Source organism: Vigna unguiculata, chromosome 3 (assembly GCF_004118075.2).
Source record: "Vigna unguiculata cultivar IT97K-499-35 chromosome 3, ASM411807v1, whole genome shotgun sequence".
NCBI classification, from domain to species: domain Eukaryota; kingdom Viridiplantae; phylum Streptophyta; class Magnoliopsida; order Fabales; family Fabaceae; genus Vigna; species Vigna unguiculata.
Window position 1 is genome coordinate 58,702,690 of NC_040281.1, and position 114,207 is coordinate 58,816,896.

The 114,207-nt window shown below is 30.8% G+C and overlaps 11 protein-coding genes across 13 annotated transcripts; 7 read left to right on the forward strand and 4 right to left on the reverse strand.

The window, feature by feature from the left end:
• The first annotated feature begins 4,785 nt into the window (after positions 1-4,785).
• Positions 4,786-6,770, forward strand: LOC114178908 (AAA-ATPase At5g57480-like). Its single transcript, XM_028065055.1, has one exon. The coding sequence runs from the start codon at positions 4,809-4,811 to the stop codon at positions 6,357-6,359; it is 1,551 nt and encodes a 516-aa protein (XP_027920856.1). The 5' UTR covers positions 4,786-4,808; the 3' UTR covers positions 6,360-6,770.
• A 12,191-nt stretch (positions 6,771-18,961) lies between these two features.
• Positions 18,962-26,984, forward strand: LOC114175624. 2 transcript variants are annotated; one of them, XM_028060386.1, is made up of 12 exons: positions 18,967-19,272; positions 19,770-19,850; positions 20,054-20,182; positions 20,444-20,744; positions 20,841-20,959; positions 21,401-21,533; positions 23,935-24,011; positions 24,471-24,668; positions 25,104-25,293; positions 25,426-25,604; positions 26,425-26,525; positions 26,613-26,984. In XM_028060386.1, the coding sequence occupies exons 2-12, from the start codon at positions 19,779-19,781 to the stop codon at positions 26,761-26,763; spliced, it is 1,650 nt and encodes a 549-aa protein (XP_027916187.1). In that variant the 5' UTR covers positions 18,967-19,272; positions 19,770-19,778; the 3' UTR covers positions 26,764-26,984. The 2 variants fall into 2 exon arrangements, with proteins under 2 accessions (XP_027916186.1, XP_027916187.1); XM_028060385.1 differs by having other exon boundaries at positions 18,962-19,272; positions 20,444-20,959.
• Positions 26,985-31,976: 4,992 nt separating this feature from the next.
• On the forward strand, positions 31,977-35,497 carry LOC114178403. Of its 2 annotated transcripts, XM_028064275.1 has the most exons (6): positions 31,977-32,344; positions 32,937-33,051; positions 33,244-33,918; positions 34,003-34,120; positions 34,559-34,618; positions 35,202-35,497. In XM_028064275.1, exons 1-5 carry the CDS (start codon positions 32,262-32,264, stop codon positions 34,582-34,584), a joined length of 1,017 nt encoding a protein of 338 aa, XP_027920076.1. In that variant the 5' UTR covers positions 31,977-32,261; the 3' UTR covers positions 34,585-34,618; positions 35,202-35,497. The 2 variants fall into 2 exon arrangements, with proteins under 2 accessions (XP_027920076.1, XP_027920077.1); XM_028064276.1 differs by lacking the exon at positions 31,977-32,344 and having other exon boundaries at positions 33,231-33,918.
• Positions 35,498-36,322: 825 nt separating this feature from the next.
• Positions 36,323-38,643, forward strand: LOC114178402. Its single transcript, XM_028064274.1, has one exon. It carries the CDS (start codon positions 36,560-36,562, stop codon positions 38,444-38,446), a length of 1,887 nt encoding a protein of 628 aa, XP_027920075.1. The 5' UTR covers positions 36,323-36,559; the 3' UTR covers positions 38,447-38,643.
• A 16,656-nt stretch (positions 38,644-55,299) lies between these two features.
• On the reverse strand, positions 55,300-56,061 carry LOC114175551. The gene has a single exon (XM_028060304.1). The coding sequence runs from the start codon at positions 56,059-56,061 to the stop codon at positions 55,300-55,302; it is 762 nt and encodes a 253-aa protein (XP_027916105.1).
• A 4,020-nt stretch (positions 56,062-60,081) lies between these two features.
• LOC114176185 (histone H4) lies at positions 60,082-60,878 on the reverse strand. The gene has a single exon (XM_028061137.1). It carries the CDS (start codon positions 60,808-60,810, stop codon positions 60,499-60,501), a length of 312 nt encoding a protein of 103 aa, XP_027916938.1. The 5' UTR covers positions 60,811-60,878; the 3' UTR covers positions 60,082-60,498.
• Positions 60,879-69,209: 8,331 nt separating this feature from the next.
• On the forward strand, positions 69,210-71,553 carry LOC114177447 ((DL)-glycerol-3-phosphatase 2-like). Its single transcript, XM_028062785.1, has 6 exons — positions 69,210-69,415; positions 69,578-69,802; positions 70,601-70,661; positions 70,742-70,889; positions 70,967-71,046; positions 71,150-71,553. The coding sequence occupies exons 1-6, from the start codon at positions 69,337-69,339 to the stop codon at positions 71,265-71,267; spliced, it is 711 nt and encodes a 236-aa protein (XP_027918586.1). The 5' UTR covers positions 69,210-69,336; the 3' UTR covers positions 71,268-71,553.
• Positions 71,554-72,606: 1,053 nt separating this feature from the next.
• On the forward strand, positions 72,607-77,985 carry LOC114176329 ((DL)-glycerol-3-phosphatase 2-like). Its single transcript, XM_028061340.1, has 6 exons — positions 72,607-72,834; positions 73,011-73,235; positions 75,951-76,011; positions 76,180-76,327; positions 76,517-76,596; positions 77,688-77,985. Exons 1-6 carry the CDS (start codon positions 72,756-72,758, stop codon positions 77,818-77,820), a joined length of 726 nt encoding a protein of 241 aa, XP_027917141.1. The 5' UTR covers positions 72,607-72,755; the 3' UTR covers positions 77,821-77,985.
• A 2,181-nt stretch (positions 77,986-80,166) lies between these two features.
• On the reverse strand, positions 80,167-81,664 carry LOC114176546 (auxin-responsive protein IAA33). Its single transcript, XM_028061618.1, has 2 exons — positions 80,946-81,664; positions 80,167-80,601 (listed from the first exon to the last, which is right to left on the reverse strand). Exons 1-2 carry the CDS (start codon positions 81,257-81,259, stop codon positions 80,520-80,522), a joined length of 396 nt encoding a protein of 131 aa, XP_027917419.1. The 5' UTR covers positions 81,260-81,664; the 3' UTR covers positions 80,167-80,519.
• A 2,743-nt stretch (positions 81,665-84,407) lies between these two features.
• On the forward strand, positions 84,408-86,275 carry LOC114176547 (probable small nuclear ribonucleoprotein F). Its single transcript, XM_028061620.1, has 5 exons — positions 84,408-84,550; positions 84,762-84,849; positions 84,992-85,029; positions 85,146-85,210; positions 86,022-86,275. Exons 1-5 carry the CDS (start codon positions 84,545-84,547, stop codon positions 86,089-86,091), a joined length of 267 nt encoding a protein of 88 aa, XP_027917421.1. The 5' UTR covers positions 84,408-84,544; the 3' UTR covers positions 86,092-86,275.
• Positions 86,276-92,945: 6,670 nt separating this feature from the next.
• Positions 92,946-98,325, reverse strand: LOC114177581 (NADPH--cytochrome P450 reductase). The gene is made up of 18 exons (XM_028062986.1): positions 97,835-98,325; positions 97,650-97,709; positions 97,486-97,562; positions 97,320-97,377; positions 97,149-97,235; positions 97,020-97,056; positions 96,164-96,233; positions 95,881-96,072; positions 95,711-95,803; positions 95,385-95,610; positions 95,194-95,277; positions 94,941-95,092; positions 94,550-94,646; positions 94,271-94,420; positions 94,099-94,176; positions 93,890-94,012; positions 93,699-93,812; positions 92,946-93,404 (listed from the first exon to the last, which is right to left on the reverse strand). The coding sequence occupies exons 1-18, from the start codon at positions 98,174-98,176 to the stop codon at positions 93,324-93,326; spliced, it is 2,121 nt and encodes a 706-aa protein (XP_027918787.1). The 5' UTR covers positions 98,177-98,325; the 3' UTR covers positions 92,946-93,323.
• Between the last annotated feature and the right edge of the window lie 15,882 nt (positions 98,326-114,207).

Sequence of the window (114,207 nt, forward strand, 5' to 3'; positions counted from 1 at the left end):
AAGCTACACGAAGAACTCTATCATATTCCCCATTCAATTTTTCTTAATGGTGAGTTCAAAAATTTTTCCATTCTTTATATGTAATAATCTGTTTTCTCCTACATGCAATCCTTTTTGCTTTGCATGTTACTTCCATTCGCCTTTAATGAATCTTCCTTTGGTTGAAACCCTAATGTTGTGTATTGATTGTCATTTGGATCTTTTGTTGTGTAGATGAAGTGCTTTAATGTGTGGAGCTATTTAGGAAGAAAAGATACTTAGGGAGAAAAGAATAGTGTTAGGTCAAGACTATAAGGTAAAGAAAATTGTTTTCTTTGCAAATTTAATGATTCACTGTTGAAGTACAAAATAGGGGCTTGATATTTGTGTGTGAATGTTGATAAAACTTGAAAAATTCTCCAAAAGAAACAAAATTATAATGAATGTCTACAGTGATGGTGATTTTCTTTTTGTGCAGAGAAAGTTAAAACTGTTGTAAAAGGAAGAAAATTTTGTTTGCGATTTGTAATTATTAAGTGTGGGTAAAACTGCTGGATGAGATAAATTAATTTGTGATTTCTACTATGAGTGTTATGACATTTGTATAAACAGATGCTGGAAAAGTTGTAGCAGAAATTTTGGGAAATGAGTATGATTTTTGTGAAATGTGTGATTCAATGGTTTTTGTGGATATGGTTGCTTGAATGACTTTGATGCAGTAAGATGATTTTACTCGTGACCTTTATCTTTACACTTGCTTCTCTTTTAAAAAAAATATATTTTCTCTTTTTTTCATTATTATTTTTCTTTCTTTTTTCTCACATTTTTTTTTTTATCAAAAGCAACAAATACTTACACAATTATACATGGAATAAAATTCCATTTTTAATGAAACATGTTAAAACCCCAACTCATATCTCATTTTCTCTTAAAAAGTCTCTTCCTCTCTTTAGCCCTATTTTCTCTCTAACAATCCTCTTTTTCTACCATAAATTTCTGATTCAATTATAATCTTTTTGAAGATTCACTGCCACTAGAGTAAGCTACACGAAGAACTCTATCATATTCCCCATTCAATTTTTCTTAATGGTGAGTTCAAAAATTTTTCCATTCTTTATATGTAATAATCTGTTTTCTCCTACATGCAATCCTTTTTGCTTTGCATGTTACTTCCATTCGCCTTTAATGAATCTTCCTTTGGTTGAAACCCTAATGTTGTGTATTGATTGTCATTTGGATCTTTTGTTGTGTAGATGAAGTGCTTTAATGTGTGGAGCTATTTAGGAAGAAAAGATACTTAGGGAGAAAAGAATAGTGTTAGGTCAAGACTATAAGGTAAAGAAAATTGTTTTCTTTGCAAATTTAATGATTCACTGTTGAAGTACAAAATAGGGGCTTGATATTTGTGTGTGAATGTTGATAAAACTTGAAAAATTCTCCAAAAGAAACAAAATTATAATGAATGTCTACAGTGATGGTGATTTTCTTTTTGTGCAGAGAAAGTTAAAACTGTTGTAAAAGGAAGAAAATTTTGTTTGCGATTTGTAATTATTAAGTGTGGGTAAAACTGCTGGATGAGATAAATTAATTTGTGATTTCTACTATGAGTGTTATGACATTTGTATAAACAGATGCTGGAAAAGTTGTAGCAGAAATTTTGGGAAATGAGTATGATTTTTGTGAAATGTGTGATTCAATGGTTTTTGTGGATATGGTTGCTTGAATGACTTTGATGCAGTAAGATGATTTTACTCGTGACCTTTATCTTGTGAGATGGAAGAGTTTATATTTCTCTAAATGGTTTTTCTTGTGTGCTTCCTGTGTGATTATGGATGTATTACCATATATTTGACAATGCATGTATATATGCAAAGATTTTTAGTGTTGAGTTGTCAAATTAGCTATTTTCAAGGGGAAATGATAATCTAGGATGATTTTAAGTGTATTGAAAGGAACTTGTGATGTGAGACTATCTTGACTCTACTAGTATATGACTCGTATAAATGATGATAACTAAGTGGTATAGTCGAAGGAGGCTTCACATGGCAGACAGTATGATATAAAACAAGATCATACTCAATAGTGAAGTTAATTCTGTCAATAATGGGGTAATGAATGACTTATATGATTGTTCCACTTGAGTTATTGTTGTTAAGATGGAGGAGTAGAGGGACATTATGGCAGATACAGAGTCTCACAAGTCCATTCAATATACTAGTCTTTAAGAAGCAAGAGTCAAAATGTACTATGATAATTCTATATTTGATATTTGGTCTCTTACTTGATATTTTATAAATTTCAAATATTTAATTATATAGCCTATGTAAAAGATATAATATATTTAGATTAATATTTATTTTGTAAAAATGAACTTATCATTGCATTTTGTGTGTTCTCTTGCTTTCCTTTCTTTTTGCTATGATGGTATATTCAATATATATGTAAGCAGATATAAGAGTTAATAGTAACACAAGAGTTGTGATGGAAAAATGAAGGAGTATGATAGAAATATTATGGCGATTATAAAATATAGTTTTGAAAAAAAGAATTGTATTAAGTTTCTAGTTTATATCTTGAAATAATCATGAGATTTTTTTTAATATTTTTTTAGTATTTTATTATTTAATATAAGAATTATAAATGTGAATTTATTTTAAAATATCTTATTAATGCTAAATAGACATGTGATAATTAATAATTATTAAACGGTGTTTTGAATTTTTGAGTTGTTAAAAACACACTGGATTTTTGCACTTTTTCTGGATAAGCATGTCAAGATATAATAGAGAACAACACAAGTATGAATTTAGTTTAGAGATTCAAAAAGCATACTCGATTGTTTTTCGTACCCAATCCAACTAAAAACAAGACACAATTAGTCAAATGCACAACCCATCTTTCTTAATAATCAATTTAAATAAACTCTTTTTACCCTCACTCCTGTCATATCTTATACACCTTTTTATCCATATTATTACTTCTCAATGGCACTGTCTCTGAATGCACAGCACTCTCTCAAATGAAAACCATGATTTTGGTTGTGTTCTTTTCTTTTATATGAGTTTTCCCAATCAATCATTCATAAATTATTGTTTAAATCAGTTTCACCCAGGATAAATAGTACTTGTCTGTATCAGTTTAAATCAGTTTCACCAAGGAATTTATTTTTCTTTTTCCTTTTATATAGTCATCGGTTTCAATAGTTCCAAATTTCCCATTCCACTGAAGAAATATATGCATGAAAGACTCGAACCTGAGTTCCAAAATAAAACAAACTTTTTCCGTGCAAAGACGTACCTCCTAATTTCCTATTAATATATAGTTAGAGAATTTTATTCAAAATAACATGTATGTGAAACACAACAAAATTATCTTAATTTCGTAAAAATGACCATTTTATACAAATTTTGTGTAAATGATTTACACAGTGTGAGCGACTATTTGTTTTTAAGGAGGATATATATTAAGAATCCTTCTTTGCAGGAAGCAATACACGTGTTTTTATTTAAACCAATAACATTTATCCATCTACATTTGATGGAATATAAGACACTTTTGTTTTAAAAAATAACCAATGAGCATCGTTACCAGTACATTTTTTATGAAAACATTTGGATAGAAATTATGATTCTGTGTTTTGTCGTATTTTTATAGAGAGCGGGTGGCAAGGGAGAAAAAAAGAAAAAGAAAGGAAAGAAGTGTTTTACTAGTACCAACAAAGTATTCATAAGGTTGGACTCATTGTGAATCGGACACTTGTTATGGGTTGAGATTAAAGAAAGCCTTCTTTTATGCTCCCCAAATGGCTTCGAATCCTTCCATATTGATTCCCTCAATTAACTACTTCCTCAATCTTTTCTCAACTGACAAGCAACTACATTAATTTGTAGTCAGAAGAAATATATGAAAGGAAAGATAATACTCCAAAGCAAATAAATGTTTGAGAAACAAAAAGAAGAATTAGTTAAATAATGGTGTTTACATGTGAGAAAGAGTTTGATGGTGGGGTCATATTCCCAATCAATGCTTGGGCTATATAGACAGGGGTCCCTATATTTATTCTTATTAATCTTGTACATGAAATGAAATTTGACAGTATACCCCAAAGCCAAAGCTAGTGGTACATGATCTTCTCGGTTTTACTACTAATTAATTCCTGCAAAAACTCACATGCACATATGACATATCCCTATCAGCATCAGGATTCAGGTACGTAGGTAAGTGTTTTGAAATAATAATGATAATAGAAACAACAATGGTGTGTTGGGGTGTTTCTAATTATGTGAAGGTTTTTTAACCCACAGTCGTTGTTGACATGGGTGCAACCAGCTGTAAATCGTTCCCTTTCCAACATAGTTTCTTGTCGAATTGTAAGGAAAGATATGAAAAAGAGCATTCTGATAACATTTCAGAGTGATGGTCAGCCATCCATCTATCCATCCATCTCTGGCAGCAGCAAAGTTGAAAATAAAATTTCCACATTAGTGTAAAGGGAGAAAAAGAATCCTTTCAAAAGCCCTGTAGTGTAGCTTAAACACTCAACACACGCACTCCAACTCCACCTCCCAACCCAATACATTAGGCCCCATATCTGTTTTCTGCTTTCTTCCCAACCCAAAATTCCAAAACCCTTTTTGTTTCTTTCTCTCTCTCTCTCTCTCTCTCTCTCTCTCTCTCCTCTGTACTTAAATCCTCTTTCCTTGGCCCACCCACTACTCTCTTCCCATCACATTACCTTTCAAACCTCTTCTCACTCTCTCTATATATACACCCAACACCACTACCATCAAACTACAACCCTCCCTCGTCTGTTACAAGAGGGGAAAAAAATGAGAGAATATTGGACCTCTCTCGCCTCACTTCTCGGTGTCTTTGCCTTCTGTCAAACCATCCTCCAGGCAGTCTTCCCACCGGAGCTCCGTTTCGCTTCCGTCAAGCTCTTCAACCGGATCTTCCACTGCTTCTCCTCCTACTGCTACTTCGACATAACGGAGATCGACGGCGTCAACACCAACGAGCTCTACAACGCCGTGCAGCTCTACCTCAGCTCCTCCGTTTCCATCACCGGAAACCGCCTCAGTCTCACACGCGCTGTCAACTCCAGCGGCTTCACCTTCGGGCTCGCCAACAATGACAGCATCGTGGACACCTTCAACGGCGTCAACGTCCTCTGGGAGCACGTGGTCACGCAGAGGCAGGCCCAGACCTTCTCCTGGCGTCCGCTCCCCGACGAGAAGCGTGGCTTCACGCTCCGGATCAAGAAGAAAGACAAGGCCTTGGTCCTCAATTCCTACCTCGATTACATTATGGAGAAAGCCAGCGATATCAGGAGGAAGAACCAGGATCGTCTTTTGTACACCAATTCCAGAGGCGGTTCCTTGGATTCCCGGGGCCACCCCTGGGAATCTGTGCCCTTCAAGCACCCCAGCACCTTTGACACATTGGCCATGGACCCTCAGAAGAAGAGAGAGATCATGGAGGATCTCCAGGACTTCGCCAATGGACAGTCTTTCTACCATAAGACTGGGAGGGCTTGGAAGAGGGGTTACCTTCTCTACGGCCCTCCCGGGACTGGTAAATCTAGCATGATTGCTGCTATGGCCAATTACCTTGGCTATGATATCTATGATTTGGAGTTGACAGAGGTGCATAACAACTCTGAACTCCGGAAGCTTCTCATGAAAACCAGCTCCAAGTCCATCATAGTGATTGAGGACATTGATTGCTCTATCAACCTCACCAACAGAAACAACAAAGGTAACACCTCGGTTTCCGCTTCGAGGAGTTACTACGATTCGGAGTTACGAGGTGGCGGCGGCGGCGGCGGTGGGTGCGGTGAGGAAGGTGGGAACACGATTACCCTGTCTGGGTTGTTGAATTTCACTGATGGGCTGTGGTCTTGTTGCGGGAGTGAGAGGATTTTCGTGTTTACCACCAACCACATTGAGAAGCTGGACCCTGCCCTGTTACGGAGTGGGAGAATGGATATGCATATTTTCATGAGTTACTGTTCGTTCCCGGCGCTGAAGATCCTGCTGAAAAACTACCTGGGGTGTGAAGAGTGCGAGCTGGAGGAGACGATCTTGAAGCAGTTGGAGGAGGTGGTGGACGTGGCGCGTATGACTCCAGCGGATATCAGCGAGGTATTGATCAAGAACAGGCGCAAGAAGGAGAAGGCGGTGGAGGAACTGTTGGAAACGCTGAAGGTGAGAGCGGAGATGAACGAGAAGAGTGGGGTTCTGATGAGAGGGGAAAATGGGGTAGAAGAGGAGGAAGAAGAAGAGCAAGAAAAAAGAGCTTTGGACAGCGAGAGTCCTAAGGAGGAGTCAGAAATTGAAGACAATTGCAAAGAGGAAGAGGAAGAAGAGAAGGTGAAGTGATAATTATAATAATAGAATGGAATGAATACATTGAGTATAATGTCCAATATCGAAGGTGAAGGGAATTTTTGAAGGGTGGAGAAGCTTAGCTAGGGTCTCTAATTTGAGAGACCGGTGTATGGTTTAGTTTTGAAAAAAATAATAATAATGGAGTGGTTTTACTATTTAGATATGTAGGGAAAGTTATCTGCATCGCGAGATAGATGAAGATTTGTTTTGGGTGTGGGAAGGACTTTACACCCTGACATGGTTGGGGAGCCAGCTGGGATGTTGGTGAACACCTGGGTGCACATGGCATGGGAAAGGTTGGTAACCTGATGGGACTTGTAGGGAATAATGGTGATAAGTAGGGTAGGACTATTGCCTAATGACAAATTTTAATCATGCATTCCAAAACTCTCTTTATTCTAACCCAACTCTCATCACAATGCTCAATACTACTTACTAAGCTTATGTTACTTAATTCTGCTTCTTTGGCTTACCAAAATTAAGAACAATTAATACTACTTCACTTGTGCGCTATATCACCTACCCCAAATTTAACAACATACACATATAATAAATGTGTTTCACATTTCACTGATAGAGTATTTACATCATTATTTTTGGATGCACACGTGTCTGTGCGTGATTGGATAATGGGAGTTGAAATTTGATTAGGATTTGGATAGGATTAGAATAATAAGAGGAGAGGTAATGGATGGAAAAGAAGTGATGAATAGGGAGATTTTGTGTTCGGAAAAGGAGGGTATAGAGGCACAAAAGCAACTAGAAAGTCTTCTCATACAATGAAAAAAAGTTGACAATATTTGGTTGTTGATTTTGATATTGAGTTGTAAAGGCTATGAGGTTAGTGGTGTGTACTTTAAGAAAAAGGGAATGTACCAAAAAACAAAAGCCTAAAGAGATCACACCTTGCCTCAAGGGTAAGTTCCCACAACTCTCACATGCAACAACCTTTCAATTATTATAACATCAAATGAAATCAACTCACACCCAATTATTATTAATCGCATTTATCTATATAACTACACTGTAACTTAATACAATTATTACGCACTTATAATTCTAACTTAAATATCACACTCATTTTTTAAAACACCATCAATTATTACTTCCACATAAAATCATCATAAAGACATTGTTTACTTTTCTTGAAAGTTTTTTTTTTCCCATTCTAAACTTCAAATTCTTATTATGCACATAACATGCATTCATGAGTATCAGAGGTAAGCATTTATCTATTTAATGTACGTTTTTGCTTTATTGTGTTTTAAAGATTTCTATGACCTTTTAATACATGATTGTTTTTAAGTGAAAGAGGCCCACCCTTCCCAAAATCAATTTATTCCTTATTTTAAATAAAATCAAATTAATATTTTTAATTTTCTAATATATACAATCTATACGACAGTTCATATTTACATTAATATTTTAAGCAATAATTACAATTCTTTACATCATCCGCAATAAATGTTTTATTATTTGCATATGTTATGCTTAGAACACGTAAATGCTTTTCCTCCTTATTTAATTTTCTCGCTCTTTCTTAACCTTCAGAACCTTTACATACCACGTGCTGACATTAATATATATATTTATTTAATTCAATGCATTCCAAATAAAAAATATTTTTTTATTAGTATCAAAAGGACACTTACAAACAAAATTTGAATTTAGTTGGACTTTGTACCTTATCCTCTCCTTTTGTTGGTAGGTGAAGCTGGAACATAATGGTATTCTATAAGGTGGAAACTTTTCAAATCCAACCACTCGGGTTTATTTGATATGAATAACAGAGAGAAATGCCAGTAACGATAGAAACATGACACCTTAACACTTAATAAGAACTTGTTCACAAAGTTAATAACTAATCATAATAAAAAGACCAATGTGCTCAATGGATGTTTACTCATTAATAAGCATTTCGCCCTTTTAATACTATTTTTAATTTCATTTTAAAATAATATATGCATACACTTAATTACCCTTTGGTCTCATTATTTATTTGTTTTATTCAATTTGATTTCTCTGCTAAAAAAAATCAATCAAATTTCTTTGTTTTAAAAATGTAACAATATGACTCTTTCAATGTTCAATTAAGTTTCTATTTATTTTAAATACTACAATGCTACCCTTTCATGTGTTAAATTAAAAGTAATATTGTTACTTGTCAACAATTTTACTGCCGCGGAGGAAAAAGTGGTCACATTGTTGAGAGGAGTGACAATGTTGTGTCGGTTCAAAAACTTGGCATGCAAAATGCGGATCAGACCGGTCCTAGTCCGTATTTTTAATGTGGATTGAAAAATTTGACCTGTTTTATATAAATGTGGGTTGGTAGGATAACCTGTTTTTTCAAAAAAAAAATTAATTTTATGATAAAATTTTTATGTTTAATAAATTGAAACTTTTTAACAAATTCATAAAATTAAGCAAAATTTTTGGAGAGGTGAATGATAAATTTATAATTCAAAATTTTTATCATATTCATATTCGTACTTTGCCATACACAACGTATTCTTCAAATTTTAGCACATTCAAAATACATTATACTTGTCTTTTTAAGTCATATAAGAATTTGTGTTCATATAGAAGTCGAGAAGAAAATTAATCGATATACATAAGTGCAAATTTTTTTATGCGAGTTGTGCACTATGCGGGTCAAACTTTTGCAGACTAGTGAGCTTAATATATCGGCCCACTCTGCGTTTTTTGGCGGATTGCAAACCAGTCTGTCAAACCAAGTCCACATTGTCATCCCTAATTGTTGAAATCTTTAATGTTGTCTTTTGATTCACATGAGTACTGTTCATGCACATGAAAAGTGAGTTGTAGACGTGTTGATTCCACTTATTTGTACTGATTTAAGAGGACGGATTTGTACATGAGTTGCAGATTTTAGCACTCTCTAAAATGAAGAGAAATGCAGGAAAAGACAACAAATCACATTGAAATTACTTTATTGTTCATGTGTTTAACAATTTAATTTACTTGTATTTATTACTTATATATATATATATATATATATATATATATATATATATATATATATATATATATATATATATATATATATGTGTGTGTATATTAATAATTATACATATATATTTAATTACTATTTTTTAAAATTTTAATAATTACAATAATAATTAGTATTATAGAATAATAATTATTATTATTCAAATAAATATATTTTGTAAATAAATTAATTATATAAAATAAAATAAATTTAACTAAACATGGAGATAAAAATTAAATAGTCTATATTATAAATTATTTCAAGTTATCATTGAGAATAATAATAATTTATTATAATTTATTAATGATAATATAATAAATTATATTTTTCTAATTTTAAATAACATTTTTAATTTTATTTTAATATCATTTCTTATAAAATGGTAATTACAATTTATTGTATTAAAAATTATAATTTATTAAATTTTATCAATCACATCATATACAAATTTCCATAAACTTTCTACTTAAATTCACTCAAATCATACCATTTTTTTCCTTAATCCAAATAATTTCATTTTTACCTGTAAATCAACTCAAATCAACGGAATGTACTTTTTCAATAACACACCTAAATTCAAACACAACGTAAAATATAAGAGTGATTTGAGTGAATATTTTATTAATAGTGAAATCAAATTGGACAAAATAAATTAAAAATCAATTAAGTTTGTGGTTCTAATAAGCCATGTATCATACTCATATATTATTATAAAGGATAACAAACCGTAATGATATAAACAAGTTCAGGATGAATTCTTATATTACTTTTGATAGGACGATATTTTATATGTTTTTGATAAGTTACGTTTAAGTTTCTAGCAGGATATGTTTAACACAATGTATTGAAAGATATAGTTGAAATTCTTTTATTAGAAAACACCGAGAAGACTCACTGCATCTTAGACATAAGTTGTTCATATCAAGATTTTTACACTATTTACAACATTAAATTTTAAGGTTTGATGTTTAATGTTTGTGGGTTTATTTTTTATATTTATTACTTAACTCTTTTTTTTATTAAGATTGATCACATTTCGAGTTTTTTACACAAACTTTTGATATCATTTTCGTGATAAAACTTTAAGACCTAATATTTGATGGTTTTATTTTTTATATATTTCTCCACTTTTTACATTATAAGAAAATCTTGTGTTAGTGACTAATGATAAAAATAATTAATTATTATAATGACCAATTTGAATATCAATTTATAAATTAAAATTTGTTGATAACTAAAATCATTATTAAGTTGGTCACTACAGTAAATTGATCTCTAGATTAGTCATTAATATGAACTACCAAAACAATTGATCTTTAAATTGATTAAATTGATATCTAAATTGGTCACAAATAAGAACAAATTCATTTACCAGTTTTGTTTGTAGTAGTTACAACCTTAATAGATATTATGGTGTGACAAATTCAGAGATTAATTAACTATAATGATCAATTTAGATATCAATTTATAAATAATTTTTAATTTATAAATTGATATCTAAATTAATTATTATATTGACTAATTATTTTTATTTCTAAAATTTGGTCATTAATAAGATATTTTATTATATTGTTATTTTTATTTAAAAGTGAGACTTTCAACTTACTTAGGTTTGGATTATTAACAAACATCAAGTATAATAAATTACCAAAATGATTGAGACGTGAAGATTTATGTACTGTGAAACCATGAGATATTGATAGAAACAAGATGTGCTCGGTCTCCAATCCTATTTTTGAATCTAGCACGTCCAAAGCTTTTTCTTCAAGTGCGAAGACAGAGTCAGTATTGTTGGTGGTTAAGGAATGTGATTGTTCCTACTTCTTATTCATTGCAAGGTGAAGGTGACATAGTACACTTTAGGAAGAAGAAAAGTCGCTCGTGTGAGGTGTGAATAAACTCTATTTGTTTTACATAGATATTAAACATTAAATTTTCATTTATTTTGATATATTATTTTGGTCATTACAATTGTACTAGCCAATTTTTTTTATTGTATAAAATAAAAGTGACATAATTGATTTATGTATGCATTAATATATATATATATATATATATATGAAGTGATTATTTAAAAATATTAGTTTAAGGTGATTTAAGTATGACAAATTATTCTAAATTTGTGAAATTAGATTTTTTATTTTTCTTTATTTTTAATCTTGAAATATTTTTTCTTATTAATTAAATTGATAATTTAATTGAACATGATCCGACTAAAATTAGGTTAATTTGAATTACATAATTTAAAAATAATAACTCAATTAAGTTTGTTGAGACTAATTACTGTATTTTTTTAATTAAATTAAACTTAACTCTAAAACTTGTTTGTTGTTGCAGAAACAATAAAAGATTATAATGAGACACAAAACTTGCATTATTCAATTTTGAAATTTTTTGGATGGGTAATCTTTGATCTTGTTCGATATGACTTCGTATCTTGTTGTTGGAGAAGACATTTTGAAGGTTATTTATAGAAATGACTCCAACTATCGTAAAAATAACTCAAACTATCAAGTCAACAAGAGTCTCAAAGTCAAATTTTAATTTTCAGTATTAATAAATTGTGTATCTTTAATTACTGAGATCTACCTATATTTATTTATAGAATATTAATTACAATTTTAGTTTATTTATGGACTTGACCCTTATTTAGACTTGTATGGACCTAATTCAAGGCTCACGCTTCAGATTTTTCAGATTTGACATAAGAGTGTGGGTAACTTAACTGTTTTATTTTAAATTATAGTATGCGACTTTTTTTGAGTAAATAGTCTTTTCTAAATAAGCGAGTAAATGGTCCTATGTTCAACCCCTTATTCAATTTTATGTTTGGAGAGATAAGTTAACACCAACTATTTTTATATTATTACACAAAAATTAATTCGTGTGTATTTGTTAAAATTTATTTTAAAAATACAAAATAAAATATTTTGACCAGAGAGAAAGAAAGAACCTTTCTCACCATCGTCAAAAGTCTAAGGTGTATATGGCGGCGATTTTTCTTCAACGGACAAAGTTTTACCCCATGTTCCTTACTTAGTGACTAAGAATAAATTCACTGATTAAATTTAATGAAAACAATTCAAAATAGTTGACTGTTATTACACTACTTTCATGTTCAACATTCAAAAGATCAAAAAGCTCACCTATTCTGATTCATTTTCAACGATTGATAAATTTTTATATTAAAAGTATCTGAAAAGTTAAATTCATCATAAAAACGTTCCTGATTCTTCCTCGGGTTGGGTCTGTTTTCTAGATTTGAAAACAGAAAAAAGTTTCTCTCTTTGTACCTATTTAAGGAATCTATTTCAGAACCTTTATGAAAATCAGTTAAATTAATGTATATTAATAAATTTGTTAATATTTTTTATTATAATATTATCAGATAAATATTGGTGATTACTCATATTTTTGAAACATATTATGGCAGAAAAAACTTTATATCATTATTTTAAGCTATTATATTTTTTTTTCATAAAAATATGTAAACTGATTAAAGATATTTAAAAAATTAATGTAACAGATAAATGTATAAGCAATTATATGAAAAAAAAATAATATATAGGAAAGAAGTATCTAAGATAAAACTTGCATTATGCATTTTGAACAGACTATTTTTGTAAAGTTTATCTTCCTATAATGTGGTTGACAAACCAGTCTGTTTTTTAGAAAATCTAAAAATGTTATTTTAAAATGTAAAATTTGACTAAATTTTGACTATCCTAAAATCTAACAATAAACTCCCGATAAAAAAAAAATCAAATCCAAAATATTATATAATTTAAGTTGCCTAAAAACCAATTTATTTACTTAATCTATAATTTTATATTACATTAAAACATTGTATTATCATCCTTCAACAATTATTAGACCATAAGTTGACATAACTTTTATAGAGCAGCTTGTATACAAGTAAATTTTGAAATAAAAAACATTTGTATAAGTTTCATAAATAAATAAAAAAATAATGATATTTTGATAACTAAATTTTAATAATTTTTTTTATAATTTAAAATAGTATTTTGTAAGTAATTTTGAAATATAAAAAAAAATAGAAAGTCATTTAAAATGTTATTTTAAATTATAAAAAAAAGTTATCAAAATTTGGTTGGTAAAAATTCATTTTCCATAGAGAAAAAATATACCCAAGAAAACAATTTAATAATTATCTTTCCTTTACAATAACCAAGTAGACACTGGAAATAAAAACTTATCACCCAAGTTCTGTAACTAAACCAGTTGTATTGTTTCGCTTATAGCTGTTTCTGCAACCTGAAGTTTTGCAGGAATTGAAAATGAGTGATTAATAGGAATTAATTATTGAGTGAAAGTGATGAAGTGAGGCATTGGTCTAAAAACACAGTGAGGTCTTTGTGAATCACTCGAAAACAGCAATAAATAAGTCATGTGCCACTTTCACTCACTTAGAATAAAACACGACCACACACTCATATATGCAAGCAAAACACATGTTGGTTTCAGAATTCTACTTTTTGGTGGTGTCCATTGGTAGTGAAATAACATTAGGAGCAAACAAGGACGCTGCTATGTATGCTAACAAGTCCTTTTTGCTTTTACTCTTTCTCTCTCTCTTTCTCAGCGTTTTGGTGTCATTTTCTCGGTTTGAGATCAATGCAAAGATTTTTATTCTAATGGTTCCCTTTTGAGGCATATATGATGCCCCACCAAAACCAAATAGAATGGATGTGATTTCGTTTTGCCTTTCTTCCTAACCCAACAAAATTATCCGTACTTTCTCTCTTTCCATACAAAAAGTCCGAATAATTTCAACGGACCCAACTTATTCACATACAACAATCTTACTTTCAGATGCATTTCAGATTTTAGCTGAATCTTAGACCAAATAATGCAATCCGTGAATTTGTATTTTCATTAATTTACATTAATTACAATGTTCTTTCGGTATATGCTGCACTCTTTTTCTATGTCCCTTTGGCTTAAAAGAAATGGTGGCCACTAGTTAATTCTCTGCAGAAAAGGAAGTGACAAGAATCAAAATACCTGATTCCTTCAAACTCCACAGAATCAGAACAAGTGAATTTGTTTTTTCACTATTGCAACCGTTGGATGCATTCATCGATCCACCTCTTTCTTTGGGAGTACAAAGAATCAGATACTCTCGGGGACCATGCACGAATTGAATGGTGAAGGTTTTGTAGAATGATAAAAGTATAAATGGAATTTTGAAAATGAGTTATGCATGGTTGGCATTTTCAAAAATAATGGCAAGCTGCCAAAACAAAGGATTCTTCACCAGAAACGACTGGGATGTTTTGGCGTGTAATGTAGTTTCTGTTTCTTTTTTCAAATCTTTTTCTTATTATCTCCGATTATTGTATAAAACAGACGTTCATATTTATCAATTAGGTGCATCAAGACATGTTAAGAACACTTGTTCCCTATAGACGTTAAAATAAGTTTCAACCCGTGAGTCAATTCAATCTATTATGGATTCGAGTCGGACTGATTCATGAATTAAAACTCATTTTGACATATCTAAATTTACTTATTTTTAATCCGATTCGTGGTGAGCTAATTTGTATAAGTCGGATTGACTCACTTTGACATATCTCATTGTTCTCTTCATAATTATAACGGATAAATCAAATCAATTATTTGGAAGTTTTAGTTTTCTTTAAATTTTTACTTTGCAGCGATTTACATATAATTTAATATTTGTGCTTAATTGAGATAAGTTTTAAAACGTTAAGAATTTTTTGTTTTTTATGGTCATTGATTAAATTGAACAAGATTTGATAGTTATGAAATATTCTGGTTAAGGGTTAGATCTCTATTTTTATTAATGAACCACCCTATACAGCCGTCTAACACATGGCCGGTCCAAAATATATTTAACCTTAAAAGCAAAATTTAAAGCAGCACTTTATAAAATTAGTAAAAGATATCAAAAATGTTATCTTAAATTTGAATATTCTAATCTACATTTTTTTTAAGATAAATGAAAGTGAACAATACACGTAAGGTGTATTTTAAGAAAAATTAAAGTCATAACTTATTAAAACACCTTTAAAAATAATGAGTGAATGTGTACATGTCCACTTTTTTTTTTTCCTTCACAACAAATTAGTTGAAATAATACATAGTTTTGCTTATTTTTTAAAGTATAGCTGTCATTTGTTAAAGCACTAATTTTTTAAAACAGATGAATACTAACAATGCTGTTTGAATTTATTTCATATTTTATAATTGACAATAAGTTAATTAATTAAAGTTTCCCGTATGTACATTTTGTCGACATATTTTTACTTAATTTTATAGTTTCATGAAACTTATTTCTCTAAGGATTCGTTAATAACTTTTTCTTTTCCCCATTATAGGTGTAAAATGTTTCCGATTCTGTTGGCAACTATTTTTCTGTCCAAAAATATAGATGTGGATTGAACCTTCCATTATTAATATTTAGCAGTTATATTACTTCTAATTATATTATATATATATATATATATATTTATTTATTTATTTATTGTTACTTTCTTGGAATCCTTTTCAAAATACAACTATTATCTTTATATAAGAAATTTAAACATACACATTTGTTACAACTTAAAACATTTATCTTAATTCTTTTCATGATAAAAACTTTCTCTATTATTTGATACATCACGTCATATGCTTTTATAATTTCCTTATGCAAACTTTCATTTTCATATTTTCAATAAAATATTATTTTTCTCGTGTTTTATAAAACACTAACATGATATTAAAAGAAGTATACTTCCCACATCTTCCATCGTCAACTTCTCTTTGTTCTCTTTGTCGCTTTACTCATAATGAGTTTTGTTTATCCTCACCCTTTATTTATTGCTTATTCTTTTATATCTTTCTTGTTGATAACACTAATTATAAACCATGGAAAGCTGATTGTACAATTTTTCAGCAATAAAAATTTGATTGTACAATTTTTTGAGGAATACCTCTTAGATATCGGAGCTCTAATAAAATTAAATATTCTCCAATTTCTCAAGATTATTTTCTCTTCTAAATTTATCTCGTTTGTCTTTTATCAAACACTAATATGGTATCAGATGAAATATACCTCTCACATATATCATCATTACCTTCTCTTTGTCGTTTTATCCATGATGAGTTTTACTTCTTCTCACCCTTTATTTCTTACTTATTCTTTTATATTTCTTTCTTATCGAAGCTCTAAAAAAAATCAAGGTTTTCTATTTCTCAAGGTTCTCTATTTTTTAAAATTTCTCCATCTCTCAAGGATCTTCATCCGACCAATTTTCAAACCGGTTACTTCAATTTGGGATTTCATAATCTCCATACCTACCTTGAGATGGGGTCTTAGAAATACCTTTGATATCTTTTCGTTATAATTTTATATTATAATTTTCTGTTACAATATTCTATAATGTTATTTTTGTCTATTGCTTGTATTTTCTTCTTTATATACAAGCATTATTCACTTATACAAACTCTCATTTTCATATTTTTAATCAAGTATTTTACTCTTATAATTTTCTCACTTGTGTATCAAACACTAACAAACCTATCAAACAAAATGTATCCATTTTAACTATGTAAGAGGTTCTTAACCAACAAACTAATTTCTAAACACAAATAATATTTAAGGATTCATTTAAATTTTAACATCACCCATCTATCATGAAATTGATTTTGATTCAAACAAACCAGCTGTTATTTTTCTTTTAAAAAATTAATTTTTAATTTTTTTATTAATTTTTTAAAATTAATTTTAATTTATAAAAAATATTTTTTATTTAAAATACTTATAAAAATAACTCGTTAAAACATGTTTTAAATTAAGAAAACAACTTAAAATGGGCAAGGCACAACCTAAGCAAATAAAAATACGAAAATGAAATAAATAAATAAATAAATATACATCAGCTTCAAAATTCAAAGGCATAACAGCTTTGCTGTATGTGGAACAGAAACAAAGGTCAAAAGAAATTATAACCATTTGTTTGGCACGTGAAGTTCACTATGAAATTAAAGTTTAGAACCGACTTACTAATTTTAATTTTTGAATTTAAATTTATATCAGGTTTAATTATCTTTTTAATTATTACAAGTACAAAATATTCATGATAATCACTAATATTCATCATCATCAAAGAACCTTAATAGAGATCCCAAAATGGTTTTCTAGTTATATATTTCTTCATATGGAGTATTTCGTGCTTGAAAATGAAATCTTATCTAAAAAATTACAAAAAATTCATCATAAAATAACTTATTGAAGTCCATTCAAATGGACAATCAACACCTTAACAATTATCATTTGTCCAAGAGAAAAAAGAGAAACTCTGAAAGGATAGGGGACATTCTAAAAGCAGTTGGTGGGGTTGGATCCGTTGGTAAAAAAGGACATGTGTCCCTACACCTTCTTCAAAAGACATTCATACAAACGCACATCTTAATTTGTCCTTTTGAATTTTAATATTTTTAATTACTCTCTATGCAAATTTTATCCTATTTGTTTAAGTACGCAGGTTAATCATTGAATGGTGTACATTCAGTTAATCATTGTAATTTTGTCACTTTTATGATATAAATTGTAACACTTCTTGGCACTTCAAATATTTCTTAAACAACTTTATTACTTTAGGAACTACTTAGAAGAAGATTAATAGTTTCCCGGCAAAATCGGTGGTTAATTTTTTCAGAGTTATTCATTCATATTCATTTAATATTTGTCAATATTGCTATTGTATTTTGCAGCTATTAACATTCATTCTCATTTCTTAAAATACCTATTCCTATCTGTTGGAATATATTTGTTTGGGAGAGTCAGCGAAATTCTAAATGCTATGAATTACTTATTGTATTGTCTTTATTAGTCGTATTATTTTTTTCTTAACTTGATAAACTTAATTTTGGAATATTTTAGATATTTTTTCAAAAAAAATACCATAGAAATGCTTTACAAATCAATCTGCTTTAATATTTTACTTTCAGACAAGTATTTTACATTCTACAATGGAAAAATATATATCTTTTGGCAGAGTTTCCATAAATTAAAATTATAGAACATATTAAATAGTTTTAGGATTAAATTAAAAAAAAAATTGTGGTGCAACCAAATAAATAAAAGTTCAAAAGGGTCCGTCTAAATAACTCAGAAAAGATGGGCTATCAGATAGGCCCATAAGCCCATGAACACAATGGATCAAGGGAATTTTTTCTCTATCTCGGTATATTTTTTCCTACACTTTGATATATAAAAAAATCATTTTGTTTTCCTCTTTCTAGATTATTTACCGGAAGGTAATTATATAATTTAGAAACGAAAAATACTTTTTAAGTCGTGAATTTTTGAAGTCAAAAATAACCTTAGAGTTAAAAAAATTAAATTTTAAATTACTTAATCAAAAAACTTTTTTAATTTTTAAATTGTGTAATTTAAAAGTATTTTTTATTTCAATTCACAAATTACATTTACTTTGTATATTGCACAAAAGGGAAACGTTTTTTTTTCTATGGAAGTGCAGGAAGAAGGATATGGATAAATCAATGTTTATTGTTTTTCTTTTTCTCCAAAATGTTTGTGGGTTTATCACTATTATCGTGGGGATTATCTTCTGGTGCAGCGGCTCCATCGTAAACTACTGTAACTTCATGGATCGAACGATGAGTGTGATAGTATCCTTTTAACCGTTGGATCAATTTATTTTTTGAAGATGCGAGGGCAAAGGTTCAAATTGGCTATATTTTGTGCTTCGCTACTGTCACCAGCTCGTGCTCATTTTTTGCCGCTCAAATTCCTCTTACTCGCTTTGTTGGCGGCTTCAGTTGGAAGAGAACGAAGAAGCGAGCATCGTACTATTCTCTGACGCAAGAGCGATTTCTTTTGGATCCTTTCGTGTTGTGGTAATATCTTGCTTGGAATCTAACCTTAATTTGTGCATGTTTGGTTGCTGAGCAATTGCTAGTCAACAGAAAATACGTATTCACTGTATGGAACAATTCGAACAACCGGCAAAGATTGCTGAAATTCATTTTCAACTTCGCTTATGCAGATATGAATCAGAATGTGATTTTGAATTATGTCTAGTTCTATTGCCAGAAATACATCGTTATTTTCTCTTCCTATTTAAGTGTTTTTCTCCTACTTTTATTTCAGCTCATCAGGTTTATATCGAAATGTTAATATAGATATAAAACATGTAAACGAGGGGAAAATTAACTATCCAAGAATATGTTGAAATGAAAAATAAGTAGAAATTTAATTGTTTAAGTTTTGGATTTTGTGTTTTAGCATTTTGATGACTAGATAGTGAGTGATTGTGGTTTACAAATGCTGATGAGGAACTTCTGCTTAAATTACAATTATATTTTTGACTTGTGATTGGTGTCTTACTTCAAAGGCTGCAGTCATGGATACTGACGAGGAGTGCTCAATTGTTCTTGAATTACCTGAAAGTGATCCTTTCTTTGACAAAAAGAAGGTAAAAATAAGACTTTTTGCTTTTGTGTTTTTTGTTGAGGAGTTTCAAATATGTGAAGGATCAGGTGAGAAACTGCTCCATTTTCATGTGTAAAATTTAGAGGAAGCTCAACTGCACAATGATTAAGCTATCATGTTAATATCTTCCTTTTATTTATCTTTGAGTCCTAAGCCATTTCTACTTGCATGCCATCGTTTTATCAGAAATTACTACAAAGTAAGGGTTTTAGTCCCAAAGAACGGATATACCTCAGGAGTTCTTCAAAACCTGGCTGGATGAGTGCTACTGTGCAGGTGTTAGTTCAGATTGCTCGTATCATACAATTAAATGAGGTTACATCCTTTTACCTCTGTAATATATACTGAGTTACATTTACTCATTATCAATTTATCAATATTTGGACAGACTAAAGTTAAGGGATTGAAGTAGTCTTCGGATTTTTCACACATCTTTATGTAATAAGCTTATCGTCTCGGTCTATTCAACGAGCAAACTGAAATAAATTAGACCGTGGTTTTTTTGTTTTTTTCTACTCGCCTTTTCACTTTTAGGACGTTAACAAGTCATGAATTAACTGATTTATTGAATTGCAGCTGGAACTTTATTTTGCTGAAGAGGACGTATGCACAGCAAAGGAATTTTACAGTCCCAGGAATGAGTTGGAGGCTCTCAATTCAATTGTTTTGCTCACTGACATATCACTTTCTAGTTGTACACATCTCCATACAAATATCCTGCAAGGGTTACGCCAAACAGTTCTTGATTTAATTACTGATTTGGGGGACAAAAACAGTGTGAAGGGAGTAGTTGAAAAAGACCATAGTTGTGATCAAGAAGAACGCCTGATAGAATGGGGTGAAAGCAATGGCGTAAAGACACAGTTAAAAATAGCTTGTAAGTTTCAGTGTGCCTTTCTTTCCTTTTGTTCAAATATTACCTTTCCTTTTAACATCTATAATACAAATTTCTTCCCCCCTAAAATCTACACAGATACTGAACGAGCTGGTCGAGGTGCAATAGCAAGGAAAGATCTAAACGTTGGAGATATTGCTTTGGAAATTCCTGTGTCCATTATCATTTCTGAGGAGCTTATTCATGAAACTCAAATGGTACGTTTCCTTGTTGAAAAAAAGTGAAAATAGTTTATTTAAAACTTCTTTAAGAAACCTATGGTGGATTAATTTCCTTTTGTTGCAAACAACTATTGAATGATAATAAATTATCCTTTACCTGCTTTTCATTCAACACGGTGCTACATTATTGAAGAGTTAATATAAAAACCCATTTTATATCTGCATTTCATTAATTCTTGCATTGTAAAATAATGTCTTGTAGGATGCTAGTTAACGTGACCATCCTTTAATGTAAGCACTCTCTCTCTGTTGGAAAGACTGACTATATAGTTGAACTCCGATCTCTCTTATTTGATAAGACATGCACAGCCATTGTAGTTGTAATTTTTTCTTAAAATAAATAGAAAGTAGGAAATGTCATATGTTCACCACTCTATTATGTTCTTAATAACTGATAATTGCCTTTATCCTATTCAGTATGGTGTCTTGAAAGAAATTGACGGCATATCATCTGAGACAATATTGCTATTATGGAGTATGAAAGAAAAGTACAACAGTGATTCAAAATTCAAAATTTATTTTGACACACTCCCAGAAAAATTTAATACAGGTAATCTTACTTTATTATAATGTGCTTTATACACATACATGGATAGAAATTTTGTACTGGTCGGGTCCCCTAAATTGCAATCCATCGTGATGCACACAACCTTTTATGCTTAAAAACACTTACAGGTGGTTTTCTTGGACTTTGAACATTACTTGCAAACATTATCTTTAATAATTCAATGGATATCCAATTATACAAGTTTTATTGAATTTCTATATTGTCAGGTTTGTTATCAACCACATGGAAGGTTTTTGTTTTTTAGTGGTAACTTTGCAAGAGCGATATATACCTGTACATTCCTGCTGTTTTATTTTTTCACAAAGCATAGACCCTTTTAGCTCTAGGGCTGTAACTTTTGTATCTTTTTTATTGATCTCTACTTTTAGTAGCACTTGCCTATTTATTCCCTTCAAAGACAAGTGGGAGTCCACCTGTACAAGTGCCCTGGCTATTTCTTGGTATCAAGTAGGAAACATTTCTTATTTTCATATCCCTTTTGGCCTGTTTATGTCCAAATGGTTAATGTGGTAGTTTTATTTGGTAGAGGAAAAAGTTCACAAAAATGATAATAAATTACTTTACATTCACGAAAAGGACAATTCTGTTATGGACTCAATTTTTTTGGACATAAGCTATGAGCTCAAATATCGGATATCCAATATGATGCTGCTGCTGTTATTCTGAAATAAAAGTATATAGTCCGTGCAAGATACATGTTTAAACATGTATAAAAGTTCATCAAACACAATGAATATATAACTGAAATTGGGCAAATCCATGTTACAATCACATTGCCAAAATTAAAAAGTTATAAATTGTTGTCATCATAAATTCCTCTTTATCATTTGCGTATAGGAATAACACTCTTTATCTCACTACACTTTTAAAATAATACATAAAGAGAACAATTTTCGTCTTTGGTTTATGAAGAGACAACGTTTCTATGTTTCTCTATTACACGTACTTATATGTTTCTTGTAGTTTTATTGAATATAAATCCTTTAAAAGTTTGGAGACTTCACCAACCTGTATTTGTGAAGTACTAAAAAATATGGTTATCAGATTGTGAAACAAATTGATGAAGTATTGGTATTGGTATCAAATATGTATTAAACACGGATACTTGGTGCAAATTGAAGTATTTGTGCTTCGTATAAATATTAGACTTCTTTCTACCTTTCGAATGGAAATAGTAAAGTAGTATCCAAAAACAAAATTTAGCAGTTGTCACTGTGTCTATGCATTGTTTCCATGGGGTATTTGGTTTTGTCAAGTTTTAATCTTCATGCTTTGGTACGAGTTCTATATGGAAAGAGAAAAAATGAGACATATGATAGTAGATTACATATGGATCTGAGTTATATAGACTTATAATAATTACATCTATGCAATTATCCTAATTACTGTAAACATTACAATTAATCTGGATATTATTTGCATGTTTTCCTACCCTTCTCAAGCTAGAGATACATGTCATATGCATCAAGCTTGTTGCATATGTATGTACTTATCTAAGGACCACTCAAAGACTAGCTTGTCATTAGAATTAATCAAGTGAATGGTGTTGCCTCTAGGGTCTAGATGAGATATTTTCTATTGAAATGACAATTTATGTCAATGTTTTTGGTTCTCTCTCTCATGAACATTGAATTGAAGGTTATATGTAGCACGCATGATTGCCAGAAATGAGTGTTATTTGCATATTACACCTCAAATCCGAGTTCTTGAAGTTATTTTTTGAGTTGAATAAGTTCATGAGTAACTAATGCCATAGATTGATATTTTCTTTAGCCTTTGGCCTTATAACGAAATTTATAATGATAATTTGTATCACTTATAAGATTCAAAGACAAATTAAAAATAACTACATATATATATATATATATATATATATATATATATATATCATATGATGATTTATAGTTTTCAGTTCAATATAATAATTTCAAATTTGAACTAGATAAAAACAACTTATTCACAAGTCTCAAGAAATTATTAGTTGTATATGAGTTTCCGGAGCCTCTTTTTGAATAATGGAAATGAAGCAATGAAATTGCCAAATAAAGTGCATGTATTAAATGAATGGGTGACAAATAAAGTAGTGGAATGATCAAATAGAAAAGTGAGAAGTGCTCATTCAATTCCTTTTCATCTACCAATTTAAGCTTATATGAATTTTCAATTTCTTTTATGACGTTTGACAAAAGAAAAATTACAATTAACAAATAGTTAAATTGAGTTTTGTATTGATGATAGGACATTGCACAAATTCTTTCATGTATTGCACTGTAGAAAGTCATTTGAGATCTTTCCAATAATACAAATCAATACTGAGCTAAATTGTAGAATTTGAAATGTGATCAAGATTATGATAATTATGCTTTGGGATTTAAAATTGCAGGTTTGAGTTTCAGCATTGAAGCAATTACAGTGTTAGATGGAACCTTACTGTTGGAAGAGATAATGCAAGCAAGACAGGTAATCAATTCCTAGTTTATGACATCTTCATTGATATGCTTGTGTTTAGATAGAAGGTTATACTCTCCTTTGAGGTGTACTGAAACACTGAACTGTTCTTTTTAGTTTATTGAGGGTTTAAATTATTGATCGTGTTAAAATTAAGGTTGTATCTGCCCCTTCTAAGGATGATATTAAATACAAAGTATTAGCCAGAATCTGAAGTTACTTAGAAAATATAGCTCATTAAATTGAGGGATCTCTTGGACTATATGCTTGTGAGTTGAGTTTTGGAAGGAAAGTGAACATTGGTCAATTTTTTCTTTTCTAATAAATATTCTTTGTTTGATATATTATTTGTAGTGGAAGAAATAAAACGGTTAACGAAAACTTAATTTCCTGCTCTTTTGTTCACTATGTACTGTTGAAGGTTTCTGGCATGTAAAGAATGACAATTTTGTTTTTTCTTTTCTGTGGCAGCACCTGCATGCTCAATATGATGAGTTGTTCCCTGCTCTGTGCAATACTTTTCCTGATATATTTCCACCAGAGCTGTACACATGGGAGAAATTTTTATGGGCTTGTGAACTTTGGTACTCTAATAGCATGAAGATAATGTATTCCGATGGAAAGATAAAAACATGCTTGATCCCTATTGCTGGCTTTCTCAATCATTCGGTACGTATATTCTCTCTTTCTCATGTTTTGTCTTCGTGCTTCCTTCGTTGTAGAGTATTTAGATAAAAGTTTGTGATCTTAAGATGTTATGTTTTGATCACTGAATTTAATGAGTACACTAAGAGTAACGAAATTTGAAAATACAAGGGTTGTAATTTACGTTATTAAGAACGGCATAACTGGGTTGACATTTCTTTTAGATTGATTTTACCTGCAAGTTGATATCAATTATTGCTGAGCTCGACTATATAATTTGTTACTTTCTATACCTGAATAAGAAGTTCTGTGATATCTAATGTTTGACAATTATTTACTTTGGTTCGTGACATTTGTTGATTATACACAATTATTTAAGAAATACCCAGGTTTTGCATTGCAGCGTTTTACACCTACAAATGTTATTTCTCTTACTTCTGTTTTGGACCTCGACGACAGCTGTGCCCGCATGTTATGCACTATGGCCAAGTGGATAGTGCAAATAATTCACTGAAATTTTGTCTATCAAGACCATGCAAATCTGGAGAAGAATGCTGCTTAAGCTACGGCAACTTCTCCAGCTCTCATTTAATTACCTTTTATGGTTTTTTACCACAAGGAGACAACCCATATGATGTTATTCCGTTAGGTAACGTTTCGCTCCGTTCTCTCATATTCCCTCTTGTCCATAGATATCTCAAGTGACGTCCCTTCTTGAATTTGTTGCGCCTTACCTAGTCCTGTCTATCTGATTGATGTTCTAACTAATTGTCATTTACAGACATTGACGGTGCCGACGTTGATTCTAATGAGGATATACCCGAGTCCAACTGGACGAGTCACATGGTGCGTGGTACCTGGCTCTCCAGGGATCACAAGATGTTCTACTATGGTCTTCCCTCTCCATTATTGGACCATCTTCGGAGATCTCGAAGTCCAATGCTGCGACCAAAAACCTTTGTATTGTTCTTTCTCCTTTCCATCATATCTTGTTATCAAAACTTATTTTATTTGAAGTTTCTTACGCAATGCATAGTTTTACATCACTTCAGAGAAAGAGAACATTACATTCCCCTCTACTCCTTACTAGAATGCATTCCTTCATGGTGAAGTTTAAATCTTCCTATTAAACACTTTTTAATACTTGTACTCGTCAAATGTAAATTACATCGAGCACATTTTATATTTTCTGTTCCTGGATTAGGAATAAGTCTGAATTTCCTAGTGGACAATCCTCGGTTGCAGATAGTTTTAGTCCTTGAGATGATTGTATGTTCTGTGGACTTGCTGTGATTAAAATACACTTTCCTAACTTAATCCATGGGTAAAATTGTGATAGAACCAAGTTTGAGCTTCAAAATGGACTGGAGTTTAAATGGAGGTGACCCTAACAGTGTCTATCACATTTGTGCTGGTCAGAAACATTTTGAAAACATTAAATTTATTTTTTCCATTTAATATTTTATTTATAAACTATAAACAGATTTGTAAAAGGATACCGATAATGGTTAAAGAATGAAGAGTAGAAAGTTCTTGTTAAAAAAATGCACCACATTCATTATTCTTTCTACTTTCTAGTTTAGAGATCTCGTATCGTTTAAGTGATATGACCAGTTTGTGACATATAAGTAGGTGTAATTCTTATTTTATCATATTTTACCAAGTAGGTTTTGTGAGGTTGAAGTAGATGTAAAAAGTACTTGTTTTTCTAAGATACTGTGATGTTCAAAATTTTACTAATTTACCTTTTTAATGTATATCGAGTCTTTTGTTTTCGCAGTTGCAAGAAAACTTGGAAAATGAGCTTGGAGTTCTTGAAAATCTCAAAGATATCTTCGATGACATGATCGAAAATATGGGCGAAATGGATCTTGATGACAGGTGAAGGCATTAACCAGTTATTTGCGGAAATAAATCATGAGGTTTCATGAGGTTTCATTTGGTGACATGGTATTTTTTTGTCGTCAGAGAAAACTGCTGTCGGGATGAAAAATTGGCTATGGATTTTAAAAATACACAAAGACGAATTGCCCGTTCTGTTTCAACCTCGTGTCTTGCTGGTATGGATATGTTAAAGAAAGAACTATGCAAGTGCATGGCTGAGGACATCCAAGGCTAATTGAACATGTTGGATCATTGTGCCTTTAAGAAGACGGTCGTTTGGACCTTGTAGCGTAACAATCATTTTGTACTATAAAACTCCGTCAATCTTTGCTGTCATTGGCTATGTGGCTGAACTTGGACGCTCCATTCTGACAGACAGCACAGACTTTCTTCTTTAGTGAAATGGATGGTTCCACTTCCTGATTTTTTTTTTCAGGGAGAAGATGTTTGGCGTAACTGCTGGTGCCACGTGTTCCTTTAGTGCTAACTAATGCAAAACCTACCATCCAAAATGCTTAAGAGGAAGATTCGCCTAAATAATGGTATGTGCATTTGCATTATCTTTAAAATATGCGGTCCAGAAAGTCCTATATCAATCAATTAAATCGTCATGCATACTTAGTATAAATTTATTTTGAATGACTTTGTTAATATTCTGACACGTTTATATTTATTATTGTATAGTATTTATTAAATCATATGGTGATAAAAAATACTATTAGCATATATTATGTGTTAATTAAATTAAAATTTTAAGTCTGAAGTGATTATCATATAGTAGAGTAAATCTGTAAGTTTTATTGATTATTGACGTTAAGTTTAACCTGTATTTTTATGTGCAGAAGAACTACCAAGAACAAATTTATGAATAGGAGATTGATAATAAATGACGAATCAAGAATCTTATTATGAATTGGAAAATATATAATGAATACAACATGATAATTTTAAGTACAAATAAATTTATGAGAAAAGATATTAAAAATACCATATATATATATATATATATATATATACGAAGTTGACTCGTTATTGTTAAAGTATTTAGCTTATAAGAATAAAATCTAATAATAAAACATAAAATACTGTTTTCTATATTTAAATCTTACGTTCTATTCTTATAGTCTTATACATCATATTCGAAATGAATGGTGTTCGGTTTATCTTCTTTTAGCATGATATTCTCGTGTTTTATCTTCATCCTCTTCAATTTTTTAAAAGAAATTAAAATATCATTGTATTGAAAAATAAAATAATGAATATATAAAACAATAATTATTTTTTCTAAAAAAGATAAAATTAACATTAAATAACAGTTAACATTTTATAGAAGAAAAAGTAAAATACGAAGATAAGCCCAGTTAGTTCATATATTATGTCAGTAAGTAAGGGTAAAGATCTCCGTTAATGCAAAACTTAAAAGTTGTTTTAGTGACTCAAGAAAGCATATTCCATTCATACAAGCAAAAATTGGACAATTTCTTTTACGCAATGTTCGTTTGTGCACTCTTCAACCAGCTATTTGAGAGAGCGAATTTTGGTGATATAACGCGTTTGTTTTTTATCAGTTGAACGGATATGAGAAAACGTATTTGAGGAGGGATGGTGCATAATGTTAGGCAGATGATGAAACTGCTCCTTGTGCTTTCGTTTCCATGCAAGTAAAACAGTTGTCATAGAGGGGGATTGTTGAGTTCATCCATGAGGGGGAAGAAGATGAGGTGATTGGGTGTGGTGGGCGAGGAAGATGATGAAGGGGTGGGCTGTGGTGGCGCACATGCAGGAGATGGTGACGATGAAGATATGCACAGATTAGCAAACTGGTGCGGTGCAAGTGTGTGTGTGGATGACACTGATTACGTAACCGGTGTCTTGACAATTAAGGTATGACACCAGTTACGACATCGGTGTCGTGTGTGTGTATGTTGTGTTTTTTTTTTGTACTTTTTTGTACTTCTTTTTTACTTTTTTTTTAACTTTATATAACTTTTGTTTGAAATTTAATTGTTTAACTTTTTTTTAAAATTTAATTGTATAACTTTTTTACATTCATAAAAAGTTAATTTTTTTATTTTAAAATTTTATATAATTTTAATATTTTTTAATTCGTATTAATTAATTATAATTATTTTTATAACATCAAATTACAAAATCATTCTCTTTTTCCATCAAGGTATTTTGGTAACTTTTTAATTCTATCTATTTTTGCAATTTATTTTATCTATCACATCAATCAAATCTTTCACTAACTTCTATAAATTTTTTTTTTCAAATTCACTCACTTTATCCTTTCAATCCAATCAAAAACACAAAAATTCATCCACCCAAATTTGTACCGATTCATCGTCACATTTTTTTCGATATCCATTTTTCCAAAGTAACACATTGTTCTCGATATATAGTCATTTCGTTTCGATCAGCATGTAAGGCGCAATCTCCCTTTTAATTTTTTTTTTTGTGCGTGTCGGTTTGTTTTATTTACTAAATGCACAAATAACATATCGTAGTACCTCGAAGTCCAATTACGAACTACACCCTTCAATTCGAACTCATCTTATCAAGTCATAAAACGATTGTATTGAATAAAGCTTTCCAATAGAGTGATCTTTCAAAAAATAAAATAAAACTCCGTGTATATTAAAAATTTGCGTTCAACTAAAATACGATATCTAATTCAAAATGAAATAGAGAAAAAAAAAATTATCATGCTCATATCACTTGTAACTTCAAACAAATGTGTTTGACTTTTTATCTAAATCATGTGATTCACGCATTGCTACATTGGGCTTCAACATCGGAGGTCACCGACAATGATATAAGAAAATGTTATTTTAAAGAACCAAAATGCATATTTATATTATTTTTGTTTTCATCATAAGTCCAACAACTAAAATGAGACCACACACACTCTTCCTCTTAATTTTGGGTGTCCCATTATTTTAAAAGGAACATGTGACAACCAAATATTTGGTGGAAATCAATAAAGTGGTACAGTTAGTATAACTGGGTTCTTTAAACATGTTGGTAAGAGTTTGATTCCTGATGATGCGGGTATATATATATATATATATATATATATATATATATATATATATATATATATATATATATATATATATATATATATATATATCGAGAGAGAGACAAAAAAACTCACTCCAATTAGTGTCCTGACTTTTGATTATGAAAATACTTCACCCTCATAAACACTTGTTAATGGAACTATGTGAAGTTCATTCAATTGCAGATAAATAAATGTATTTGAACAAAAATTGTGTTGCTCACGTTTTTCTTTAGTTAATTGTCCTTTGTTTTAAAACAATAGATAGATTTGGAAAACAATTTTTCCCGTTTATTACAAAAAAAATCAATGTACTGAAAAATATAAAAACATTACAACTAAACAAAATTTTAACTTTAACTTTCTGAATAGTTGATGATGGATTTAAGAAGGAAGTGAACCATAATCAATTACGATTTTAGATCACATGCACATTGAATAATTATATTACTATTATTTCAATAATTATATTATTAATATTAATTTGTATGGGTTTCTATATTATAATAAATAATTAATTAAAATATGAAATAAAATTAAATTAAATAATTTCATATTTATTAAAGTAACTTATTTTAATATATAACCCTTTTACCTATTATTGTTTAATATTAATTTTTTATTTTAATTCTATTATTTTAAAAGAACCTTTTTTTCATCAAATTATAATCTTAAAAAGTATGTTATAATTAGTTTTTAAATATATATTAAATATTTATTCATTACATTAATGATATGCACGAGTGAGCTGGGTACACCAACAAACTCTTTTGTAATATTTATTTAAGGACATAATTGCTATTCTTTTGCGACAAAATATTTAAGTATAATTTATTTTCATTTTAATAATGTTTCTCTTATAATCTTTTATTTCCATTTTAAAAGTTATAAGTAACTATATCAAATAATTTATTAGCATTGTATTTTAATTTGTTATTTCTGTTTTAATACTATTTCCCCTCAATTTGCTTATAATTTATGTGAGAGTTAAACTTTGCACAAAAAAGGTTATTTTAAAATACTACACAAGAAATTGTGAGTTCTAATAATTTTTTTTTTCTGATAGAAATTGTAATTATTTTATTTTATTTTGAATATTTGTGTTATTAGGATGAAGTATCTTCCACTTTTTTTTTTTTTAATGAGAAACTTTTATACAAAATCTGATTTATTATGGGAGAGTCTTCTGTTCTTGATCTGCTATTTATATAAACTTGATTTTACCTTGTTGGGTCAAATTTAGTACCGATTGGATGAATACTTATTGATATTTTAATTTGATTTAATGTTGTTAGTAATTTCATCTCGTTTACGTAATATACTATGCATATATGAACATATTTTTACAATAGACCATAATTGTCTGAATCTGTAAGCATAATCTAGAAACAAAATAAATTACATCATGCAAACAAAAATTTTGGTGAATAAAATTGAGTTCATATGAATAAAAACTATTGAATATAGTTTCAGTTTTTAAAACTCATTCAAACACAACTCGTTTAAAATATTATTATAATTATATTGATATTACGTCAAAATATATGTTTAAATTTCAATCTTATTTTTTATATGATAATTTTTTGTTGAAATTTAATAATAAACTGCATAAAGTCATAATTTATAACAAAAAATACAAAAGTTTTTTTTGTACCAAATATCAACACTAAAGTAAAACATATTTTTGTTTTAAAGCTTGACTCAATATAAATGAAATCTGAAAATTTTATTTATATCTGACGAGTGAAGAAATGCTAATGTGAATTAGGCGAAGTTGAACCCAACCCTGAAACCGTATATAGCATGACCTCTTTTCGAAAGTCCATGCAGTAATTTCCAAAATGGGTTTTATCAAACAAAGAACTCGTTTTTATCCACTTTCAATTTTGGTAGGTTTTATTTAATGGTTTTAAAATATTCCAAAAACTAAAAAAATAAAGCAATAAACAACAAATAAGGCAGAAAAAACAAAACTTGGTTTGTGGCCACCAGAAAAAGAAAAAAAAAATAACAACAAAGAAGAAAAGGTTGGGAAGTGAAGTGTGACTAGGATGCATTTAGGTGAGAACTCTATTCTTACTTTCTTTCACTGCTTTTTTGACATTATAATGGCATTATCAGAGCAGCCAAATCACAAGCCTAAGAAATTAACAATGGAAAGAATATTTTCTATATAACAAAATATATAGTCAGTAATTAAGAGATGGGGCCCAATAGTAACAGCAGCCCTAATCACAACCTCATGTGACATTTTAGCCCTTCCACGTGTGCCAGTTGCACACGTGGCTGATAATGTTTGCTGGAAAGCATGGGGTATGGTGGAATTGCCAGCACCTGATCATGGGAACCGAAAAGAAGAGAAACCAGAAAAACAAGACGTGGAGGATAAAAAAGAGAGAAGGGTCGCTTGAACGTCTCTCTCTGTTCGTTCGGAGGTATCTTTCTCTTTCTTCTCCCCTCCCTCTGTGTTCTGTCGCCGTAACACAAAGGGGAAGAAAGAGAAAGAACCGGTGGCGTTTTGATCCACCCAATAGCTTTTGTTCTTCAACAAGGCATAGCTTCGTGTGTGGGTTTCTTCCTTCCAGCTTGTAGGGATTCGACTTTCTGTCTTTTTCCCCTTTCTGTCTGATCTTCATTTGGGTCGTTTGGAGGGGTTTTGGGTGTTGCTGAAGATGTTGGTAGCTAATAGCTTTGATCTATGGCGAAAGGACGCTTTTTTCTCTGCGGCGGAAGAGGTGCAGGAATCGGCTGATGTGTACGTTCCCCAATTCGTCTCTTGGGTTGATTTAATCACGAGATTAGATGAATTCCATGTTTAAAGTTTGCATCTTGTGGGTTGAGGTCATGTTGGGTATGTGTGGGTTTTTTGGGTTCTGGTGGGTTGTTTTTCCCATCGCCGTGTTGTGTCTTTCGTTCTTCCTATTTCTTATTTGTTCTTTGCTCAGCTAGAGTTAAAAAAAAAAAAAATTGATAGATTTTTCTTTTTCCTTTGGCGCTTGCGTTTGGAGTTTTTGGTAGTTGGGGTAAATAATAGAAACGAAGGGTTTGCATCAAATTTTGGAACTATTGCTAAGTTGATATTTATTTGATCTTATTGGGCGTGTAAATGATATGAATGGCAACTTACAGTAGATTCCCATCTTATATCTGGGGTCAAAATACTTGAAGCTATTTAGATGATCTATGCACTGACATGTCCTTTTTCGAGTCAGTCCTAATTTAGGATGAGTTTGGTCATGTCTTCAATATCACTATAGTCTACAAATATATTGGACCATGTTATGCTGAAAAAAAAAATTGGACTGTCATTTATGTCTGACATAAATTTCATGTCTTTCTTTATCCAGAATGGAATCTGCTTACAGGGCATGGTTGAGAGTAAAGAGAGAAAGGTCAACTCCTGCGGAATTAAATGAACTATGCAGAGAGCTACAAACTGCTTTAGGTACTGCAAAATGGCAGGTAAGTCAATATACTTTTCTTTAATATTGAATTCCTCTCCCTTTGTGCCCTCTTTTGACTGTGTACTTTTGCAACAAAAAATTTTAGTTTTCTTGTTGTAGTATTCTCTGATGAGTCAACTCTCTCCATTGTTTCTTGTCATATCCCTTGAGACTGAATATTCCTTGTTGTGTTTTGAGTATGCTGAAACAGTTAGAGGAGTTTGAGAAAGCTGTCAGGCTAAGCTACCGACATCAGGGTGATGACAATTCAAACACTAGGCATAGGCAGTTTATTTCTGCCATTGAAAGCCAAATTACCCAAGTTGAAGAAGCACTAAGAGAATCTTTTATTGAGCAAGGTAAGCAACCCCTTCGGTGGGTAAATCTGGATGAAGAAGAGCGAGATGATCTGGCTGCGTTTCTATCCGGAACTTGTCAGACCACAAAAAGCACTGATGATGAATCCATGGAGGCTACCACCTCGAAGATAAGCTCACTTCAGCAGAAACAAGTAAAAAAAGAAGATAAAATTGTAGATATAAACACTTTCTGCAACCGGGATTTATCTGCTAGCGAAAAGTCTTCTAAGGATGTCGTTTCTGCCAACAAGGATGCAAATTATGTGATTGAAATAAAAGCAGATGCTGTTTCCAGAAGTAATGATGAGATAGTTTCTCAAACAGATAGAACAAGTACAAGAAAGACGTGGAATCCACCTAATTACGGTGCTCTAAAAGTTGTAATTGCTGACGAAGATGAGCCAAGAGATAAAACTCCACGAACTGTTGATGCCACCCCAAAAGAAAAAGGATTCAAAAGTCTATGTTGGAAACAAAAGTTTGAAGAATATCCTCAGGCCATGCGAGTAGTTCGTATATTCAATCAGGTTAGATGGATAAGTGCATAAGGAGATAAGAAAAAATTTCTTCTAGTTTTCTTTGCTTACAGTCAGATTTTTTGTTCTGTGCAGCGTTTTGGACGCATTGGTATCTGCCAGAGCCAGAGACAGTTTCAAAGGCCGTTCCACTCACGATATGGGTGTTCTGTTCAAGTTACACTTGTTCTAATGCTGACCATCTTTCTCTTTGGTAAGCTTTCAATTCCTGATCATAAAGGATTCTTACGCCTGGGAATTGTCTGTGTTGTCTCTAATTTCTGCTTATTTCAGCTCTAATTTCATGTTCCTGTCAACAAAGTTAATTTAATGCGTGAGCATTTTCTCTAACTGGGTTGTGACTTGTAACATATTTTTTAGCAGATCTTGAAAATTGTTAGTTCCTATGATCTTTGGTATCATGATTATTTAAACACACACATGGTTAAATATGTTACAATTGCTTGAGATTACTATTATTGTTTTTCTATATGTGTGCTTAATTTACTGGGGTAGAAAGAAACAGAATGAGGACTGAGGGTGTTCAGATAGAAATCATGGCATTATATAAGGAATGAAAAATCAATCTTCTTGTTGCTGTTGAAATCATGGCATCGCTAATTAAATGATATTTTCTTGCCTTTCTCTGTAGTTCCCTTTGTACTATATTCATCATGAATTAAACGGCAGCTTCGCTCAACCATTTCAAGAGGTATATTCACAACCTTAGAACTTACATCTTAATATTCTGTCACGACTAAAATAATGAAATCTGAAATTGTTGCAAGTATGTTTGAGGTGAAAATTAGCAAGAAGAAGTTTCCTTTCTACTTAAAACATGGCCGGAACAATGAAATATTTCATTAAAATATGCTATAGTGGTTAAAATTATAAAACCTTAGCAAGTATGTTTGAGGTGTAAGTTAACACGAAGATGTTTCCTTTCTCCTTAAAACATGGTTGTAACCAAGAAAGCTCGCATTTCCTTTATCCTCAGATAGTTTGTGGTGGTGATCTGTATGTTTTCTTGCAAAATAATTTACCTATTCAAAAGTAGATTTAACCACACGCAACGCGTGCAGTTTCAAACATCATCATCCCAAACATAGCATCATTTTTTCAATTCAAATGAAAAATTGACTTGAAACAGTTTTGATCTGCTTTATGATCTGTATGAAAAATATTGAGATCTGAATAGTTCTGTCATCTTAATAGAGATTTGTACTGAAATATTTTTCAAGAACTTGGCTTTTATTGGAGGGAGTGTTATATGAATAAATGTTTGGGTTTTGCAGGGCTTTACTTGTGGTGGTGGGTAGAGAAGGTGAGTGGTCAGTGGCTTGTTGGATATATATTTTGGTGGAAGTTAGTTGAAGGGACAGTGAAGAGAATGAATGTGACCTTCTCTTTTGTCGTTGTTGAGATTAAGATGTATTTACCTTTGTGTGGATACTGATAGGATAGCAACCAACCTCTGCGTCCTACAGGGACACCTGTCTATTTTAGTTTCTCAGGCCTGTTAAAATGTATATACATTTATCCAATATTTAATGCAACACTGTTACCGTCTCAATTCATTCGAACAAACAAACAAACACGTTTAATACTGTTTTCATTTTTATACTACTACGTTTCTTACTTCTGAAGGAATCAAGGGGTATTGGCAAAATAATTATACACGTTTGTTTCTTTCTAAATAAATTATATTAGTTTCACGGGACTGTTGCGATCACTGTTTTCTATCACAAATTAATTATTGCTTTAACTACATAAATAAAAAGTGTTAGTTGTAAAACAAATATAAAAAAAGAACCTTGGACAGAAGATTACGATAATGAAGTGCGTCCTTCCAGGATGGAACACAGGCTCCTATATTTCTCAAATGGTTCTGTGCTACAAAAGTACTCAGAGTTCTATGAAGTCAGAGGAGCTGAGGAAACAAATGGACCATGAAAAGTCTTAAAATAAATGTAAATGATAATTTTTGTTCGTGAAAGATTTTGAACTGGTCGATTTCTTTTTCAGACAGAAAAGAACATTATTTTATCTATCAAAAATACATAAAATCTTTCACAAAATGGAATCACAAAAATATAGGGTTGACATTCCACACATGACAAACTATCGAGTCAAAATGATCCTCTTCATCCCAAATTCTCAACGCTATTGAAGAGCACGCCAGGTCGCACTTTTGGATAATGAATGATGTGATATCATATCATTTGAAAAATAACAACATTTTAATTAATTTATACAGCAATAGTTGGGGGGAATTTTAAATCAGTGAAAGAAAAAAATCACACAAGGAATATCCGCAGACTCAGATAAAACTTTACGATACTAAGTAGGTAACCTGTTATGGGCCAGCCTCAGGATGGATCGGCCCAATATGATTGGTAAAGCAAATGGAAAGAGAAGAAATGGTTAGACCCAAAAAAAAAAAGGAGAGGAAGAAGGAAGAAAAGGAAATGAGAAAGGAGAGCGGTGGCAGATTCCTGTAGCGAGTCCAATCAGTCTTCAACCACACTCAGATCTGCGAGTTTCTCTTTCTGTCTGTGTTCTGTGTTGAGCAAATTGAATGTTCAATCCCCAATTTTCATTTTCGAGTTCTCAGAATTTCAAATTTCCTAACTGAACGCGATCCCAATCTCCGATGTCTTGTCTAGCGCTTTCCTTGCAACCCGCCAATGGATCCGACATACTTCTACAGACGCGCGAGTGGTTCCCTCCCGCACGCGCCCTCGTCGCCCTCTCCGCGTTTCGCCAAACTCGCCGCGCCCTCGCGGCCAATAAGCACTCCACGCCGGACGACGCCTACGCAGCGGAATCAATCGGCGACGACCCCCTCGCGGCGTCGAGCGGCCAGGTCATCGTCGGGGTGGAGAGCCGTTACCGCGTGGTGTACCGCCTCGTGAATGGCATCTATGTGCTCGGGATAACCGTCGCGGACCATGACAACTCCGTCAACGTGTTCGAGTGCATCCACATCGTCAACCAGGCCGTCAGTGTTGTCGTGACGGCTTGCCGCGGCGTCGATGTCACGCCGGAGAAGCTCAGCCGCAAGTACGCCGAGATCTACATGGCCCTTGACATCGTCCTCCGCGGCGTCAGCAACATCCGTTTCGCCGCCATGCTTGCCACCATGCACGGCGAGAGCATCGCCAAGATGGTGCACTCCGCCATCGATACCGAAAACAAGATCCGCGGCGCCGACACGTGGCTCGCGGCGGAGGTGCATTCGCTCGAGCACCAGGCCTGCATCGACGCCTTATCCACCGTCTCCTTCGAGTTGCCGCCGGAGACGCTAGAGGCCGGCGAAGAGGTCGCCGCCAGCCTTGCCCCCGCCCAGCCGGAAACGCAGGAGGAGCCGCAGCAGAAGCCAGAAGAGCCTCAGGTGGAGGACCCTTTTGCAGCTAGTGATGCTATTAACAAGCCGCAGGAACTTGTTGATGGTTTCAAGAAAACAAAGGACCCTGCTACCGATTTAACCTCGGCTTTGGAAGGGCTTGATGTCACCACATTGCCTCCTCCCGAGGCTACCCAATCCACGCAGATAAATGTGGAGGGTTTTGAAGGGAACTACGGTGGAGTTGAGTTTGGGCATGAGCAAGCTTCTATTGGAGAAGCTTTTGAAGGTTTCAACGATGCTTGGGGTGGTGGACTGGACCCTTCCGAGTTTGTGGGCACAACCAAACCTCCCAAACCGCAAGGTCTTGGTGGGGTTGAATTGTTGCAAACTGGGCCTGATGCTGCTCCTAAAGCAGCTGCTGAAAGTGGTTCTGGAACTCCACTTGAAAATTTGTTGGTGAAGAAAACTGAGATGAAGGGTCCTGAGATGTATATCTCTGAGGTGATTAGTGCAGAGTTCAGGGAATCGTTGCTAGCAAGAGTGGGGTTGATGGGTGTTGTTTACCTCAGAACTTTACCACCCAAAACTGCTGGTGATAAGGAAACTGAATTCTCATTCCGAATTGACGGAACCAGTGCTGTTAAGAGATTTGTTATTCAGAGTTCGCGTGTTAGTAGTCTTGGTAATGGGTTGTTTCATGTGAGGACTGCGGCCTCTGAGGAGCCAATACCAATTATTAAGTATAGCTTGGTTCCTAGGTTGACGCCTTTGCCTTTGAGGGTTCGACTTACGAAACGGCATACTGGGAGTTTGCTTTCTGTCATGATACAATATGCTTCAAACCCTGATTTGTTAGTCCCCTTGCATGATGTTACTTTCACTCTTAAAATACCCATTGATCCTACTCTGTTGAAGGTTTCTCCAAAAGCTGTGTTAAATAGGACTGAAAGAGAAATTAAATGGCATGTGCCAGAGATTCCGTTGAAGGGCTCTCCTGGCAGGTTGAGAGTTCGGATGCCGGTAGATTCCAGTGAAGATGATGAGGAAATTGAGGTTGTTGGTTATGTGAAATTTTCAGAACAAGTAACCCAGTCATTGTCTGGAGTTTCTATACGGCCGGCTTCGGAGGGTAAGACAGACTTCTACGAGGTTAGTGACAGACTTGAGAGTGGGGTATACATGTGCGATTGATTTTGTAATCATAGATTATTAGCAGGAGCTGTACTTTTTCATTTTGTATCCATGAGATTTATGATTTGGTTGTGTTTATAGCATTCTTGGATATTGATCATGTACCTTGAACTCTGGAATTATCTGAAAATCTTTGTTTCTCTGTATTGTGGCTATGAATTTACTTCAATGAACTGTATTTCCTCTTTGCAATGTTACTTGCTAGTATTACCCTGTGCTTATTTTGGTGATTCTTATTTGCAATAATAATTCTATGTATCACTCTAGCTGAACATAGGCAATATATTCTTAATGCCTGCTGAAAATTTAACAATAACTAGGAATCAAGATCATCAACAGATGGCAGCCTTTGGTTGTGATTAGAGAGGATTAAACAAGTCAAGCCGAGCCAAACTCTTAAAGTTTGGACCGTCCCAGTCGTTCGGGGCTTGACCCGATACTCGAAAATGGATATTAAATATCCAAAAGCCGACTTAAAGTTTATGGGCCCAGAAATTGAGCCTACATCCGTCCTATATTTAAATTGCCTTAGGCTTCAACTCCTAAGTGATATGGAGAATGGCCGTTCATCCCAATGCCCAATGGAAGGCTTAAGGAACCAATGGTTCGTCTTAGAACCTTGTTATTAGCTGTAGGTCAGCAAAAGAATTGAGTTTCTTTTACCGAAGACAAATACGAAGAACCCTTTTGACCTAAAGTAAAGTAAAGAGCACTAAGGCGAAAATAGTTTTGTTTCGTGGCCCTGGGAGTTAGCATTATATTTATAGGTAAAATAGTTACTAATTGTTTTTGTTGAGAATAAAGAAAATAGGGATTGAGATTAATCTCCCTTGTGTATAAACCACACATAGGGTAATCTATTTATAATAGAGAGAGGTACAAGTAAAAAAAGTAACTGAAAATAAAAAGATTAAATAGAAGATATTGTTTGATATTGTGGTTATCAATATCTAACAATATCTTAATAATATCAAACAATATCTAACATTTCCCCTCAAGCTGGAGCATACAAATCGTATGTGCCAAGCTTGTTACAAATATAATCAATTCTAGGCCCCCGTAAAGACTTAGTAAAAATATCTACTAACTGATCACTTGAGTTAACAAACTTAGTCTTGATGTCTCCAGACATAACCTTTTCCCGAACGAAATGACAATCAATCTCAATGTGTTTGGTCCTCTCATGAAAGACAGGATTAGAGCTAATATGAAGAGCAACCTGATTGTCACACACAAGTGTCATTTGAGTAACATCTCCAAATTGTAACTCTTGAAGCAATTGCTTGAGCCAAACAAGTTCACAGGTAGTTGAGGCCATAGCTCTACATTCTGCTTCTGCACTGGATCTTGCTACAACACTCTGTTTCTTACTTTTCCACGAGATCAAGTTACCACCAATGGAGACACAATACCTAGATGTAGACCTTCTATCAGAAGGAGGTCCTGCCCAATCAGCATCTGAATAGCAAACAACTCTTATATGGTTATTAGAACCATATAACAATCCTTTTCCAGGAGATTTTTTAATATACTTCAAGATGCAAATGACTGCATTCCAATGATCTACACATGGAGAATTAAGAAATTGGCTTACCACACTGATTGCAAAGGAAATGTCAGGACGAGTAACGGTAAGATAATTCAATTTCCCAACCAATCGTCTATACTGCTCAAGATCAGATATAGGCTCCTCCTGATTTGGTAGAAGTTTAGTATTGGAATCCATGGGTGTATCAACAAACTTTGAACTCATCAACCCAGTTTCCTCCAAAATATCCATGGCATACTTTCTCTGAGATATAACAATACCATCATTAGACTGTGCCACCTCAATACCCAAGAAATATCTGAGTTTGCCAAGATCTTTGGTCTGAAAATGGTGACAAATATGTTGTTTCAATTGAGAGATGCCATGGTTGTTACTTCCTGTAAGAACGATGTCATCAACATATACTATCAAGTAAACACATCCAGCACTCGAGTGTTGATAAAAGACAGAATGATCTGCTTCACACCGAGTCATACCAAATTGCTGAACAACATTGCTAAACTTTCCAAACCAAGCCCGAGGAGATTGTTTTAGGCCATATAGGGATTTGCGAAGACGACATACCATCCCAGAAGACTCCCCCTGAGCAACAAATCCAGGAGGTTGCTCCATATAGATTTCTTCTTGCAAATCACCATTGAGGAAAGCATTTTTAACATCTAGTTGATAAAGAGGCCATTGTTGAAGAGCAGCCATGGCGATAAATAAACGAACGGAAGTCATCTTTGCCACGGGGAAAAAGTATCTACATAATCCAACCCAAAAATTTGGGTATAACCTTTGGCCACAAGACGAGCTTTGAGGCGATCAATAGTACCATCAGGTCCAACTTTGATAGCAAACACCCACCTGCAACCAACAACAGATTTCCCAGACGGCAACGGGACCAGTTCCCAAGTTCCACTATTATGAAGAGCACTTAATTCATCTGCCATGGCCTGACGCCAACCAGGATGGGCTAAAGCATCACAGACAGTTTTTGGAATGGTCACAGAAGAAAAAGAGGAAAGACATGTATAAAAAGGTAAGGACAATCGATGATAACTTAAAGCAATATAATGGGGAGAGGGATTACGGGTAGAACGCATACCTTTTCGGAGGGCAATGGGAAGGCCAGACTCAAGTGTCAGAGCCGGAGGAGACAGAGTAGTTGGCACTGGAGTGGAGTCACATGGTGGTGGTTGTGATCGATTACGGCGACTATAAATCTGAAGAGGTGGTGGAGGAGCAGGTGACTGTGGAGCAGGAACCGAGGGTGAAGAAGACACAGTAAGAGGGTCACAAACAATAGGAACATTAAAGGTATTAGAAGAGTTGTCAGGATTGGATGGAGTCAGAGGTGAAGATTGACTTTTAAAATAAAGGGAGAACTCATTAAAGGTGACATCTGCAGACACAAAATAACGGTTAAGAAAAGGAGAAAAACATTTGTATCCTCTTTGTGATCTTGTAAACCCTAAGAAAACACACTTATGTGATCTAGGATAATACAAAAACAGAAGAATATTTTAGTTACAAGGATAATACAGAAGAACATTCCTGTCCATCATCTTCTAGTATAGGGTTGGGCCTTTACTTTTTCCCACACTATCTTTAGGTAAGTTTCTCCCTTTTTGTTAGCTTTAGTGTCTGTCTCTAGCTGCCTAAGTAATTCATGGTCTGATTTACTTTGTCTACAAAATAAACAACTTTTTTGTTTTGTTTTAGCTGCCCAATAACAACCTCCATTTGTGTTGAGCTTGATTTAAACTGACTTTTTAGGCCAGTTTCCAGCCAAGTTGAGTTAGTTGCTTTAAACAGGTGTCCCCAAGCTGAGCTTAGAGTTTATGGGTCCAGGAATTGGATCTAAATCCGTCCTATATTTAGTTTAAATTTTATTAACAAAAAGGGAAATCTTATATGTAGCTATTATCTTTTTATCTTTATCTTTGTAATTTTTTTTTGTTATTATCCTTGTAACTGAAATATTCTCCTATTTTTGGAAAATAAAAACGATTTGTAATTATTTTACCTATAAATAAAATGCTAACTCCCATGGCTGAAGGACAGAATTATTTTGGCATGAGTGCTTTCTACTTCACTTTAGATGAAAAGGGTTCTTCATATTTGTCTTTGGTAAAAGACATTCAAACTTTCTGCCAGAACAAAGGTTAATTAAAAGTTTCAGCTTGACTTATTTAGCTCATTTATAACTTAACTAAGTTTGCTTTATGAATATTTTCCTATATTATTTTTCAACTTTATGAATATAACATCTCAAATTTTTTTAATTCTAATCTACTAATAAAAAATATGTATAAAGTATTTCTCAGTAGAGTAATTCATATTAAAAGGAAGTTAATGTTTTGCACAAACAACTCAATATTAGCTAATAGAACCTGAACTTTGAAATAATAATGCCAATATTCTAATAAAATATAAACTACTGAACTTTCTATTATAAACTACACAGATACAGAAATGAGTTATTAGAGTCAAACTCTTAAAAGTTTGGACTCAATTCATTTAAGTAATCAAACATTGCAGAGAGATTGGGTATGTCTATATAACTTAACAGACAAGATTAAACAAGTATTTAACAAGCCTAGTCTGAACAGTTCTGGAATAGTTTTGCTTGTTTAGACCCATAACAATGAGCAAAAAGATCACCATATACATGGTGGATGGTGTGACGGCCTATGGACAAAGCTGTGATGAATGATAAAAAGTGTACAAAATCTAAATAAAATATCATTAGTCTCAAAAGAATGCTTTGGGGGCAATGACATTTCCCTATAAATGAAAAAAACATGGGAACATCGTAGGTTTAATAAAAAAAGCAAAGAACATGAAATTCTAAAAGACAAAGAACTAAATTCTGAGTTTCTAAAACAGAACTAAATCCTTAAATTTTGAAAAAACAGAGGGCAAAAACATTGAACAGTCGAAGAACAAGAATAGCCACACTTAAGTGCTGCCCACTGGGTTGTCACTAGAGAAGGTTCTCCAGAGTTGCTTGCTTAGGTAGTTCCCAATAGAAAAGACAAGTGAAACCTAGATTTCACAGTTAAACACCAGGGAGAAAGAGTGAACACAAAAATGAAATGGGGGTCCGTTATGTTTCAAAGAATGAAGTACCCCTTAAAAGGGAATTTTTAAAACTGGAAAAAAGCATGGGATGTTCTGCCATGGGTGTTGCAGTGCTATGGCATCCGTGGCATTGCAGTGCCATGGCAGATGCCGCAGATGGTGCCATTCATTGGCAAATAACAGATGGTAAGGGGTCCACAAAGACCACGTTATGGTGTTATGGACATCGCTAGGAATTATGGATTCCTGAAGACCTGGTGCGAAGTACAATTGCTACTTACCAGTATTACCCCGTGCTGCATTTACTAGTTCTTTTAAATGAGCAGTTCTGAGCCATATATAGTGGGTACAAATTATTGCTGTAATATTTAGATTGGCTAAGAAAGGTTTCAAAAACTCTGACCGTACTAAGCAGGGTATGTTAAATTTGAAAGTAGACATTGTAAGTAATGGTTTGGTTCGTTGGAGGGGTGAGAGTGGACAGAAGAGAGTGAATTTAATTAGGTATGTTTGGTAGGAAAGACATATGGTGCTTTGTAGTCTTTCTTTATCCTTTTATTACCCATCTCATATGATAATATTCGTATATATGGTGGAAATATAAAGATTTATCAATAGCATGCTATAGAGGTGTAGTTGCCCTAGCCACCATATGCACTGCCGTAGTGTTTATTTCACTGTATCAGCCTAAATTGCAGCATTTTGTATTGTACTGATGGTATTAAAAATCCCGTGAATGGCCTTCTATGTTAACTTGTTCGAGGGGGTATTTTATGGAGGTATTTTTTATTTTATTTTGGGTACTAAAATGGTTTTAGCTTGTAGAAAATTCTTTCAAAGTTTATAACTGTACCTCAATTGTGTCTCCTCCTCTTCTACCTTGAGACTGTTGCACAAACCCAGTGCAACTCTCTGACAATCACTGTGTGACCTCTGGTGACTGACTCTCTCAGGCAATCAATGCTGCAGCTTGCTAGTTTTTTACTTCCATGTCTCATTCTCATTTTTTTTTTTCAGTTATATCTTGTAAACTTGTTCTTTTATTAACATTATCTTTGTCCATCAGTCTGTTCTCTGTTTATTATTATTCTCTTTGTTCCATCAGTTTGTTCTTTGACCATCTATCGCCCAAAGACCCAAATCCATTCACTCTTTTGGTTAGTCATGACATCCTTGGGTTAAAAATGAGTCAAAAGAAGTGGGTTAAAATATTATTGTCCTATTTTTAATTATGAACATGTCACTATTTGAGCCTTTTTTATTTTAAATTTTAGTATTTATATGCTTTTACTGTATTTAGTATGATGAAATATGAAATATATAGACTGTATAAAAGATTTCCAAATGTCCATCATTGTGCCATAACATTTTGTAATTAGTCGCTAGGTGCCACTATCCGGGATTTGATTACTATGACTGAAGAAATTATTTTTCAAGGACTGTGTTGTTGAAACTAGTTTGCTTCACTTTTCAAGTATTATGATATGATCTATGGTTAGTTTGAATTTCTTATTATTTTAGAACTAGTGCATTTTCTCTAGGTCCTCTCTTTGGTGTTTGAAAATTTAAGAGCAAGCCTTTTTTCCAAGTCTAGTCAATCAATGCATTAATGATAATGTGTCTAATTTCAAATTGTCGTGTCTTCCTTTAACGAAGTTTCTCTTCCATGCCCCCACTTTGTTGGACAATTGATATTTTCACTTAAAAAAAATATATTTTTCAAAATGGTGTTTAATCAATATGCTCTCCGTGGGCCAGTATATGGAAGAATAGGTGTCATAACGATCCTCTTTCAACAGCAGCAGTTTTTACCTACAAAAATGTCATCAGTTGTTTGTGAAGTATCTATCACCTATTGCATTTCATTAAGCTTCCACAATGATGGAGTGAAGGTATTTTGAAGAGTAATCTTAGATACACAAAGACATGAAAAATTACAAAGACATTAACATGACCAATGAAATGCATCAAAATATAGCATCAGAAATTAATACCTTTAAACTAGCGAAAATTTTGAAAGACAGTTGTTTGGAACTAACTACACATGATGGTTAAGCTGCAAACAGTGTGATTTCATTTCTTTATTCAATAGCAAATGTTAGGGACCAAAATACTGAGACAGGAAGGAAAGAGTGGGACTGTAGTAAGGTGGGGGAGAAATGAATACACTCTTTGTTATGTTTGACATTATTGAATATTATAATTATATATGGGCCTCATTTCTAAACTAAGGGAGAGATCATTAAATGAGAAGTAGGATCTACTGAAATTGTTATTTTTAATAAAATCAAAACACAAGAGGACGGGGAAAATGGTATGAAGCAAAAACATAGAGGAAACTAAAAACATTGTTGTGTTGTAAGGGAGAAACCGTTTGAAGAGTAATTCTTTCTCTTGAAACCTGTTATCCTTGTATTTTTCATTTTGGGTTTCTATCAATAATCGAGATGGGAAGTCAAGTCTTCCGGTGAACAAGTGCAAATCAACCTACAAAAGTAGGGGATCCAATGCCTCAAAGATGCAAGATAACTTGGACTGCGTTTTGTTTTTGGTTTGTGTTACTCTAAACCTTGTAATATGCACAACTTTTTATTATTTTAATCCTTTAAAAAAAATTTAAGTGCGTGTCATATTTATTTTATTTATTTGGCTTTTGTTCTTTTTGTTACTTAGTGGACACTATACTCTTTTTGGGTTTTTTTAGGATTGATTGATTGAGGAGTGAAAATGAGAAAGTTAAAAGAGATCAACAAAGAAAAAACGGAAAAACGAGAATGTTTCAATTAAAAAAAATAAGTAAAATGTGAAGAAAAATAAATAAAAAGTAATTTAATTGATATGATAGAATATAAAAAAATTAAAGTGATATATTTATGAAATGACCAAAGTATCGTTGGATTAAAAATTAAATTAAATTGAATCTTGAAGAGATGTTTTAATACATACTATTTACGTAGTTCTGAGTAAGGTACTTACGAGATAAATAATCCTTCATTATTTGAATGTATATAATAATGTAAAATTAGATTTCTAAACACAACCTGAAGTTAAACCTAATTTATAAATGTCATATATATATACATATATATATATATATATATATATATATATATATATATATATATATATATATAAGAAAATGTATATAAAAAATCAGTAAAGCAAAAATCTATATATATCAGAAAGACTTTTTCATAAGTGTGGGTATTTAAAAATGTAAATATTTTATATATTTTTTTTACAATTGATATAAAAACATTTGTTAATCTACATTATCATAAATTATAAATAGTAAATTAACATATTATAATTACCACAATATATGATGCATATAATCTACATTATCATAATAAAATAATAATAATAATAATAATAATAATAATTTGTATTTAAACAAAATTTCAAGTCATGAACTATATAATAAGAAATAAAACATATACAACAAAACATGTTATGGAAGGATAAATAATTACCTTTTTTTTTTGAAATAGGGGTATTAAAGTGAGTTAACTCAGCTTACATAAGTTAACTCATCATTCGGCCCGATCCATTACAGATTGGTGAATTAGTAGATTAGCTCATTTACAAATGTTTTTTTTTTTCTTGTAATTTATTTGATATATTTATTCCATTATAATGAGAGTGAATTTTGTAATACTAGAATCAAAGTGTTTACTTAATTCTCCAAATATTATTATAAAGAGCTAAAGATTAATGTATCAACGCATATAACTTGAAAAATAAATAAATCAAACATTTAAATTATTCAAATATTATTGAATAATATTCTACTATTTAAAATATTAAATTATGAATTTTTATAATTAAAAATAATAAATAATTATAATTAAAAAAATTAAAAATTGTAAAAAATGTTAGTTGATTAAACAAGTTGAATTAACGAATGGTATAATCTTAACTTTTCTGGAACCAAATGGATCGTGTATAATTTCGAAAATTGATATAAAAGTTCGCTTAAGTTCCATATATGTTCTTATAATTGTGTTGAGGGGTGAGATACTGCTCTCATACATGTTCTGCAAATATTATTTGCTTGATTGTGATTACGAAAATTTTCAAAGTAGGTTTTGGTCAATCATACTTTATTTGTCATAATTTTGCAATTAGTGATTTACTTTAATTCTTTTCTCTGTAAACAACAGCTAACAATAAAGTAGAAATAGAAAAAGAAAAACTAAATTAAATTATTCTCACTTTAGAAACTAATTTCTTTTCTTTTTATAAAATCCAATACTAAAGCGCTAAGGCTCAGAATATCAAGAACTTTATAGAAAATTGCTCTACATTTTATATTCCCGGTCCAAAAGGAATAATTGCTCAAAGAAGGTATGAATTAACTTCTGTTCAAAAGTTTATGACTTGATCTACAAAGAGCTAGCAGAACGTTGATCATATATATACTTTTTTTTTATGTTTTTATTTAGTTCTTAGTCTTTGTCTAGTATTAAATTTATTTATATATTATTATAAATTGGAAAGATAAAATTGAAAATCTTATAATCATTTTATTAAAATTAAAAATGTTAAAAAAAACTTCAACAATACTTAAAAAACCTGATGACAGTTATTGTAGGTTTATTACATTTTAGGATATTAATTTCAAACACTACTGTGTATAGCTAAAAAATAAAAGTAAAGAATGAAGCAATTAAATATTGTGCTGAAAAATAAAATAAAATTTCAGAATAATGTTGATTTTGCCACCTCAGTGATAGACATTGGATAGAAAATAGCAAAGTTTGTGTATTTCTTTTCCTGCTTTGACCATTAAGAAAACAATCGATGTGCATTCCTTTGATTTGTAGACAGACACTATAATATTGGTCGTGTTAATTATATATACTGTGTTCATTGAGTGAGAATCATTACCTCTGAAGAAAGGAACAGTCCCAAAGTTATCATAATTTACCTTTTATCATTTTCATTCTTCAACAAGCCAATGCTGAATGAAGTCACACTTAAAATTGAATAATATCTATGTGTTCTCATCATCAATATAATTGTGTTACAGTTTGGTTTTCACTTCACTTAATCTTAGGTTGCTTACTTCAGGGTTAAGCATCTCTTAATTACTCTAATCCAAGGAACACTACTCCCTTAATTATGATACAAATTGAATAAAGAATCTAATTATGCCCATAACTCATCTCAATTCATTTTTTTTTTAACTGTCTTTTCTCACTTCACATGAACCTAATGTTTTGTTTTTTACATTAAATAAAAACAAAAGGTTCATGTTATATTACTCTTTCCTTTTTATATTAATTTATTTTCATTATCCGTTTAGGTCTAGTTATTAACTTGTCCAAAACTGATTGGATCAAGTCAATCACAAGAAAATAGACGGATTATTATATATTTGCATTTTCAAATAATATAATAAAAAATCAATTTTTAAATTATCTTTTATTTTAATTTCTATTTAAAAAAAGTAGAATGAGGTATGTCAAATTTTGAGGACCGAAAAACCAAACTATTAAATCAAACTCATTTTATCATCATTAACTTCGACTATAGAGTTTAATTATAAATAATTGTATTTATGTAATGTTCCTTTGCGTGGACGACATCGTTCATGCCTATTTGCACAGATGGATTTATGGTAATGTGGTTTTTTTTAATGGATGTGCATCGATGTGTAGGATTGAGCGAATTTGCGAAATTCCTTTCATATTTCATCTTCCATCTTCGCTTACATGTCAGGATTTGAGAGTATTTAAATTTATCAAATTAACCCTACAGTTAGTGTGGGTGTGTGAGTGAACCGGTGTTGGGTGGAAAGATTGGGAGGTGTGTGAGTGGGAATACTGTGAGGGGTTGTGTTGTGTGGCACCGGTTACATAACCGGTGTTGTGTAGTGTGTAATAGTGTGTATATATATATATATATATATATATATATATATATATATATATATATATATATATATATATATATATATATAATAAAAAATATATATAAATATGTATAATAATTAAATATATATATATATATATAATATTAATATATTAAATCATATATATATATATAATTAAATAATAATAAAAAATAATATATATATATATATATATATATATATTTATATAATAATTAATAATAATATTTTAAATAATAGTAATTGTTATAAAAATAATAATAATTTAACGTAATTTATATTTTTATTAAAATTTATTAAATAATATTTTTAAAATTTGATATTTTTATCTAATCAAAAAATCATTTCATATATTTTTACCATCAAAGGTATTTTAGTAATCTTCAAATTCTATCCATTAAAAGTTTTTTTTTAATTTATCATATCATTCAGCGTTTATAAAATTTATTTCCAAATTCACCCACTTTACCCTCTAAATCTACTCCAAAAGTACACATATTTATCCATTCAAATTTACATAAATTCATCTTCACACTCTCTCCAAATCCATCCTACCGAAGGATCACACGTTCCAGTTATACCATTTATAACTTTTTTTATTAATTTACAATATACAAATATTTTACTCATACAATGCATAATAATTAAATTATTTTCTAAAACTATCGTTAGAGGACCAACTTTTTTTTATGAATTGCAAGGTACGTAATCGATTTTTCCACATTGATTTGGCTTTGAATTTTATTTTTACCTTAACAACAAATATAAACTTAAATATTAAATTATGGAATAAATATAGAAGAATAAAAAACCTAAATTTTTTAATTTGGGATAACTATAACAAAATGAAATTGCAAACTCCTCAGTCTATAATTATTTTCAACGTATTTTAATTTTTTTTCTATATAAAAAAAAATCTATAATTGTATTATTACTTCTTAGCTTAACAATGAATAAAAAGAACAATTTGAGAACACACAATACCCATCCAAATAATAACAAGTAATGATATACTTCTTAGTTAACCCGAAGGCAATAATGGAATACCATGTGTGTCTCCCACTCCAACTTCCCAAAAGCCATACTACGCTCCATTACAATAATTCATACTCTAATTGCATTCTATTATTTCAAGATTACATTCTTTTTTGTCTTAATCAAATGTTTTCTAAAGGAAAATTATTAATTTTCTTGAAACAGTTTATTGCCATAGTTGCAATTAAAATACATTCAAAGACTCATTTTCCAAAAAGATAAGTCATGCCATGAAAGGAGACATGTTCCAGTGTCTTCGTAATTTAAAACTTCATTGGATTTAAAAAAGAATAAAATTTAAAATTATTAAATACTCTTTATTTTAAAGTAAATGAAATTATATGCTTATATAAACACACACCCTTTTTACTTAACTAATTGAAATTTTATATAAACTAGAGACAAACTCAAATTATAATATATATATATATATATATATGTATATATATATATATATATGTATATATATATATATATATATATATATATATGTATATATATATATATATGTATATATATATATATATATATATATATATGTATATATATATATATACATATATATATATATATATATATATATATCATTTTACAAACTAATTTTATGTGAAGAGAGATTGAATTAGACTTAAAGTTTATTTCTTAAAATGATATCAAAGTAATGAATTAAAGTTCGTCAAAACCCAAATTTTCAGCCCCTTAATCTCTCTTCTCTCTCTGTCACCCACACCACATAATTGCTTTACACTTCACTGCACCCCTTCTCCCTCTTCTCTTCCTCTGCCCTCTCTCTACCAAAAGAAATTATGAATCACTCTTCCTCTGTTGCAGAATCCAAACCTGAGGCCAATTCAGGATCTCCCCTCTTAGCTTCAATTCCTCCTTTTCCTCCATGTAAGTTACTTCCAACCTTTACATTCCTCTTTAATTTAAAATTGGTAGAACCTCATTCCTGTTGTTGGGAACCCTTCTCATACTTTGAACCTGCATTTCCAGCTCACTAGGTGTTACAACTGAAGTGCTCTTGGGTGGGAGGATTATAGCTAGTTAGAAATATATAGAGGTAAGGGAAGCTAACCAATCTTCTTAATTTGAATAGAAAATTCGTAGATGAGCTTGAATTACGTGTTTGATAGATGAATTAGTGTTTGAATTGCATGATTTGGTGAATAATTGATTTGTGCTTGAGGCAAACTGATTCACTGCATGTGGGAACAGGTTCGTGACCTGGTATTTTCGCCTAGGCGAGTGACGCTCGTCTGAGCGAAAACACCAGGAGACGCACCTCTGTTCCTGCGCGAAGTCTCACCTAGGCGAGCTGGGGTCGCCTGAGCGAGAAACGATCTCGCCTAGGCGAACCAGCCTAGCCTGAGCGAGAGTTCGCCCAGGTTTTCTCTTTTTGCCACTGTTAGTGTCTCGCCTGAGTGAGATGACCTCTCGCCTAGGCTAGACTTTTTAGCCTGAGCGAGAGCTACTGCAGTAGTAGTGCTCTAATTCTGTTTTCTTTGGTGGAAATGTATGTTTTAATGTATCCTTGTGCAACTTAGGCCATGTATGGTTGGAATGCTACCATTGATGTATTGTATGATTAAATTGGATGAATACAAATTATGAGAAGATGAGGTTGAAATGGAATTTCAAGGGAAATCCAAGTGGAATTGTAGTGTGTGTAAGGATGTAAGGAATCTATAATGGTTGGTATCCTGAAACTCCAATAATCATTCAAGCTCAGATAGAGCATAATGGATTATGTCGTGAGGAGTAGCAGGAGGTCCTCGTCGTTGGACTTGATCCAGTTCTAGACGTGAAGGGGACTTACCCTGGAAACGATCGAGTGAATACTCCATGTGTCCAGACTCTGCAAAGTCTGGGAACCGTTACAGGTGCAAGCCACCAAGAGCTCCAACGTCGCTTACACAATCCGGATATCGAGTCTAGAACTTATGATTGAATTATATGCTATAAATGATATTTCTAATTGTGAAGTGTATCGATGTTTCTCTTTTCAGTTAGCTTACCCTTCTTGTTTGTGTTGTTTGCTTTTGCATATTATCCTTTTGCAATGATCACCTATGGTTGGTCTGAGCAGAGCAGAAACCAGATGGAGATACCCCCTCCTGAGAAGGAGTTGGAGCCTGGCAAGGAGTGTCCGCTGTAGTTATAGGTTGCTGCTGTATATTTTGGGGTTTATGTAGTTTAATATCTTTTCCACCTACTCTTACCTTGTATATATAGATGTGGCTTTTTGGAGGACTGTACTAGATTTACATACTCTGTGTGTATGACTGTTATTCCTACTATCTGTTATGTTTGATTAGGATATAATGTTTTGTTTGATAGTGTGAAAAACTATTAAATGGAATGTTACAAGGTCAATCTTAATCAAATTAATAAAATTTGTGGTTGGATCTAATGTTATACTCACTATTAGATCATCTATTAATGTTTAGTCTTATACACAAAATATATATATCTTAATACAAAAGTTGAGTTAAAAATGTCACATTAACTAAAAATAAATTAATTTATATATATAAACCTTACTTTCCAAACTAATTTTTGAAGTTAAATTAGATTTAAGTTCACTTAACAAATGCTCTCCTCCATAAATTATGAATAAGCATACAAGGTATTTTCTGCCAAGCTTAGAATAACGTAAAGAGTCAAGTATGTTGATTACTGAAGCTTTTTGCGAATGATTATTTTGTGATTGTTGAATTCATTATCAATGACTTTTATTGTATTTAGAATAATAAAGTTAGGTTGATTTGATAAGATTAATTTTAGTCCAAATTGATTTAACAGGGATGTGATTTATATTTGAATATTCTTATCATAAAAGCAATCAATAAAAAAGTTCAGTGTTGATTTTGCATTTAACAACACATAAGATATAAGATTGGAATATGTTGTTTAGAGATATAAGTTTTATATGATGAAAATAATCTATAAATAAATTATAAAAGATTCACTATATATTCAATAAGTTTTATTTCTTTGCCTTCCAAATATATTTTATAAACTCTCTTTAGGAATATAGTTTTGATAGATCATTTGTTTTCTTTACATAGTGTAATCATCGAGGAAATAGCTATGTTAGTATAAGTTGATTATAATATTGATTTTGATAATTTATTATTTTTTAACTATCGGTTCAATTATTTTTTTCTTGGACCTAAAAGGGAATTGTGATAGTGGTTTAATCGATGGAATATGTTTATTATGTACAATTAAATACTTCAAAATATTCTCAACTTAGTTTAAATTTGAGATATTTTAAAATTGTTTAACTAATGAGTTACAATTAATTAGAGGTTACAAGATGAATCATGATTTAAGATAGGTCAGATTACAATTTTGAACCAATCAATTCATTTTAAGTAAACTCACTTAACTCGCTTAATTGGCAGGTCAATTTGCTTCGATCAATAAATCCGTTTTTATTTTGTTTAATTAAGAAAATAAAAAATATTTAAAAGACTAAATTTCTTATATTATACTTTTTTAAATATGAATATGTAATAGTATTATCTTTTGAATCAGTTATAAATTAAGTTCCAATTATTAATTATAATAAAGTAATTTAACAAATTAAATTTTAATTATTAGTTATAATAAAGTAATTTAACATGTTAATATAACAATTATTTTAATTTATTTAATTAAAAATATTAATTAATTAATTAAAAGCTCATAAAATACTTATATAATTAAATATATTTTTAATATATATATATATATATATATATATATATATATATATATATATATATATAAATCATCTATGTAAATTAGTACGGAGACAAAACTGGAAGTAAAAGGATGAAAACAAATTAATTAATAATTTTTGGATAATTAGAAATGTAAGGAAATTGTGGTAATTGAAAATGAAGTGCATCTGCTTAATAATGGAATTATAGTTGAAAATAGAGCAATGCAAACGTGGGTTATTGTTGATGAGTGAGAACGTGGCACTTGAGTTAATGGTAGGGTCATTAGCATGTTTTGTTAGCACACGCAATATTCATACTCCATTTAAACCTTCTTTCATCAATTTCACTAGCCCATCCCATCATAAAAGGAAATTGCTACAAATTAAAATAACTCAAAGGTCAAAAACTATATTTAACAATCAATAAATTTTAAAATATCATCCTCTTCTTTTTCAACTTTTATGTCCCCATCTTCTCTTGTTCGCAAATGACAAACTATGTCGGCGACCTCGAATGTATATGTTTGTCTTCTTGTATGGTCATTAAAAATCTGCTTTTCTTATTAATATCATCACATTTGAGGACAGAAAACAAGAGTAAATAAAAACAAATAAACAAGAACGGTACCATATTTAAAATGTTGTATTTTAATGTTTTATTTAGATGTTTATCTTCTTACTTTGATCTTTAAAACTGACGCCATTAGATTGTGGAAAGACAAATAATTGCAAGTCCTTTTTGTACTTGTCTTATTGTCCTCTATTAATTCTATTAATTAAGAATCATCCACTTAATTAAACAAAAATATAATTGTAATCACATGAGTGACAGGACTGCATATTCTGTAGCAGCCAAAGGAGGTAAGACATTAAATTCATCGAATTGCTTCTAGAATTACCTCCATATCATTTTTATATAAAACAATATTGTAATACATGTTTAGACAATTTATTTTTAAAATAAAAATAAATTTTCGTATAACATCTATATATGTATGTAAATTAAAAATAAAAAATTAGAAAAATTATACATAAAATATTTACAAATAAAGTAATTTAAAATTATAAATAAATTTGCATCAATGTTTACAAAATGACATGGAAACATGCTTATAAGAAGATCTGTAATTAAATTGACATTGTTAATCGGAAGATATGATGATGATTTAGCTGCAAAAGAAAAAAAAAAGTTGCATTATATTTGAAAAAATAAAATAAAAAGGTAGAAAACAATTACAAGCAGGAGCAGCCATTGTTTGTTTGTGTGTGTTGTCGGGTTTCTCGTGATTGTCATTGAGTCCTATAATCAATAGCCACCAACCTAAAGAACAAAAATGAACTTAGAATTCACCAAAAATAAATAAACAAATCCTATAATCCACTCTCGGAGGAAGCATGGTCCTTTATGCATCAGTCCCCAACTGTACATATACCCCTTCTAAGTGAAGTCAATATTATATTTTCCTTTTGCTCAAGCAACAACCCAATTACCATAATACCCAACCCATCCCTAACTTTCACCAAAACCACAAGCCCAATCACGTCAATTCAATAAAAAACTCTCGTCACGTCTCCCTCACGTGACTTCCACCCTACGACGCTTGGGGCAATGGAAACGACGTCGTCACCGCAACGCTGCTGTGATCTTTGCAACTCAGTGCCTTCAGTATTCTCCACGACACCTTCCCGGTGCTACGATTCCCGCCCATCTTCTCCGCCGCAAGAAACATCGTGCTCGATGCGTTCCGCCGAACCTGCCGATTCTTCATGTCGCTCAGCTCCATCTCAGCCGGCACCTTCATCGTCCCGAACATCAGAGAGTACCAGCGCGGCTTCGTCGTCTTCTTCGACGCAGCCTCCTGCAGTGTGCCGCTCCTGGCGGAGGAATTCCGGTCAACCTCCGGATTGGAGGACTCTCGCAGCCTATTGTAATCCAAACTCTTGCTGTTCCTCATCATGAGGCGGCGAGAGCCGGTGCACGTGCTGACACTGTTCGATCGCGTCACGGAGGAGAGAGACTCCGATCGACGACGGCGCGCGGGCGATTTATCCTCTTCGACGATGAGGTTTTTGAGCGGAAGGAGTTTGCCGCAGAAAATGATGTCATCGGCGGGGCACATGTCGGAGCTGCTGCTGCTGCTGAAGCCGTTGAAAATCTCGCCGGCGTTATCGTGTAACGACGAGGGTCGGAGTATTTTCTTAAGCGAGGTTTCGTCGAAGCTTGGAGTTCTGGAATCGGGGTTAAGTGGAAGGTCGCAGAGCGAGAGTGCCTCCTCTTGCTCTTCTTCTTCGTCTTCTTCCGGAGATTCCATGTATTGGGCGTCTTTCATTATGTGCGTTTGCTCTTCTTCCATTGTTGAACAAAATTATGGGAACAATGGTTGTATATATACGTGTGCGATTTTCTTGGATGCGGTAAAATGGGGTTTTACTTATTCTGTAAGGAGATTTGGGAGTGAAGTTAATAAAGTAGTTGCGAGTTTGAGTGAGAAGCTAAAAATGAAAAACCGTGATTATTAGAAAGGGAAAAAGAAAAGGAGTGGGGGAAAAAACAAAGAAGGGTGAGGAGAATTATTAGTATCTATCACACTTTAATTTTTGGGTTGGAGTGTATATAACGAAATTTATCTTCTAGGTGCGGTGCTTGTGATTATTTTGGCGATGGCTTCTAGAAAATTTATAGGAATAGTGCAGTGTCCATTTCTACTAAAGAACGGGCCACTGTGTCCATATAAATATTCCAAATTAATTTAAAGATTTTTTTCAGTGGTTGCTATTAGGCCTTATTACTGGCTGCTTTGGTGATTTAGGCCCACTTGAAGGAACCTCCTTTGCAAATATAAACACAACTATTCATGATTTGTCATTGTTCTTATTAATTACCAACATCAACACAAAATCCTCATTTCAAAATTCAAACATACCAATTAAGGTTTTTAATTAGAACATAATGAGCATTAAGTATTAATATCAAAACAGTGCATTGTTTCCTGTTTCCAGTAGTGATTTTAGTTGGGATTAGTGATGAATTTTGATTTAGGCAGCGTATGATTCGCTGCATGTTTTGTCCTGAGGAATGTAGAAGCCCCACGCCATGGACACAACCTTCCAATTATAATCTTTTATAACATACATAACAACAAACCATTAACGCACATAAAATGTTCAGTTTACTACTTTGGCTTTATACTCCAATATTTTAGAACATAAATGTCTTTTATTGTTATTATTTTCAAACATATTTTTTATTCACTTTTCTATTTTAACTCTATTTCTACTTTATTTTAAATATTTCAAATAGATATACTTTACCAATAAAAATCAATCCTTATATAAAATTATTGTATAATAATACTTACCAATAATTTTGTGAAACAAATATAACTTAATCCCAATTATAATTTAGAGAGTTATATATTATGGACTTGAATTTTTAATTAGTTTTCCATCTTGAAGCTAATTTTAATAAACAAAATCTAAAGTCACTCCCAAAATCTTAATCAAATTAATTCATTTTGTAATATTCACATGATATTATCATACTTACAAAAAGATTTCTTAAATATCAATTTTAGTGACAAAAAATATATTTAGAGACCAATTATATTGATAACCAAAACCTTGGTAGTTAATGTTAATAATCAATTTAGAGACCAATTCATAATAAAAACTATTTTAGTTACTAATTTAGAGACAAATTATAATTTTTTTAAACTATTTTAGTTACCAATAATTTTTAGTTTATAAATTGTCACTAAAATTGATCATTATTTAAAAATTTTATTGTAGTATATTAATTCAAAACATTTATATAAAACTAGGTAGATATAAATTATATTATCACCGGGCTATAAAAATATGCATATATTCTTAAATTCAAAAGTTCTCAAAATAAAATATACAATACATCATATGATGGTATATATATATATATATATATATATATATATATATATATATATATATATATATATATATATATATATATATATATATATATATATATATATATATATATATATATATATATATATATATATATATATATATATATATATATATATATCAATTAAAAGTTTGCTTAGTTCCATTACCACTTACAATAGAGTCTCTTCTTATACTAGTACGACCATAGAAGTTAACATACACTTAAAACAATATAACAATAAATATCAAAATAAAATAAAAACATATTATCATGTACTATATATGAATGAAAACATCTCGGACAATATAGTGTGACACCATCTCAGCAGAGATTAATAAGGATTTAACATTTCAGTCAAGACTAATAAGGGTTATACATTTTCACAAGGATAATAATGATCAAGCATAATTAACCAAGAGACATAGACATAAGTAAGATTAACAAAATTCTAAAAAAAAAAACTTAAGAAAGATAATCACCTAGACAACCATGACCCAGGTAAAAGTCCACAAATATATTATAAATAACACTATTCAGAAGGTAAATATTAATACTACCAATTCATTACATAATTTATTATTATTTGATACACATACCTGACTTAGCGTCGAAGTGTTTTTTACACGCACGTTCACATCTCGGACATTGTCAATATCTTGAACCTTGTACATTTCAGGCTATTTGAAAGTGAAATGAGAATATATCGACGTGAGTACTTAATAGTGTGAAGAAGTCTCTTATAAAAAGTATTTCGACTATATAAAAACACATCATATAAATATTTATTATTATATATGAATACTAATGAACTCACATTTAGTTATACATGATGTCATAATTTGAAAAGATCTTCTAAAAGATTTTAAAATCACAATAAACAAGTCTCATCAAAGACTAATACTTGACTTATCTTGAACCAACCATATATTCTCAATCTTTAGGCAACATAAAGCATCTACTACCATATCCGCTGTATATTTGTTACTAAGTCTCATAACCCAACCCCACACTTTTAGTTCAATTTCATGTCAAAGACATCCATAGTTTTACTTTATGCCTAAAAAATTTCTAGCTTGGATTCACACTTAGAGCATCTGAATTTGATTTCACATCTTCTTATTTGTTTCTGTAAATTTAGGTTCTTTAATTCAATTTCGTAGCTAGAATATCTCTAACTTAACCTATGTCTTAAGAAATTATTTACAAAATCAATGTTAGTTCTTACAAATTAGTTATAGGATTTAATCATCTAAAAATAAGGACAATTACACAAAAATAAGTTATGGGAAACAATCACTCAAATCAGTGACAATTAATTAAAGATGAGTTATATGATATAATTGTTTGAAAATGAGTGACAACCATTAAAAACAGTTATATAATACAATCACTCAAATATGAGTGATAATTAATTAAAAATAAATTATATGATATAACCATTCAAACATAATTCATTACCACTTGAAAACAACTGCTCAAAAATGTGTTATATCAATTTTAAATTATAGAATTTTATCAAATATGTAAGTGGAAAAAATGTTTAATGAAAACTTCAAATTAATGATTTTCAAACTTCATGACTGTAAAATCAAGTTTTTTTTACTTATTTATATTTCAAATTATGTTTAAACTAACAAAGTATAAACCCTTGCAAAAATTACTCACCTAATTATATGCTTATTTTACTCAAATTTCAAATTGAAAACTTGTGTTTCTATCCCCAAAGAAATTGACTTGAACTTGAAGATTAACATTATAAAAAATTATGATAATATAAATTGTTAGTTATAAAAAAAAAAAAAAAAAAGACGAAGTTAATTATCAAATAGTACTGTGAACTTAGTGATCAAGAAGGCTTTATCATGAGGATTTGGATCCGTTAGCGAGTGATCCACAAGTTCATCAAGTGGTTTCGTCATCTTCTTTAGTTACTAGCAATGTCAACAGAAACAATTTACACACAAATTATGTAATATAAAAATAAAAAACAGTTTAGACATATTTTTATTTTTGTTTCTAAATTTAAGCCATACAAAATTACTCGTTATGTTCTCTACGAAGATCAGGCTGTTCCAGAAGATCATTTACTTTTTAACTCATCAAAGTGGCACTAACCTTTTTCGCAACTCTAGAGATTAGGTAACCTATGTTCATTCAAATGAACTAAACCCATCTTGTAACCAGTAGACAACTATTGAGAAATTGAAGCCATGAATGCTACTTCCATTGTAGCCAAGCCAAACATCATTTTAATACAATTCTCCTCGGTATTAGGTGGTAACAAAGCATTTTAAAAACCTTTAAAATTTACCAGACGGGTCTGTTCAGAAAAAATAAAGGAAAGTAAAGCATCCAGCGCTACTTCGTTTAAGAGCAACAAACTTTTATACAATATTACCAGCCTGCAAGAGAGATTTTCAACGCAAAACAATCAAAACCAGAGGGCTTGCACAATCAATTTTAATCTAATCTTAACAAAACTTAAACACAACAGAATTCTTCTACAGCATAATTATGCCATTCATGCATTAACTACAATGGCAAACAAAGACTTAATTCAATAATGACACAGCCAGAAACACTTCAAATCCTAGCCGTAGGTTCAAGAAAACTCAAGAACCAGAAAGAGCTATAACAATACTTTTAATTTTTAATTTAGTGCTGTTTAGGTAACAAGAAAACACAAATGCACAACGAATTTCCCTTCGAAACGTCCAATTCATACTTACTAAAACCAATAATTCCCTGGGCTACAACTCAAAGCCAAACAAGAACAGTTCTTGAAACACTAAGCAATATCGACAGCAAAATTGACATTATAAGAAACCCTAATTTCCGAGCCATTGTACAAACCCCCAATTCTCTAACCACCGAAACCGTAGAGGGTCCTGCCTTGCCTCTTGAGAGCGTAGACAACGTCCATGGCAGTGACGGTCTTGCGGCGAGCGTGCTCGGTGTAGGTGACAGCGTCGCGAATCACGTTCTCGAGAAAGATCTTGAGAACACCACGGGTTTCTTCGTAGATGAGACCACTGATACGTTTAACACCACCACGTCTAGCAAGACGGCGAATAGCGGGCTTGGTGATTCCCTGAATGTTATCCCTCAGAACCTTACGGTGTCGTTTGGCACCTCCCTTTCCGAGCCCCTTGCCACCCTTTCCTCTTCCAGACATGGCTGACGATTTTTCTTTCTTCTCTGACACAGAACTGAATATGCAAGCAAACAACTTGGCGGGGTAGTGCGAGAATCCAGGTGTTTATATAGATACGGGAAAAGATCTTTGGCCGTTGGATTGGTTAGCGATCCGTGTGAATACGTAATTACGCCGTTGGATTGAAATGGTTGATTTTTATTGGCGGAAAGCGTGTGACGCGGATAGTGAGGTTTGAAATGTGTATTTCTCTCGTTGGGAATTGTGTCTGTGAGAAAACACATATTTTTTGCGCGGGTGCGAAGTGAATCCAATGGTGAGCGCAATTTAATTATGAAATTTTGAATGAAAATCCAACGCGCTCGTGTGAAAACGTAATCACATTTTGGGTAATTTCGGATTTGGCTTTGCAACGCGGGAAAATGTAATTGAGATTTCAGGCACTAACCTAGATCATAATTTGTGCATGCCCAATCAGCAAAAACTTTAAAATGTTTCGGTTGTCTATTCTCATAAAAAGAAAATTAAGAATATAAATTCCTTCAAAATTATGCAATCGAACAAATCACTAACGGCGATTTAGTTGATAATGGAGCATTACTTTAACTTTATTTCCACTCAAGCAATCTATAAATTTTGTGATTATAATTATATATTATAAAAAGTGATAAATTATTAATTTATCATTATAAGTATATGTCATAAAAATAAAAATAGAATAATAATAATAATATTTTCTGTTGAGGGAATAAATATTAATTCTTTCATAAATTAGTACTACAAATAAAAATATAATGTATCATATTTCAAATAGCAATTAGATGAAATTTATGCTCATTCCAGCATATCATAGGTTCAAGTTGGAGCAGAGTTAAAAATTAAAATTTTTCCGACTATAAATGAAAAAGGAATGAATTTACTTAACTCTCAAGTTATGCAAATTCAAATCGAATTAGATTAAGTTAACCATCAACCCACTTCTTTTTTATTTTTGAATAAAAAAACTGATTTAATTATATTTATCTATATTTTTTGATGTATTTAAGATCATACAAATTTAAATATCCAAAAAATGATAAAGTTGTTTTCATCCTACAAATTTAAATATTTTGCACCCTAATGAGTAATCTTTTTAATATATAATCTTATTGATGGAGCTCCATGAATATGTAAAGTATTTTTATCAACAAAAATAAATATACGTAAAAAATGAATAATTGAATTATCCTAACTTTTATATATATATATATATATATATATATATATTAAAAAAATTGTTCTTCCTTCTTCTGATAGTATTCCCTCTTCTATCGAGGAGTGATAAAAGATAGTTTTTCAAAAAAAATTATATTGTTAAAAAGTAGATTTTAAAATTTCTAATATATACATTTCGAGTATGAGATTATACATTAATTTTATATTAGTTATACTATAAATCCTCTAACCTATGACTATGATATCAAGTTAAGAAATGAACTTATAAATTTAATTCAACCTTACAAAATTGACTTATAATGTAAAGTTTGTAACTACTTATATATTATAAAGTGATACACATCTATTTGTTAAATAGTTATGCAGTATTGAAGTGTTTTCACTTAAATATTTATTGGAAGTGATTCAACTAGGATTGAAGATTGTTGGTGAATAATAAAGCAAATTTTAATTTGGTTAAGAAACCAACAACTCATGAGAGGACCAATTATATTGAGATTGTATATCATTTTCTTCATGTTAACTTAATAATGAAATATATATTCACGCAAACTAAAAATATCTTAGAAAAATCTATATAAAATGAAACATTTAAAAAAATGTGAAAGGTGTTGGACATGGATTTTTAAAAACTTTGAATTAAGCAGAAGAATATTCTAAGTTAATCACAAATATAAAAATGTTTAATTGAGTTAAATGTGTGGTTAAACACAATGAATGTATAATCATGCTAATGGAACTTACTAAATATAGTATATGGTAATAGCTTTTGTTATACTTAGACAATCTTATAACATATAGATGGACTAATCGGAATAATCTTATTTGTTAAGTTTGTAGATGGTCTAACCTAACAATAATAATTATGTTTTGATTAAATAATATTTTTTTAAGTATGTCAAATAAAAGCATTGAGTAGTCACATATTCGACACACTATCAAACTCTAAATGTCTACCCTTCAAATTCATTTAAGAAAAATCTACATATTAAGCTTCCTAAGATGAAATGCTCAATATACATCTATCGGTACAATATACAAATTCATTTTAAATTTGTTATAATATACAAGAGCTCATAAAATCGATTCGTGAGACTCCATATGTATTTTAACACATTATATCAAGATTATGTGTACTAACTTTTGAGTTCTTAGTACAAGAAAAACATGTTAAGAACAAAAACTATTTCAAGAATAACAAATTGGGTGCTAGAAAGTGTGTTGTCATCTAAAAGGCTGCCAATCTTTAATGAAGATTTGACATGTGAATAAAATATTTGAATGCAACGTACAACATCCAATGATCTTATTCAAGATGTCTATAAATAAAAATCTCATAGTGAAAAAATAAGTAACACTTTTACGGTGAATCACACGACATGTTGTGCATGTTAAATATTTTTCTTATAGTATTAAGTCTTGAGAATGTATGGAAGACTAGTTTTAAAAAGTGTTATCTTCTTAATAGTTATGGTGTAATTATTTCTACTTAACAACACTCACTACAACAACTCTGATTTATAACCGGGGTTTATTAGGAGGGGTTAAAATAACCTCAAGTAATTTGTTTATAGGGTAGAGGTTTTTTAAAACCCCGAGAAGTGTTGGAGTTTTTTTAAATGAACAGCAGGAAATCTTATTTCTCACAACTTTTTCATAATTCCTCTTTTCTTACTTTTAAGTTATATTCTCTTTGCGCGACCTAACACCATAATCTTTTCTCACTACTTCATTTCTCAATCTCAGGTAAAATTTTCTTTTGCAATCTTTGAATCTTAGTAAAAAGTTGAGTTTCCCTCTCTTAATCGTAGCTTCTCAATTGTAGCTTTCAATTTATCTGCATTTCTATTTCTAAATCTTCATCGGTCAATGGCAACTGTGAATTGGTAATGGATTTCAATTTTTTTTTCACTTTCATGTCAATTTCTTACTTTCCCTCTTTAATCGAAATTTGTCCTGCATTGCGTTCAGTGGTTCTAGTTTGTTCATTGTAGCTTTGGTAGTTCGTGTTGCTTAACAGTTGTCTCATGTGTTCAAAATTGCTTCACAGGTTTGTTACTTAACCTAATCTAAAGTTGTTACAACAATTAAACAATACCTATTGTGCGTAGCGAGGTTTTAAAATTTGCCAATGAAGGGTTGAGCATGCTTCTTAATAGGGGCAGAGTGATTCAATGATAATTTTAATTTGCTTTTAGTTTGCTTTTCCTACTTTAACTGAAAGTGAATACGTTATTTATTAAGCAGTCACTCAAGAAAATTCTGGCTGGAATCCCTTCACTAATTGATGTTCAAGTTCGAAAGACTATGATATAAAAAATAACTTAAAAAATGTTCTTCAATTGTTAAAAAAAAACTAGGACAAAATTGAACTAAAGGCACAAAAGTGGGGACTAAATTGAAACAATCAGGTATATATGGGTACTAAATTGAAATCAGTACAATGACATTTGTCACACGGGCATTATCCTGTCATGTGACACTGACATTGCCACGTGTCACAACAAGGACTTGACACGTGGCAACAAAAAAAAATTGCGAAAAAAAAAATAAAAAGTTAAAAAGGTTAAAAAATTTTAAAAAATTTTAAAAAACCAAAGAGTGCCACATGGTGTGCCGTTATTTTTTTCTGAAAGGACCTGATTGAGGCACTTTTTCAAAAGTGGGACGCAATTGACACTGTTTTTCCTGCAGGTACCAAATTGACACACTCCTACTAAAGTGAGTATCATCCGAGTAATTAAACCTAAAAGTTAGAATACATCACTTGATGAAAATGACGCAAAGAACAAATAATAAACATAATAATAAAATTTTAACATAGATCTTATATCTTTTGAACTCCAATATATGTTTGATGGTGATAAAAAAATATTCATAGCAATTACATTAAATTTTTATATTGTAGTAAATAAAAATTATTTATACAATTATAGTGAAAAAATTAAAGTATGATTGTAATAAATTAGAAAAGAAAAAATAATTAGATAAAATATATCGAAATCATATTCTACATGATTAAAATAAATAAAAAATAAAAAAATAAAAAAATTAATAAATGTGTGTCTTATAAACAATTTGGAGACTATTGAAAAGAATCGCACAAAGAAAAACAAATGTATAATTAAGGGTATAATAAGATGAAAAATATCTTAGAGATCTAAAAAAACTTTTCAAATATCAACATATATACTCAATGGTTGGAAAATAACAAAAATTATTTTAGCGAAATAAAATAGTTCTTCAAATGAAACAAAAATTAATAATAATAAGTAATTTTTTTTATATTACCTAGTAAATGAAAGGTTTATGCTATTAAAAACTTAAATTGTTAGTATTAAACATTCTCATCTTAAAGGAAAATATACAATAAATAAAAATATTAAAAAATAATAGAAATATTAAAATGTTAGAAATATTTTTTTTAATTGACATACATAATTTTAACATAATTACATAAAGGTTATGATAAGATAGAAAATATATTGGAGATGTGAAAGAGTTTCGTAACAAACCAAATAATTAAAAGAAATAAAAGATATATATATATATATATATATATATATATATATAAGATTACTTAATTAATTGTGAATATTTTAACAATTTAAACGATGATTGAGATATGGTGGGGACGAGTATTATGGCGGGATATGTACATCCTCATCCCCATCCCCATACTCAATTGAAAAAATTGGGAATTCCCCATACCCATACACATACCTAGTCAATGCAAAGATTCCCCGTCAAAATGGGGACGGGTTCGGGTAATACCCACAGGGACGAGTTTATTTGCCATCTCTAGTACTAACACAGTTAACTTTACAAACTCCTCAAATATGATCCTCTTTCATATCATGGTCTCATATGTGAAGCCTCTTCAACTCTTACCACCTTATTGTCCTCTATGTGGATGTGAGTTTGATATAGTGGAGTTAGGATAGTACCAATCACAAATCTCCTTAAATACACTTGACCTCATCCTAGATTAACATTTCACATTTCCCCTCGAAAAAAAAAAAGTTAACGTGACAACCATGACACACTAAACTTTCACAAGTAATGTCATGCATGTTAAAGAGATGTAAGTGAATTTGTCATATGACTCTATATAGATACTCTATTTATAGTTTAACTGTTTTACTAATAAAATATTCATTTTTTCTGGTCTTTACAAACATAGTTTAACTATTTTTAACACATAACACAATATAAACTACTTCTAGTATAAACAAAACGTCACAGGGTTACCACCTAGTGGCAAAACAATTTTGATAAGGATTTAGAGTTTTCTCAAGTTTACATTATTTACACACATACAACTTCTAATAAGTAACCCAATATGTCATATTTATTATTATGACATCAAATTTAATTATCCATCTTTTACTCTCACAACATAAAGAATCAACACTTCAGTCATGTTCCCAAAAGACTCATCAATTTAACATGTTTCAAATCATATATTTTAACTAAAAATTCACTAAACCAGTCCAATACTCGTAAATTCACAATTTCACAAAATTAAAAGTTTCAATCAACTTCACATCTGATGTGAGGACCTAACAAAATAAAATAAAATAAAATTATATATATATATATATATATATATATATATTAATATTAAAAAGTTAAAGGTTTAATATGGTTACTCCATAAATCGTTTCTCAAAACCCCTTCCAATTTTAATTCGCACAAGCTAGATTCTTCTATCCTTCTTCATTCTTCCTCAAAAATTTGATTTTCTTCCTTGTTTTCTTGAAGATCCAATGTCATAGAAGTGATTAGTCCGAAGGGTTCTACCATATAATTCGATTTCATCTTATAAGGTAAGTTCAAGTTTTTACCATCTTTGTAAAACTAATATGTTTTCTTATACATGTAGTTTTTCAGGACTACATGTAATTTATCTGTTTCCTAGATGAAACTTCATCTCGTCGTCATTCTAAAATTATGTCTTGATTATTGATAAGACTTTTTGTTGTGTAATTATAACAATTCTAAGTGGTGGAACCGTGTAGGGAAAAAATGATGAATATATCGAAAATGGTAGTTAAATTCCTTTCAAATTTTAAAATCATATGATTAAATTTAAATATTAGGGTATGAATCTGTACTTGCATATTGACTTAAATATGAGAAAAATAAGAAATTATTTAAGAAGTATTTCTGATAAAAATGATATATATATATATATATATATATATATATGAAAAATTCTGCATTCTGGTTTATAAGTTTACTTTTTTGAATTAACATTTTCTAAAATTTAACTATTTTTTTATTTGATAGTTATATAACTAATTATTTAATTACAAAATAAATAAGAACTATTAACAATAAAATTAAAAAAATCATTTTAATTCTATAATAATAATAATATTATTATTGTTTTTTGTTATCATAAAAGATCCATATAAAACATGTAAACGTATTTTTACTAGTTTAATATTATTACTAATAATAATATAATTTAGTTTTGTGTGTCGTAAACAAAATAAAGATTTCTTAGTAAATTCTCCATTTTTATATGTGTAGTATGCAATAAAAGAAATTCAAAATAGAAATCGGTCTTGTGATTTACACAATTGTATTGTACCGTCCCGTTTATACAACATCACTCTATACATATCAAACGAAGTCGAAAGACAAAAAGAATAATATTTCAACGTTTCTATTTTCTTAGATTAAATTCTTAAAAAATCCTATATAAAATTGAATCATGAAAGTAAATGTAGTTTTTAAAGACTGAGACAAATTACCACATAAACAAACTATTCAACAATCAGCTAAAAGTGACTAAAGTCAGTTCATTTAAAAAATTCGGAGACTAACAAAAGAAGAAAAAAAATGGAAGACAAAAAAGTTACAGATTTAAAGGAGTATATTTCAGTTTAATTTATATATTGAAATATATTTATGTATTTTTAATCATGTAAATAAATATACAACTTATACAATATATTCAAAAACTAGACATAAATGTTAAATAGTTAAAAGAGTTTATATCATAGTTATTGCAGTGAAATTTATATATAATGTTTCAAAATTTAGGCTCACTAATGTATTATTGGTTTGGTCAATCATATATTTAGTCAATAGAAAACATTCTACATAGTCCTTTGTCACTATAATAAACTGAAACTGAATATTTAGTGACATAATAAATTCAATTAATTTAATTAAGATAGATTATTAATAACTCTCACACACACACCATATTAAAACATTAAAATTTAATCTTAAACCTCATCATCCACTTATATATATTAGTTTGTAACGGAGAAATTCCAACCCTGTATATAAAGTTGGAAAGTGTTATATATAATTAAATATGAAATAGGTTGATATGGTTATCATCTCCTAGAGAAGAGATATGAAGAAAAGAATCATATTCCCATTTCTGTTATCTGTTGTGTACCTTTCATGCAGCAAATTTGAAGCACTGAGGATGGATCTTATCACCAAACATAAAATATTTAGCCTATATTATAAGCAAAACTGGTCTGAGCTGAAAAAGCCCTTAAGTGGTGTCCTTATAAAATGGAAAGGTGATAAGGCCATGAATGAGTTTTTGTAAATTTTGTAAAGAATGTGTGACTTTGATGGGTTGTTACTGTTATTGATATGATATACTATTGTTACATAAACAGCCCTTGAGTTAAAAGTGAAATGCTGTAAGAAAAAAACTTTGTATTGTAGTTGAGTGCAAAGGTGAAGGATAGGGACTGGACATGATAAGGCGTTTAGCATCTCAAAGCAATAGCAGCACGTGACAAGAACACCGCAAGATGCACCAACGCCATTCCAATGTTTCCTGTGCTTCTGAAAATAAAAGGACAATGCATGCAAGAGTGTGAACAGAATCCTTGCTCACGTGAGTGAATATGTCGTGCCACCTCATGCTTTTATTATCCATGATGTCTGATCCACTGACACCACACATTTCGAAATAACACACCTCCCTAGCTCCAAATTATAGGCTGAATATTAATCATTGGATTACTTCTTATATCATTGACATTAGCTTCAACTAATCCCACTATTAATTATTAATTTCCACTACAGTTTGCCATCGTGCTTCTTTAATCTTATTTAAGTGTTTTTGTAACATGACTATGTCTGTCCTACTGTAATTTTCTCCATTTTTATCCCCCTCTCTTTGACAACAGCAAAAAAAAGTGAGAGAGAGATAAGTGATAGAGACTTGACGCAACATATTCGTGGTGCAAGATCAGTATTAATAGATGCGAACCCTTCAATCTGCAGATGTAGATTTGGAAAAAAGGAAGTAGGGCTTGCATAGTTGAATTCCTTCGGCTACCTCAAACCATGGCCGACCCTGCCGGATTCGTCTCCATTACAAAGCCAATCACCCATGTCATTTTCGACATGGATGGTCTTTTACTAGGTAATGCCATGCACACCTTGCTGGTTCTTTTTCAGACCACATGTCTATAACCATAATGTCCCTTTATTCATGATTTAGTACAACTTCATTCTGCTGGGTCCAACATTGGAGTAACATTTTCAAAGTCACTCACTTTTTTTGTTGTTGATGATTGTGTTGCAGACACAGAGAAGTTCTGTAATGAAGTCCAGGAGATCATACTTGGTAGATACAACAAAAGCTTTAACTGGAACGTGAAGGTGAAGATGTTGGGGAAGAAAGCATTGGAGGCTGCAAGGATCTTTGTTGAGGAAACAGGAATTAGTGAATTTCTGAGTGCTGAGCAGTTCCTGATTGATAGGGAGGACATGCTGCAGGTTTTGTTTCCCAAAAGTGAGCTTATGCCAGGTATGTGGGTTGAACACCCTTACCTTCTTAATTATCCTAAGATTGACCAAAAGACCAAAGTCGTAGGTTGCTACACTTACAGTACCGTTGGATCAGGATCCTTCCATGAGACAAGGAGAATCTAAATCTCACGCCGTTTGTTAATTATTTTTTTAATATTTTATATTAAAAAAGTAGTTTATGATAGAGATTCGTCTAGTTTTGAGAGAAGACACGTGAGGATTGTAGACATGTGATGAGTGAGAGGAAGGAGCTTTGACCAGGCACCACAAACTGAGTTTTTTAAAAGAGGCACACCTACTCATTTTCTTAAAAGATTTGAACCCTTAAATAATTTAAACACTCTTATCCGATTTTGAAGGACAATTTTTTTCAGGTGCAGAGATGTTCACCCTGTTCCCAACCCCCTCAATATATCATGTGTTCACACTGAGTTTAGATGGGAAGATATATATTTTTTTAATTATTTTCAAGGTAATAATAGATAAACATCCTAACTTTTATTTAACATCAAAAAATATTTTTATTTTTAAATATAAAATAATTTAGAATAAATGAACTTAATTTTTTTTATTAGATGTGAAACACCCTTACTGAACAGTTTGTATTAATTATATTTTGACATCAAATTATAACTCTGGATTTTAGAAAAAAAAAATGTCCGCCATAGAATAATTCAACATAATTTATGGTGAATCTAATAAGAGACACTCAAACTCGACATGCTTAATATACAAATTCTGAGTGGTATGCACTATCACCATGTTTATATTTTGATGTCTTAGTGATCTATTATAGGTGCTGGTCGTCTAATGAGGCATTTACATGCCAAAGGAATTCCAATTTGTTTGGCAACAAGGTACCCTTCAATCATCTTTTGTTTATGATCTACTTATTTTGAAGGATTTATTGACGCTTGTTCTAACACTTCCCTCACAGTTCTCACAAGCGACACTTTGAAATAAAAACTCAAAGACATCGAGAACTATTTTCTCTGTTGCATCATGTTGTTCTTGGCGATGACTTTGAAGTTAAGCATGGCAAGCCTTCCCCAGATATATTTCTTGCAGCAGCCAAGAGATTTGAGGTGATGAAAGTGGACAAAATCATCTGCAAATTAAACAATGTAATGATTTTCATTGACCCTGAATTGTTTGTGAACAGGATGGACCGATAGATCCTGGTAACATTCTCGTTTTTGAAGATTCACCCTCTGGAGTTCTTGCAGCTAAGAGAGCAGGAATGTAAGAGAATTCAAACATTGAACAATGTAGTTTCATGTTTAAACATATCGATGAATTGTACGATTGGAATATGATGTTTAATTGGTAAATGTTTGGTGGTTAGGTCTGTTGCTATGGTCCCTGATCCAAGGCTGGACAAAGGTTTTCAGAAGTTAGCAGATCAAGTTTTTAACTCACTATTGGACTTCAACCCAGTGGAGTGGGGTTTGCCTCCCTTTTGAAGATACCAATGGAAGATGGATGAACTTGGAATTCTGTTACTGTTTTGCTTCAGTCACAGAATGTTTCATATGGTTTTTAGAACTACTTTTATGAGTTAATCTGTTTTTTGTTGAATAATTGGACCCCTGTTGACTATCCCTTGCACATTGTGTTCGTGGAAAGATGTTCAACGGTAAGTGGGTCTCAAATGTTGCCACTTCAAAATTTCCGCTTTATGTTCTGTGCTCGTGTTTTTTCTCTTCTTAAGAATTCCATCCTAAAATTTTTGTGTTCAATTCTGCATAATTCTTTCTTCTTCATCTCTATTTTTATTCTGATTTGATTTTGTCCATATATGCTCTGATATCATTCTAATTACAAAACAAAAGAAGATAACAAGTGAAAAAGAAAAAAACAATTATAATATTAACCCTAACAAGTAGTTTAAAAACAATAAACACAAATATATAAATATAACAAAACATTAAAATTAAATTATTCTCTACTATGTGTATAATATTATTTAATAATTGATACATATATGATATAAGAATCCATCGTTCTTTAAAAGATAATAAATAATACCACCGTGGACTTGGTGAATGCTCCTATATAACTTGGTGAATGCTCCAGCACTCTGCAGTTTCAAACAGAAAACCAATTGAATTTTGGAATTCTTCTTTAACCAACACGACGAAGGTCTGTATAAGAATCGAAATATAAATTCGTTCATACTTCGTTTGACTGAAAATGGATAATACAAGTAATGTTTTGATGTTTTATTAAAATATAAAAGAAATAAAAAATATAACATTTTAATAAGTCCAGATTTTCCTTCTAAATACACTTGATTACAAAAAAAATTAGGTTAGTTTTTTAATTTTAATTGATTATTTTTTACCTTTTCCAACTTTTATGTTGTCTTCAAATAATTTCTGAACCAAATACATAATTTTTTTTTCTTAATGTTTTAAGGCATGTTTTAAAGAAAAAAAATATTTTAGAAAAAGTAAAATTATATTTTTACGAATGATTTCTTGCTTTTTATTAAAAATTTGAAGCCTCACATAAAAACGTTTGTTTTTTTTTATAAATTTAGTCAGTGCTAAAATTCATTTCATTTTTTGAAAAAAAAAAGTTTTCAAACAAACTTTATACTGTATTTTCTAAAATTAAAAGAAAGTCAGTGTTTTAAAATGTTTTTTTATTAGAAATCATATTTAAAACAATTGATTTTTTTAAATATTTTTTAATCGGCGTTATATGAGTGTTTTTTTTGTTAAATTTATCTATTTCAGCAATTTAAATAAAAAAAGTACTCAGAAATGCAAAAATTCCTGTGTATGAAAAGGGAAATCCAGAATAAATAACTAGTCCGAATTAGATTCCCGCAATAACAAAAATTGATATATTTGCATCGAGCAAATCAAGGACGAAGATCTCAACCCGCGGTTGTAGATCTGACACTGGAGAAGAAGTTTGCACTGTTCCTTCAGCTTCGTCACGCAATGGCCAATCTCTCCGGTGTGGTCTCCGTTAGAAGGCCAATCACCCACGTTGTTTTCGACATGGACGGTCTCTTGCTCGGTATTCCATCAATCTTTAATCATAGCGTGCCACATTCTTGATTACCAACATGATTTTTAGACACACATACATACACTATTATTGTTTACTGGCAATGCTCTTATTTTGTGATTGTTATGTTGGGTGATGTTTCTGCTGAAACCTTCTGTTCATTTGGAAATTCGATACCGTTGCAGATACTGAGAAGTTCTATACAGAAGTCCAGGAAAAGATACTTGCTAGATACAACAAAACCTTTGATTGGACCCTGAAGGCAAAGATGATGGGAAAGAAAGCAATAGAATCTGCTAGGATCTTTGTTGATGAGACTGGAATTAGTGATTCTCTTAGTCCTGAGCAGTTTCTGGTAGAAAGAGAGGATATGCTGCAGTCGTTGTTTCCCACAAGTGAGCTTATGCCTGGTATGTGGATTAACTAAAGGAGATTGGACACCCTTATCTAATTAACTTAAAGATTCGTGTGGCTATAAACCATGGTCTGGTCTGGTCTGGTCTGATGGAAACTGGAACTAACATACATACATGGGACGATGGAGCTTATGTATGTATCTCTTGTAGATACTTGGTTTGTTCTAACTTCTAAACATTAGTTCTTCACGGAGGGATGACCTGCTTATTTGTCAACGGTTACTAAATTTTTTATTTTGTTTTCTTTTGTTTAAATATACCAGTATGAATTAGTTACCTGAAGTTTGAAAGTACAGAAATCTGTCTGATGATGATGATGATGATGATGATCATCTATTCAGTATGACTCCTGTGAATGTTTTTGGCTTATTTCTATAAACTTCTTGGTAATGTTATCAAGATAAACCCTTTTCTTCTTCTTTCAACACGTTTCATGACTAAATTGGTGACTTAAGCTCTCATGAGAGGTGTTTGGAATTATATGGTGCTTATATGAACTTTTAAAAATAGGTCATAACTCCTAGAAGATCTTTTGAGCTTATTTCTGTAACCTTCTCGGTGAAGATTATCAAAATAGAATCCTTTTAACTTATTCTGACGAGTTTCAAGGCCAAATTTATGCCATAAACTCTTATGTGACAAGATTATTGAATAACTACTCAATTAAATCTTTTATCGAAACACATCCTAAAGCTTAATTGAGTAACTGTTTAATTAAGCTTTTTTACCCAAATACACACTGAATATTTAATTAAATATTTGAATGTCTTAATGCCTTACAGAAAGCTTTTAAAAACAACTGATGCATGTCTTATTATGTACCTGTGTCTTATTATTAAACGAGTTCATCTCATCACCTTTATTGATCACAGAAACTCATTCAAATATGTAGGTTCCACTAGTAGCTTGTCATTCTCAATGTAGAGAGACAAATAAAACGGGTTGATTTGTGTTTTACAATAATCTTTTAGAAAATATAATTTTGGAAAACTGAAAATCATTTTTAGGTAGAAAAACAAGTTTACACCAAGGGATAACGTCAAGTTTTTTTCCTGTGAAACCATCTGACAGTGGACACACTTAAAGGATGACAGTCTCTTAGAAAAACAGAGTTTACTATACACAAAACTATGTTTCCTTCATACACAGGTTAGGAACAGTAAAATATATACAGATAAAAAGAAGAAAAGGGGAAACAAAATTTTACTTTGGACTATGTTCAAATAAATTTGAACAATAACTTCGGCAGCAATCTCTTTTACTTTAGAGCAAGTAGGATGTTTTTAAATTTGTAAAAATAGTTGTTGGAGGAAGTCTTCAGTTCTTCAGAAGAGAAATTTTATTTTAATGCTGAAGGCCATCGAATGCAGGCATTAAATGTTATCTCCTCGCAACTTGATAGTCAAATGCGTAAATAGGTTGTCTTAGAGAACTTCTTGTATTTTATCTGTGTATTAGGTAAAGTTTCCATTATGGTGAAATATATGCTTGCTTTCTATGAGCAATTGTCTTGTCCGCTATTACATTTATATGTTATCCATTTTTTTTTCGGATCTTTCACTCTTTTTATGTAGTAAATATGTAAATTTATTGGTTTGTTCTTCTTACTTGTTTCACCCTCTTCGTTTAAGTAGTTCAGTTATCTTTCTTCAGTCTTTGATTAATTAAGCTGTTGTTATGCTTAAAGTTTCACACTTGATCATCACTTTGCAGAATTGAACCTTTGAACTTGTAATTAATCTTTGTTTAATGTCTGCATTCTTGTTTAATATAATTGGGCATCTTCCATCCCTTTTATAGACAAACGTGGTAAAAACTTGAAAACATTCATCTCAAAATGGATGTACTTGGGTTGGGATGAGAAGAAATTATATGGTGATATATGTCTGCATCTCAAAATGGATCCTTGTTCAATATAATTGGGCATCTTCCATCAATTTTATAGACACCTCGTAAAAACTTGAAAAGATTCTTCTCAAAATGGGTCTACTAGGGATGAGAAGAAATTATATAGTGATATATGTGGATTGAACATCAGAACTTGTACCTTCTTTAGTGTAGTTATAAGTTTTGAATTCATAAAATTCTTATTAAATGTATTTCTATCATAATTCTGTAGCTGGTGGATGCTTTTGTGTGCTACTGATATTACTGGCTTGCATCTTATTTCAGTCTTCAAGTAGATTTGTTTTAAAATGCTTGTATTGGTTTGATGGTTACGTTATTGAAAATTTGTTTTTAAGGATGGATAGAATTCCTTCCTTGTGCCATTTTAGCTACATTATATTACTACATCTCAGAATATTCGGCATGGAAGTATTTTTTTCTCAAGAGATATTCTTCATTTTCAATTGGAAATGTGCATACTTGTCGTGTCAAAGCTCCCAATTATTCAAGATCCAATGTTCTTGTTAGGCATGGGTTCTCTAAGGGGTTTCCTCCACCCAGCGCACCCACTTACTTCATAAATTTGGTGTCATTGAACTATAATCATAGATCCCAAACTCAAACTCAGAAACTACCTTATGTGCTCAAAGATTATTGTTAACTAAACTAGTCATTTTATTGTGACAGCCTTAATCTGTAGCAAATTTGTCAGCCTCAATAGACTACACACACGCACACACTCACTCACTCAAATATACAAGTTACGTGTTATTTGCAATCATGTGTATTACTGATGTCATGTGCCATTTTTTTCTATCATAGGTGCCAGCCGTTTAGTCAAACATCTACATGCAAAAGGAGTTCCAATTGCTGTGGCAACTGGGTACACTTCAACCATCTTTTTTGTTTATTTGATTTTATTTGTTGTAAGCTATTTACCATTTATTTTATTTTTGTCGAGAGGAGGGGTTAAAAAGAAGATATTTATTACCTGCTATGCTAATATCTGTTTCTAAGGATTTTGCAAAGTGTTTTGACATTTGCCCCACAGTTCTCACAGGCGACATTTTGAATTGAAAACTCAAAGACATCATGAAATCTTCTCTTTGATGCATCATATTGTCCTTGGTGATGACCCAGAAGTTAAACAAGGGAAACCTTCTCCGGATGGATTTCTTGCAGCAGCCAAGAGATTCGAGGTATACCAATTTATGAATGTGGTTACTTCTTGACTAAATTGTCCGAAGATTAAAAGATTACAAATGCCATTTTTCTTTTCCTAGGTTGAATATGGGATTTGGTTTGTTTTACTATTGTATTTCTGACTTTGTTAAGTTTGTAGTTACCCATGGTGATGTTTTAGTTTATGATGAATTGATGTTCAACAGGGTGGACCAGTTGATCCTTGTAACGTTCTTGTTTTTGAAGATGCACCCTCAGGTGTTCTTGCTGCTAAAAATGCTGGAATGTAAGTGGATGAAAGCATTGAATGATATTTTATATTGTCATATTTTTAAATTTAAATGCAACAGACTGTGGTTTCCAAAATATGTCAGCATCTGATAGAATGGATAGATAATTTTGTGCAAGATTTAGCAGTTTCAGATCCTGCACTATTACTCGCGCGGTATGTGGTTACAAATGTCTGCATGATATATATATATATATATATATATATATATATATATATATATATATATATATATATATCAATGTTCAGGCTGGAATTGATGAAATCCGTGTTCTGTACTCAACAAATTCTTCAACCTAACAATTATGACAAATTGCATCTTTCTATTGTATATATGTTATTAGGCTCTTTTCATTCTCACTCACTCTCTCGTATATTGTGTACACGACTCTGCACATATAATATCTTTATTACATGTATGTTTGAGGAGTAAAAAACGTGGCATATGAATATCGGAAGCTGGGTAACAGATTCCACTGTCTTGCATGTTGTTGCAATAGCTAAGTTTGAATGTTATTTAATTGCGGGTGGCGGTTGATAATATTTTACAAGCAAGATAGTCAGCGAAGCATGATTGCTTGTCACAATTTTCCTGTTAACAAAATGATATTCCTACCATTTATGTAACCTCTAGGTCTATTTTTATCTATAAAATTTAACATTTACTAGGTTATAGACTATGGCTAACCTCCAAGTTTCAAGGGTGATTGATTTCCCCCCTAAAAATCTCTCGTACTGTTTTGGTTTACTGATAGATAGAAATTAGCAGAGATGTTAGAAAATTCAAAACTGGAGCTAATTCACTACTTAGTTTTGGATCTTATAACTTTCCTCACAGCAACAGAACTATCAGTCTGACTGAGATGAGCAAGTAATAATATGATTTGAAAATGGTAAATCATTAGGTGACCAGATTCTACAGCGTGGTCCCTTATAACACCCATTCATGATGTTATTTACACGTTCCTATTTCTTATGATTCATCTCTTATCCATTAGTTACATATTATTATGATTAAACATGAACACATTGTTCAATTAGAACATCAGCTTCAATTTGTTAATCTTTTCTGGTTACGTATCATTCAGGTCTGTTGTTATGGTCCCTGATCCAAGGCTGGACAAATCATTTCACGATGCAGCAGACCAAGTTTTGAATTCACTGTTGGATTTCAACCCTAGTGAGTGGGCTTTACCTCCTTTTGAAGATAATGCTAGCTAGCTGAACTTAGTTTTCTCTTACTTGCCGTCCATTTTTACAGCGGACAAAAAGGGCTGCATTTGTTTTGTACAACTAAATGACGAGTGATTAATCCATTCTCATAGATTATAGAACCTTTATGTTATTGTTCTGGGTGAATTACTAAATCAATATCGATTTATGAGATCTTGAAAGTCCACATCGTATACATATTTCTCTCGTGGCATGAAGCGTAAAACGTGATTGATTCGGTTTTGTCACTGCATTAAACCTTTAACTTTGAAGCTAATATGGAGGCTCCATATTTAAAATTCTATTACTAGTCATTGGAAACAACCGGTTACCAAAAGTTACATCTGTTAAAGATGAACATATCTAGTTGTTAGCAGGTATGTATTACGTGAAAGGGAAACATGAGGAGAATATTTGTTAAACGGGAAACTATAATTTGCACATATGAACAGTTACACACTAACATATGTTACTGAATAACTCAATGTGTAAGGAATTTATACAATTTTTTTCATGAAAGTGACAATGTCAATGTTTATACTTGTCCCATTGCACGTGAATACCATATGCAAGCAATGAAAGGTGGTTTAAGAAAAGGATCGTCCTCACCCGCTATTAAAATTCATTTCAATCAAGGTCGATAAATACAAAGAATTTGTGTCCACAAACTTTCAATGAACACTCACATAAGAAAAATATAAAAAGGATAAATAAAGCAATTTTAAGAGTTAAAAATAATAATGTATGTCTTAACTATTATTATTTTTTTGGGAAAAATTAAGAAGATTTTTTATATTAAAATTTATTAAAAAACTTATTATACTTTATAATTTTTTTAATTTTTTTTCTATGAACATTAGGTCTTAGAAAAATTGTTTGCATTTGAGGAGTTTAATAAAGGTCTACCTGGAAAGCACTTTTAAGAAAAAAAATAATGAAAAAAAATTAGTTTATGCATAAGTTAATGGAACTTTTTTCTTCTCTTTTTTCTACAAAATTACAGATTACCAAAGCAGGTCCTGTTTTTCATATGGCTCAAGAAAAAAAAATTAGGGTAATTTGATTTTCCTTCTAATTATAAATTCGAGTTTTGCGTACAAAAATGTTTTCTATGAATTGTTAATATAAGTTTTTTTACGGTATTAATAAACAAAGTACTTATATTCTATTAGTGCATATACACTGCTCACTAAAAAAAAACTCGTTTAAAGAGTTACTTAACCATGTATGTTCCGAATTTAAATAAGAGAAATTTCCAAGAATGATGAAAAAAAAAACACACAACTATAACAAATATTGTTAAAATATGCTAAGAAGTTTATTTTCGAATATAACTTATTTCGAACCATGATTTTAAGATGTTCTATAAAGTCAGGTATGAGTTAAATTTGTGAATATCAACTTTAACGGCTATTGTAATTGTAAAAATGTTATATTGAATATTTTAGTAATATATAACAAATTTTAATAGCTCTACATATAAAAAAAAAGTCATTTACTAACAAATAGAGATGTTAGGCATTTTCTTTATTAGTATAGCTTGTCTAAAACATAAAGTAACCTGTTGTTATAGACATCACTGGTCTACACTAATAATATAATGCATTACAAATAACCTCATATTTTATTTTCTAGCTAGACAAATATGCTAAAAAAAATTAATCCAACATCAAGACTCAATTTGAAAAAAACAATTCAATAAGTACAACATTTCAATAAACTAAAATCAATGTTTAAAAATAAAACATGTTTTGTGAATATTGAAAAATAAATTCAATTTTGGGATTATAGTTTTAAGACGCATGTATTGAAAAAAAGAAAAAAAAAAACAATAGCAAGAGATATAGATAATACACGCTATGGCGTATACATGAAATCAACCTTTTAGAGTTCAAATAACGAAAGTGTTTAACGAATATATTGAGGCTGGTCCTCATCAACTTGCTTTATTAGTTAAATGTTTAATTATACCAAAAGCTAATTAAACAAAGCAAGGTGTCTTAATTCTCTTTAATTAGTTGCTGTTTTACACCATTTGAATTTAAGGTTACTTTATCCTTTATGGGAGCAATTGCAACAGATAACAGTATAGAAAAAGTGATTATTGAATATCCACAAACCTAATCGACACCTACTGAGAAACATAAAAGATAATTATAGTAAAACATAGAAATCGTGAAAAATGACAAATCTTGATCAAATGTTCAGATAAATAAAATGTCCAAAAAAACATTGTTCCATTGAAGTGTCGAAAAAAAGCTCAAGTCAAGTGTATATATGTTTACTAGAGATAAAGTTGAACAAAATATAATGAAAATCATTCATCAACACTTGCTTAGAAAAACAATCCTCGTACATTAGGTTGAAAAGGTTAATTATACCAAATTTTACACACACACATCAATCTTGTGCATAAAAAAAACTAAAATTGTTTTATGAAAACCTACACTCGCACCAATTTGTGGAATCAAAATCTATTTTCCTCGGTGCCAAGAGTAAATAGTACTTGTAGTCCATGATACCATGAATTACTAACCGGGGCTTTTATTCGTACAAGAACACAAAGACTTTACACAAGAACCAGCATTTCTTGCTAACATTATCGCACGTTCCTGATCTTAAAACACATTTTCTTCTCAAATCCAATTATTTCATTAGTTTCTATGTTTTTCTCCTACATCCCCCATATAGTCGCAGGTTTTCATTGCTTACGCCGCTCTCGTTGAACCTTTTCTTGAGTTACCCTTGGTTGGAATTATACGAATTCTCTTTGCCACACGTACAAAATCCCTAATTAATAATATATCTGAAATTAGTCGCTGCATATATATGAACAATAATTATAAGAAAAGATGAGTTCATGTTCTTTCCAGCAATCTATCATGAAAAAACCAGATACACTCATTTGACATTAATTTTTTTCCAAAATTTTAACTGTAACTTGTAAAAAACATCATCTGAAAACCTGTTTAAAAAGAAATAATGTTGGTTTTCCTATGTGGCCTGCATAGTATTAATAACGAGATGAAAAGGTAATTGTAAAATGAGAAACATAAAAGCTCATAACTAAGGAAGAGAAGTGGTACTAGGGTAGCAATAATGTTAATAAATATGAACGTTAGAGGTGTGCTTACTTCCAGCTAAGGTCACCGACTAGAAGAAGATCGTTGTCCATGTCTTCATAGGCAATAAGGTAGCCAGGAATGACATTGGAAAGGTCAAGATCATCACTGTCTCCAGCGTTTTCCACAAACATTTCGCGTAGGGCTTTGGCCATACTTTCGTAGCTACCATGGTTATGGAGGCTGATGCGCTGGCAGATGGAACGACCCTCTACCACAACTGTTACAGCGGGAACCACAGTGGACACAACATCATCGTCCTCAAACCCTGGGAATCCTCGGAATTTGTTGTTACAATTGGTGGTGTTACCAGCATAGAAAGCCATATAGAAATGGAGTTTGGTAAAAGTTCAGATCATAAAGAGGTGGTGATCAAATCTGAGACCTTGTGGGGTTTCTGGGGCACTATCTTTGATGGTGCATGAATTTGATGAAGTGTTGTTGAAAAATGAAATACATATAGAAATACAAGAGAGAGAGAGAGAGAGATAGCACAAATGTCACCCCTAACTCTTAGTTTCTTCCTGTCAAAATATCTCAGTCACTTTTCATCTCTCGGTTCTTAAATTCACTTTATGTTTGTATCCCCAACCACCACATTTCTTGCTTTCAATTTTCCCACTTAAGTAAATTGTTACTGTTATGTACATTTTTTTTTCTCCTTTTTCATTTTTTTTCATAAGTCACGAATTCAGTTAGACAAATGGGTGGTAGGAAAAGTACGAGATTGAAAAAAGGGTGGGGATGTTTGCTTGTGATCGCAAAAGATGGTGTTGCCATAGATTATTAAGTTCATCTCAACTATATTTTATTGTACACAGTTGAGGAGTATTAAAATATTAGTGTTGCATTTAAATTTATGGTACATCTTGTTGTGAAGATGATGCAATTAATTATAATTATGCAATTGAGATTGCAATACATTGCATTGGTGTCATTATTCTATTTCTGAAAGCCAGATTCTGCTTAACTGGTTCACAATGTGAGGATGGGGTGATGAGAACACAGTTTGATTTGAAACTGGAAATGGGCAGGGACAAGTTCCAATGATTAGCATGATTTTGTTGACCTTAATCACTTTTAAGAGTAAAAATGAGAAAGTCTGATTTCATTAACTATTATTTTTAGCATATAGCATTTAAGACTTGCCTTCAAACTTCGATGCTAAGCATATAGCTAGCAAAGTTTGGCAGGGATTAATGAAAAAAAGAATTCGTTAAATAGCAGCAACTCAGCATAAAATTGTCATCTCTTTCTATTGTTTTAATTATTGTAAGTTGCAGAGTTAACTCACTGCCTCTCACATGTAGCTGCAACTTGGGATCATAAATTCCTAACTTTGGGATTCGATGTTAAGCGGAGTTTGTGTCACTTGTCTCTGCACAGACACCAGAGTGGTTGCATTATTACGATTATGGAAGGTTGGTTCTAGAATGAAGAAGAAAAAAGCGAGTGTGAGATGGAGAAAAAAAGGTAAAATAGGAAATGCAAATAAAACATTATTAGGGTTTGTTGTGTGTTTGGGATAGGTTAATTCTATATTAGTTCAATAAACAATTATACATATAATCGATTACAATTACAATCATTTTAGAAGTTATTTTGAGATAATTAAATTTAATAGGATGAAAAAAAAATCTTTTACGCACAAAAAGTGTGTATGAACGTTAACAAAATGTTAAAAAATAGCAATTATATTATAAATTTATAGACGCAAGAAAACATTTTTATTTTCAGGAATTTTTTGTTACAAACACAAAAATTTATTTTGCAAACAAGCATCTTAGAATTTAAGTTCTGCATACTCTAATGTGAGAAAAAAAAAGGGAGTTTCTCTCTACACCTCCAATAATCTCTCCTCTACCCCAAAATCAAATTTTTTTCCATGTTTGTCCATGGTAAAAATTAAGAGTTACTATCTCTTTTACCGCATCTGCACCCCAAAACCATACAACCTCACCCTGCACCCCCAAAATGCACCCCAATAAAGCACTAAGAATCAGATTCCATGCACCCCCAGAAGAATCTTTGACCTACGTGTTGTGCTGCGCGTCTCTTCTCCCACAACTCTTCTCCCACACCGCCTCCACACACTCTTCATCCCTCTTCTCCCACATTCTGTTCTTCTCCCATTCTCCCACAGAGCTTCCGCAGGCTCCTTTTCTCCTTTTTCCTTTCTTTCGCGCAACTCCGCAGGCCCCACCTTTCGCTCTTCTCCGTTTTGTTATTTTTTTTTTTTACCGAAACGGATTGTGAAATCCGTTTCGCAGAAAGCTGAAACGGAATACAGAATCCGTTTCCTTTTTTTTTCATTGCAACGGATTCTGGAATCCGTCTCGGAGGAGGCTGAAACGGAACCTAGAATCTGTTTTGGTGTTTTTTTTTGCTTTTTCACCGAAACGAATGAGGTATTGGGTGTGAGAGAGATTGAGGGTAAGGGAGCCATCTGCGACACACGAGATTTCAAAACCAGGGCTCCCACAGTAAGGTTGTTGCGTTCCTTGGATGTAAAAGGGAAAACTTATAGATTGGTTGTTGTTGGGGCAGGTTTTGAGTGCACATGCAGTGAATTTAGGGTCGACTTAAGAGGAAGTGATTTGGGCAAGGAGGTAGAAGATGATGATGTAGGAATTGGTGATGCGAAAATAGAGGGGTTTCAGGATAAAAAATTGGGTGTTTGGGTTCATCATCTTTGAAGGGTTTTTTTCTTTTTGTAGGTGAGGATGAAGGAAATATGAACAGGGAGGAAAAGGAGTGTACATTCTCTCCCCGTTAACTTTTAATTAATAATCTCAACAAAGGATATTTCTTCATTAATTAGAAATGGTGCCTTCCAACAGGCAAGTCGTACAAGTTGACAAAATTATTCTGAAACAACGGTGTTTTTAGCTATTCAAAATTGGTTGTGACATATAATATTCAGGTTGGGAGCATCTTTGGTTATAAAAAAAGTAAATTTTTTTTGTGAAACTGATTACAGAATCCGTTTCACATTTTTATGAAACGGAATTCGTATTCCGTTCCACAAATATTTCAAATTTTTCGTGAAACAGAATACGAATTCCGTTTCAGAAAAATGTGAAACAGATTCTGTAATCCGTTTCACAAAAAAAAAATTGAAAATTTTGTGAAACAGATTACAGAATCCGTTTCACATTTTTCTGAAACGAAATTCGTATTCTGTTTCATAAATATTTCAAATTTTAATGGATGCACAGTAATGAGGTAATGAAACGGAGAAGAAACGGGAGAAGAAATAGTATGAATGGGGTACAGAGGAGTTGGCACGGAGTAAATGAAATCTATACCCACTTACCCACTTTTCACCTATATATTAATGAAGGATATAATAACAAATTTTGGGGGTGCAGAAGAAGCTTTAGAGGTACATGGAGAAGCCTTGGAGGTACATGGAGAAGCGCCCAAAAAAAAAACAAGTGAAAGAACATATATAAGCCCAGTGGGCTGCTAAAAGGGCCTGAATCCCAATTTCATTTTACACTTCGCTGGCCCGGGGTAGAAAACCCTAGTTACCAGTTTGTGCCCTCGCAGCTTCACGGTACCAAGTTTCAGCGATTACGATCTCGTAGAGCATAGGATAACATTCTACTATGGCTGTAAGTACCTTCTTCTTGCTCCCTCTCTCCTTCATCATCTTCCATGCATTTCATTAACATAACCCGCATCTCCATAACTGAGTGATTTTGATTTTCCCTCTGCTTCTTGCACTAAGCCATTGTTGTTTGAGCATAGAAGATCACAGTGTGTGATTGATTGTGCCTTCTTTTCTAATTTGTTTAAGTTTCTTTTTTACCTCGTGTTTTGCAGACTATACCAGTTAATCCCAAGCCTTTCTTGAATAATTTGACCGGAAAGCCAGTAATTGTGAAACTCAAGTGGGGAATGGAGTACAAGGGTATGTTTCTTTGTTAGGGATCATTTTCTCTACTGTTATTTTACTGCAAAACGCTTCGTTTCAGTGTTTATTCCTTAGGCCGTCTAATACTGAATGAATTTCAGTTTGTTTATCATGTCTTGAATGTGTTTTTTTTTTTCAGGGTATCTTGTTTCTGTTGATTCGTATATGAACTTGCAGGTATATATTTAAGTTAAATTCTGAGGTTTTTGTTCCCGTACAATAATCATATTTTCAGCCTCTTGTCTTAGTTGATTTTTTTTTAAAAATTTCTTAATATCTGAATTTCTCTGTAGCTGGCAAACACGGAGGAGTACATTGAGGGTCAGTTTACTGGAAATTTGGGAGAAATTTTAATCAGGTAATTGTTTTCCACATTAACCATTCTTTATGTCTAGTGGTTGTTGTGTTTTGCTATTACATTGGGGTGTTGTTAAACCCCTTTCGATTTTGTTGATTGAATTGAGAATGTGAAATTGTGTAAACATGAAAGCTAACTAGTCATGTTAGACTCTAGAGGTCCTCAAGTCATGAGAATTGAAAACTAACAGAAAAACATATCTTCCCTGCAATTCACTTTCATAATATGCTGCATAAAAATTAATTGTGTATCCTGTATGACCCACCTCATTTGATGGTATTCATATATATGCTGGAAATATAGAGATTTTTCAATAGCATGCTATAGAGGTGTAGTTGCCCTGGCCACCGTATGCACTGCGCAGTCTTACATTTCACTGTATCAGCCAAAATTGCTACATTTTGTATTTTACTGGTGATAAAAATCCCGAGAATGGCCTTCTATGTTAATGTATATCAGAGGGGTATTTGATGGAGATATTTTTTATTTTATTTTGTGTGCTGAAATGGTTTCTGCTTGTAGAAAACTCTTTCAAAGTTTATAACTATACCTCACTTGTCTCCTCTTCTACCTTGCGACTGTTGCACAAACCCAGTAGAACTCCATGTCTCATTCTCATTTTTTCAGTTATTTCTTGTAAACTTATTCTCTTATTCCCATCAATCTTCGTTTTGCTCTTAATGTTCTCTTTGTCCTATCAATCTTCGGTTTTGCTCTTAATGTTCTCTTTGTCCCATCAATACTTGTTCTCTTTGTCTCTTAATGTTTATTTCTTGTAAACTTTCTCTTATTTCATTGTTTGTATTTCTAGATGTAACAATGTTCTCTACCTTCGAGGTGTCCCAGAGGATGAAGAAATCGAAGACGCCGCAGAAGAATAGATTGATAGAAATTACTAATTGTGATGACAAACAGAACTAATATTCGTTACCTGCTTTTGTATCTACGGTGTATGTTTTTGAATCAATGATGATGCCTCGTGAATATTGGGGTGCCTTTGTGCAAGTTGTTAGCAATCCTTCTGGTGATTCTATATAAATCTGTTACTGCACCATGTTTCTCAAACTATTACAATACTATTAAGGACTGGGCTTAGATTTTATAGAATCATGCATCCCAATATCGACAAAATGAGTAATTTAGTCTTATTATTATCATAGAAAAAACTGACATTGTTATTGTTAACTGGCATTAAGGGAGTTCATGCATAATACATTATCACCAGGCACATCTAAATAGCATAATAAGGCAAAAGTCAAAATGAATTACAGTATTTATGGTGGTAAAATCATGAATTCTTCAAATTTAAAGATGACTATGTCATCTGTGTACCTAAGATGTAACTGGATGTGATTTTGTTCTATGAAATTATAATTTTATATTTTGTAGTTCTTGAATGTATACCCTCTTTCAGTATAGTCCTCGAACTAAAGACTAAAAGTACCAATACACGACTTCGATCTATTACATTTTTCTCTTGAATGCAAAAATTGGGCTTCGTAAGTGCCAACCTAATATCAATCATTTCCCTTTTTCTTGAAAGCAAAATTGAGTTTTATTGTAAAAGAAAATGATATTTTAATTATTTTTTTACTCACTTTTAACCTATTGCTTTAATCACCATTTAGAGATATTACAGGTTTTGCAATAAATAGAAAAAGAAAACATTAAAAGCTAATACTTGCTTTCTATTTTTGTTAAAATAAGTTTTTAACAATATTTATATTGTGCTAAATTGATTCACAAGCTTACTTTTATACGATTGTTTTGAATCCAGTTTTTATAAACTTTTCTCACACTACAATTTGATCGAATACATTATATATTAGATTTATCAATGTTTATTCACTTTTGTTTTATTAATTAAATATCAATCATAATTCTTCGCAAATCATTATTTTCTTACTCATTTTGTAGGGATTTATTTTGTAAATTTTGTAATTTTAATTTTAAAAAATTTGTGTTGTATTTTATGTATTTATAATTATATCTGTTTAAAATAAATTATATTAATATTTATATTTGTAACACTTTAGTGTAACCTATCAGTTGAAAATGTTAAATTATTGTAGTATAATTGTTTCCATAAATAATATTCATCATTATTTATATGTACACCGAACAAGTTATTTAAAGTCAAACATGGTATTACTCGTTGTTTTGTTTGAAAGAAAAAAATTAGAAATGTAGTGAGTTCATAATAAATAAGCAAGATGTTTAAAAAAAAGTTACTTATTGATCATTAACCTATCTATACGTCCACATAAAAAACAAAAAATTGTAATGTTTGGTAATTGTGCCTGAATTGGTTTTTTTGTGAAAATTGATGAAGAACTAACATAAAAGGGGCGAATAATAGTTTAGCAAAAACACCCGACAAATCAGGGTTAGGTGAAGATTAAGACCAATAACAACTTCCTAATGTGGACTTTCACGTGGGAACAAAGAAGCGTAAAAAAGAAAAGGAATAATGGACCCACAATTTGTGTTGTGTGGGTGAAATTTTGGGCATGTGCACTCAAATGGTAGTATGGTATTGGAACTTTAAAGTTGGGTAGCCTCATGCTTCATGCATCATAAATTTCTCTACCAACTTCCACACCTTTTCATACATCATAAATCTCTCATGTCTTAATTAATTTTATTTTAAACTTTAAAAAGTAATAATTAAATAAAATTAAAAAAAGAACTCTTAAAATTTGTATTGTCATAAATAGGTTAAGTTACTTTCTTTTGTTATCGTTTTTATTAACAAGTGTCGAATTGATCATTTAATTATTATTTTTCTTGATTTTTTTTGAAAAGTGATTTAATGTTCTCATTGTCCATCATTTTTCATGAATGGTGTTAAAGTAAAAAAGAGTTACATATTAACACGTAACACTATTTTTAATATTGTTTGTGAACTAATAGCTAAATTAAATTGAATATTTTTAAAAAAATTAGAATCAAATTGAGATATAATAAACTAAATGATCAATTTAACACTTTTTAACAAAAAAATAATTTAGCCTCATAAATATTGGAAAACCTTGTTTTGGTATCTAATATAAGGAAATCAGTTTAAGGTTAGGAATAAATATTAGTTTATTAGAAAATTTGAGATTATATAAAATACTAACTGATCTCAATTAAACATAAAAAAAATGAAGCTTTTGGTCTGAAATATGAGCGAAGATGTCTTAAAATTAATTTTAAACCGATTAACAATAATAGATAAATTAAAATAAAACTTCCATAATCTAAAAAATGTTATAAAAAAAGAAGAAGATATGTTTATATTTTTTAAATGAAATAATATTTACAATTTTATATTTTACCAAACCCATAGAAATATAAGTTAATATCCAATTTGTAACCTTATTAATTATAAATAGGAAGTAGGTCTAAACACTTAATTTCCTCACTTGATATGACCAAATTTAGTGGACAATCCTAATCTTTCATTTTAAATACGGTGTTCTTTAGTTTAGCATTACTTTGTACTAAAACAAAACTGAATTATTATATAAGAGAAAAATATATTTTTCTTTGATTTTTTTTACCTAAGTAAATAAGCAATACAAGATTAGTTAACTCTTATTTTGCGGTAAAAAAAATATTTTTCTTTTAACATTTCAGGATCACGTGCATTGCCCTGTCATGGCGAGGACATATCTATGCAACATTTAATATTTCTACTGTTCCCTCTCTCACATGCTACAACTACATAACATTATTGTGTTTCTTCTATTCATATTAACAAGGAAAAAACTATAGCATCGATGGAGAGAAGCATGATAAAAAGAATTGTTTAAATTTGTTATGAAATTGTTGAACTAAATTAAATGTGTTTTATTGCTTATGCTCCATCGCTGCATCAAGTGCGCCACTAATTGTCATCATTATTGGTGTGGAAGCTAACAATTACTTTTTCACTGTGTTTCAGTTTAGGATTAAATTTTTATGGAAGAGCATAATAAACATTTTTAATGTAAAACTAACTTTCTGTTGTTGTTAAGTTTTGGGTCAGTTAGTGAAAGGTCCAAGTCAGTCACTTGTTTTCTCACATCCAATTTTCCCCTTAGTTTCATACTTAGTTTTTTTTTTTCATTTATCCAAAAATCAGTTCTCACTCTTGCTCTTCTTAGAAAAAAAAATTTAGAAACTCAACTAGGACAATTGCGAAACCATCATTCCAAGTAGCGGAACGTTCTTTTCCCATGTAAGTTGAACAAAAATCTCTTATAGTTTTTTTTTTTTTTCAGTTCCGAAGTGTTAGTCTATTCCTGATTCGTGATCATAAACCTCATTGTTTTTTCCCTTTGTTCTTGTTTATCAGCTTCTTAAGCTACATTATTACTGTGGTACTCTTCAGTTAGGGCTCTCTCTCCGTAGTTTGTTTTCAATTTTGAGATAAGAGAAACTAGGGTTTTAAAATTTTTAACTGTCTTGCATGTTGCTATTTCTAGTTCTGATTCGTGCTTAAAATGTCGTTTTGATGTCGGTGAGTGTGTGAATATAAATTATATGTTGTTTCTGGCTGGATTAAAGGTATGCATGCGCGAGCAGGTGAGAATCGGCTAATATCGCCAGGTGAGAAACTTCTAGCTTAAGCGAGAATAGCAGAAAACTTCCCTTTGCTGGTGCTCAAGTTGTCACTCAAGCGAGAACTTTCGCCCAAACAAGAGTAGTCTCGCCTAAGCGAGAAAGTCTATTGAGTTTGTATTGTCCTTCTATTGAGTTCTAGCTCAAGCGAGGAGATTCTGGCTTAAGCGAGGGGACTTTGTCGCTTAAGCGAGATCTCCTAGCTTAAGCGAGAGTGAGACAGAGTTGTTTTAAATTTGTTGATTTCGCTTGTGGCTGATTGAAGTATTCTTAAAAGCATGAATATGTGAGAATGCATGTATGATGAGATATTCTTAATTGAAATTGCTATGTTTGGTCTGAAATGATAATGAATGTGTGAGAATATGTATATATTAAATAATGATCGACAAGAAAATGTGATCAACAATATTTCATTTGGAGCATATGAGTTTGATAAGTTTGATAAGTTTGATAAATACTTAGTATTTAAGCTTATTAATCTTTCTTATTTGCCTTTATTTCACATGTCTTGTGTTTATTTTTTGAGAGAAGCCATTAGTGTTATGTGTTTTGTTTAGTTAGGAATATTTTTTTTCTTGAGTCATTGTATAGGAAATGGAAGACTAAAAAAGACTAGAAAGTTGTCTGTCAGGACCATCTCGTCCGCCCAAAACTCCACCACTCGCCCAACAAGAAGTATGTCTCGTCTAACGAGACAGAGTAGTTGGACTTGTGTGTAACGGCTCGCCCAACGAGCAGATAGTTTCTTGGTTGGTTAAGTGTCGAGAATGAAACGAAATGAGTAGTTCTTTGGTGTGGAAACGCAAAGAAACTCGAAAACTTCGGTCAAGGGCACTTTTGGGACAAAACTACAACAAATTCTTTCATTTACTCGTGTGAATTCACCAAATTCGTATGTTCTAGATGATTAAGAGTAGTTAATCTCCATTTTCATTAGGATTTGATGTAATGAATTCATACTCTATGTAACTTTTCTTATGCAATATAATCTCTTTTGTATTCAATTGTTCTATCTTGATTATTAATGTGTATGATGGGAATATCATGCAATTTGTTGTTACCGGATCATTGGAAAATGAATTGCAACTACACATGGATAGAACACCTAAGAGTAATGGTTCTACGCATAGACATCATCTCTTGGTCATTCTAGAAATTTGATCTTAATGCAAATTGTATGTTAAAATGGCAAAGGAATTAGAGTTTTAAATTAACATATGGTTTAGAACTTGGTTCTAAAGAATTAGAGTAGGTATGCTTTTAACATGAGTGTGAGTACGTTATATATATATATATATATATATATATATATATATATATATATATATATTACATTAATTTATTCATGAAATTCAATCCTAGTGAAGCTTTTTACCCAATCACATACTTACTTTTATAATTTTGCATGCTTTTATTTTAGATTGAACTAAAAATATTTTTAACAATTGCTAAAATATAAACAATCACAAGTAGATTAATAAACACAAATATCTTGAAAAAAATGATATTTAAACTATCATTTTACTACTTAGAACGAATCGGTAGATTTGTCTATATTAACAAAATCTCAAGCAACATCCTAAATATCTTGATTGTTTAAGTGTTAAAACTGATAATGTTATATAGTTTTAGAGTTTGTGAGATCATACAATTATGAGCAATGACATGACTCCTCAAATGTAGTGGTAAAAATAATATCTTATTTATTGCAGGTGATATGCTACACTAATTCATTCAATAATGAATATATGTATTGTGGATGATATTAATTATATTGTGAAATAAATCAAATACATTACACTACAATTAAATTATAACTATAGATTAATATGTATGTTATTAAGTAGAAAGAGGTGCACCTAGTTTAGGTATAAACTATAAGTGTTGGCCTAACAATATTATATTCAAAATCACAAAAATTAAATGTCACGTGGACGAAAAAATATTTTATAAATTTAAATCATTAACTTTTTTATAAAGAATGTCTAAAGTTCACTATGTTTAATTAGTTTTAAATTGTGTAGAAATAATAAAAGGTTATAACTATTTTTTATGTTACTTATAATTTAATATAATATAAATATTATTATTAATATTTTGTTTTGTTTCTCTTTAGAGATGTTCATGACATATTAATAAATTGTTTTATACAAATTCAATAATATAGTAGAATGAATAAAAATAATACTGACTGTTACCTCTTGTATAAACATCAATGAGAGATAATATTTGAAAAAGAATAAAATTGATTGGTGAAGAATATTTTATTCTTTAATGAACTCCTTATTTTAATGAATATTATATGATTTATTAGAGTAAAATTTTAATTTTAATGAGAGAAAATTTATAAAAGAAATCATTATGAAGTATTCACTTTTAATTTTAATTTTTTTTATTTTACGTTAGAGACGTCAAAATAATTTTAAACCTGTAAACCACTCTGATTCACCACATATTCAAATATAATTGGGTTGAAAAAATTTTAAATTTTTCTTAAATACTAAAATTCTTATTTGTTCCTCATATTAGTTTTAATTATTCAATTGAATTTCCTTATTTTATTTTGGTTAAAAATTAAGTTGTAATTTTTGTTCATATTCCTTTTCTTCTGTTCCAATACATTTTACCTTTCACGCTTTTATCATAATAAAAAAATTTAATACATCATATTACATTTTAATGAAGGTTCTTCTAATTATCAACAATAAGTCACTGTAGGATTCTTACGTCTCTAGATTATAATTTATACACAAGTCGAATGTTTTCTTTTGCGAAATAAACGATATTCAAATTACATAACCTGAATTTTTCCTTATGTAAAAAGTAACTCTTATAATTCATGAGTAAAACACAAACATATTTAAAATATACATTTCAAAAACTTTTTTCATGTAAAAAAATTATGTAATTCATAGTTCCTTTTTATGTAAAAAAAAAAGGATTATGTGATTCAATAGTTAAAAGAACCTTCTGAATTACTCAATCCAAAAATTACACTTTTATGTAAAAACTACTTAATTTTCATGAAATAAAAAAGTATAAGAGTTCCAAAAGAAATCCTGAATTGGGAAATGAAAACTGAGAATGATGCAGTGTCGTCAATTATGTGTGAGATTTTTGGGACATCTAAATCTAATAATAACAGTTGCACAAAATAATTTCTTTACCTCCAAACATTTTGATAGTTCATACGATACAATACAAGGAATTGTCTGCGTCTGAGAACCTTTTTTTCAGGTTCATCATACATTACAAGAAAGCTAGAGTAAACACTTCATACATAGTCTACTACTATAAACAGTATATAAATTACAGGAACCAAAAAGAATCCATTAGAAAATATAATAAAAAAAGAATTGTAGGAAATGTTGTTGTGGCAACAGGGACCCCCTCAATTTTGAGGGCATTAATGAAAGCTGGCGCAAATGAGGCCCTTTCAATAATATCTTCTAGCCACAACTCTACGTTTACGCAAGTTTATTATTATCTTTGTCACCCCACGGCTTGCATTCAGATATCGTCATCACCATACATCGCGCAAATACCTGCCAGTTGTTTGTAGATTCTTTACCATGCTCTCAGCCTGGGAACTATCCATAGAACCCTGATATACAAGAAAACTCGATTAAGACACATACTCGGTATCATATGGAAAAGAAGATTTCATTATTCACACAAGACACATCTCTTGTGCCCTCCCGGAAGAGACAATCTCTAATAGAGACATAATATCTATATGCTCTAGGTAACAAAGATATTTGGAATTATGTCCACCGCTACAAACCCATTAAAAAAACAGCCACTTGCAGAAGCAGCTATTAATAGAAGACGCCAAATTCGCAATCACCAATGGCATCAATTTAAGGAAATTCAAGACTTGTTATATTAAAAAATGTACCTGCTCTTGCAAAATTGTGTGCAGGGCGCGGTGTACATCCCTAGCCATGCCCTTGGCATCACCGCACACATATAAGTAAGCTCCCTGAGATAACATACTCCAAATTTCGGAAGCCTGGCACATGAACCGTTGAGTAAGAGAAGGCACACATCTTTGGTTCGTAATTAATTAATCGTTCAAGAGAAAAGTACCTTCTCCATCATTTTATGTTGCACATACTCCTTCGTGGGTCCCTCCCGTGAGAAGGCAACAATGAGTTCAGAAAGTGCGCCAGTATTAATGAAGTGATTCAACTCGTCTTCATAGATGTAGTCCTTTAATAAAATTATTAAAAAAATATTAGTAAGCTGATCTAAATTATATTTAACTCAAAATCTGCATGATAGATAAGGTAACTCACCATTTTACTGTTCCTGCACCCAAAGAAGAAAACAGAAGGGCCAAGTTCAGCTCCTTCTTCTTTCAGAGCTAATCTTTCCTGAAGGTGCAAATAAAAAACCAACTAAATAATTGGAATAGATAGATGGATGGAAAAAAGAATTAGGAGATAAAATGTCTAGTAGATTATATACCTGCAGGAAACCCCTGAAAGGAGCCAATCCGGTGCCAGGACCAATCATGATTATAGGCACTTTATTATCAGCAGGTAGTCTAAAGTTGGACGTCCTTACAAAGATAGGAGCCCAACTGCAGTCCGTGCTTTTCTCCAATGGCACAGAATTCTGGACATCAAACCAAATGGTAAGGTTTTTTTTTTAATGGAGAAATAAACACTTTAGCTTAGTCACATAAACAAAAAGTCCGCCAATCTTAAATAGTTTAACCATAATCTATGAAACAAATATAAGTACCTTCATCCACGTAGAACACACTCCTTTGTGAATCCTTCCGGTGGGCATTTTATCACATACTAATGCACAAGTAACATGAATTCTGTTTGGCGCCATTCTGTTAACAATTACAGCAAACAGCCAAACTGTAAGTACGAGAACATAAGTTTATATGATATCCTGACTAAGGAAGTAAAGAGAACAGAAAACTACAATGGCAGTTTTGAGACCAATGAAAACAGGCGCAGACTTAATAATGTTAAGGGAAGTTCAGGATTAAAACGGCTGGCTAAGAAATCAAGACACCACCAAGACATTGAAAAATTGGTTGCTAAACATCCTCACATCACAGGGACACACACATGCCTACACATGTACAGACAGTAATACAATGCAATGAAAATAAATTAACCTTGGAGATGAGGAGATTGAATAAAATCTTGGCTGCAGACGAGGAGCAACTGCCGCAAAAAAGACACCAAGTGGAGGTTTGGCTGATGGAAATTCAGCCATGACCTCAAGGAGACTTCTCTGAGAGGCAGTCACCCACTCTGAATATTCATCCTACAAAAGTAGACAAAATTAGCATACAAATGAGAAACATAAGTAGAAATAGTTACTTTAAATCCCCATGGTATAAAATAAAATTAAAAAAAATATTAAACCTTTCCGGCAGGTGAGGCAAGATGCCTTAGACGATCAGCTTCAGATGCATCAGATGCATGAGCAGCTAAGGCAAGCAAGACAGACTGAAAAAAATGTTCAAAGAATTATTAATTGTTAGATAAAGTGAATCTCTCGAGAAGATAAAGAGATGTGGTTGAAATTAAGGGTGTATCAAACCCAAAACAAGCACCTTTTTGGGTGAACTCAAAACATCCGCATATCGTGCAATTGCAGTTCTTAGAGTACAAGGTGGGAATGGAGGTGGCAAGGAGCTTCCGCTAAGTGGTTTCCCATCTTCACCATCAGCATGGATAGAGAAATAGGTATCTGGTGACAAACCTAATAACCTTAATGCCTCTTCCACAGTTTCAGACAAATTCTCACAGTAAACACCAACATGGTCCCCTGTTTCATATCTGTGTAATAAAAAAAAAGGCATAAGAACATGGAAAATGTAGGAAATTATATAAACAAGTGTGTATCACCATAGGTTTATTCTCACAAGCAAATACTTACGTAACTCCAGTTCCTGAAGTCTCAAATTCCAAATGAGTACAAGATCGATCGGATGCAGGAGTGTGAAGCTCCTTACGCACAGCCACATTTGCCCTGCACACGCATAGGAATTCATGTCAGATTATAGTAAGGCATAACTGATTTGCACCTCAATAACTATCTTAATGTACCTGACTGGATGTTGAGCATCCACAACGGCGTGACCATTTACATTATGCCACTTCTTTTCATCAACAGACACTTCCAATGGATCATGAATAACAACCCGGTACTCCAAAACAGCAGCAGTATAAGGCGTAGAGACAGTTGTATCATCCTCATCTCTAAGCAGTTGGTCCAATGCTGGCCACAGTTCTTCTTTCCTGCAATAGTAGTCATATTTAGTGGAGGAGAAAGAGTATAAAAATAGATTCATGCACCAATACATTCAAGTCAACTTGATTATTTCAATACCATGCAGTAAAGTCATCCTCAATACATTGATCATCGTCTCCAAGACCCACACGCAGAAGACGATTCCCACCTTCAATGGCAAAAGACAGGTCAGATCATGCATTGCGAGAAGGAGTACTATTAAAGTGTGAAAGAATAACGTAAATAACAAAATTTGACAACTATAATATAATTAAGCTAGTAATGCATGAACTTTTCTGTGTAGAGTATTTATCTATATGAATAGTTTTAAATGACAACCCAAGCAGAAATCAAATTCATTAAAAAAGTTACCCACTTCTGTTACAACACTTCATTTAGTACGTTAATTAATTACCATTGAATCTGGAGAATGAACACAAAGGTACTGATCAACCAACAAAGTTTAATTATTATCGGAATTCTTATTAAGTATAAAGATTTGGGATCGCAATCCCCCTTGTCAAGTTTGATGATCACGTGAAGAGAAAAAAAAAAAGAGAAAATAAAGTCTGTTAGGATTGCGGAGCCCTTTAATTTAATACACCTAGTTCGTCTGAATATCTTCAAAAAAAATTCACCAGTGAGATCTTCATGTGAGATCCAGATCCAAGAGTAATATTCATCTAAAACTCAGGCAAGGAGAGAGATTGCGCAATGCCCATGCAATTACAGTTTTTAAGAATTTCAACCTTTGGAAAACGATTACACAGAAGTGCAGAATACGAAATTGTTGAAAACCATGTGGACGTATTTATAAGGAATTTTTTTTCTATTATTTAAAATGTCAATCGGCAACAACAGTGATTGTACAACTTTACCAATCAAATTTAAATCTACCAATTGCCATGGAAATTCATCGAGGACTGAACGAAATAAAGAGAAATGAAGAGTATACCTTGCTCAGCAAACAATTCATCCACTTCTATAGCCACCTGCGTTAATTCCCACAGCAACCAGCAACTCCGTGGTTAAAAGCAAATTGAAACCTTAGAAGAAAAAAAAAGTGTAGGAATTAAGTACAAACCTTGTTAAAATGCTCATACTGCCTGTTCCCGAGGCCAAACACACCATAATGAAGATTCTTAAACGACCCTTCTCCTTTCTCACCCCCCTAATCAGAGTGACACTCAAAGTCAAAACATAATCCCATGATTTCACTCAACAATAATGCCACTGGAGTCAGTATCAAACTCACCTCCGTAAACCACTTATAAAACCTTGCCGCATTATCAGTAGGCTCACCATCACCATATCTACAACGACACCACAACATAAGAAATCTCAAACTACACTACACAGAGAGAGACGAACAGAAATAAACCATAAACAAATAAATATTAAAAAATGGCGAAAATACTCACGTGGCTAAAAAGAAAAGAACGTGCGACTCCTTCTTGAACCTTGCCTCGTACTCTTCGTCATCGGCCGCGTAATCATCCTGCTCGGAAAATCCACAACGCGTAAGCATAAAACGGTGGTAACAAACAAAACGGAAATAGAATAACAGTTACAGTAATAACGGTACCAAATCGACGACTCTGAAAGTGGCCTTCTCGTATCGCGCTTTGGCCTCTTCCGCTATGGCCTGTTGTAACGCGAAATTCAAATTCGAGTGAGGTTCAGAAGAGAGAGATACCTTTAATTAATTAATTAATTAATTGATTGATTAATTAGTTAACGAGTTTCGGGATGAATGGATTGAGAGATTACCTTGGCGAAGCCTTCGGCGGTGCCGGTCTGAGTGCCGAAGAAGATGGTGACCTTCTTGGTACCGTCGTCGAGCTCAATCTCAGGAAGCTTCTCGATGACGCGCTTGGGAGGCTCGAGAGGCTTGGGCTTGGGGGCGGCAGATCTCCGCCATATGAAGACGACGACGCAGCCGATGAGTACGGCGATGGAGGTGGTGAGCATCATGACGAACTCGCGGTTCTCAAGAAAGACGGTGGCGGCAGAGGCGTTGGTTGAGGAGATGTTGGAGGGGTCGAGCGTGCCCTTGATCATGGCGGACATGAGATCCAGAGGGGAAATCTTCATGGAGCTTGAATCTTCCATGGCGATGGCAAAGTGGACGAATGTGTTGAAGTAATTGAGCGAGGAAGGAAGAAAGAGTATGGCGAGTCTCTCGTCTCGGGAAGTTGGTGCGTTGAATGCAAAGTAGTTGGGAGTTGAGAGAGAGACTCTGAAGAAGAAAAGGCGTGGCTGAGGGGGTTATATTGTTGGGAGGGAAACAACAACAACAACAACAACGACGCCCACCAACCCAGACCGGTCAAATCCACCTACCACACCTCCCCTTAACCTTAACCCTGGTTAATCATAATGCTCTATTTCTCTATTTCTCTATTTCTATTTTCACTGTCTCTTCCTTTCATAAATTTATGTTTTAACGTATCACACTGTCACCACCAAAAATTCAGTACAATTCCTTAATTTATGTAATTACCACTTTCTTCCATAACATTGAATCTTGTTTTTCTGATTTAATTTTACAATTTATCATACCTAAAAGATTACTAATAACAATAAATTTATACTTTCTAAACTATTTTTATCATTATAATTAACTCTCCTCATGGTTTACGACTATAATTCCTCTCTTTCTGATTATATGTGCTTAGTCTATAGATAATTTATTTAGGAAACGTAATAAATTTAGTTCTTTAAAAAGTAAACATTGTTTATAAGATGAATCCTGTAAATAAAGAACAGATGATAGTCTTTTCAATGACTTCTAATGAAATGAAAGTAATGGTTGGACCTTTGACTTTGTTATATTTTCTTTTCTATTAATTCTATATTAAAATATTTAATTAGATAGTTGATTTTATAATTTTTTGTTGGTTCTTGATTTTTTTTAAAATCGTCTAACAATTTTTATTTTCTGAATGTCTGGAGCATTATGAACCCAACTTTAATAATTACAGCAAGAAAACAAAACTAACTTTGATAACTCAATTATAAATTATTACATCATCAATGACCTAATTGTATATTTCCTGAATCACTTGTATCATGAAAGAGGCAATGATGTTTGAATCCTATACAACTAATCCTAGAGACCAAAAAATTCTTCAAATGTTTAACTGAATTGTATTTTAAAAAATTAAACTTGAAAACACTTTATTACAGTGATACAATATCACATCTAAAAAGTAGCTTACTTTTATAAAATAATCATTTTAAAAGTTTGTAATTGCGTATAAAAATTGTTTACTTATTTAGAAGTAAATTCTTAAGTATTTTAAAAAAATACGATTAGTGGAATGATATTAGCACATTCCTAATCTCTATCAGAAATTTCAACATCGGTTTACGAATTTTGGTCTTACCTAATATGACCTATATATCACTTCCTTTTTCTGCCATTTGCCTCATACTGTTTACTTCTTTCTTGCTACTTGGTATTTTCCATCATTGAAGAGAGAGATCACCGTTCAATCTAGGGTGGGGTCCACTATAAATATAGCAAAACTTTAATTATGATTTTTAGATATTATTTAATTAATAATTAGATTAAATATAAAAATTTATGACTCATAATGGCTACATTTAGTTATGCCTAATCTTCTATATGATAATGATATAATAAAATTAAACAACCTTACGAGAAAGAGAAAACACATAGCTCCTAAAGGTGAAACTATAACGAAAATAGTCTCACTGTTCATAGTTGCTATGTAATTATACGAAACTAAAAAAAATATTAAATAATTCATCTGTTTTTATATATTTTGATTAAAAAAATCTTAAACTATTATTATATTATTGAAATGTATAAAATAATTCCCCACGTGTCTTGCGCTTCCCATCTTTCTAGCTACAATTCATTATTGCTCAGTTTACAGCGTAGGCTGTTTCATCCGGTGAGAACGCGAACACGTTTTGATTTCTGCTAGCGGTAACGATGCAAACACGTGTATAGCCAACCACTTAGCCGACAAGACAATGCAGAAAAGTTATGGGAGAATGTTAACATCAATCCCAATAATCTATTTTACGTAATGGGATCATTAAAAGTTTTTTTTTTTTTTAAATAGTAAAAAAAATCTGGGAAATATATGATATTTATGAATATGAAATTTTGTCTTGTTTATATTTTCTATAAGGGTTTATCATAGAGATTTTTTCAATACAAATACAATTTTAATAAGCTTTATAAACATTTTTTTCTTGAAGTTAAAATATATTTTATTGATAAAAATAATTATATAAACTACTCTTTCGGACAAATTTTGAAAAGAAATTATTATTAACGTCTCATATGTACTGAACATATCTTGATTAAATTAAATTTTATTGATATTTTAACATTCGTTTTAAAATGTTATTTTTGTAAAACAAAATTCTTATGATGATGTAATAAAAGGTTATATATATATATATATATATATATATATATATATTAAAATTAGAAAATTAGTCAATACATAAATTAAAAATGGTTAATATTCATTTATATTTGACAACCATAAAATTTATTGATTTTTTTAAAATATATGAGAACAAGGTGATAACTCATTATTATATTTTATTATTTTTGAATTGCTTCCAACTTTATACATACACCTTACATTGTTAGTAATTATATTTTATTTTTGGCAATATTACACATGCATAATGCACTCATCCTCTTTTTTTATTCTTGAAAAGATGTTGTGATAGATCCACTCTTATTTTGTTAAGAGTTGACATAAAATCATCATGTGAGGTGCACATGCTTATTTAATGTTACGTAAATTTTTTTAATATATGTCAACAAATATTAGAAATGACACACTCTTAATTTATTTTTAAATAATTATATATATATATATATATATATGAATGATTTTAGATGATAAAATTAAATATATAAATGTTTTAAATATACATTCACACATGATGTACATAAGAGATTTGATGAGATCTTCTCTATGATAAAAATTGCGTGGTCCACCCTAAAATTATTTTTTCTACATCTACCAAAATTAGTTACCCATTCTCAGCCAATAAATTATATTTTTGTTTTATTTCTTATGCGGCTATGAATGTCCAATTGAAGTGTACCATTGTAGGATTTGCATAAATTTGAATAAAATGTCTACACGGTACAATCTCGTGCTAAAATCAAAATCAGGCAAAATAAACTGTTTTTTCTATGATGGATTATGGATCGATATAATATTTTTTATAAAAACTAAACCCACCATAAAATGATAATTTTGATTTAAAAAGGAGTGGATTTTTTTTTTATTTCTTGAAAGCGGAATGTGATATAAATCTTTTAAATTTGATTAATTATAGTTATTTATTTTGTCTGAAAATGTAAATTTGATTTTCTCTTGTTCCACAGAATGAATGATTGAGGGGCAAGAACTGAATATGATTAAATTGAATGTGGAATTTAAATGTTTGTGTGGGGACAGTGAAGGGAAATTGGTCCAGAGGCATGGACAGTGATGATTAAATGGGGATGGCAGAGAGGCCTGAGATTCACAAATTTGATTTTAGACATTATTGTTTCAGCCATATATAGTTTTCGCATTGTGACCACAAATTACAATCTCCTTCTGCCTCTATTTGTCCATTCTTCCTAACAAGAAGACAATCAACTTCTGGTACTGTCACTCGTGAATTAGAAACGGCCCAATGTACTTCTTCTTCTTCTACATTTTTCTTCGCATCAAAATTTCATTTTCATTTACATCTACATCTCTCACATTTTCAATCACTTTATGGTTATAAACTCTCATTAACAAAATCAAAAAACGTCTTAATATATAAACCTTTTCAAAATATGTTATCTGACCAATATAAAACTAAAACCTTTTTACAATAAAGAAAAATTTTATATATATTTTTTCAATGCAATTCTTAACAAAGTGGATATGAATGAGTATAAAGAGCACTATACATGAAAAAAGAAAAAACTCACAGAACCTACTATTTTGAGTTGGGTCCTTCTTACATGAAATGATAACCAAACAAAATGGTACACTGCATGTAGAACAAACATGTGAATAAAACCTATATTACATTTACAAAATATTTTTTTATGACTATATATTTGTTGTCAAAGCACTGCAGAAAAAATGTGCTGTTTAATATGTGATGGGAGATAGATTCTCACAAAAATTGTAATAATTAAAGTATTTTGTTATAATATAGAATAAAACACATGGATGAAATTATGAAGTAGCATAAAAATAGGTAATACACATTTATGAGATAAATAATGAGACTAATAGTTAAATTGGTATTTGACAAATGGCTTAATAACTGAGTGTGTTTTTTTAACCAAAGGTATGATTTAATGTAAACCAACAAGTGATTTTACATCATATTCAACTTAAAATTTCAAGTTCTTCCCACATAAATTGTATATAGATCCACGTGTCGGGTTGATTGCTTTGGTGGTAAAATAGTGTAGGGTCAAATGTTTGTGAGTTGAGCACGTTGAATTTGGATTTTGTGATGATGGTGAAGTTGGCTCCAAAGTGAAGCATTGTGACACAGGGTTCACAAATTTGGTTTGGACATTATTATTTCAGCCATGGCTCTGCATTCCGCCACAGAATAGTTAGTTTTCTGGCTCCACCTCACGATACTTCTTCATAAAATGACATTAAATTTGAGTGTTCACATTGAAATTTGTCCCTACATCAGTTACATTACATATACACTTCTCATACATGTTCGTTTTTCATATTTTCTTGACAGTTACTAATTGCAACCACAAGCTTTCACTTGGTTGCCTCCTATAGCTGCCAACACTAAATACAACTGAGATGTTGCAATTTTTAAAGAATCAAACTCTTTTATAATCGGTCTTTGTATTCGAAACATCAATTTCTTCTGAGTGATGATCACTCTTTTAATAATGAAGTTTCAACGCCAATAGCCTGAAAAAAGATGGACCTTCAATCATGCTATTCATTGGTAGATCAACTTGAATATTATAATTCTTTATATTGTTTGTCTTCAATTTTGATCTTGTCATAACTTATGTCTCTATAACTTGCATGTTCTTATCTTTTGTAAACCTATGTTGTCCATGCTCTTGTATTAAGATCTCATATAGTGAAGTTCATGATTCTATTCTCATTTGTATTCATAATTTGATTTAGAATGAAATATCATAACAATTATTTTTAGAAAAAGAAAAAGAAAAAAAACAGTTCGTGAATTTTGATGTTATTTTACGTTGCTCGCATTTTGCTCAACGTTGCGAAAATTAAGTTATTTTAATCGGCGCGTCACGATTCCACGTTTAGGTGAAAGTTACGATACATTACTGTAAAGGTGTCGAAATTTTCAATATAAAATTAAGATTTTGTGGAATAAGTTCGTGATCTCACATCATACCATGCAAATCCAAGTGTACAAAATTTTATTTCTAGAAGAAAAATCATAGATAGGAACCCAACCTCCATTCAACATTTTAGTGGTATTAATTTTTTAAGTGACTACAAAATAAACAAAACAAGAATACTAAGAAAATAATAAATAAATGTACCTATAAGGTAGGTGTTGTTGGATGGTTTGATAAAAATGAGTGTTAGGTGTATCATCATCGTCCTTTATGAAGTTAAATTAGTTACTAATCGGTGAAAGAAAAAGGTAATGTATAGTTTAATATGACCAGAGATAAATTTGGATGAATTATATATATACTTCTCATAAAAAAAGTATATTTTATTATGATGTGATATATGTTATTATAGAATAATATATAACAATTTTCATAAATTAAATTTTAAATTAAATTATAAATGTCAAGATCCATTTTATTTGGTTAAGTATAATGATATTTTGACCCATATTGTTTTATCCATTTTTTACATATCACTCCAATCACTCTTTAATTATCTATTTTTATTTTTTTTAGTGATGTGATGTGATGATCAAAGGATAATTGGAGTAGTGAATTAAAAGTGGATAAAAAAAGTGGGTCAAAATATCATTATCTATTTAATTAATTTATACAATAGATATAGAAAAAAGAGTGAAACATGACTTAAATTTATTTGGAAAATTTATAGCTTTTTCTATTTTGATTTGAGTTCGTCTTAGTTCAATTTATCTTTACTTACATTAAACTCAATCTAACATGGGTTTACCCAATGTCGACTCAAATGACTTATATGCTCCAAACAACTCCATCTCATTTTAACTTATATTAGACCTAATCCAACCTAACCTTCTTGGGCTCACCGCGAATTAGCCTAACTATTAATCTAACCCAACCTTGCATGAAATAGGTCCAATATGACCTTATCTTTTCTTATTGGGATCCATCTTGACATAAGTTAGACTCGACTTAGTCTAATTTAGGTCAAGACCAACTTGTATTGACCTTGGTCTAACCATACTAGATCAACCAACCTAACCTAGTTGAACGCGAGCCGACATTGTCCAATGTGGGTCTTACTTAGTTTAAGTTTTGGTCTCTCTTAGTCCTGACATAATATGGTTAAATTTGGACTTGACACATCTCAATACATTGTGGGTCAACTGAACTTGGCTTGATCTAGGCCCAACTTGACTCGGCTCGACATGATCTCAAGTTAAAGTGTTATCCTGACTTAACTTGATTTAGGTTTGACTTGACTCTACACATACTATCATGGTCCAATCCATCTCAATGTGACTTGAACTCTAACCAAATTAGCCAAATCTAAACTTGTTCTGTCTCAACCTTACATGAACAAATCTTACCATGGTCCTAATCCAACTTGATTTGACATAATTTTGATTCTTCTTGACTTTATACTTAACTTGACTTGAGCCTAACTAGACTATACACATACCAATTAGTATAGATTTGTATTGAATAAATGTTTTTCATATGTATACACATATTTTAGGTAATTTTGAAATAATATTTTTTTTATTTTAAAAAGAAAACACCTATGAAATGTTGTGGGTATTTTGGTCATAAATTTCTTTTTTAACCTGAACTTTTTAGCCAAATATTGTGGGGGCTTCTTTCTCCCCCTCCAACCATTTTTTCACCTCTCCTAAAATTAAAAAAAAAATCCCAAAATAGCCTCGTAAATGTTCAATCATATTTCGATTCCGATAATTTTATTAATCAGATTTCAAAATTTGATAATTTTCTTATCCAAATTTCAAAATCAGATATAAATATTTATTGAATTTGGACATATATATTTAATGTTATTTTTATACAAGGTATTAATATAAATAAATAAAATTATGATATATTAAACTTATTTTATTTATTTTTAATACATTGTCTAAAAAAACAAAATTAAAAAATAAAACTATATATATATATCGGATTTTGAAATTCATATATAAATATATTATTTTAGTTTTAGTTTTATTTTATATAAAGTATAAATAAAAATAAATAAAATTAAAAATAAATAAAATTTTGTTGTATTAATTTTAATTTATTTTTAATATGTTGTATAAAAACAATAAATATTTTTGAAATCCGTTTTAAACATTTACGAGACTATTATGGAAAATTTATAAAATTTTAGGGTGGTAAAGCAATTGTTGGAGGTTGAAGAAGAAACACCAATCTTGTGGTCTCTCCTAAATTGACATGCCTAGTCTTTTGACATCCACACATTTCTTTACCTTAATCGACAACATTCAAAGAAAAATGTCAATTCAAGTTTTCATATAAAAGGTGTTACCAAGGTATTGGTGAGGACCAAATGAAAAGGTTAATACTCTTAAGTTTTAGTACTCACCTTTCATAACCATAAACATATTGTTGGGAATAGTCTAAGTGTGAGTCAAAATCTCACATTGGATAGAATAAACAAAGTTAAACACTATATAAGAATAAAGATCCATAACATTATTGTCTTAAGGTTTTTTATAAAACTAGTGTCAAATTCTTTATATGTGAATGATTATATCCATAAATATGACTATAACATATGACTATAAACTATATATATAAAAAAATATAACCTACCGTTGTTTTTCCATTTGTTTATTTGGAGTGATAAAAGGGAAATGAGCTCTTATATCTGACTTAGACATTATATTAAATTAGCTGTATCTGAGTTCATGTTGTTTTACTTTACATACGAATTGCATACTTTTGTTTTTGAAAAAAACACCTTAATCATTATTCATTCACTGTGTTGAAACAGTCTCAATTATTCATTTACATGCGTTTTTTTGTAGAACCGAACACAAAAACAAGACCCAAGGAAGTATTAGTACATGGTCAAAAAGCAAACACGATGTACCGTTCTTGGTTTCTGTCCCAAAGCAGAGTTCATTTTCATAAATTAAAAAGTTCAGCAAATTGCACTAATATTGAAAAGGAAAATTGACTAGAGTCAGAAGGTGACTATAATCTATTAAGTATTTCAAAGTGTATTGGTCAAAGTATTAACAATATATTTAGATTGAACGAAACGAGAAGTGGCAAAGAAAAAAAAAACTGAAAATGCATGTTAGAAAGTACCTTAATGTCAACACGTGCGTGCCACCTGCTGGTTGCCATTTTAAAAATTAATAATACTGAGCTAGTAGTTCTTGGACGATGTCAAAGCTCATTATGCAACAATATGTTATATTTTGGTGGGTTGACGAAGAAAGTATTTCATATTTTTTAGTAAATGGAAATAAACTTTCAATTCAAATTAAGAAATAAAAATAACTTAAATATATGATTTTGTTCTCGTGTACGAGAATGATATAATATCAACTTCTTTGACGTAATAATATCTCTGTAGTCAATTACCATATTTCTGATTTTGTATGAGAATATATTTAAATATGATTTTGACTTATGTAAGATTTTAATTTAAAGGTTGAATTTATAAGTTTTTTTTTATATACTTCACCTTAACTAACAAGATACCTTGATAGAAAAAACATACGCGAAATTATCAAGTTTCAAAATAAATATAGTTTGATAAATTCTAGCACATTATTTAAAAAATTTGAGATTGAAACATGGTTTTGTTTGATGTTTGATAACAAAGAAAACATCTTCTATTCTATTATAATACTTGTGATTATAGTTTTATTCTACAATTAGTGTTTTCTTATATATATATATATATTAAAATTTGAATAAATGTCTTCTAATTGCTTTTGTGAGATAGTTTAATTTGTAAGACTAGGTAGTCCTTATCATTAGTATATTTGATATTTGTTTATACATTGAACAACATGAAGTACGTTCACCTTTAAAAATTAAAAGTTTTGAATTCAAAAGAAGTAAAACAAACAGAAAAAGACCATTTTCAGCATATAATAACAAATAAATACATAGATGGAATAAATAAATCCCACTAATTTGACATTCAAACCAGATTGAGATTGTTGAAAGAGAAATTTTCGTTACGATCAATAATATTGACCTTTTTTTATACTGGTCATGCGTTTCTATTGCAGAAAGGAAACAAATTCATTAGTCAATAAATAAAATCAATGTTTGATGATTCTCCAAATCTCTATTTACACCTATGCTTAGAATCACATAAAAATATAACAGAGAATAAATAAGTTCACAAGTGATCAGAAAATAAAATATTTACTCGATGTTTCCTAGAAAAACAGTGTTTATTTGTTACTACCGAGCTGTACTGTAGTGACGATATGTATTAGTATATATTTTTAACACATTACTTTATCATAAATACTTGTTAAATAATAAGTGAGATAAAACATATTATTTCTAAATAAATATCAGCCAATGAAAATCATAGATATAGTTTTGGGTATAGGGTCAAACAATTAAAATAATTTTTTATTCTTTATGGTCAGAAGTCAATAAAATCACTCACTTTAGACCTAAAAAAATGATACTATTAATATTTTTCTATTAATTAATTAATTATAAAATTATTTTTAAGAAACAAAGCTTTAAAAAATATTTTTTATTAATATACCTCTATTAAATTAACTATAGAATTATGTTTGAGATAAAAAAGGTTTCAAAATAATATTTTATTACTAATATAGCTCTATTACATTAATTATAAGTTTACTTTTGAAAATAAAATTTAATTAAATTATTATTAGTGTATGTTTATTTTTGTTAGTATTAAAAATAATAATTAATGAGTTAAAATCTTTATTTAGTAAATTGTAATTTTGTTTACGAAGAATAGAGTAATTAGTAAATATTTTTATTCTCCTTACTTTTTTTCTCTTATAGGGTTTTGACATATTACATTTCTTAAATCTCATATTATTCGTATGTATCAATTTTTCTCCCTCATTTTTTGTTGGTATGTTTTGTCTTTCTATTTGAGTTGTTGTAGTTTTTATTCTGTTTTAGATTTGTACTAAAATTATAAATGTGTTTCTTTTATCCAGTTTAGTTTTTTGGTACTTTTCGATTTACAACTTCCAAGAGTCTTTTAGTATATATTTTGACGAAAAACTGAAATTTTCTACAAAATTATTAATTAAATTAAGGATTAGTCTTTTGGTAGATAATAGATTAATTGAAGTGTTTTTTTGAATTTTTTTATAGAAAGATAATTTAAGTTTAGGAAAAAAAAACTTAATATCGAGTTGAGAAGAACCTAATTAAGTTTATTGAAAAATGTATTTTATGCAACAAGAAACAATTTAATAAAAACATTGAGAATGAAATTGTCAAATATTTTCAAGAATCGTTTAGAATTGAATTCTTTTTTGTATATTGTAAATAAAGAATTATCACACTTTCGAGTAGATTTGAACAATTTAAAATATATGAATATATTTTTTGTTTTTTTATGTAGTGTTAAAAATGAAAGTTACTAGATTGAACATTTTTGCAAGAAAATTGCTTAAATTTTGGATAATCTTTAAAACATAATAATTTGTTGGATAATAATGAATTTGATTTATTTTCATAATTAAATATCTTAAGAGAAATTATAGGTTTAGAAAATGATAAACCAATTAATATTCTTAATTATATAAAAAAATTAAATTCTTTTTAAAATGCATATGTAACTTATAGAATAATATTAACAATTTGAGCGTCAACAATATGCCAAGAAAGATTAAATGGATTAGTCATATTGTTTATTGAAGAAGAAATGTTAAATAAAATTAATGATGACAATTTAATAAATAATTTTGCATTAAAAAAGATTCAAAAATAAATGTTAAATAAAAAATCTCAAATTTTAAGTTTGCTCCTCTCAAACTCTTGAGTTGCCCCTAATTGTGAAGAGTAATTTGTTCATCAACCAATCGAAAAAAGTATTAAAGATACTCTAACGTTAAAATCAGTTTTAATTTGATTAAAATAGTGAATGTTGAATAAATACACAATAAAAATTCAAATAAAGTTATCTTTAACATGTATTTATAGTTTTCTCCCATTCTTTTTTTATTATAATTGACCTCATTACAGGCTAATTTCCTTTAAACCTACTTACTAACCTATTTATATTAATTATATGTTTAACCGATTTTAATAATGATCGATAATTTTTTTCCCATCCAAGCATTCGATTATACTTCATTTGCACGTTTGTATAGATGATACGTACAATACAAATATAAATAAAGATACTTACGGTACGAATATAAATAACTTTATTAGTATTTTTTTTTCTAGTCTAGAGTTTCACCTCTAAGTTCAAACAGAATTAAAAGTAGTATTTTAGAATCTAGAAATAGACAATATTTTTGTAGAAAGAATGTTTATAAACGTCAAAATGATTAAGGCGAGATAAACTGATTTTTTTTTAATCGGAGAGGAGCTGATGTAGCGATAAGTATTGAGTTGAGCCTCTTACGTGAACAAATAATTTTATTCACTCTTTTTAATTTATTTTTGATGATGAAACGGGCCTGTCTCGCTCAATCACTGTTTTACGTTATGGGGCCTATGTCACTCAATCACTGTTTTCGTTTATGGGGCCTAGCTTACTCAATAACTTTGCTATTTACACCGGTCTATTTTACCCTCTTCGTGTTGTTGTTGTTTTTTCTTAAAAAAGCTCCTTTGGTAAAATTAGTTTCTGTAGTGTAGTCTGCAGTCAATTTCATTGTATTGTTAATATATATTTTTGAATTTGGGTTTAATGTTAATTTTTATCAAATAATGTAATGATTACTGTGAGTTTAATAGCCCACTTTAAATGAAATATTACTTAGTTAAGTAAGCTTTTATTTTTTATTTCTTTTTCTTTTGCAATTTTAATAATTGACTATATTGATACAATAAATATGGTGTGAAAATCTTCAAACAATCAAAGTCAGTCAACACTAGAAGAAAAATACGGCACATTAAAAATAAAATAATTCAAATAATTCAACATTGGATATAAAATAATACAAATGATTATTAGGAACATGTCTTCCCCTTTAATAAGCACGTTTTGTCATAATATTTAATTGTTCTAGTGTCACTGTGTGTCGTATGAAAGTGTGTGTGTGTGTATTAATTAAATTATGCAACCATGACTACACTTTAAACTATATTTAGTTTATTGCTTTTAGAAAGCTGTGTATATACTCCCAAAAAGACTCTTAGAAAGAGCATAAACACTTCTCTGGTTATAATTTTGATAAGTGATTAAGGTGTTGGTGGATAATATGCATAATCACAAGAAGCAAGAGATTACAAAAAACACTTGCACTTTTATATTATATATATATATATATATATATATATATATATATATATATATATATATATATATATATATATATATATATATATATATATATATATATATATATATATATATGTAGTTTGCTTTTAAGTTTTTTAAATATCATTCATTTGATTGTGATTTTTTTTAAATAGTACTATTCTATTTTTTTTAAATGATATATTAATCATATTTTGTATCTTATTATTCATTATTACAATTTTATGATTTTATTAAGTAACTTAATTTTGAATAATTTTACAAATTTATTAAATGTCATAATAATTTTAAAAAACAGATTAAGTTAATTATATAACATGAAATGATATATTAAATTAAGTAGCGACGTTATTGTTCATAAAATAGTTTGTTACAATTATTTTTTATTTTTAAATATATAATATTTTGAAAGATAATACTCTTTTTTATAATGAAATTCGTAATTTAAAATTAATATGTCACAGTTATTCTTATTTTAATTAATATAAGATATAATATTTGTACAAAATACTACTTAATGAAATTTCGTGATTTAAAATTAATAACATTTAAGTTAATATTATGAACTTACATTTATTTAAATGTATGATAATTTTTTTTTCTCAAATAATTTAAATTTAAAATAAATATTAAAATACTATTTATTAAAAGATTCATAAATTCAAATCATAAAATGAAAAAATAATACATACAAAATACATAAATAAGTTTATAATTTTTTAATAACAAAAGACATATTAATTACTTAATAGTTTATATAAGATTTAATTACTTAATAGTTTATATAAGATTTATCAAAAGTACAAATTTTGAAAAGAAATTTTCTAATTTTTTAATTACGACATCCATTTAATAGATAAGTCTAATAAATAAAAAGTTGCATAATAAAATAGAGCCAAGGCAGAAACGTACACACACCACACACCACGCACACACACCACACACAAATATATATATATATATATATATATATATATATATATATATATATATATATATATATATATATATATATATATATATATATATATAACACTCAAAACAACGCATCAATTACACCAAACTTAGCAATATCAACTAACACTCTATACTCAATTATCTTGATCTAGACATTGATGTATGATTCTTGGTGGTTTTTGCACTTGTGGTGACCTCTACTACCTGCAGAGTCATTGTCAATGGATTTCACTCTACCACACAATAAACCTCTAGTAGTGATTCTTTACATCAATGAACACACTACTAATTAAATCAAATAGGATCTCCCTTATGGGATCTCCTATATTCTCACACAAACATTTGAAAACACATATATTATAAACCACATAACATATGTCTCTCTTGGAAAATAACTCATTCTTATAATTTGAATCCAATCCAACTTAACAACACATTATGCAAACGATTTGAGATTTTAAAAATAAAACTGCAGCTTGTGTAAAGTTCGAAAAATTTTGTATTTATATTCAATTATGAGTAAATATATTAAATATATTTTTCAAATCATTAAAATCAAATAGTATATAATAAATCTAATAATAATGATAAAATTAATAATAATAAGAATAATACTATTAATGAGATAAATAAAAAAATAATAAAAAATAATTGTAACAATAACCATAAATATAATAATATTAATAAAAAATATAATTATAAATATAAATAATAATAATATTTTATTTTTATCGATAAAAATATTTTTTTTAATTTATTAAATCTATCACATCAGTCACTCACTTTTATATCACTTTAACTTTAACGTAAAATCAAATTCTACATCCTAAAAAAATTACTTAAAATAACTTCTATGGTTTCGTACCTAAAACATGAAATCGATATTTAAAATTCCAAATCAAGCACTTCCATTTTAAATTTTTAATCATACGTGATGGAAGTGAAGTTAGTGCAAGACTTTTCAACAAAACAATGCGTATAATAGAAGATAACATAATTGTTTTTTTATTTTATTTTGTGGACATAAAAATAATATATTCTATATTTTAAAATTAGCAAACATAGTATAAAAAAATAATGTTCACTCAAAAGAAGAGGTTATGAAGCATTATAAAAAATAATTATGAACCAATTCTTACGCAATCAGCTTCGTGGTTTTGTTGCTTAATCTTGACAAGGATTCATGAATGCCACTTATTTGAGGCTGTGCTGTTGTTCCTTGTCTTAATAGGTTTTTATGTCTTAGATCGGTTTATCATGTTACTTCTGTCCATATGTATCTACATCTCGTTAAGAGATATCATCAATTTGATATCAATAATTCATAAAAAGACAAAAATAGACACCGCATTCTAAAAAAAATTAATTTTGCAAATAAAAGAAATTTATCTGAAAATTTTATTTTAAAAGGTCACCATTTAATTAAATGTTACCACCTACTTGAAAAAAAAAAATCCCAGTTCTCAGATATTTGTGTTTTCTTAATTCACCATAAAACAATTAAAGAAAACAAAAACACATTAAAACAAAGTTGAATGCCCATTAATCAATGAATGATGTTTGGTAGGCGGCTTAAAGAGCGAGATTTTTTTATTTTATTTTTTATAATCATTATATTGAAATTGATAGCTGGGTTAATCTTTTAATATTGTGTCAATGTTAGCAAGAAAGAAGTGAGATTAGTTTTTAAATAGACAAATAACAAAGATTATATATTACATAAAACTATTGTTTGTAAGTATATATAACGTAATTTCATCAAGCATCACAATATATGTGATAAAAAATAATAATTAATAGAGATGTCAAAATGAGTTTCAATTCGTGAGGTAACTTGACTCATCATAGGTTCGAGTCGGGTTGAGTTGAGAAAATTTCAGATTTTTTAAAGGTAGATTGATTTCAACCCGACTCACTTAACCCACGATTAAACTGGTTCGAGCCGGGTTGAAGGTGGGCTGACCCACTTAACCTATTAACATTTATTTACACGATACTTTAATCTTTAACTATAATCTTTATAGTAAATTACTCAAACAACCGTCTTACAAACAAATTTTTATAAATTTGCATGACAAAAATGTGTAGTTCTTTTATTTATATTTTGTTGAATACCAAAATGTGTAGTTTTTTTATTTATATTTTGTTGAATAGTATAGCAGAAAATGTGTAATATTAGTCATGTTTTATTGGACTATATGGACATTTTTTTAGAAACAATTTATCATATATTGGTGGTAAGCACGGTGAAGACATTGGTTATTGATTTTACTGTGATTTTCATTTCATGGATTGCTTAAATAATTATTTAAATATTTGAATATTTAAAAATAAATAAATAGGTAATTTTTTTTATGTGGGTTAGTGAACCAACTCACTTAATCCAGGTTGCAAAATTTATGGTTCACCATAATAAAATGAGTCGGGTTGAATTCACTCATTTTTAACCTGATTTGTGGTTAACTAACATGTAAATCGAGTCAGTTTGACATGTCTAATAACTGATGAGCTTTCACAATAATTTTGTAGGGATTCATG

What these genes read in the sequence shown, in the direction of transcription:
- LOC114178908 (XM_028065055.1), top strand. Translation starts at nt 4,809, where the DNA reads ATGAGAGAATATTGGACCTCTCTCGCCTCACTTCTCGGTGTCTTTGCC.
- LOC114175624 (XM_028060385.1), top strand. Translation starts at nt 19,779, where the DNA reads ATGGATACTGACGAGGAGTGCTCAATTGTTCTTGAATTACCTGAAAGT. An exon ending in GTATCATACAATTAAATGAG is followed by an intron (nt 20,183 to 20,443) that starts GTTACATCCTTT and finishes ATTGAATTGCAG; the next exon opens with CTGGAACTTTATTTTGCTGA. An exon ending in TTATTCATGAAACTCAAATG is followed by an intron (nt 20,960 to 21,400) that starts GTACGTTTCCTT and finishes TATCCTATTCAG; the next exon opens with TATGGTGTCTTGAAAGAAAT.
- LOC114178403 (XM_028064275.1), top strand. Translation starts at nt 32,262, where the DNA reads ATGTTGGTAGCTAATAGCTTTGATCTATGGCGAAAGGACGCTTTTTTC. An exon ending in GTGCAGGAATCGGCTGATGT is followed by an intron (nt 32,345 to 32,936) that starts GTACGTTCCCCA and finishes TTCTTTATCCAG; the next exon opens with AATGGAATCTGCTTACAGGG. An exon ending in TAGGTACTGCAAAATGGCAG is followed by an intron (nt 33,052 to 33,243) that starts GTAAGTCAATAT and finishes ATGCTGAAACAG; the next exon opens with TTAGAGGAGTTTGAGAAAGC.
- LOC114178402 (XM_028064274.1), top strand. Translation starts at nt 36,560, where the DNA reads ATGTCTTGTCTAGCGCTTTCCTTGCAACCCGCCAATGGATCCGACATA.
- LOC114175551 (XM_028060304.1), bottom strand. Translation starts at nt 56,061, where the DNA reads ATGGAAGAAGAGCAAACGCACATAATGAAAGACGCCCAATACATGGAA.
- LOC114176185 (XM_028061137.1), bottom strand. Translation starts at nt 60,810, where the DNA reads ATGTCTGGAAGAGGAAAGGGTGGCAAGGGGCTCGGAAAGGGAGGTGCC.
- LOC114177447 (XM_028062785.1), top strand. Translation starts at nt 69,337, where the DNA reads ATGGCCGACCCTGCCGGATTCGTCTCCATTACAAAGCCAATCACCCAT. An exon ending in CATGGATGGTCTTTTACTAG is followed by an intron (nt 69,416 to 69,577) that starts GTAATGCCATGC and finishes ATTGTGTTGCAG; the next exon opens with ACACAGAGAAGTTCTGTAAT. An exon ending in GCAGCTAAGAGAGCAGGAAT is followed by an intron (nt 71,047 to 71,149) that starts GTAAGAGAATTC and finishes TTTGGTGGTTAG; the next exon opens with GTCTGTTGCTATGGTCCCTG.
- LOC114176329 (XM_028061340.1), top strand. Translation starts at nt 72,756, where the DNA reads ATGGCCAATCTCTCCGGTGTGGTCTCCGTTAGAAGGCCAATCACCCAC. An exon ending in CATGGACGGTCTCTTGCTCG is followed by an intron (nt 72,835 to 73,010) that starts GTATTCCATCAA and finishes ATACCGTTGCAG; the next exon opens with ATACTGAGAAGTTCTATACA. An exon ending in GCTGCTAAAAATGCTGGAAT is followed by an intron (nt 76,597 to 77,687) that starts GTAAGTGGATGA and finishes CGTATCATTCAG; the next exon opens with GTCTGTTGTTATGGTCCCTG.
- LOC114176546 (XM_028061618.1), bottom strand. Translation starts at nt 81,259, where the DNA reads ATGGCTTTCTATGCTGGTAACACCACCAATTGTAACAACAAATTCCGA. An exon ending in GTCGGTGACCTTAGCTGGAA is followed by an intron (nt 80,602 to 80,945) that starts GTAAGCACACCT and finishes ATTATTAATTAG; the next exon opens with GGATTTTGTACGTGTGGCAA.
- LOC114176547 (XM_028061620.1), top strand. An exon ending in ATTCGTATATGAACTTGCAG is followed by an intron (nt 85,030 to 85,145) that starts GTATATATTTAA and finishes ATTTCTCTGTAG; the next exon opens with CTGGCAAACACGGAGGAGTA. An exon ending in TTGGGAGAAATTTTAATCAG is followed by an intron (nt 85,211 to 86,021) that starts GTAATTGTTTTC and finishes TTGTATTTCTAG; the next exon opens with ATGTAACAATGTTCTCTACC.
- LOC114177581 (XM_028062986.1), bottom strand. Translation starts at nt 98,176, where the DNA reads ATGGAAGATTCAAGCTCCATGAAGATTTCCCCTCTGGATCTCATGTCC. An exon ending in GTTCTTTTCTTTTTAGCCAC is followed by an intron (nt 97,378 to 97,485) that starts GTGAGTATTTTC and finishes GTGTCGTTGTAG; the next exon opens with ATATGGTGATGGTGAGCCTA. An exon ending in CTTTCAGGGGTTTCCTGCAG is followed by an intron (nt 94,177 to 94,270) that starts GTATATAATCTA and finishes TTGCACCTTCAG; the next exon opens with GAAAGATTAGCTCTGAAAGA.